The sequence below is a fragment of the Lynx rufus genome, unplaced genomic scaffold (genome assembly GCF_022079265.1).
Source record: "Lynx rufus isolate CCGP_SWC_20201006 ecotype Redwood Valley unplaced genomic scaffold, mLynRuf1.p SCAF_3, whole genome shotgun sequence".
In the NCBI taxonomy this organism is placed as follows: domain Eukaryota; kingdom Metazoa; phylum Chordata; class Mammalia; order Carnivora; family Felidae; genus Lynx; species Lynx rufus.
The window spans coordinates 186,855,103-186,988,661 of record NW_025814845.1 but is presented as its reverse complement, the minus strand read 5'-3'; the positions used below and the strand labels follow the sequence as shown (position 1 = coordinate 186,988,661).

At 43.5% G+C, this 133,559-nt stretch overlaps 1 non-coding gene and 1 pseudogene across 1 annotated transcript; both read right to left on the bottom strand.

The window, feature by feature from the left end:
- Nucleotides 1–26,314: 26,314 nt before the first annotated feature.
- LOC124521245 (voltage-dependent anion-selective channel protein 3-like) lies at nucleotides 26,315–80,115 on the bottom strand (annotated as a pseudogene).
- Nucleotides 80,116–89,122: 9,007 nt separating this feature from the next.
- LOC124521362 (U6 spliceosomal RNA) lies at nucleotides 89,123–89,229 on the bottom strand. The gene has a single exon (XR_006964462.1). It is a non-coding gene; the product is annotated as a U6 spliceosomal RNA (small nuclear RNA).
- Nucleotides 89,230–133,559: the final 44,330 nt, after the last annotated feature.

Sequence of the window (133,559 nt, the reverse complement as noted above, 5' to 3'; positions counted from 1 at the left end):
CACACAGTTTCTCCACTTATGAGAGACAGCGGCCTTCCTTTTGCTTCAAGTTGTCCTGTAATGACTTCCCTTTTTCTTGAACCACATTAGAGGCTACAGGTATGCCTTTCTTACAGCAATTCTGCATCCACATAAAAGCTGCATTTTCAATACGACCCAAAAGGGTATTTAGCAAGAGGTGCAAAGTTTTTTGGTGTGCCTGGGGTGGCACAGTTGGTTAAGCATCTGACTCTCGATCTTGGCTCAGGTCAGATCTCATGGTTGGTGAGTGCATAGGGCTATGCGCTGATGGCCCAGAGCCTGCTTGGGATTCTGTTTCTCCTTCTCTCTGCCCCTCCCCTGCTTGTTTGTTCTCTCTCTCTCTCTCTCTTTCTCCGAAAATAAATACATAAACTTAAGAAAAGGAAGGTCAAGGTTTTCATGGCTACTGGCCTGGCTGTGGTCATGGCCTCATGCAGTTTCTTTTGTTTTCTTTACAATGGTCTCTATGCTGGATTCATGCACTGGAAACCATAGGCAAAGGCAGCTGCAGATCACGGTCCACAGTACATATTAAGAAATTCAACTTCCTCTTGTTATGTCAGGACTTTGCTTCTTGGGATCATTTCCAGCGTCACTAGTGGCACTTCACGTGGATTCCATGGCATTATTTAAGATTTACAGTATTGATTAAACATGATGAAAAATATGCAAGAACTGTGAGCGGTCACTTTTTACTGCAATATGCAATAGACTCGAGAGAGGAGCTGCCCACATGGAGATAATTAGCATCACAGGGTGTTTTAAGCGGATACTTACGACACTTGAGCTCACCACAATGGTCACAGGAGGTAGCTATGAAATTACCAGTGTAGTGAAATATGTACTACAGTTAGTTTTATGCAGTTATGATCTAATACTGCATCTGCGTTTACATTTCTCCTAACTGCAGATGGGAGTATGTATGGTCTGTGTGCATGAGTTTTGATAAATTTTAACTTTTTATAATAGATTTGTGTATATTTTTTTGGCAGCAAATGATAAAATAGTCTGTACACATTTTATTCATTCGTGACGTACCTAACCTGTGCATAATTTCTTCGATATTTCTAGGCTATGTGGTTTGTCTATGAGTTTTTTTTTTCAAATTGTCAGAAATCTCCATAAAATTTTCCAATATAATTACTGAAAAGAATTCGTGTACAAGTGGACACACACAGTTCAAGCCCGGGGTGTTGAAGGGTGAACTGCAGTCTACGTATGACTTTCGCCGATAATGGAGCAGATCTCTCAAAGAGTAAATTTCTAATAGATCAATCAATCAAAAATATTGCAAAACACTCTATCGGCTAGACACTGTGGGAGAACCCCACTCAAAGTATGTATATTTATGTTTAGCTGTGGGGATAAGACCCACACATTTCAAAGAGTAACTGCACTAAAAAAAATAAGACGCTGAAGGATGGCAGTGAAATTAGTGGTGTATGCAAAATAAATGATATAAATTCAGACAAGTATCGAGGAGGGACGCTTTAAATCGGTCCTTTCGCGGTGAGCAAAATTCATAGGATGATAACGAACGGAGGGTGGAAGCCCCGTTTGGGGAAATGATGAACACAAAGGCCCAGCTGAGAGATGGCGAAGTGTTAAAAACCACAGGGAAGAGCGTGGCGCTCATTCAGTCTTAGGGAACTGGCACTGGCCTGTTTCGCTAATCTGTATCCCGAGCATATGGCCTGACATAAATGTATGTTGGATGAATGAATCTTTAAAAATGAATGAACGAGCCAGACGAGCTACCGCGGATTCTTATTTAGGAAAATGACTTCAAGAATATGGTGCTTCTGGAAGATTCGCCTGGCAGAGTAGAACTGAGTAGGAGAGAGTGAAAAGAGGGCTCCCTCTTGGGAGGCGTGGTGTCACACGGAAGAGCCAACACTCACACCGGAGAGGGCCAACGACGGCACAAGGGACTGGAACGGTGGCGGGGGGTGTTCGAGGAGGGTCGTCCTAGGAGAAGGCGAAATCCAGGGGCAGCGGGAGGGGGGACATGGAGGTGTAGAGCCCCCAGTCGAACTGCAGAGATGTGCAGAGCAGGCACCTGCTCTCCTGCGTGGAGGGAGCTGGCAGAACCCCGTGTTAGGGTTCCATCTCAGCGTGCCCTCTTCCTTATCTAGGCTGAGTTAATTTTCCTTCAATTCTGTAGCAATACAAACTCTTTATAGAGCCAAACCAGCAAAGAGCACCTATGGTTTATTTCCACAAGTGTCTGAGATCTCCTTTATCTTTTCCGTGATCCAGCAGATAGATGACAGCTATCATTTTATGTTTTGTATGTTTTAGGTGGGGGCAAGGGCTGCACTTCATTGGCTTCTGAGCTGGGGGAACACTGTTGGCGGAGGTCCCCAAAAGGCGGCAAGAAGCTGCACTGGGCGGGGAGGGGGAGAGTGATGTTTACTCTGCTGTTGCACCAACACCCAGGGAAGGCGCGGATCATACAGCTAATAAATGATGGGGTTAACACCTCCACTCGCCTGTCTCTGGGTCCCACATCTGTGGACAGCTCAATAAACGGAGCAGATTTTTGTCTGGACGAGCTGGAGCCCTGCCCGAAGGCTGGTGTATATTTAGATGACTGCCCACCCGTGTCCATCCTGAACTTGGTGTGCTCTTTTGAAACACATTTGTTAAATACAAATAAAAGTCATCTTCCCATAAAGTTTGTTGGGCATCCATTTTGTCAGAAGGATAATAACGGTTCACAGAATTTCTGAGGGCCACGGCAGTAGTACACGGAGCATTTCGGAATATGGTAGAGAAATCTGGATGCATCTGGAATATATTTTGCAGTGAGAACCAATAAGTTTTATTTCTTGATTGGATGGGGTTGGGTTGTGGTATTAGTGGGGGAAATAGAGTACTCCAGAATGACTCGTGTTTTTGCCCTGAAAGATTGGTAGATCACGGTGCCATTTATCGGCCATTTATCGGACAGGAAAGATTTGGGCGGGAATCAGTTTGTGAAGAAAATAAAGAATTCTGCTCTGGAGGTGTTAAGTTTGAGATGTCTGTGAGCCACCTCCGTGGAGTTTCTGCGAAGGCAATCAGACATACACTCAGGCGAGTTCAGGGCTGGAATTCAAGTTTGGGAGATGGACTTTTGCAAATCTCCTGCCTCTTTCTCAGATGTTAGGTTCAGGAAAAAGGGGACAGAAATGTTTCTTACTTCAGAGAAATGAATAATACTGATGTCCATTTGCTCATTCATATTGTTATTCATTCCTCGAATATTTATTCAGTGCTTTTCAGTGCTGGATACTGTGTTCAATTCTATGAATATAATGGCAATTCAATGAGCACATACGATCACTGCCCTCGTTGGATCTGACATCTAGAGCGGCACGGTGAACATAATCTGAGCTTCATACGAAAGTTTAAATTTTCTGATAGCCACATTAAAAAAGCAAAAGCAGGGGCGCCTGGGTGGCTCAGTCGGTTGAGCGTCCGACTTCAGCTCAGGTCACGATCTCGCGGTCCGTGAGTTTGAGCCCCGCGTCGGGCTCTGGGCTGATGGCTCGGAGCCTGGAGCCTGTTTCCAATTCTGTGTCTCCCTCTCTCTCTGCCCCTCCCCCGTTCATGCTCTGTCTCTCTCTGTCCCAAAAATAAATAAACGTTAAAAAAAATTTAAAAAAAATAAAAATTAAAAAATTAAAAAGCAAAAGGAAATAGATGAAGTTAATTTTAATACTTATGTTATTTAACTCAATAGGTCCAGAAGAATGTCATTTTGACATGCAATAAATATGAAAATTATTCATAAGATATTTTACATTCTTTTTTAAACTTTGGTTTCCAAACTCCATTGTGTATTTTATACATACAGCATGGGGGTCAGACTGACCCTGCACTTGAGGTACTCAAGGGCCACATCCAGCACAGATCGAGAGGGTGTTGTGCAACTTGGCTCCTTGATGTCTAAACCCCTTCCTTCTGCCCACTGGTCATTGTGAGTTCAAGCCCCATATTGGGCTCTGTGCTGACAGCTCAGGGCCTGGAGCCTGCTTTGGATTCTGTGTCTCCCTCTCACTCTCTGCCCCTCCCCTGCCCGTACTCTGTCTCTCTCAAAAATAAACAAACATTTAAAAAGTTAGTAAAAAAATTTTATTTTTAGTAAATCAATCTAAGTCTCAGAGTTCCCGTAGACAGGTTCCCTTGTCTTGTTTCCCTGACATGTGTTAATGATGCTATTAGACAGTACTTCCTCTCTGAATCCCAGCACCCAGCCATGATAGGGCACAGGGCGTATTTAATGAATGAACACGGAACGGTATGCTTGCTCTGTGACCCAGGGGAGGAGAATGTGTGGGATTCTGTTTTTGGAACTGGTTCCTTCTTCGAACAACAGATCCAAAGACTAAAGCCTTCTGTGACGTCATTCAGAAGGAATCAACATGGACGGTTCTTTCTTAGACGAGTGTGTATCACATGTGATGCCTCTTCCCCATCGCATGCAGTTCAAAGGTCAACAAAAACAGATTGTAAGCAAATACCATTTCCTTCATGTGTGGAATTTAAGAAACAAACAAGCGAAGGGGGGAAAAGAGCAATACAAGCCAAGAAACAGACTCTTCACTGTAGAGAACACACTGATAGTTCCCAGAAGGGAGGGGGTGGGGGAGGGGGGGCGGAAAATAGGTGATGGGGATTAACTAGCACACTTGCTGTGATGAGCACTGGGTGATGGATGGAAGTGTTGAACACCTGAGACTAATATTACACTGCATGTTAACCAACTGGAATTTGAATAAAAACTTAAAAAAAAAAACAGTTCGTGAGGACAGTGACTTTTGAAACCTAAGAGAGGGGTACAGAAGGCCAAATAGGAACAACTTTTGTCAGCAGGACACAAAGGAGCTTCGTGGGGGTATCACTGCTTAGGAGCAACCACTTCTCCCCGACCCCTCCAAGCAGGCTGCCCAAGCAAACACGCCCATGGCAGCGTTAATTTCCCCACCTAACGTTCTCCTGAAGATTCCCCCGTCTAAGGACAAGTTTGGGTCAGCATTGGCATGCATGCTGAAATTTGCCCGATCTTTCTGTCTTTTGCCTTCTTAGTTCTGCTAATTCACCCAGAGTCTGAACACTAGGTTCTCCTCCGGGTCCCTGAGCCTGGGGATGCGCCTTGCAGGGGCATCAGCAACGAAGGAATGAGACAGGCTGGGATAATCGGGGCCTCCGACCAACAGCAGCCAAGGATTTGCTTAGGGAGCTGGAGAAAGGTGGGATTGCCATCAGACTGGAATACAAGTGCGATCTTGAATGAAGGAGGGGGAGAAAGGTGGAGTGAACACTTCCTTGGCTCCCGAGCTGTCAGGAAAGTTGGGCAAGGCCAAAGGGCGTCCTGAGACAAAGTCACCAGTCAGTGGAGTCCCACGTATCCCACAAAGGCGCCCGTCCTAGCGCCCTGCCCCCTCGGTCCTCATTGGCGGGGCACAGCCTGTGGGAAGGGTGATCTCGGTGAGGCAGAGGTGGATATCAGAGAGAGCACAGAGGCCGGTGCCCTGGGCCAGTTATGCCCCCAAGCAGTCGGAGGTCTGCATCCTCAGGGCCCCTGTAGGCCCACGTCCAGGCTCTGTCTGGAACAAGCTGTGTGGGCCCAGCTCGGCTCCTACGCAGAGCAAGTCCATATGACACGGTGCAATGTGCCCTGGAATTGGCATGGAGGTTCTGGGTGAAGCCCCCGATCGCCGCTAGCTCTGTGACCTTAGATGAGGCGCCAAACCTCTCAGAGACTTGGTTTCTTGATTTTAAAGTGATACCTCTCTCCCAGCGTCGTGGGGAATGACACGAGCCCACAGGTGCCGACCGCCTGGTACAATGTATGAATAGGCATGTTGTGACACAATCAACAAAGAGCAATTGTTAAAGACTGATGACAGGAAGCCTGGAATTCTGCTGTGAGGAAAGTCTGTGGCAATGATAGGGATGTGCCCACCTTTGTGGTTATGTTTGTACCGTGCTGTGAGCTAGTTCAGGATTCAAATTCCGTAGGGTCTCATCACTTAGTAGATGTCAGTTTCTACATTAGGTTCTAGGCAGATTGTTTATTTATTTATTTTGAGAGAGAGCATGCACGCAGTGGAGGGGCAGGGAGAGAGGGAGAGAGAGAGACTCCCAAGCAGGCCCCGAGCTGTCAGCGTGGAGCCCAGTGTGGTGCCTGAACTCATGAACTGTGAGATCATGCCCTGAGCCGAAACCTAGAATCGGACAGTTAACCGACTGAGCCACCCAGGCGCCCCTAGGCAGATATTTAAAAAAATTTTTTTAATTTTAAAAATGCATAGGGATTGGGGGAGATAGAGTATTTCCAGAAAGACCTAAAAATTTTACAAAAGATGGCTATTCTGCTGCTCCCGAATAATTCACGGTTGATGATAATTCATGGTTAAGTCATTGGTAGCTGCTTCACGTGTCCTGCTTTCCTTTTCTGCCTTCCAAGAAGAGGAAGATGCTGGTGAGAAAAAGCTGTCTTAGTTAAAGGGTGTCCCTCAGTTTCTATCGTAGGCAAACAAGGAGGTTCGAAGCGCCGGACAGCCACCTCTTAGATGGCTATTGGGTAAGATCACACGCCTCAGCAGTGACTGAGACCTCATCCAGAGACTCAGATTCCTGGGCAAATCACTCATTTCGTGAAGGGTTCCAGAGGATGGAGTGTGTGATGCTGGAAAGCAAAGCTGGAAAGATCCCATGGATTTATTTCTAAATAGCTGAAGGATTCAGAACTGTACAGATTTTATTCTGAAAATGGTTGAAGCAGACAATACGATGTCAGACCCTTGGGTTGTAATGTTAGCTCTGGGGCTGTGGGTAAATGAAATGACATGTTGGACCGGTAGGAACAGGTAGGAACCGGGTGGCCGAGGGTGGAGCCTGCACCACACCGAGTGAGTCACCCCCGTAACAATTTACTCGACTATGAGAAAACAGGCCACTCCACCCAAGGACACCCAAGGACACCCCCAGAGAGAAGATTCCCCAACCAGGCTACTTGCCTCCCTGCTGATCTCAGTGAAGTGTTTTGTTTCATTCTGCCGCCACCCAAAGATTAAAGGCGGTGATTTCTCCTTCAAGGGCAGCGATTTCTCCTTCAAGGGCAGCCCTAAACTGACACCTTTCCCAACTTCTCCTTCCTTCTGGCCATGCTACCTCTTCCACTCTATGGCAGTCCTGCATCCGTGGCCAGTTCAAAGGGCACATGACTACAGCGATGAGGGAATAAACCAGATGCAGAGAGAGGGGTTTGACTAAGCCAGGGTTTCCAAACGTGAGGTTCATCGCCCGCCTGCCTCAGAGTCACCTGGAGAGCTCATTAAGAAGGAGGCTTCATCAATCTCATCTAGACCTACTTATTCAGAATGCCTGGGTGTGGAATCCAGAATCTGTATTCTCTCCCCCACCACACGTACAGTAATTTTCCCCAGGTGATTCTTTTGCACACACAAATATGAGTCCCAATTAGATGATGTCTCAGCTCTCAGATCAAAAAAAAATCCTGCGGCTTCATGATCCTGGTTTGAGAAAATTTATCTGATTTTTCAGTTATTTACAGTCTTAAAGTTTTACGCTCCTTTTTCTCTTGGGTATTCTCTTTGCACCTTCTCTTTTATTAGTCAGAGATCTATTTTTTAAGTCTCATCAAAGTATTTTAAAATAATATACACAGTATATCACACACAAGACTCTATGCTTTGCATGGGGGATGGGATACTTCCAAAAATACATAAGGTGCCCTTCCTGAAAGGGGCATTCAGGTCAGAAAAGGAGCTAAGAGCGTGTGGAACCAACTTCACTGCACGGCTGAGGGCAATCCCAGGACCCTAGGAACCCTCCCCCACCCCCGCTCCTGATTGGTCAATGCTTGGACATGCCAGTTAATAAATATCAGAAATATCAATCCTGGCAATAAGTAGAAAGAAAGTTCTTCAAGATTTGAGAGGAGGAAGACATCACAATCAACTGGGGCAATGGGGGGGTGGTCCATAGAAGTGGCAATTGAGGGAGACTTTAAAGGATAGGTATGACTTCAATGGGAAGAGGACCTTTCAGTAGAAAAAAAAGTATGAGAAAAGGCACAGGTGCAGGGAATTGTAAGATGTGATCGTGGGAGAGATTCAGTTTGGATTGAGCGGAGAGGGGTTTAATTGGAAACATGGATGGGGTATCCGTTCTCTAGTGCTGCATGACCAACCACTCCAAAACAACAACAATTACCTATCTTGCTCATGAATCATGAATTTATTTCATCCGTGGCAGCTTAACTGGGGGGAGGGGCTGGGGAATTCATTTTCAAGATGGCTCTCTCACGTGGCTGAAAAGTTGGAGGTGGCTCTCTGTTCTTCCTTACGTGGGCCTCTCTGCAGCTTGGCCTTCCTCACAGCCATTGGGTTGCAACGTAAACATTCCAAGAGGGCCCCATGAAAGATCTCTCACCTTGTATGACCGGGCTTTGGGAGTCATAGTGTCACCTCGGCTGTGCTCACCAGTCTACCCAAATTCGAAGAGTGGGAACAGAGACTGCAACTTTTTTAAAAAATGTTTATCTATTTATTTTTTAGAGAGAGATTGAGAGACAGAGAGAGAGCACAGGTGAGCAGGGGAGGAGCAGAGAGAGAGGGAGAGAGAAAATCCCAAGCTGGCTCCATGCCATCAGCACAGAGCCCCACGCAGGGCTTAATCTCACGAACAGCGAGATCATGACCCGAGCCAAAATCAAAAGTCAGAGGCTCAACTGATTTAGCCACCCAGGCACCCAACTTCAGAGACTGCAGCTCGTAAAGGTAGGAGTGTCAGAGTCTTTGTAAGAAGAGTGCAGGAAGGGAGATATTGATGTAGCCAATATTAGAAAATACATGTGAAATAACTCTAATAATGTATTAGATAGTAATACAAAGTGCTTTTTAAAAACATACATGATTTCATTATATGTAGCACAACAACCTCCCAAATAGGTAAATAGTATTCTTCTTTTTTTAAAGTTTATTTATTTTTGAGACCGAGAGAGACAGAGCATGAACGGGGGAGGGGCAGAGAGAGGGAGACACAGAATCTGAAACAGGCTCCAGGCTCTGAGCTGTCAGCACAGAACCCGACGCGGGGCTCAAACTCACGGACCGCGAGATCATGACCTGAGCCGAAGTCGGCCGCTTAACCGACTGAGCCACCCAGGCGCCCCAATAGTATTCTTATTTTGCAGATGAAAAAAGAAACTCAGAGAGGTGGAGTGGAGAGGTGGATGTGCCATGAATTTGATGAAACTTCACTAGCACTCACACCTTCTTCCAAAGCCCTAGGAGGGGCCCAGAATGGTGGTTACATAGCCATAACTTTCATAAATATTCAGAGGTAAGATGTATTAAGTGCAACTGGTTAAATCTACTGTACTTTTTCACCTTAACCTCTCCTCCATCCCATTGTTCCTTGTGTGAGGTGTCATTGGAGGGGAGATAGGCATTTTGGAGATCCAGTTGAGGGGAAATTAAATTACGGATATATTTATTTTTGGTGGAGTGAGACATATTGATGTGTTTTTCAGTGACTTCAAGGTATCTAGTTAAGGTATTACTGGGAATCCCAAAGTACAACGACTTCCAGGAATATTCCTAGAGCTTATCGGCTGACTCATCTAGTATTGTGATTCTGAAGTCCAGGACCAAAGCTTATAGTGTGATATGGCTTTGCTCTGTAGTACCTGGAATTAGAATTAAAATATATGGATAGTGGAGGAGAAATAAAGTTGAAAGGCACATAACCAGAAGCTTGTCCATGGAGAATGCTTTTGATCAGGACGGACTTGCTGTATCTTCCCAAAGGAAGAAAAAAATTCAAGTTCAAGGAAAGAAGAAAAACACTATGATACCAGTATTAAGAAAGAGGGTCTGTCCTGAAAGTCTCTGAAAGGAAGGCTGGATCTCAGAGCCGCTGACAGGTAAGGAGCGATGCCTGCACTGGGTTTACAGGAGGTGGGAGAGAGATGAGGCTCCCTAGTTCTCACCATAAAGAGGAATTTGCAGAGCATAGGAGTGTGGTCACCCTCGTGATCAACCAGCAACAAAAAGCTGGTTTTTTTGTTTATAATTTATAATTGTATTTTATATAATTTATATAAAATTATAAATGTTTATAATTTATAAATTACCATTCTTTACATGACGCTGGGTGGGGATCCTGGAGTGTGGAAGGTGACACACAGGATTAGACGGTTTCCGACCTTGTGATACAAAGTCATGTCCAACGAAGCTAACTCAGACTGGCTTGGGGAGTGAAACCAATAACAGAAGGAAAAGCAAAAATTACTTATACAATGCAGCAACTGTGTCTACGCTATTTGTTGGCACATGCTATTTGTCGCTTGAGATGGAATATAGATACCGTGTTTGGGAAAGGGTAGATGGGAAAAAAATCACCAAAGTCCCGTGCTTACCCAGGGCAGGAATTAGAGAAATCCCACTGGAGAGGCTTTGTGGAGGAAATTGATTCTAAGAATCACTTACAAAGTGGGCTGGGGAAGGGAGGTTATTCCTGGGGCATGCTCCAAATAACCATTGGGGGGTTCAGCTCCTGATGGAATTACTGTGTAAGAAGTGAAGGAATTTCGAGTGTGTTTGAGAGGAGTGATCTAAAACCCACAATGACTGGGGCACCTGGGTGGTTCAGTATGTTAAGCATCTGACTTCGGCTCAGGCTCAGGTCATGATCTTGTGGTTCGTGGGTTCGAGCCCTGTGCCAGGACCTCTGCTGTCAGTGCAGAGCCTGCTATGTACGGATCCTCTGTCTCCCTTTCTCTCTGCCCCTCCCCCACTCACTCTCGCGCGTGCTCTCTCTCTCCCCATCTCTCAAAAATAAACATTAAAAAAATAAAATAAAACCCACAATGAAAATAACTGCTATCATTTTTTTAGACACCTGTGTGAAACCAGATAAAAAACCAAAGTCGGTAAAATAATCTTCAATCCTGACGATGCCTTTGAAAGAGACCAGACAATCTTGGATGTGTTTGCTAAAGGTCTTAGGACTCAGGATGTCATCAGAAATGGTGCGGTTGGGGTCAAACGGGCCAGGCTGATGAGTGGTAAGTGAGACCTGAAGAAGACAAGAGTTGTAAGACCATGACCATGGCCCTGGTGATGGGAGAGGGGAGCGTGTCCGTGATGCGATGAGCCGTGGTAAGGGGTGGACAGGAACTGAAGCTCACTCTGAGGTTTATGGGTGGTGCTGGCCTCCCCGAAAACAAAAAATAACCTCCTGTGTTTCTTTTGCGACTATCTCCAGACACAGCCTGGTCCTCTGTACACGTACCCCTCCAATGAATGGATGAACAGGCAGCACCCGCTGACTTTTATTGCCACCTGGTTCCTGCCAGTCTGGTTTCCAGCTGTCACCACACCAACTGCAGAGTCTTTTCTGGTCCCCCCGGTCTTTCCTCCCCTCAGCAGCCCTGGGCACAGAAGACCTTTGTCTTCTTTGGAAAATCCCTTCCCCGTTTTGTGGCTTCCGTCATCTGCATTAACTGTCACTTTTTTTTTTTTTTTTGGCCTTACTGTCACCTCTCCCTCTGCTCCTTCATTTAGTCTTTCAATGGCTCCTCTCTAATCTCATGTTCCCCAAATGCAGGCACTCCCAGGTGTCAGTCTGAGTCTTCTGGTCTTCTCTCTATCAGGCTCTAGTTCATTTTTGTTTTACAAATACAGACAATTGTTACAGGAATCCCCCAATCTACATCTCCAGGGTCAATCTTTTGGTCAAAGATTCTAGTACATAGTCCTCGAGGTATTACCCTCATTTCATGCTCCAAATATCCAACCCGTACGTAACTCCTCATCTAATTCCTAAAACTAACTCTGTCCCTTGCTTCCTGATTTCTGGTCATGTTATCACGCTTCTCCGATTCTCCTACATTTGTGTCTTTGGGTCTGTCTTTTCCTTTGTCCCCCAAATCAGCCGCCAAAGTCCTATGGACTCATCTTTGCCGTTTTTGTAAACTCGTTCCCACCTGTCTCTCCTTATCCCAGGATCTCCAGGGTGTAGTCTGTTAGCTGTCTTTCTCTAAACTATCACCTGGAAATGCTGCTTTCACGGCAGTGGTAGTAGCGGGAGTATCACGTGTTAAGCGCTTACTGTATGTGAGGTACTTTAGCAGAAGCTTGAAATACATTACCTCACTTAAGCCTCTCCCCCTATGAATGGGGGGTATCGTAAAACATATTTACAAACAAGAAGACAACCTCAGCAAGCTCAGCTGTTTCCCAGAGTCATTCAGCTGACGTGGAGTGTGGCCTTGAACTCACACCTTGTCTCATTCCAAACTTTGCCATGCTATGGATGTGCTAAGATATCCACAGCAGTCTCCTGTTACTTACCGGGTCAAGCCCAGCACCCTCGGTCAACATCCAGTGTCTCCAGAATTGAGCTTGACCAACCCGTCTAGTTTACTGCTTTCTGCTCTCCAGAGGGGACCCTTCTTCCTAACTCCCCCCACCTTCCTGTGTGGTGGGTGGAGCACAGACATTGAATCATGATTCTGGCATTTAGTACTTCTCTAAATTCGAGTTCTCTCATTTGTAAAATACCCAACCCCAAATCCCAGATTGTGGCGAGGATTAGATATAATGAAGGTACAGAGCCTGGCATGGTGCAAGGCACATACTAGGGGCACAATAAATAGGACCACTGTGATGGTTACTATTATTTCTGCTTCGGTGCCTTTGTTCATGATATTCCCCACATATGGAAATGCTTGTCCTTCCTATTAGTCTTGCCTAACAGTTCTTGTTTTGTTTGTTGGTTTAAATTCTAGTTAACATAGAGTGTATTATTGGTTTCAGGAGTAGAACCCAGTGATTCAAAACTTACATACAACACCCAGTGCTCATCCTGACACACGCCCTCCTTCATGCCCATGACCCATTTAGCCCAGCCCCCCACCCAACGCCCCACCAGCAACCCTCAATTTGTTCTCTGTATCTAAGACTCTCTTATGGTTTGCCTCCCTCTCTGTTTTTATCTTATTTTTCCTTCCCTTCCCCTATGTTCATGTGTTTTGTTTCTTAAATTCCACATATGAGTAAAATTATATATTTGTCTTTCTCTGACCGACCTATTTTGCTTAGCATAATACATTCTAGTTCCATCCACATTGTTCCAAGTGGCACAATTTCATTCTTGTTGATCATCGAGTAGTATTCCATTATATATATATATACATTATATATATACACATTATATATATATATGTTGTATATATACACTATATATATATATATATATATATATATATATATATATACACACCACATCTTCTTAATGACTCATCAGTCGATGATGGACATTTGGGCTCTTTCCATAATTTGCTATTGTTGATAGCACTGCTATAAACATTGGGGTGCCCCTTCAAAACAGCATACCTGTATCCCTTGGATAAATAACTAGTAGTACAATTGCTGGGTCTTAGGGTAGTTATATTTTTTAATTTTTTGAGGAACCTCCATACTCTTTTCCAGAGTGGCTGCACCAGTTTGCATTTCCACCAACATTGCAAAAGGGTTCCCCTTTCTCTACATCCTCGCCAACATCTATTGTTTCCTGAGTTGTTCATCTTAGCTATTCTGACAGGTGCGAGGTGGTATCTCATTGTGGTTTTGATTTGTATTTCCCTGATAATGAGTGATGTTGAGCATCTTTTCACGTGTCTGTTAGCCATCTGGATGTCTTCTTTGGAAATGTGTCTATTCATGTCTTTTGCCCATATTTTCACTGGATTATTTGCTTTTTTGGTGTTGAGTTTGATAAGTTCTTTATAGATTTTGCATATGAACCCTTTATCCAACAAGTTGTTTGCATATATCTTCTCTCATCCTGTCAGTTGCCTTTTAGTTTGTTGATTGTTTCCTTTGCAGTGCAGAAGCTTGTATCTTGATGAGGTCCCAATAGTTCATTTTTGCTTTTGTTTCCCTTGCCTCTGGAGACATGTCTAGTAAGAAGTGCTGGGCTGAGGTCAAAGAGGTTGCTGCCTGTTTTCTCCTCTAGGATTTTGATGGTTTTCTGTCTTACATTTAGGTCTTTCATCCATTTTGAACTTATTTTTGTGTATGGTGTAAGAAAGTGGTACAGTTTCATTCTTCTGCATGTCGCTGTTGAGTTTTCCCAACACCATTTGCTGGAGGGACTGTCTTTTTTTTTCCATTGGATATTTCCTGCTTTGTTAAAGATTAGTTGGCTATATGTTCATGAGTCCATTTCTGGGTTCTCTATTCTGTTCCACGGATCTATGCATCTGTTTTTGTGCCAGTAGCATACTGTCTTGATGATTACAGCTTTGTAATGTCACTTGAAGTCTGGAATTGTTATGCTTCCAGCTTTGGTTTTCTTTTTCAACATTGCTTTTGGCTATTTGGGTTTTTTTCTGGTTCCATAAAAATTTTAGAATAATTTTTTCTAGTCCTGTGAAGAATCCTGTTGTTATTTTGATAGGGATTGCATTGAATGTGTAGATTGCTTTGGGTAGTATCAATATTTTAACAGTATTTTTTCTTCCAATCCACGAGCATGGAATATTTTTCCATTTCTTCGTGTCCTCTTCCATTTCTTTGATAAGTGTTCTATAGTTTTAAGCATACAGGTCTTTTACCTCTTGGGTTAGGTTTATTTCTAGGTATCTTATGGTTTGGGTGCAATTGTAAATGGGATCAATTCCTTGATTCTTGATTTCTCCTTCTGCTGCTTCATTATGGGTGTATAGAAATGCAACCGATTTCTGTTTGTTGATTTTATATCCTGTCATTTTGCTGAATTCATGGATCAGTTCTGGCAGTTTTTTTGGTAGAGTAATCAGACAACAAAAAGAAATAAAGGCATACAAATTGGAAAAGAAGGAGCCAAACTTTCACTCTTCACAGGCAACATGGTACTCTACGTGGAAAACCCAAAAGACTCTAGCCAAACAGTTCTTACAGGCCAAATCCCACCTTTATTAAACTCCAGAAAACACTGATCTCTCCCCTCTGCAACTGTAGACACACTTTTTATATACATGAGATGACTAGTATTATATACTATCTTATTTTCCAATGGTTTCATGTAAATGAGTCTCACACGTTACTTGTGAACTTGGTTGTATTTCTTCTGTTCTCATCCTTTTTTTTAATGTTTATTTATTTTTGAGAGAGAGAGAGAAACACAGAGTGCAAGTGGGGGAGGGGCAGAGAGAGAGGGAGACACAGGGTCTGAGGCAGGCTCTAGGCTCTGAGCTGTCAGTACAGATCCCGACGCAGGGCTCGAACCCATGAACTATGAGATCATGACCTGAGCCGAAGTCGGAAGCTTAACCAACTGAGCCACCTAGGCGCTCCTGTTCTCATTTTTCTGTTTTCATCTCAAAAGTCCTGGCAAAGGGTACCAGAGTGATTTGTTAATTGATTGATGGAGAGATTTAAACATTAGGAGAAGGAAATTTAAAAATTATGAGAGAAAAAAGAGCAAATTGGGTATTATCTTGTTTGATTTGATTTAGCAATCAATGGTTTGCGTTTAGGTAGCCCTGTAAGAGGCCCGGACCAGGGGAGGAGATTCAGAAAAACAGGTAATAACAGCTGTATTCTAGGGAAAGAGAAGGAATAGATCTCGATATTATCGAGGTCTTACTTTGAAGAAATGATTTGAGATACATTTTCAGGGAGTAGTAGTGCAAGAGACACAGCTAAGTGTGAAGATTCAGTGGGCTGGAAATAGTGAAGGGACGGTCCAAGACATTCATTTTTTAAAAATAACATAAAAACCAGAAAGTATATTTCAACAGAAAACCCAGAGGTTACATTAAAGAAGTAAGGTTGTGACTGACCTCAAGAGGAAGAGGAAAAGCCTTGACTGAGCTCAGGAAAAGCCAGAAGCTTTGCTTAAATAGCTACTAACAAAGGAAATTAGATAACCATATTGCTGTGAAAGACACCAGATCACATTTATTGAGTGATCTGAAAGAAGTGAAGGAGCTAGATACGAATGCTTTGTGTTGGTTTCTGAGACTGAGTCACACCAAAGCCATTTGACTGTATTCACTCAGTTGCCCAAATAGGCAGACATCTTGATAAGCTCATGAAGCTTGATGTGTGAGACTGGCCACCATGGATGAGAAGCAAGGATAAGTTGAAAGGAGAGGATGTGTTCACGGCCTTAAACCCCCTTCTAATTCTGCTGAGAAGATGTAACTTACATTACTTAAAGTGGAGGCAGAGTAAATAGTAGGAGTGTCATAAGTCAGTTGTGACATGCCATCTTTGTGCCATGTAGCGAGGCTGTTTACTCTAAAGACTCCTTTGCTTCTGCAACATAAAGGAGAAGAGGCATGTTTCAGCCAGGTCGGTGTCAAACAGTCCCAGAAGTCCTGAGATTCACCTCATATCCAATCAGGTAATAAGCATGTGGCCTTACTCATAATCATTCAGGGACATGGCTTCTTTCATGTAGTTCCACTGTCTTCAACACAGGATTTCAAGCTCATCCTGGTGTCCTCCAGTCAGCAGATGGGGGGAGAAGGACAGAACCTCCTTAGCCCCTCAGCCAGTTCACTTTCACTACATTCCACTGATGAGTGCTGGTTGTCGGGCCTCATGCCCATGCAATGATGATTGGGAAATTAATTTCACTATGTTCTTAAGAGGATGAGATAAGCTTGGTGAGTCAATCTCTTTAGAGAAAAACATAGTATTGTGCTGGGTAAAAAAAAAAATTCAGGTAATGATTCATATTTCTCTACCAATCAACATACCTATACACATGGAATGATTTAACCTTCCGTTTCAAACAGATGTTTTGGGTTGTGTAAACCCAAAAAGCATATGGGTCTTATGTGCTTTCTGGTAAAAACATTTGTGTAAATGCATATTGCAAGAGTTTGTTTGTTGAATGAATGTGTTATTAAATCAATGAATTGTTTACAGTGATAAAGTGGAAGCTAACTTTGTCCCACCAATAATCAAGGAAATTTTAAAACTCTAAGAAGCAGAAATGGGAAAGGAACTATGAAAAACTAATCAGTCAGCCAACAATTAGAGCATACATCAAGAGACTAAAAGTATAGAACATTGAAATAGTTGAAATCCAGAGACTATTTTTTTTAATGTTTATTTTTTTAAGAGAGGGAGCATGAGCTGAGAGGGGCAGAGAGCAAGGGGGACAGAGGATCTAAAGTAGACTCTGTGCTGACAGCTGTGACCTTGATGTGGGGCTTGAACTCAGGAGCCGTGAGATCATGGCCTGAGGTGAAGTCAGATGCTCAACCAACGGAACCACCCAGGTACCCTGCAATCCAGTGACGTTAATGTTCCATAATATCAGGGTGACATTTCATTTCAAAGGTTAATTGCTTGTTTTAGGTCTCCAAAACACTTTCGGGTTGAAGGAAGTTGTTATGGTTTTCACACAAGTAACTTAATGTACAGAGTGGAGGGTATTTTACGGAAGGTGGCAAAGGTAGATTTGAAGGTAAAATCACCTGACCAGTATGATATAGCTGATATAGATAGAAAAGGTCATTCTGAGGCCATAGCAGGAGGGATAGGAGTCAAAAATAGACTAGAGCTCTTTGTCTATGATGGAGAAAATTTTCAGACTCTCCTCCTGGATGACAGATAGATCTACTTAAAGAGTTAGCCCAGGAACCATGCTTTCTTCCCCAGAGTCCTCAGATAACAGAAAAGATGCCTCAGCTCTAAATTCAGAGTTTTCTAGCAGGAAGATGTCATCGAATTTCATGCCCATTTTAACTAGGTGGAAATAAAGCCTCAGAGCAGGAAAATGATTTGCCCGATGTCACAGATGGAGTGGACCATCCAATTCTACTCCATAAAGGCATAGTAGCAATACCATCGTTGTGTTGAAATTGAGGCTATTTGGGTGTAGTATATCATAGGTCCTTTGAAAAAAATGGGTGGTGGGGAGTAAAGAAAGGAGGTGTGCCCTAGTTTCTGAAGCAGTGGGTGAAGGAAGAGTCCACAATCAGGTGGGCAAGGCCTGGAGCTAGGGGTGCGAGCAGCCTTCAGGTGCTCAGGAGCCAAGAGGACCAAGCACTGCTCCCTGAAATCTGTCTGTTTATGGCAGGAAATGACAATATGGGTCAGTTCATGCCCCAGAGATAAGGCCAGGATGGATGCCAAAGCCACCAACAACTGAACTGGAATTCAGAATAAAGCTGGCCTCCCCTAACCTAGAGACTAGGCAGGGCAATGGACCCGACTCCAGCTGGAGTGCCCAGCTAGAGAGGAGTGCAGCAAGAGAGAGAGAGCTGGGACTATTGGAAGCACTTCTGGAAGCTGCCGGGTCTGACGCACAGCAAGGTCCCTCAGGAGTCACCTGAGCCCAGATATTATTATAACCAGGCCATGAAACTGGGGCTGGGCTGTTGGCTTATTCTCAAGCCCCACTAGGCATGAGAGGAAGGTGGAACCCCTCATGTTTTTGTATCTGTGGCATTCAGGGCTGGCTCTGGGGCTAGGACTATGAGAGGGAGTAGCTGGAAGTGGATTAGGAAGCAGGGCCCCAGACGCAGGCTAGATTAAGTAGAAACGAAGAACAGACTCAGCACCTCTGTGCCCACCCAAGGTCCAAGATAGGTCTTCTAAAGACCTAGAATCTCAACTCAGCATTGTCACTTACTGGTTGCTTGAACCTGGGCAAATTTTTTGTACCCTCTAGGTTGCAGCTGCTTCTTTTCAAAGGTGAAAATAATATAGTTGAAAAGTAGGGACACGAGTCTCAGCGAGTTGGTGATTGACTGAAGTTCTGTGCAGGTGGTGGGTTGTTGGAGTGTTAAAGGGGCTGAGGCACCGAGAAGTTCTCTCTGAGCTGGAAGGTGCTGGGTGGACGCAGATGCTACCCTTCGCGGTCACCTTTTCTCTGGGGCAAAAACCCATTGGGGTGCCTGGGTGGCTCAGTCAGTTAAGCATCCCACTCTTGCTTTCGGTTCAGGTCATGATCTCATGGTTTAGTGAGTTTGAGCCCCGCATTAGGCTCTGTGCTGACAGCTCAGAACCTGGAGCCTGCTTCGGATTCTGTCTCCCTCTGTCTCTGCCCCTCCCCCACTCATGCTCGCTCGCGCTCTCTCTCTCTCTGCAAAAATAAACATTAAAATAAAGTAAATAAATAAATAATAGCTTTTCTAGGGGGCGTCTGGTGGCTCAGTCAGTTAAGCTTCCGACTCTTGGTTTTGGCTCAGGTTGATCTCACGGTTCTTGGGATCCAGTCCCGCATCGGGTTCTGCATTGACAGTGCAGAGCTTGCTTGGGATTCTCTCTCTCCCTTTCTCTCTGCCATTCCCCCACTCATGCTATCTCTGTCTCTTTCAGAATATATAAATGAACTTAAAAAAAAAAAAAAAAAACAGAACCATTTTCCGAAATACTCCCTCACAGGTCAGTTATCCATTTTCTCCTCACGTGACCACGACCAGGGTTGGACAAAGGCCATGAAGAAAGAACTGCCTACCTAAATAATGTTGCAGCCTAGACCCACTGGGGTGTAGCTTCACTAACAGTGGACATGTATTAAATCCTTCAATCGCCAGGTTCTACCTGAGATACTTTACATTTATTACCACCCCTGACAACCCTGTCACGTAGTTTCTATTATGAGCCCCTATTTGCAGATGAAGTCACCAAGGTACACACAGAAGTTACCCAAAGTGGTGGAATCAGAATCCGAACTCAGGCAGCCTGAGTTCACTCACCCAACCACACAGTCTTTCTTTCCTAGATTAAGCTACTAGATCGTGAACAGGTAGCGATAGAGAGTAAAGAAGGAATTTTCCATGGGAGCAACTGATAGCTGGAGATTTGGGGGAAAAGGGAGATGAAAAGAATTGAATGGAGAAGAAAAATGTCAAGTTTTTGTGGGGGAAACAGAGTAAAATTTTTCTTGGGAATAAGATCAAAACAAAGCCATCGAGGCTGGTTGTATTCATGCGTCATATACTGATAAATTGAACCTTCATCGGATAGCTGGAATTAAACATTGTATCAGCCTTCAGGGGACTCACAGTCTAAAACCAGACGTTCGCACACCTCTAAAGTCTAGTTTGATGACGAGAGGTTTCTGACAGAGTATGGAAATCACTGCCTAAAATAGATCCTTAGGCCAGAGGTCACAGAAGAATTACAGGAGGACTTCAGCAAAGACATGGGTGGAGGTCCCCTCTGAGGGTCTCCCATCTCTCACATAGGGAAGCACATGATTCCTCCTGTGTCTCTTCAGAGCAGAGGTGGGGGGGGGGTGTCTCTGCATCGTGATCAGTATACTCAAAATCTACTCATCCAGGTCAGGCCCTTCCCTAATTTCTGGCTAAGATCAGACAAGGATGAAAAAAACTTGGGGTCAGTTTTTCGAGGGTGGAGAGGGCATGTGGAAATGAGGCCACTGGGGACTTTCTACATTGCAAAACCCTGAAATCATTCTTGGTTTTGCGCTGTTGTAAGACGAGCCAAAAATTAGCAACCATTTCTTGGTGGAGAGGTGAGGAGCCAGTAAATCTACTAACCTCTGCCCGATATTTTCATACTAGCTTTGTGAGTCCCTACAAGACGTACAATGGTCTAACAGAAGTAGACAGAGCGGTGAAAATAATTATTTAAAAGTTATTGCAGGTAAAATTTTATTTATTTATTTTTGAGAGAGAGATTGTGAGCAGGGGAGGGGCAGAGAAAGAGGGAGAGAGAGAATCCCAAGCAGGCTCCCTACTGTCAGCGTAGAACCCCACGCGGGGCTCAAACCCACGAACTGTGAGATCATGACCTGTGCCAAAATCAAGAGTCGGACACTTAATCGACCGAGCTGTCCAAGTGCCCCAGGACTGTTTTTAAGGGAATAAAAATCTTGGTACCAGAAAAGAGCTCTTAATCTTTTGAACACTGACCTAAACTATTTTTGTGGTGGAATAGAGTGAGTAGGATTAACGGAGCAAGTGGATTCCAGGTGCTTCTGGAAGCCAGGAAGCCCAACACATAATGAGGAGAAGAGCAGGATGGTTGAGTGAGCAGGAGCTACAGGTCTCATTCCTTATATTTTGCACCCCACTCCGCCTCCTCACCCACCATCACCAGACCCTTTCCTCTCTACGATGAGAGCGTATGAGTTGACACCAAGGGAGAACGCCCATCTCAAGCCAGTATCGCTTTTCATAATTACTTCCCTTCTTCCACTTACACTTTTCCCCCAAGTATAAAAATAGCACACTCAGTGACAAGGATTCAGGACATACAGAAAGGGTCAAAGAAGAAAATTTCTTAGAGTCTCAGTATCTGTTATCCTTTGCACTAAGAGTAGGGGTCATTTTTCTTGTTTACCAAGCTCTATCCCCACATACTCACATCCTGGAGGACTAAGTGGCACATAGTAGGTGTTCAATACAACACCTTTTTTGTAGGCATCAACCATATTTTTCAAATGAATCAATCAGCATACAGAGATGACATCTTTGTATCTAATTACACATTATCTAATATTTCAAAGCATACAGTTTTGGGTAAACTTGGGCATATAATTTTTTTCTGTGCATTTTTATTGTGGTAAAATACACATAACATAAAATTTATCATTGTAACCATTTTTAAGGACACAATTCAGTGGCATTAAGTACTTTTACAATTTGTACAACCATCACCACTATCCATTTCCAGAACGTTTTCATTTTCCCAAACTGAAACTCTAGCCCCTTTAAATACTAACTCCCCTTTCCTTCTTCACCCCAGTCCCTGATAGCTTCTTTCTGCTTTATGTCTCTCTGCATTTACACATTCTAGGTACCTCATATAAATGGAATCATATAGTAATTGTCCTTTTGCATCTGGTTTATTATTTTTTTTTAATGTTTATTTATTTTCGAGAGAGAGAGAGACAGAGTGCGAGTGGGGGAGGGGCAGAGAGAGAGAGGGAGACACAGAATCCGAAGCAGGCTCCAGGCTCTGAGCTGTCAGCCCAGAGCCCGACGTGGGACTCGAACCCACGAGTCGTGAGATCATGACCTGAGCCAAACTCAGATGCTTAATCGACTGAGCCACCCGGGCGCCCCATAGCATAATATTTTCAATGTTTACCCACTCTGGGGCATATTAAGGCTGAATACTCTTCCATTGCATGTATATTAAAGTTTTTTTTTTTTTTCCAACGTTTATTTATTTTTGGGACAGAGAGAGACAGAGCATGAACGGGGGAGGGGCAGAGAGAGAGGGAGACACAGAATCGGAAACAGGCTCCAGGCTCTGAGCCATCAGCCCAGAGCCTGACGCGGGGCTCGAACTCACGGACCACGAGATCGTGACCTGGCTGAAGTCGGACGCTTAACCGACTGCGCCACCCAGGCGCCCCCCATTGCATGTATATTATAACTGCATAATAAATATAGTTATGATAATCATTATATATTCATCCATTTTATTATTTTATTTGGGGGACACATTCTATCCGATTGAGCGACAATTTCCCTATGAGTTCATAAGAGATGACCTAATCATTCTCCTATGCTTGAACATTTAGGTTATCTCAGACTTAAGCCATGGTACGTAAGCCTGGAACCCCCTTGGACATAAACCTCGGTCCAGGTGTGTGACTGATATCACCGTTTCCCAGTAATAGCTTCCTGGAAGGTGAATTACTGTGACAGTTATGTTATCTAAACTTCTCTTGAGGGTTTCTTTCCAATTTGCTTGTCAAATGGTTTTCCAGAAAGGTGCATGGTTCTTCCAGTGGTGCGTGAGAAAGTCTACTGTACCCTTTCAACACTGAGTGTATTTATATGAAATGTCTTGCTAATTTGGTTGATGAAAATGGTATCTTGTTGACCGGAGTTGCATTTGATGGGTTATTTTTTAAAAAATTTTTTAATGTTTCTTTATTTTGAGAGAGAGAAAGACAGAGACAGAGCGTGAGCAGGGGAAGGGCAGAGAAAGAGGGAGACACAGAATCCGAAGCAGGCTCCAGGCTCTGAGCTGTCAGCCCAGAGCCCGACGCGGGACTCGAACTCATGAACTGTGAGATCATGACCTGAGCGGAAGTCAGACACTTAACCAACCGAGCCACCCAGGAGTCCTTTTGATGGGTTATTTGACCTCACTTGGACAGTCTCTAATATGTCCATGTCCTTCCCAGCAGCTCTCAATGCACCAAGAGTGGAGGAGTCTGTAGTTGTGGGGGTGAGGGCAGGGAGGGTGAAAGGTGAGGAACAGGGGAGTACAGACCAGCTGGCTCTGTGTATGATTATGTGGGGCTCTGATAAGTTAGCCTCTACCTGCATTTATAATGTCCTGAGTACTTAGCTAAGCTCAGCCCTCTGCTACAATTTCAGTCATTACAACCTGAATTCTCTCAGTTTCTCAGGCTTGCAGGCTGACTTCTGTTCATCCGCAGTCCTAAATCATTCCTACACAATTCCTTTGGCTTACCACCAACAGGTGTTATTATTTGCTTTTTGCAGATGAGAAAAATCAAGCGTGGAATACCTTGAGGAACTTTTCAAGGAAACACAAGTGATAAGTAGCCAATCTGGGATTTGAGTTACCTGACTAGAAACCTATGCTTTTCCCACTACATCCACTTTTAAAAAGCTTCACAAACTTGAAAAGTGCTCTTCATTTATATGAGGTACATAGAAAAGAATATTTATTCCTTGCATTTTACTTAGGTGTACCTTTTTAATAGCATTTTTATATAGATTGACGATATTCCCAGGTGAATTGGTAAGTGTTAGGATTTTCTATGTTTAATCTTTTGATTTTAAAAGCCCAGGGGAATGCAACAAACACACCAGAACCTAATCCTGGCTCTGCTGCTTGCTGTCTGCTAGCTGTTTGACTTCGACAGGTCACTTGATCTCTCCAAGCCTCAGCTAGAATGACATCCAACTCACAGAGTCATTGGGAAGATTAAATGTGACGATATATGCCACTGAATATATGGCATGCATCAGGTGGCCAACACAAAATTTTAAAGGTGATGGTGAGGGGGCAATTGGCAAAAGGAAACAAATTGGGGACAGTTCAGGAGAAAAGGAACCGATGCATTTACTGCTAGTCTCTATCTGTAAGGGAAAGGAAGATACATTTTCTTTAACTTTTTGTGGACGTGTAACACAAATACAGAAAAGTGAGCAAATCGTCATAAAGCCCAATGAATCACCCCAAGTAATCGCTCTCGTGGAACCACCTCCCAGGACAAGAAACGGAACATCAGTAACAGAGCCCTCTTGGTTTCCTCTCTTGATCCTTTTCCCCTCGGTTCTCTCCAAAGGTAACCACGTGCTTGACCTTTAAACCAATGGACAGAGTTTTCCCCATTTTACCTAAATGAAACTTGGCCCCTATCTCATACCATATATAAAACATAAAGCATCTAAAAAAATATGGATGACTCTCAAAAGCATAATTTTCAACGGGGGGAAAAAAAAGAGCCATTCAGGGAAGAATAGCGTTAAATAAAGTTGAGTCTTTTGAGTAACAAATTCTTAATGTAGCCATATTTGTCCATCTTTTCCCTTACAGCAATATTTTTGTCTTGCTTAAGACTTCCTGTCCATTAATCTATGATAAAGAAGAAAAGAATATATAATAGGAAAAAGAGTCTCTTCAATAAACGGTGTTGGGAAAACAGGACAGCTACATGCAAAAGAATGAAATTGGGCCCATATCTTACACTATCTACAAAAACAAATTCAAAATGGATTAAAGACTTGAATGTAAGACCCCAAACCATAATACTCCTTAAAGAAAACATAGGCAGTAAGCTCCTTCAAATCTTTATGTTGTATACTTGAAACTAGCATGTTAATTATATCTCAATAAAACAATAAAAAATAGATAAATAATTTAAAATATTATTTTTTGCTTGTTGTTGGGATAGAAGGATAGATTTGATTTTTGTCTTTTGGTATCCAACAACCTTGCTAACTAAAGTCACTAATTAAATTTAAATAATTTATTGGAAGGGGAACACCTGGGTGGCTCAGTCAGTTGAGCATCTGACTTCACCTCAGGTCATGACCTCACACTTTGTGAGTTTGAGCCCCGCATCGGGCTCTATGCTGATAGCTTGGAGCCTGGAGCCTGCTTCAAATTCTGTGTCTCCCCTCTCTCTGCCCCTCCCCTGCTCATGCTCTGTCTCTCTCAAAAATAAATAAACATTAAAAAAATAATTAAAAAAAATAAATAATTTAGGGGCGCCTGGGTGGCTCAGTTGGTTAAGCGTCCAACTTTGGCTCAGGTCATGATCTCACGGTTTGTGAGTTCGAGCCCCGCGTCGGGCTCTGTGCTGACAGCTCAGAGCCTGGAGCCTGCTTCGCAGTCTGTGTCTCCCTTGCTCTCTGCCCCTCCCCCACTTGTGCTCTGTCACTCCCTATCAAAAATAAATGAATGAATGAATGAATGAATGAATGAATAAATAAATAAATAAATAAATAATTGATTGGTAGGTTCTTTTGGGTAGTCCACGTACATCACCAAATTGCGAGTAGGAGCAGTTTTTATTCTTGTGTTCATATTCTTATACTTGTTTGCTTTTATCTTGCTTATCAGATTGGTAGGACATTCGTATCTCATTCTCATATCCAGAGGTAAAGCTTTTAACATTCAATCGTGTTTGTGTAAGATTATTTATAGGTACATTTTATTAGATTCAAGCAATTTTATTTATATTTGGTAAAAGTTCTGTTCATGAATATATATTGGCTTTGGGCAAGTTCTTGTTCAGAAATTATCTGGAAGGTAACATGTTGTTTTCCCCTTTATTCCGTTAAAGTGACAAATTTCATTTTTTTTTCAAACGTTAAACGATTCTGTTGTTGTCGTCGTTGTTGTCGTTGTTGTTCCAAACGTGATGGATTTATTTCATTTTACTCTGCTGCAAAACAAAAGTTCCAGTACAGCACAGAGACCATTATCTTTTAAAAGGTCTTGAAACATGTGGGACATGCAAGACATGATGTATAAAGTGGAAGCTTGGATCACACTTCCTTTATAACCCAACACTACATTGTCACTGAGGCACGCATGTGAAAATAACACTGTGGCACTGAACTGAAATGTGGCACAGACGTGACAATTCTCGGCCTGCCTTCAAGCACCAACCTTAGGATGGACTTAGGATCTCTAGACTTCAGTGTGGGGAAGATTATTACCATTCTTGGGAAGAATAAAAAGTTCACGCTTCTGAAATTTCACAGAAGAGTTTTAAGGCCCGAACACAGTGTGTCCATTTCTCTTCATGTCCAGAGACAAAACGGATGCTTTACTCAAAACCACGTGAAGCTTCATAGCTCGGACCCCACCCCAAACTTGTGACCTCCTGCATTCATGTTCTTTCCATCAGTGAAAGCTGATAGGGTAGGTTTGACTACTGGCTGAAAGGTTTGAGTATAACCCAGTCCAATCAGACTGGGATTACTCACTTTGGCCTACAGAGAAGTTCTACAAGCCAGTGTGTATTTAGCAGCAACGTCAAAACAGGTGCTGGTGACAGCTACGCAAGCCAGGTTCACTGGCAATTCAGTCTTCTCGTTTTGAGCCCCTGGTAGATAGAACCTCCAAATTCAGTGCCATCGTTTACATGCGTGTGCAGCTGGAGGTATGCATCCCTGTAGCCCAGGGCAAAATGATCCTGTGACAGTTTGGATTTGGCTGTGTCAAAACTCATCTGAGAGCCAGCAAGCAACCTCCAGTGGCTAACACAGCCCAGTCACAGATGGTTGGTCCAGAAAAATCTGTATCCGCATCACCGTCAAGACAGAAACAATCTTATTTATAGGGGATTTCAATTTTCTGCTCTCCCTCAGTATAAATATGGTACCGAGAGTCAGTTTCAACCCTTCAGCCAACTTACTCTACAAAGAAGCTTCCGTCCCAAGAGTATTGGCCATGTTCCATTTGTTGGTTGGAAGTAAGTCCCCAGTTACAGATCTTCTATTTGGTCTCTAGGTGGTCTGATGCTTTCCCTGTATCCGTGGAAGCATGACCAGAAGTAGAAAATTCCACTCCGCTACAAGATTTGGTTCTCAGATCTACTGACTATACCAAAACCAAATCCTCTGTTGAAGACATCCTTGGCAGCCATTCCCAGGTCATGCTAAGTCAGTGTGTTACATGTATCTCCAGCCAGAGGGCTTGTCCCCATTCTGCCAGGGCAACCAGAATATTAAACCATTCTCACATTCTTGGAATAGCCCCGTTTGGTCACAGTGTATTCACCAGACATTGCTGGATTTATTTTGCTAGGAGTTAATTTATTTATTTTTTTACATTTATGTAAAACATCATGTTATTAGCCTGTAATTTTCCTTTTTTATAATGTGCTTGTCAGGTTTTGGTATTGAAGAAACACTGGCCTCAGAAGACAAAATGGAAAGTGTCTCTATTCTCTGGAGAAGTTTATATACAATTGGCGGGGCGCCTGGGTGGCGCAGTCGGTTAAGCGTCCGACTTCAGCCAGGTCACGATCTCGCAGTCCGTGAGTTCGAGCCCCGCGTCGGGCTCTGGGCTGATGGCTCAGAGCCTGGAGCCTGTTTCCGATTCTGTGTCTCCCTCTCTCTCTGCCCCTCCCCCATTCATGCTCTGTCTCTCTCTGTCCCAAAAATAAATAAACGTTGAAAAAAATATATATATATACAATTGGCATAATTTTTGCTCAAATATTTGGTAAAATTCACCAGTGAAGTAATCTGGATTTATTTTTTTTATGGAAAATTTAAAATTATGTGTTCCATTTCTTTTATTGTTATAGGACTACAGAGATTTTCTTGTGTCAGTTTAGGTTAACACTGCTTTTCTGGAAAATTTTCCACTGGTAAAAAAAAAATTTAGTTATTTACATAACATTGTTATAACATCCTCTTATAATATTTTAAATATTTGTAGGATCTATAACAGAGTCCCCTCTTTCCTTCTTGACATGGGTTATTTTTACCTTTTTTTCTTTGATCTCACCAGGGAATTAGGACTTTATTAGTCTTTTCAAAGAGCCAACTTCTTGTTGTGTTGGCCCTCTCTCTGTTGTATTTACTTTATATTCCATTTAGTTCTCTTCTTATTATGTTTTCCTCTCTTCCACTTTGAGTTAGATAACTTTCCAACTTTTTGAGATAGATACTTAGATCAGTGATTTTTCAGCTTTTCTTCTTTTCTATTATATGTGTTGTAAGGGTATAAATTTTCCTCTAAGTATGGCATTAACTGCAACCAATATGCTTTGCAATATTTTCATTATCATTCCAGTAAAATATTTTCTAATTCCCCTTGTTCTTTCTTTCTTTTTTTTCATGTTTATTTACTTTTGAGAGAGAGAGAGAGAGACAGAGCACAAGTGGGGAAAGGGCAGAGAATGGGGAAAGGGGAAAGGGCACAGAATCTGAAGCAGGCTCCACGCTCTGAGATATCAGCACAGAGCCCGACGCAGGGCTCCAACTCACAAACCTTGAGATCATGACCTGAGCCGAGGTCAGACGCTTAACCAACTGAGCCTCCCAGGCACCCCTCCATTGTTATTTCTTCATTGGCTTATGGGTTATTCAGAGGATAATTCTTAATTTTCATACCTGGAGGGATCTTCAAATGGTCTATTTATAATTTATTTCTAATGTAATTCCACTACTGCCAGACAATAAGCTATATCATTTCAATCCTTTGGTGTTTGTTATGGTTTGATTTAAACCTAGCATGTGGTAATTTTTATAAATAATCCAAATGTAATTTTAAAAATGAAATCTACAGTGTTGAGTGAAATATTGTTTATCTATCAATTAGGCCAGATTTGTTAATTGTGAAGTCCAAATCTATATTTTTTATCTCCTTAATGGGAAAGGCATGTGAAAATTTCACACTATGCTTGGAGATTTATCCATTTCTTCCTGTAGTTATGCTGAGTTTTGCCTTACACATTTTAAGGCTATTTTATTAAGCGCATACAGTTTAGAATCACTATATATTTCTGGTAAATTAAACTACTTATTTTTATAAAATAGTCTATCTCTACCAATTATTTCTTCCTTAAAGTCCACTTTGTCTGATAATAATATAATAACCCTGGCTTTTTTGGTTAGTATTTGCATGATACATCTTTTTTTTATTACCTTACTTTCAATATTTCTGTGTCCTGATCTTTGTGATGTGTTTCTTATAAGCAGCATATAGTTGTTTTCTCACTCCAGATCTACCATCTTACCATTTGCTTTCTAGTTGTCCCACATAGTCTATGTTTCTTTTATTACTTTCAAATTGATTGTTTCTGTTATCCCATTTTCCCACTCATTTTGGCATTTATACATTACTTTACTATTCTTTTAGTGGTGACCCTAGATATTATTACACACATCCTTAAAAAAAAATCAACATCAAATAGAAATACTTTTATCTCTTCCTGGACAGTACTAGAACTTTATGGCACTTTAACTATATTTACCTTATTATCCAACTTAGATGCTATTTTGCCATATGTTTGTCAATTTAATTAACTTTATTTTTTTTTTCAACGTTTATTTATTTTTGGGACAGAGAGAGACAGAGCATGAACAGGGGAGGGGCAGAGAGAGAGGGAGACACAGAATCGGAAACAGGCTCCAGGCTCTGAGCCATCAGCCCAGAGCCCGACGCGGGGCTCGAACTCACAGACTGCGAGATCGTGACCTGGCTGAAGTCGGACGCTTAACCGACTGCGCCACCCAGGCGCCCCTAATTAACTTTATTAAGAAGGAGTTGGCACGGCATAAAATGTTCCTGTTTTAAGTGTACAGTTTGAGGAGTTCTGACAAATGCATACACCCATGTGACCATCGTGATATAGAACATTTACTTCACCCTGAAAAGTCATCTCATGCTTAGGTAACTATTGATCTCTTTAAGATTGGTTGGTTGTGATTGATTTTTAAAAATTTTTTAATGTTTATTTATTTTTGAGAGAGAGAGACAGGGCATGAGTCGGGGAGGGGCAGAGAGAGAGGGAGACACAGAATCCAAAGCAGGCTCCAGGCTCCAAGCTGTCAGCACAGAGCCCGATGCCAGGCTCACCAATGAAGATATCATGACCTGAGCCAAAGTTGGACACAACTAAGTCACCCAGGCGCCCCTGATTGATTTCTTTGAGATCATCATGATCCTTAAGACTATCTCATGTTTTGAGATTCATTCATGTTCTTACAGATATCACTAGTTCACTACTATGTATAGCTGAATGATATTCTATTGTGTTAATAGTCCACAATTTATTTATACATTCACCACTTGATGGATATTGGAATTGCTAGGTCTCATATGTTTGTTTAATTTTTTTAAAGAAACTACCAAATTGTTTTCAAAGTGGTTTTGCCATGCATTTTGATTTTTATATATTTAAACCCCATAAAATTTTATCACTATGATCTCAGTCATCAATAATTATTTTTATTTCTCCTTTCTGTGTATCTTATATTTTTCTCTTCATTCTTTTTGCATCTCTGAGCTGCTGTCTGGAATAATTTTCTTTCTGCCTGAAAAACATCTTTATTTTCATTAGTGTAGGTCTGCTGCTGATGAATTCTATTTTTATCTGTCCAAAAATGTATTTATTTCGCTTACATTTTTGAAGGATATTTTGGATGGTACTGAAATATAGATTGTGATTATTTTCTCTTAATATTTTGAAGACACCATTCCATTGTCTCCTGGCTTTTATTGTGTCTATTGGAAAGTAAACTGTCAGTCTTATTGCTATTACTTTGAAGGTAATGTTTCTTCTTTTATTAGCTACTTTTGAGACCTTTTTTACCCTTCATTTTCAGCAGTTGTACCATACTATGCTTAGGTGTGTTTTTATAGTTATCTGCTTGGTTCTATAGTGCTTCTTAAATCTGTAGTTTGATATCATCAATCCATTTTGGAAAATTCTCAGGTGTTATCTTGGCAGATAACAATACTGTCCAATTCTCTTCTTTCTTCTCCTTCTGGACACCAATTATGCATACCACAAAACTTTTCACTGTATCTTTTATGTTTCTTAGTCCCTTTTCTTCATTTACTGTACTTTTGTTTCTCTGTGCTTTTATTTTGGATATTTATTACTGATCTTTCCATTTCCTATTTCTCTCTCTAGCTGTTAAACTCATTGCCAAATTTTTCTGTTCCCGAAGTTTCATTTTAAAAATAATTTCCAGTTTTCTGTAAAAATTCTCAATTATGTCTTTTATTTCTGTAAACATATTAGTACAGTTATTTTAACATCTGTGTCTGATTATCCGGATACCTATAAGTCATTTTTTGTGTGTGTTTTCCCCTTTGGTTATCTATTACATTAACTTGTCTCGTCATAGTCTTGATTATTTAAAAGCGAATATTAGATATAGTACATGAAAAATTGTAGAGAAACACTGAAGTTTAAGATGATAGTCTCTTTCAGTAGAGAGGATTTATGTTTTTCTTCTTGGTAAGAGCTAAAGGTTCTAGCAATCCTAAATAACCTGAGTCTAACAAGGGATTGGGATTATTTGAAGCTGCTTTAGTCCCTTTGAGATTAGATTATTTATAGTTCACTTATTGAGATTAGATTATTTATAGTTCACACTTAGTCCTAGGGTGCAGCCATGTAGTTTATCCAAAGTTTAGAGGGGTACTTGGATCCTTGTCACCCTCTATTGAACTCCTCAGCCTCTCATCTGCCTCTTCTAGAAGCTCCAGAGTCCCGAATGCAATGCCCATCTTCCTGTTTTCCTTCTTTTCTAAGATCTTGGCTCCATGATTCTTCACTGGCTTCTTAATTCCCTGATGCCTTCAAACATTTTTAAAAAATAATTGTTCAGCTCTTCTAGCTGTTAGCAATAGGATTAATCTGAATTACTTAGATTACCACAATCAGAAGGGGGCCTCCCAGAACACAAATGTTTAGGTATAAATGAATCAGAGTGAAGAAAAAGTCTACAAAATAAAGTATTAGAAATCAGATGCACATGAACATGAAAACAAAGAACATAAACAGTACAAGTGAAATACAGCTATAGCCTCTTAGGTAGTCTTCAATATCTCTGTTATCGTCTATATGCTATCTTTTATATGTTTTATCTCCTGTATATATTCTACCTTATGACTAGTCACCTCCCTACTTTGGTACATTTGCCTGGGAAGTGTAATGGAATTTGTTATATAAACCTCAATTGTCAAGTTATTAGTGAGAACATACAAGAAATTGAGAGAGGGAAAGTAAATGATATATACTACAGTTACTTGGGTAATAAAATAAGAATATAAGATGCAATTGGTTGATCAATTCTTAGGGACAAAACAATTGCCACTCAAAAAATTAACTGATAAAGAGATGTGAGGAATAGTAAAGATATAAAATATAAAAATTAGGATAACTCCATGGTGGTTGTGAGGGTGGAGGGAAAAAAAAGCCAAACTAAGAGCAGAGTAGTATTACTAAAGCAAAAGGGCAGTAGCATTTGAAAATAAATAAACAAATCTTCAAAGAAGCTTTATCATCAAGAAAAATAATAGAAAATGAAGTGGTGGTAAAATAGAAATCAAGGAAATAAAAGTTCTCAAACCGCAAACTCCTTTAAATATAAATTCCTATTGAAAAATAACTTTTCCATAAGTTAATCTATTATTTTCTGCTTCAGTAATTACAAGGCATATCATGTATTTCAATAATTTTTGTTACGTTAGGACTTTATCATCAGTTTTTTAGGATTACCACTTTGATCATAGCCTTTATTGAAGAGATGGAAGATGTCAAACGTGTATGGGACTAGGATGAGTCTACACAGACCCAACTTATCCTGAAGAATATTTTTTGGAATAAATTCCTGGCATAATTTTTTTCCTTGCCTTGGCTTCTTTTTCTTAAAAATCTGCTTACAAAGGGGTCCAGTGAACTCTTTCCAGTTCAGTAAACTGTCGTCCAGTCCAGCTCCAGTGAACTGGTTGATCCATGACTTGAAAGAAAAGTACAATTTCCAGAGTTGTAGCAATTTAGTGTCACTGTACCAAGTCAAAAGATGCATTTATAAACGAGGGAGAGGAAAGGAGACAGAATTATTGAGAATGAAGTATGAGAAGCAGTTAAATATTTTAGCTTGAGGTCTTTCTTCATTGTCATGACAAGAAAGTGTACTGAATGATGTTGAAAGCCAAACAAGCCATCCCAGGCTAGGTAGGACCTCAGAGCTTCAAGATTCGTTTACTTGAGAACAAAAGAGGGCACCAAGCACAGTACTGCAGGTGCTCTAACCTGGTACATTTTGGAAGTCAACATGGGGAGCACACGATGCTAGATAGACCCAAGAACTTTGAGCTCTTTTAGTCTTGCTTTTATAATTGAAGAGCAGGTTGGTAATATGGGGAGTATATTAGACAACATATCTAGTAATGTTGAACACAAATCTGGCATTTGAAAATGGGAAACTACATTTGGAAAGACTGTTCACACAAGCCATCAAAATAGATCAGAATATGAGTAAAAATGCAGAGATTGCACTCTCAAAATAGGATATATGTTTCTTACTCTGAACTTCTGACTCAGGATGTCTCCTCTGTGGATTTCTTTGCACTTGCTGTTATGAAATGGTTTGATGAAACCATTTACTGTACTGACCCAGAAATTCTCCTCTTGTTTTGAGTTATCCTGCATTATCTTTAGTTGTTTCAAAGAAAGGTATGAAATTTTCAGACAAATGAACGAATAGCTTTAATTAGAAACTAAACATATATGAGAAGGGATTGAAGGAGATTGCCTGGAGTGTTAGAAAACAAAATAATCCAAGGGTACATCTTTTCTAAAAGTTTGATAATCATTGCATTACCTAGAGTATATCTAAAAACACTATATAATTTCCATACATGTGTCTCTTTTTTTTTTTTTTAATTTTTTTTTTCAACGTTTTATTTATTTTTGGGACAGAGAGAGACACAGCATGAACGGGGGAGGGGCAGAGAGAGAGGGAGACACAGAATCGGAAACAGGCTCCAGGCTCTGAGCCATCAGCCCAGAGCCTGACGCGGGGCTCGAACTCACAGACCGCGAGATCGTGACCTGGCTGAAGTCGGACGCTTAACCGACTGCGCCACCCAGGCGCCCCGTGTCTCTTTTTTTAATGTTTTATTTTTTTGAGAGAAAGACAGAGCACAAGCAGGGGAGGGGCAGAGAAAGAGGAAGACACAGAATCCTAAGCAGGCTCCAGGCTCCGAGCTGTCAGCACGGAGCCTGACATGGGGCTCAAACCCACAAACCGGGAGATCATGACCTGAGCTGGAGTCAGATGCTTAGCCAACTGAGCCACCCAGGCGCCCCTCCATACATGTGTCTTAAAGTGAGCTGAAGCTACAACATATAAACAAAACAAAACAAAACAAAACAATGAACTGAGAGAAAAAGTCTTGTCTCAAGGATACATAATCAAAACAATTGGTGGATTTATGCTTTTTGCTTTTTGTCACATTGAGTCATGTACCACTTATAAAACTATTGTCTCTCAAGTTCTGATTTACCTTCTGTGCTCTGCTTCGTAATGGTGGGGCTGGTACTCTACCCACAATTTTCTCGTGCCAGCTGGCTCTCTCTTGGAGTGCCAACAAGGAGCATTAGAGGGCGCCTAGTAGGCAGGAGGAAGGAAAGAAACCTACTCCTTTTTGTAGCTTCCTGTTTGCTTCCTGTTCCGGTCAGCAGCAGAAGCCCTGCTTCCTGCCCCCTGAAGCCTTACTCTGTGCCACAGGCAGCAGTTTCCAGTTCTCTTAACCTTTAGAGAACCTGCCTCAGTGTCCCACCCCCGCCCCCTCAGAGACGCCACCACTAGCTGCCGGCCTCTTGTCCTCAGAGGTCTGCGCTTCTGCTCCGTGGGACTTTTCTCTAAGCTTCAAAATTGTCAGCATTCCAACATCTTCCCTTCATTGGAACCCTAGATGGGTTGCTGCTTCCTGCAGTTGCTAAGTCAGTCTATAAAATGCAACACCTTAGTGTTCCATTTTTGCCTTGTCAGTTACTTTGATGGGTAGAATAATGGTCCCCCTAAAGACATCCACATCCTAATCCCCAAAACCTGTGAACCTGTTACCTTACATGGCAAAAAGAATTTATCAGTTAAGGATCTTGAGATGGGAAGATTCTCCTGAATTATCTGCATGGGCCCCGCGTAATCACAAGGGTCCTTATGAGAGGGAGGCAGAGGGTCAGAGTCAGAAAAGGGGGTGTGCCAGGGGAAGCAGAGGATGGAGTGAAGCCAGGGCCAACGAGATGAAAAAATGCAGATGGCCTCTGGTAGTTGGAATAGGCAAGGAAACATAAATGCCCTGGAGCCTCCAAAAGGAACACAATTCTACTGACACTTTGATTTTAGCCCGCTAGAAATGATTTTGGACTTCTGACCTTCTAGAAATTTAAAGTAACAAATCTGTTACTGTGTGGTCTCAGGCCACTAAATCTGAGGTAATTTGTTATAGCAGTAATAGAAGCCAACTCCCATTACCTAGACTAATATTAAACCTACCTACCTAGTTTAGAATACTTTATATTAAATTCTGTCTGTTAAACTAACTGTGGGGGTTTGAATCTCCTGACTTGACCTTGACTGATTCAAGTAGAGCTGGATGTCTAGTTCTGCGTTATTAAAAGGTTAAGTGCTGCTCAGTTATATTTTATTTTATTTTACTTTATTTTGTTTTATTTTATTTTATTTTTTATTATTTATTTTGTTTGAATAATCAGGTCTCAGTTGTGTTCTCCAAGGTTACCATTAGTTTGTGATGACATACTTAGCATGGAATGTTTTAAAAATAGTCTTCCTATTTAGGCCAACTTTACACTGCAGAATATAACATTAAAACATATGAACTACATTAGAAATTAAGACAAAAGACACTTGCCAATTTGTCAGGTTGTTGTGAAAATTAGGAAAACCCAGCGTAAGGTCTGTGGCACTCATTATGGTCATTGTGTGGGAAGCAGAGAAGAAGACCTGGTCTGGCTGAGACCAGGAGTCTGGTGAGTGAGGAAATGAGCGAATGTTACTTACCTGGACATGAAGGTACAATTCAGTAACTGGGAAGGCCAGGAAGACTGGGAGACAAGGTCAAGTGTCAACTCTAGGGATTTAGCAGAGGTATGAAATCATAGCTATACAGAGTGATTCAGGTTGTTGAATTAAATCCAACATTCAAGAAATGCCTAGTGGATTAGAAGCAAGACTGCCATCATGGTTTTTAGTAGAAAAATAGAGTTCATCGTCCAGGGGTGTCTACAAAGGTAGTAATGAGCAAGTCGATCTACAAAACTATCTCTTCAGAAGGGCTTGATCTCTATTCTCAAAGCAGTTACATGACTATGTGTAGGGTTCACTCTGACTTCTGTAACTTCTATCCCTCAGTGTGAAAATGTACAAGGACTCCAAGTCCATTTAGGGTTAAATACATCTACAAAATATATGTAATATACGGCATGCTTGATATTATATTTATATATTTCGACACATTAATGCTTTATATATTCGTACTTAATATATTTATATTTATATACATAAAGAGACTTGTTTTAAGGAGTCAGATCATATAATTACGGATGCTGGCAAATCCAAAATCTGCAGGATGGGCGAGTCAGGTATAGCTGATGCTGCAGTTTGAGTCCAAAGACCATCTGCGGGCAGAATTCCCTCTTGCTCTGGTGAGGTCAGTCTTAATTCTATTAAGGCCTTCAACTGATTGGATGCGGCCCATGAACCTTATGGAGGTCGATCTGCTTGACTCAAAATCCACTGATTCAGATGTAAATCTCATCCAAAACACCCTCATAGAAATATTCGGGTTAATGTTTGACCAAATATCTGGATATCATGGTCCGGCCAAGGTGACAAAAAATTAACCGTTACAACCTCTTACCTAGCTGATGAGATAGAGGAAGATATTATATTTTAAGAGCAGAGGATATTCACATAGCCTTGCTATAAGCTTTTATTTCCTCCAGTACCCTGAAGACAATAGAACAAATTATTTTGTCTCCAGAGAACTCCTATTCCCTTTGATAATAGAACAATTTGAGAACTAAATTATGTAGTGCTCTCTTCAAATGCAGGGTCCAGCTGAAACAAACCAATTGTATTTTGTTTCAAGGTTGTTTTTTTAAAAAAAGTATAATTATAGTAAAATATCACCTATTTAAAAAGAAGTGATCTGAGAAATTTTTCTTATTAAATGTAATTGCAAAAACAGAAATAATCACCTCCCCTTAAGGGAGGGTTAAGAAGCAAACGCTTCTAGGGGCACCTGGGTGGCTCAGTTGGTTAAGCATTTGACTTCAGCTCAGGTCATGATCTCCTGGTCTGTGAGTTCAAGCCCCCATGCCAGGCTCTGTGCTGGCAGCTCGGAGCCTGAAACCTGCTTCGGATTCTGTGTGTCCCTCTCTCTCTGCCCCTCCCCCACCAGTGCTCTGTCTCTCTCTCTCTCAAAAATAAATAAGCATTAAAAAAAATTTTTTTTAAAGAAGCAAAAGCTTCTATAAAGCACATATATTTTTTTCTAAAGGAAAAGCAACTGTATTAAACATTAGACTACCAAGTATAATAGCAAGACACATTGAAAGAAGTGAGAAGTGACAATTCATAGCTAAAAGAAACAATAACCCTTAGACCTCTGATTGCTTTCTACTTCTTCAGTAATCGACTGGGGGTCACATAGTGTTTGGGTACGGGAGTGCTATCCATCCCCTGAAGGTAGTATAGTCCCAGAGCACACGATGATAATTAACAAAATGATTGAGTCATTCAATTGGCTTACATTCAGAACAACACTGAATCTGTGAGAAAGGTTAGATATTAAATCAAGATGAAAAACAGAGTGCATCTTTCTCTACCCAAAATGTCCAAAAAAAAAAAATCTTAAAACATTCAAAGAACGCATTAAAAAGAGAGAGAGAGAAAAAAAAAAAATAAGAAGCACAGACAGAAAGCTTCAAACTTTGAGGAAATTCGTGAGTGATTAAAAGCAGATGGGATCCTGTTAATTGAGGAAACCCTAATCCAAAACACATGCAGGAGAAGGCAGCTATGGAGTCCAGGAGAACTTCTGACAGAATTTCCAGCGCAGAGTCAAGGGAAAAGGAGGGAAATAACGGAGTCGATAAGCAATTTGGCAACTGAACCACGGAGGAAGGTGGACCTCTCCTCCTTCCCCTTCTCGTGCCGAGTGACAGCAGCCACAGAGTGTAGCCCCGGTGACGGCAGGGCTGGCCAGGCAGAGTGGAGGACCTGGGCCACCGCCCCTGGTGAGATCTGAGAAGCGCATCCGATGTCCAAGCTGTCAAATAGGCAGGCGCGTACTTGGTTGTGGAACTCAGGGGAAAGGTAGGGACTGGAGAGGCCAGCCTGGACTCATGGGACCTGGATGGTATTTGAAGCCATGAGACTACATGAGATTACCTGGAGAAAGAATGCAGAGAAGGAAGAGCTCCAGGACATCTCGACAGATGGAGGACAGGTTTTATCTACGTGACACTGAAACGATCAGTTAGTGGAATTAGTTCATGGTTGTGAAAAAAAGGGCATTGGAGGTTATGTAGAAGGGGGCTTTGCCTACCTAGAGCAGAACTGAGACACATTCTAGTCCCCCTACCGAATCCAGGGCCGTCAGGGTTCCTGGGAGATCTTTGAGGGGAGGCTGCCTTGCTTCTCTTTACATATCTGAGCTGCCACACAACAGGTGCTTGATCAGTGTCTATTTAATGAACACATTTTTACATTTATAAATAAACTTCCATAGCTTGGGGAGAATTTGGACCAAATTTCTCATTGTTGTTGAGCATTTCCTCCACCCACCTCAAATGCTTGCTCTCCATTCTTCTCCCTTTGCAGGTCTACAAATGTCTACAAATATATCTTTTGGATTTAAAGACTTTTAAGTAAAAAGGGACATCCTTCCTTTTTACCTGTGTCAATATTAAATTGGCATTTTGTCATTTTATTTCTAGTTTTCCAGCTGGGACTAATTTCACTTTTCCATCAAGACCTTTATGCAGAAAATATTGAATGAGGAAATATTCCCTCCGCAGGGAATACCTCCAAGGACAGTAATGGAAGATGATTATCTGACAACAAGAGCAGTGACCACACGGTTCAGCTGTTTCCCAAATGGAGATTTGACCTTCATGATGATCTCTGAGTGTGATTTCATTAAAGGAACCAGCGGGTTCCTTGTATTGTTTAACTGGAATGGTAACAATACTCATATCCTCTTGGAATTCTAATGTCTATCTAGATCCCAGTGGAGCAGAGTACCTGTTTACTGATGTTCTCTAGAGTTGATAGGAGCACCCATCATTGCAAAGAGGAGGAGGGAAACAGACAAGGGATAGATGCACAAGGAAAAAAATGTGTTGTGCGATATTTCCATGACCATAAATATAGCTCTACCTTATAATTTTTTATGACTTCAGAGATTCCATTTTACAAATGTATAACAACTTCCTTCACCAAATCTACATTCTTGGACGTCGATTTTTTTCCGCTCGTAAACATCTGTTGTGGACAGTTTTGAACCCCTGTCTGATTATTTCTTGAGATAAATTCTTAGAAGAGAGATTAGTAGATTACAGGATATTCACTGTAGAGGATTTTTGACATGTACTGCCAAAGTGCTCTTCCGAAATGTTGTACCAACAGGTCCTCTCGTTATCAGTGACCCCTTTTCCCACTCCATTGCTAACTTAGAGCATTAACGTTCTTTGAAATCTTTGTCAATTATTTGGGTGAAAAAGGTAGCTGATTGTGGTTAAAATTTACTTTTCTTTGCTTACATTTTTTACATTTTTATTCAGGTCCAATTTTTCAAGCTGTTAAAGATGCAACAAGAAAAATGCAACCTAGTGCTGCTTCTTTTCTCCAGGGTATCTTGTACGGTGGTAGATTTTGTTCAACAGGCTCCCACCAAGGGTCTTAGGACACACGCATCTGGGCAGTCACACAGCAAGACACAGAAGAGACTGAGAAATCTGAGCCTGTGTGTCCCAACCCTTTGCTTCTTACCCTGAAACTGTGATCTTTCACAAGACAGCAGAATAGCGTCTTAAGGCTGAGGAAATGTACCTCTTTTTTTTTTTTTTTTAATTTTTTTCAACGTTTATTTATTTTTGGGACAGAGAGAGACAGAGCATGAACGGGGGAGGGGCAGAGAGAGAGGGAGACACAGAATCGGAAACAGGCTCCAGGCTCTGAGCCATCAGCCCAGAGCCTGACGCGGGGCTCGAACTCACGGACCGCGAGATCGTGACCTGGCTGAAGTCGGACGCTTAACCGACTGCGCCACCCAGGCGCCCCGGAAATGTACCTCTTTTAAACAGAGTTCACCTAATGATGAAAGACCTTTGCTATTGGAATGTATTGGAGAAAAACCAACTTTTTGCTTTCAGAAAACAACTTTTCTGCAGGGTAGCAGAAAGCAGAGTAACGAGAATGGGATATTGCCAACTTCACCACTTTATGAAAAGCAATGTCGACGGTAAGAAGCCCTCTCCTTTCTGGGCCAAAGATCAATCAAGAGCCTACTCTTCACATATCCCCTCTAACAATTTAGTAGGAAACTTTATAACGCTGACCTAATTAAAAGGTTTCTTTTGTAGTGCCTGCAGTTTGGGTTAGTGGTTTGTTCTCGCTCTCTCTGTTATTGATGCAAAGCCGTGCGAGCTTCGGTTTTCCCACTGTTATGCACCAGGCTTGCCTAGGTCAGTAACACACTGGGTTGCAGGCTTTTAGGGTTTTAGAGGATTACAAATGGTAGCCTATCATGGCCACAAGATCACAAAGTGGCATTTTATCCCACAATGAAGGGCTTGGGTTTTCTCTGTAAAAACAAATTGTTATATTGCAGGTGGGCCATCTTTTCTTCAAAAAGGAGAAAAGACCTACTTCCAATTCAAGCAGGATATCGCGTGTTGCAGAGGAGCGAATGCTTTTTGGAACAAATTGCTTGTACAGGGCAAAGGAATGCGGGCAAAATGCTGATGAGGTTCAGAAACAAACCTAGTGAAGGGTGGAAAAAGTCTGGCGCGGTATTCGAGCCATAACGAAGCACTTAGCTTATGACAAGAATGCGCTTCAGCCACCCGTGTTCAATGGAGATGTGGACACCCCAGCCCAGAACTGGCCTCAGTGAATGCCCTCGTGTCTGGGCCTCCAACAACCCAGCAGGGACAGCCCCTCGGGGGAAAGGACAGAACTTGTGTCTTAGAGCCAAAGGGACCTCAAAATGTGCCTAGTACAAACACCTCGTAGGTTAATAGCCAGCCCAGAGGAGATCCACAGGACACCCAGCTGGACCTGAGATGCTCTCCCTCCACCCATGCCAGGTGCCGCCCAAGTCCCTCTCCTATCAGCTGCCCCTCTGTAGGAGAGGGAAGAATTCTCCATACATGCTAACATATATATACAGATGGAACGGAGGATGTCTGGGATTCCCAAGGATGTGAAAACCTTGGTGGGGACACAGATGAAACCAAGTTGGCTATGGGTTGGTCATCATTCAAGCTGATAATGGCTACGTGGAGATTATTATACTGTTCTCCTTTCACCTGTGTTTTAAAATTTTCATAAGAGGGGCGTCTGGGTGGCTCCGTCTGTTAAGCATCCGACTTCAGCTCAGGTCATGATCTCGCGGTTCGTGAGTTCAAGCCCCACGTCAGGCTCTGTGCTGACAGCTCAGAGCCAGGAGCCGGCCTCAGAATCTGTGTCTCCCTCTCTCTCTGCCCCTGCCCTGCTCATGCTCTGTCTCTGTCTCTGTCTCTCAAAAAATAAATGAATGTTAATAAATAAATAAAATTTTCATAAGAAAATGCTTTTTAAAATTTTTTTTAATGTTTATTTATTTTTGAGGGGGAGAGAGAGAGAGAGACAGAGCATGGGTGGGGGAGGGGCAGAGAGAGGGACACACAGAATCTGAAGCAGGCTCCAGGCTCTGAGCGGTCAGCACAGAGCCTGATGCGGGGCTTGAACCCATGAACTGTGAGATCATGACCTGAGCTGAAGTTGGACGCTTAATCAGCCGAGCCACCCAGGCACCCCAAGAAAATACTTTTTAAAAATCATGAGACAAGAAAGAAAGAAAGAAAGAAAGAAAGAAAGAAAGAAAGAGAAAGAAATAATCTCTAAAACTCAGGGTGTGAGGAGCTAGGAGGTTCCTGCAGAGCATTGGTCCGGTGTCCTGCACATGGCTTTTGTTCAATAACTACGGACAACATTGATAATGATCAGAAAAATGACATGTGGAAAAAAAAGTGGTACAGAGAAACTCAGTAGACTTTATCCTCTAATAAAGTACTTCAGCTGATTCACACATAGGTGGCCCAAGGACCACGGTTTGAGAAATTCTTCACCCATGACTTATACGACATAGCCTGATTTCTAGCTTCCAATTGGGCTAATTTCCTTTATTCAAGCAAGGCCACTCTAACAGTAGGATGTGGGCAATTAACTCAATTTACCTCAATAGCCCAAAGGATCTGAAAAGTGTGATGAGAGGTAAGTGCTTCCTAAATGCTACACACACAATTATTCTACTCCCTGAAAATTTTTTGGCACAACAGCCTTCTGTAGTTCTTAAAAATCCTTACATATCAGACTAAAGAAGAACCACTGGCTAGCAACCATTTTATTAGGAGATTTAGTGGGAAAACTGTTAATTATTAAGGGAAAAAATAGGAATATATTGAAAGTTCTTAGCATTCATGAAGGTATTTGATTTAAAGAATGTTTTATACCTCATCATTTGGGGTGCCTGGGTGGCTCAGTTGGTGAAGTGTCTGACGCTTGACTCTGGCTCTGGTCATGATCTCACGGTTCGTGGGATCGAGCCCTGCATCAGGCTCTGTGCTGACAGTACAGAGCCTCCTTGGGATTCTCTCTCTCCCTCTCTCTCTGCCCCTCCCCTGCTTTCTCTCTTTCTCTCTCAAAATAAGTAAACATTAAAGAATAAGATAAAACTTATCATTTATTAGAACAAAATATTAATATGCTAGCATTTCTTTGGCAGGTCTAGGGAGCCAGGTCAGGTTCTGGGGAAAAGAGAAACCAACCGTATTCCTCTCTTATTTGCTTGATTCTGCATAAAGAAAAGCTTGAAGGAAGTAGTGAAAATAGTTAACTACAGATAGGGTAACCATATTATTTTTTGTCTAAATGGGATATTTTTGAAAGGGAAAGGAATCACCATTAATATTTATATCGACACAGTTGGTACAGTTTGGGACTGTCCTAGACAAACCAGTCTGCATGGTCACCCCACCTAGAATGGGTGGGGACGGGTCATGGGGAACAGAGTAAAAACTTCACAAAGTACTCCTTGTTATATTGCTTTGACTTTAGAATCATCAATATATATTACCTATTGGAAACAATGAGAAATAAAATTTAGAAAATATCTGTGAATACCACAGTCATGGTAAAATGGACTACTGGATTTTAATGGTCTGTATGGTGGAGAAGCATTTAATGATATATCAACTCCCTATTGGCAGTGTTTGAAGACAAGATTGGAGCATGCATGAATACAACCACATCCTCACGGGTGAATTTTCCAATGAAGAGTGGAAGATAGTCAGCCTTCATTTATTCAACCATCCATTTGTCATTCATTCAGCTTTCCACAAATATTAATCAAGCACCTTTTACGTGCTAAGTGCTGAGGTAGGATAGATACTGACCTCCTTCCTCATGGAACTTTGCATCCAGAGGAGGCTACAGATAGTACACAGGTCATAAGAAAAGCATAACAAAGTTTGGTGGCCAGGAAAACAGCAATGCTGTGGGCACATGAGCTTCCCTGAGGACATCCCTGAACAGCTGAATGAGTGAAAGAATGAAGGAATGAAGACAGTAGCATAAAATGACCTCTTTTATCTTCCAAATCTGCAATTTGCTTGTTGTATGACACATGGAGCTACTAATATTTTGGAAGAACAAAAATGAATAAACTCAAATTATTCTGACTAGTTGACAAGAGGGTTTGATGATATAGAATATTCCAGAGTTCTGGGTACCAGTTCTTGCACTGGCTTGCTGTGAGACTCTAGGGAAGGTAATAAGACTGTCTAAACTTTAGAAAGTATGCAGTAATGGTGTTTGGCAAATTGCTATCTGTGAGACTTCTAGATCCATAATTCTCTGTCCAATATTTCTCTATTATTTCACTCTACTTCAATAGCAGGCATTTAATTTTCCCCTCTCAGGACCTTTGCACATGCAATTCCCTCTGCTTGGAATGGGCTTGTTCTTCACACGGCCAGCTCCTCTTCATCTTTAGGTCTCAATTTCCCCTTTTCAAAGAGGCCTTCCCTGCTCTCTCTGGCACAGTTAAGTGCCCTTGTTATTTCCTGTTTCCTTCACAGTTCATATCATGCTGTGATAAGAAATTGTAAGTCTTATACATTGTAAGTTTTGTAAAGCAGGAATGGTGTCTGTCTTGCATCCCTAGGGCCTAGCACCTGGGAAGTAGTAGGTTCTCAGGGGATATGTTGAATGAATTGGTAAAAACAAAAACAAAAACAAGAAGAAAGTCCTTTCATTTGGTCATATTCTGAGAGGTGGCTTACACTGCCTCATCAGCTTGCCATTTCCAGCTTCAACGCAGCTGTGTCTTATCCAGACTCACTTGACACAGCAACCCTGTGTCACCGCACACATTTGGGGGTCATGGGTTTGCCTCCATTAGTGTTGCTGCAACACTTAAGTGATTGCAGACTGTGGTGCAGGTCTTGGAGGCAGTTAATCCTGGTTCCAAATCTGGATATTTCTGAGACGTAGCTCCCACAGGACACTGGCTTTTCCGTCTGCATATAATTTTTGCAAAACCGATAATTATTTATAGCAGTTTACACAATTGACATGTAATTCAGCTGGGACTAAAGTAGCAAAGTTGACAAGAAGCCTGCCAATTATGTATTATTTTGGGCCCCTCGGCATAAATCTGTTCTCGAAGAGAGACCGAAAATTATCTTCCCCTGGGCCTCTTCCTTTCCGTGATATTTTTTTTTTTCCATTTCTGCTTTTACATTGAACTTAAGAAGCTACAGCTAGCTTAATTTAGTAGTTACCACTGAGGGCCTGTCGCCGTCCTCAACCACTGACTCATCTCTCCATTCATTTTATCAATGACATCAGCCCAGGCTAGAAATAAATGCCGAGGAAAAGCCAGCTGACGAGAACGTACCTACAAAGTTTTTCACTGGGCTCTGAAAATGAACGGTTGTTTTGAAAATGTTTTCATGGTCACCAATGAATCTAATCCAATTCTCCCCTCTTGCCCTCCGCGGAGGCCTAGCTCTCTGAGAATGCCACAGAACGATGGAACATGAGAGGGAAGATTCTAGAATCTAGACTGATTGTGAGGGCAGAGCCAGTCTTCTTTCCTAACGAATTGGGTACAGTTTGTGAGAGAATGGTTCGATAAGGTGGGGCCTGAGCAAGTACAGGGGTGGGGTTCCTGTCAACTAAAATGTGAAAAAGTGGGATTTGAGGGGGAAGATCAAGAGCTCAGCTTGAAACAAGTTTGAGATGCTTGTTAGACACCCAAGTGGAGAGGCCAGAGTGCCTGCCCGTAGGACAACCCCGCCTTCATCAGCGTGTCACTACCACCAGTGGTATCCTTGCTCCTTTCAAAAGAATCATGGTGTTTGCCTCCCTTTCTCCCACTTATTCCTGCCTCCAGGAGTTCTTTGGCATTTTTCCTCGTTCTCAGAGTGTCCTCTCAACTCACTTCTTCCTGTCTGAATTCAAGCCACCCTTCAGTTTCCATTTTTCATTCAACAAACATTTACCCTGAGCCAGCCGGGTGGGGTCCCCACGCCTCCCGGGGGGGAGGAAAGGGAGCCTTTCCTTTCATCCGCACTGCCTCCTCTGATCTCAACCACACGCTGAGCCCCTGCTGCCTGGAGCCCTCCTTCTGACTTCCAGTCATACACAGCCCTGGTTGTCATTTAACAACTTGGGGTGAATATCCTGCCGTCTGCATCGAGTGCTTGGTGCGCGATCAGTGACTGCTTGTGGGACTGTATTCACAAGTCTGGCTGAGTCGTTTGGTCTGCAGAGCCTCTCTCTCTGGATGCACCTCCAGACCCAACCCAAACTCCCCCTACCTAGGGGTCTCCCTGGAACAAGAAGTAGGAGAGGAAAGAGAAGAGGGAAGAGAGGGTCTAAGTTGTCAATATTGGACTCTTGGCTTTCATCTAATGGACTACAAGCCCTTGACTCTTCTCCAGCACGTAGCCCTACCCCCCTGAGCCAAGTTAATTAGCACTTCTGTGAGAAGGAGGCTGCATGGTGTCCCATAAACAGCATGGGCTTTGCTCTCAAGCTGACTTGGGCTTGAATTTTGGCTCAACTACCTGCTAGCTGGCAACATTAAGCAAACCACTTAGCTTCTATCACCCTCATCTTACTCACTTCTGTAATAACATACCTTCAAGGCTTTTGTGAGAATTAGTATATATATAGATATATAGATATGTAGATCGATCGATCTATCTATCTATCTATCTATCTATCTATCTATCTATCTATCTATCGAACTGCCCAGAAAATAAGTGCCATCTTCCCTGAAAGGGCCCACCGGCACCTTCTCTGATTCCTGTGCTGGACCATGCCAATTCTAATAGGATCAGTTCTTTGCCTGCTGGTTTTGGCCAATTCCAGAGGGCAACGTATTACCTAACGACTTTCAGAAGTGAGTCCAGCTTGAGGTACATGCCCTATAAGGGTGGACAGTTGATGTGTCCCCAGGAGAACTAGGGATGAGAGAGAGTGCTTATGGAGAAATTACAAAGAAGTTATGAGGATTCCATGTAAACATTCATTTTCTTCTCTTGGATCTTGACAACTTCCCTCACTCCTAATTTGTTTGGTTTTTAAAATTTTTTCTTAATGTTTGTTTTTGAGAGAGAGAGAGAGAGAGAGAGAGAGAGAAAGTGCAAGTGGGAGAGGGGCATAGAGAGAGGGAGACACAGAATCTGAGGTAGGCTCCAGGCTCTGAGCCATCAGCACAGAGGCTGACACAGGGCTCAAACCCATGAACCACGAGATCATGCCCTGAGTTGATGTTGGACGCTTAACCAACTGAGCCACCCAGGAGTCCCTCCTCACTCCTAGTTTGATATGACTTGATCCCAATAATTTTAGGGGCTTGGATAGTGACAGGAATTTTAGCCTTTCCCTACTGCTCTAAGAGCGTGAGTGTGATTGGAAATAAGTGAAGTGTTGCTGGAAGGACTGGCCACCAAGCTTCTGCAACAGTAAAGTGAGTCACAAGGCTCAGTCTACAAAGGCCAAATCAGAGGACGCTCTCCACAACTCAGACAAGAATATCTGAATAGCTGAGAAAGAAGGAAGGGATTGTGGACTTAAACTATAGGGGAACCATTCTCTGCAACTTCTTCAATGCACTCACAAAGGCATGATTCCATTTAACATTTATCCCTCTCTGGGGTGTAGAGTCCCCCAGGTCATAGAGGAGGACATTGCTCAGAGCAACTACAAGGATAGAGTCTGGCTCAGAACCCAGGTCTTCTGATCCCAAGACCAGTATTCTTTCCCCTCCTCTATCCTGCTAGATATAGGTCTCAATTCCTCTCTTCCTGCACAATGAGCATACCTGACAATCATCTCACTGATTAAATCCCACATTTTATGCCCTGCTTGACTTTTTAAGAGGACGACAGACTACATTTTTTAAGTGCCCACTTTCCTATGATTTGTGCAGCACTTGAAGTTTGGCCATGGAAGAATCTTTGTGAGGGCTATGACTTTCCTTTGCTTGAGTTGGCCAATATGCAGCCACCAAATCCGAGTAAATACAACTGCTTTCTTCAAACAAGCAGGAGCAAATCAGAACCTCATCTCTTTACCCTTTCTTTCATTTGTTTTTTTTTTTTTTAGGTACAAGGGTGAAAAGTCTCCAGCCCTGCAGAACTGCTAACAGGTACATATTTAATAGGAAAGGGCACTGGGCTGGAAGTCAAGGCAACATTCTGCCCGGTCAGCAGCCCTCACCTTTGTCCCTGCACCATCCCCTATAAACACCCCAGATCTGCAGGCTCAACTCAGTCTGACATCTAGGGCCAGTCCTGTCCACATCTCAGTGGGTTTAGCCCAACACTGACATCCTTTTCTGGCCCCTGCCTTGAATGCTCTTGCTTTACTCTCTAAAATGAACCTCATCTTCCACCTGATTATTGAGTTCCTCCACTATTACTTAAACTTGAATATCCATGTTTATCTCTTGCCAACCATATCAGTCCCTGTGGGGCTGAGTTTCTGAGTTTCTAGTGCCAGAGGCTGTCCCAGAGATAGACACCTGTTCCTGAAAATGGTCCAGTTCCTGGGACCTGCTCCCTGCCACCAGGGCACCACTTGCCTGCAGGATCTCTCAACATCATTTCCTCCCAGCTTGTCCTTGGGTTCCAACAGCTGTTGGTTACACCACCTCTTTCTGTAGCCACAACCTTCACAGACCTCATTGTTTCCCAGACTGTACCTGCTTTTAGCAAAGGTCTCTCAATGTGTTCTGTTCAGGTGTCTGTCCCATTTAGGTAGGTATGATTAGTCCCAGGTTCTGATCCTCATGGTTTGTCCTATCTGACCAGTAACCAGGTCATGCAAGCCACATCCAAGACAGAGGCGTACAGAGAAACGTTTCCAGTCTTGGCTCTTCTACTAATTAGCTGAGTGGCCCCTGGCAAGTCAAGTGACCTCCCTGAGCCTCCTCTCTTAACCTCAGAATGGTAAGTACTAAAGGTGCTAAATGTATGGGGGAGGGTGTGGAACTTTGGTAGATCATCTGGAATTTGAGCACTGTGTGAGCTCCACATTTATACAGTTGGTTTATACAATGAATAAGATGGAACACCACTGTTCTCAATATACAAACTGACACACCAGTGATGGTTAACTTTATATGTCAACTTGACTAGGCTTAGCGATGCTCAGATGGCAGGTTTCTGGGTGTGTCTACAAGTGTGACTCCAGATGACATTAGCATTTGAGTAGGCAGATTCGGTAAAGAAGATTGCCCTCAGTAATGGGCATCATCCAATCTGCTGGGAGCTCTAATAGAACAAAAAGGTGGAAGAACGGCAGATAGGCTCTATTCCTCTCTCTCCCTCTCTCTCTCTCTCTCTCTCTTTCTCACGTGTGTACGCTCTCTTGTTGAGCTGGGAACATCCATCTTCTCCTGCCCTCAAACATTGGTGTTCTTGGTTCTTGGGCCTTTGGACTCAGACTGAGATTTACTCAAATGGCCCCCAGTTCTCAGGCCAACTTTTTGGCCTCCGTAACCACACAAGCCAATTCCTATAACAAATCTGTCTCTGTCTGTCTGTGTGGCCCTGTCTCTGTCTATCTCTGAGAGTGTTCTATATATGCTTGCAATTCTGGTGTGTCTAGAACAAAGCAAAGAAGCTTGGTTGCCATAGGCTGCCAGCCAAGACAATCTCCAGGGAGTCTGAGGCCCAAGAGAAGCGATACAGCTATGTGGAGTGGGTTCTCATTACTCTCTGCCCCTGACCCAGTATTGCCTCAGACTCATTTTCAACAAGGTGCTCCAGGCAGCCAAAATCAATTGATCACAAGATAAAACTTATTTTTCTCCTTCTCTGGAGCAAATCCCACTGTGTATAACCATTGCCCAAAATATATTAACTCACATCAAGTTCCATGCACACTAGAGATACTGTGGAAGAGGGGGCTGGCACTGAAGGACAAGGAACTGACTGACAGTGGCCTGGGGAGAGAATAAGAGGTACTCTTGCCTTTTGTTCAGCTCTCTCCCCAGGGTTGTGTGCTTCTAGGAGCTTCGAGCCTTTTCAGGCTTGACTGACATGTCCCTCTGTTACTTGCACAGCCACATACTGTGTTCTGGATGACAAGGACAAGTCCCCTACCCAACTGTGGTTGAACAAAACTCCAACCTGGACACATTTCAGAGCAAGGAGAGGCGATTCCTCATGAGTGCATCTAAATGACCTATTCTGGACATTCCCAAAATAAAGTCTTTTGAATTGATTTCACTCCTTATACCTGGATAATTTTATAGATTTTATAGACCAGAAGGAGACATAATTTCTTATCTGTAAAAACTAACAAAGTATGTTTGTTTATAAATATGTATATCAGTTTCTTTAACCAGCTATCATATTTGTTATTTGTTCTCTGAATCCAAAAAGCTGAGTTTATTTTTCAAAATAAACAACAGCAACAACATAATCCTGCCCATGCCACCAGGGAGCTTGTGGAGGGCTGGGCAGATGGAGGTTTTGGCAGAGTGGGGAGGGCTTCCTGACTGCTTGTTCACATTAAGTCCTTAGGTCTGTCCTGCCTTAGATGACGTGTGCTAGAAAGAAAACATTTCCATCGTTCACAACAATCTTGTAAGTTAGTTTAGATAAGTGTTATTTTGCAAATGAGGAAATTAGGGCCCAGGGAGATTAAAGGGCCTGCCCAAGATCTCATGATTGGTTATGACTGGAAACAGAGTGCTATCCCCTGACTTTTTCTGCAGTTTTCACTGGGACCCGTAGCCATGACAGTTCTGCTCTGATATGGCTTGTGACTCTTTTCCCCTTTCCATCTCCAGAGATATGTTTCCATGCATGGAACATCAATACACACAAGGGAAACTTCTTGATCACCAGCCAGCCTCAAATGAAACTGTTGTCCTCACTAAGTGATTCTCTAAGGAAACAGATACAGGGCCACAGTCACAGATAATGCAGGAGGGACGTAGGGAGAGTGTTGGAAGAGGTCACTGAGAGAACGTGACCACTGGTTGATGGATGAGCTGAACCTAGGTAGTCAGAGGCCTGTCGCCCCCTCCCCTGGCATGTTCTGCTTGCCTTCCTCATGCCAGAAACTTCCCCAAGAACATAGCCTTGATGTGGTCTTGAAACCATCTGGATGGTAGTGTTGACTGAACCCAGTTAAGGCCTCTCTAGAAGCTTTTAAGATCTAGTAGCCGGGTATGGAGATCTACTCTTCCTGTGGCCACCCAAGATAGGCCACATAAGTAAGTTCCCTTGCTTATTAAATCTACTACCTGCCAATCAGGAGTGTTCCACCCCTTTCTCTGGTCTTTCCTTTTCCTGAATGCATGGGGGCTAGTTTGTGAAGAGGCACAATTTGCAACTTTATTTGGATGCCCACAGTGATCACTCTGGAAGTTTTCTTACATGCTGCTCCATGCCGAGCCACATGGGCAAATCATTGAATGTTTGTACATCTCTGGGTCCAGGTCGGTAAGATGGGCAAAGAATAAGAACACTCACCTCACAGGGTCATCATGAGGGGGAATTGAGACCATTGTTGTGTAAACACTGGATTTCTATAACAATGTCACCATTATTATCATTAGGGAGGTGGAGTGTGGAATATGGAAATAACAGATGGTTTCTGCTTCCTCTTTGAGAGATTGCAATCGAGGAGGGATATTCACTATGTTCACAAGTCAACTGCATTCCTGAAGAACTACATCATTCAAAACGCACGTAATCCAAGGATAATTTTTTTATAATCACAAAATGGGCCAGGAGATAGGTTCTCAGAGTGTACCATCAGTAATAGTAGCCTAATTTTGCTTTAATGATGCTCTTTTAAAAAGCCCTAGCAATATCCCTTTTATTTTGTGGTCTTTCCCTAAAATTAACAGCACCAAGGGTCACGGCCACTGCCAGGCCTTCTGCCTCTATCCCATCTGACTTCATTTCATAGTAAGTCACAGCACGTTTTCAGGATTGCTACTTTATAGAAGTTTAGATGGTACTATCATAGGCTAGAAAAGATATCAAACTATGGGAGCAATGCATGGTAAAATAACAGCACTGGTGTCAACAAAATCACTCACAAAAGCCTCTGCCCGAGATTCACACCATGGTTTCCCATGATAATGACCAAGGCCCATGCGGGTTTCTGTTTACCTCTAATGTAAGTGGCCACCAGACAAGGGACTAAATGTGGTTTAAATTTCACTGAGTTGGTGCTCTGGCTCTGTTATGCCATTCCAGACGAATCATACAAATTTGGAGGAACTTTGCACTATTTTAAATGTTGCCTGTTCAGTGGTATTTTGTTACTATTTTACATAGCATTATTCAAAATTTACATAATTCAAGTATACATGAAATGGGAGTGCATGGTTTGAATAAGGGCAAATAACATTTAAGGGGCCTCTAAGCCCTGAGAATAAAGGTGGGAACGACTTGATGTAGAGGGAGGCCATTCCCCTAATTGGGGAATACTTTTTGAAGAATGAACATTTTGAATACACTGAATAAAAATACATTTTGAACATGTCTGAATAGAAAATAATTTGGAATGTGTTGAATAGAAGACATAGCCTAATTACTATAATATGTCAATTCTTTTTGTACCACTGGAAATTGCTCAGTTTCAGAATCAATAGTTGTTCTTCTGATGGCTGCACTTTTGAAGGAAGCTGGGATCCTTCCTATTTTCAAAGCCTTTGTATCCCTCACCAGCATGATAAGCACCCAGGGGCAGGGAAGGAAGCCACCCTCAAAGGTTAAGTTCTGCCCAAAATTCCTGGAATGGTGGTGGGGACAGGGGCAGAATTTCCAAACTCTACTTTGCCAAACACAGGGCACGGATCATACAATATTTCTCAATAACCAAAAGTAACCACCAATATCTACTTGAAAGCAGCTTAAGTGGGAGTTCTATCTTTGGTTGCCAAAGGATACATTAAATCCTTTTCGGTATTTGTTTGAATAACAGAATAGATAGTTTAGGTTGCTTAGGAGAACACAATGCATATTTTTATCCTGAATGAATTTTTATCCACAATGAATTTTTATCCTGAATTACCCTTGCTTTAAAACAATAACAAACAGTAACCAAAATTCCTTCTTTGCTTGAATTAGCACACTAATCAGTTAGTCAACAAATATTTATTAAGTTGCTGCAATGGAAACTTTAACTTCCCTGTTTAATAACACTTGATGAATTCTCTCATATCCTGTGAAAGAATAACCCTATCGTCTTAAAGCCTGCTTATTTTTCCATTTCATCTTTGGACTAGCCAAAGGTGTTTGTGATTATTGTGCTTTTTGCTTCCCACCCCCCCCCCACGAAGAGATGGATTATTCAATCCTATGTCTCTTTCCAGTTCTAAATTCTACAACCTTAGGTCAAGAAAGGAAAACTACGTTTCCATGTTATAGAAGACAAACCCACTCGTTAAGATCACCTACCTACCTAGTGCAGTAGTTCCCAAATCTGGATGTGCATCAAAACCACATGGGGGACATACAGACATGTAATCAAATGGTAGTCAGTGTACCTTAACCCAAAGAATTTCACTTGGGAACTACTGACCTCATTTTACAGGCAAGGGAATTGAAGGCACACGCTTTGCTGCAGAGCTCAGCCAACAGCCCCAGGCCTCCTCCCAGCTCGCAGCCCTGTTTCAGATCCTCTCAAGCCTCTATTACATTCAATAACCTCCAGGATTAAAGAGATGAGTATCTCTCAAAGAAATCTTAAATGGATTTTTAGACATATCAATTTTATTTCTTTCCCTTAGATCTCCACTCTCTAGGAATATATGGGGTCTCAAGTTCCTTGAGGGCAAGAACCTTTCTTAAAAGTGACTGAGAGCACATAATCCTATACGGGGTGCAATTGAAAACAAACCACAAATACTCCATTTCACCCCATTAGTTCAAATTGATCATTGTCAAATCAATCATTCAGCATTCACTGAAGGCTCACTATGTGCATGGCTCTATGCTAGGCTCTCGGCGGATAGAGGATTCAATTAAAAAATTTTTAAAAAGTGTCCCAAAGAAACTTGCAGTCTAATTGAAGACAGGGCACCAAAACACAGAGAAAGGTAATTAAACCAATTTATGGAATAAGTTCTCTAGGGTGTGTTAGGGCCGGTTGACTGCTGTAACACACAAAACCCCCACTCGTGTAATATAAATTTCTGGTATTTGGGCAGCTTTCCTTCAGCAGGTGATGCAAGAACATGGTATGAGCTATCTGTTGATAGAGATTTAAAATAGTTAGAATCTTTTTTTTTTTTTAATTTTTTTTTTTTAACGTTTATTTATTTTTGGGACAGAGAGAGACAGAGCATGAACGGGGGAGGGGCAGAGAGAGAGGGAGACACAGAATCGGAAACAGGCTCCAGGCTCTGAGCCATCTGCCCAGAGCCTGACGCGGGGCTCGAACTCACGCACCGCAAGATCGTGACCTGGCTGAAGTCGGACGCTTAACCGACTGCGCCACCCAGGCGCCCCTAAAATAGTTAGAATCTTAAAGCAAGATTGCTTTATGGTCCTCTCACTGAATCACATTATAAGGTGAGTCTTCTGCTTGGCATTCTCTTCAAGCATTTGGGGACTCAGGGCTGAGTGTCCCATCCAACCTTCATAACTCGTAGGACCTTACCACAGGCATTCTGGGCATGAACTTCCTCTTGGGTCTTCTCATTCTCTACTTTTATTTTCCCTTTACTCTGATGCCTTGCCTTTTTCCTTCCCTTCCCTTCCCTTCCTCCTCCCTCTTCTTTTCTTTTCTTTTCTTTTCTTTTCTTTTCTTTTCTTTTCTTTTCTTTCTTTTTTTTTAGAGAGAGAGTGCAAGTAGGGGAGAGGGACAAAGGGAGAGAGAGAGAGAGAGAGAGAGAGAGAGAGAGAGAGAGAGAGAACTTTAAGCAGGCCCCGTGCTCAATGTGGAGCCCAACATGGGGCTTGATCATACAACCCTGGGATCATGACCTGAACCAAAATCAAGAGTTGGATGCTCACCTGGCTAAGCCACCCTTCTTTCTTTCTTCTTCTTTTTTAAAAATCTTACTGGGATGCCTGGGTGGCTCAGTTGGTTAAGCATCTGATTTCAGCTCAGGTCATGATCTCACAATTTGTAAGGCGCTGTGCTGATGGCTCAGAGCATGGAGCCTGCTTCAGTCTCCCTTTCTCTCTGCCCCTCCCCCTCCCTCTCTAAAAAAATAAACACTTTAAAAATTTAAATAAAATAAAATAAAATCTTACTAATGTATACATTTTGGAAAGGTAAATATATAAATTTATTAAGTGAAGCCAAACCCAAAAATATAACTGCTGTTATGTCCCTTCAAAGCCTTTTCTGATGAAGTACAAATGCATAAATAAATACATGGAAATAAAATACACTGCCATTACACTAGAATAAGAAATAAAAGGCATCAAAATTGGCAAGGAAGAAGTAAAACTTTCACTATTTTTAGATGACTTGATACTCTATATAGGATACCCTAAAGACTCCACCAAAAACTTACTAGAATTGATAAGTGAATTCAGTAAGGTTGCAGGATACAAAATCCATGTACAGAAATCTGTGCATTCCTGTACAATAATGAAGGGGCAGAAAGTGAAATTAAGAAAACAATCCCATTTACAATTGTACCAACAAGAATAAAATACCTAAGAATAAACTTAACCACAAAGGTGAAAGACTTATACTCTGAAAGCTATATATAAAATATTGATCAAAGACATTGAAGATGACACAAAGAAATGGAAAGATATCCCATGCTCATGGATTGGAATAACAAATATTGTTAAAATGTCCATACTACCCAAAGCAACCTACAGATTTAATGCAATCTCTATCAAAATACCAACAGCATTTTTTAGAGAATTATAACAAATAATATTAAAATTTGTATGGAACTCCCAAAGACCCTGAATAGCCAAAGTAACCTTGAAAAAGAAGAACAAAACTGGAGGTATCACATTCCCAGATTTCAGGATATACTGCAAAGCTGTTGTAATCAAAACAGTAATCAAAAGTAGACACATAGGGACGCTTGGCTGGCTCAGTCAGTAGAGCCTGCAACTCCTCATCTCAGGCTTGTGAGTTCAAGCCCCATGTTGGGTATGGAGTCTAGTTAAAAAAAAAAAAAAAGACACATAGGTCAGTAGAACAGACTAGAAAATAAACCCATGATTATATGGTCAATTAATCTATGACAAGGGAGGCAAGAATATGCAATAAGAAAAAGTCTCTTCAACAAATGGTGTTGGGGAAATTGGACAGCTACAGGCAAAAGAATGAAACTGGACCGCTTTCTTACACCACACACAAAAGTAAACTCAAAATGGATTAAAGATCTGTGAGACCTGAAACCATAAAAATCCTAGAATAGAGCACAGGGAGTAACTTCTTTGACACTGGCTGTAGCAACTTTATTCTAGATAGGTCTCCTCAGGCAAGAAAAACAAAAGCAAAAATAAACTACTGGGACTACATCAAAATTAAAAGCTTCTGTACAGCAAAGGAAACCATCAACAAAACAAAAAGGCAACTTACTGAATGGGAGAAGATATTTGCAAATGAGGTATTTGCTAAGGGGTTAGTATCCAAAATATGTAAGTAACTTATGTAACTTAACACCAAAAAACCTGCAGACAATCCAATTAAAAAAGGGGCAGAAGACATGAACAGACATTTCCCCCAAGAAGACATCCAGATGGCCAATAGGTACATGAAAAGATGTTCCACATCACTCATCATCAGGGAGATGCAAATCAAAACCACAATGAGATACCACCTTACACCTGTCAGGATGGCTAAAATAAAAAACACAAGAAACAACTAGGGCTGGCAAAGATGTAGAGAAAAAGGAACCCTCTTGCATTGTTGGTAGGAATGCACACTAGTGCAGCCACTGTGGAAAACAGGATGGAAGTTCCTCAAAAAATTAAAAATAGAATCACCATATAACCCACTAATTCCACTACTGGTATTTACACAAAGAATACAAAAACACTAACTTGAAAAGATACACACACACACACACACACACACACACACACACACACACACAAAATGGAATATTACTCAGCCATAAAAAAGAATGAAGTCTTGCCATTCACAATGTGGATGGAGCTAGAGGGTTTAACGCTAAGTGAAATAAGTCAGAGAAAGACAAAAACCATATGATTTCACTCATGTGTGGAATTTAAGAAACAAAACAAACAAAATACAAAGAGACAAACAAAAACACCAGACTCTTAGAGAACAAATTGGTGGTTACCAGAGAGTTGGTGGGGGGGGAGAATGGGTGAAATAGGTGAAGGGGGATTAAGAGTACACTTATTGTGATGAGTACAGAGTAATCACCATATTGTACACCTGAACCTAATATAACACTGTAAGTTAACTATACTGGAATTAACATTTTTTTAAAAAGGAGAAAATGCGCTGCCATTGAATTCAAAGAGAAGAATACAGCAACTTCGCCAGCCTCTTTGCTGTGTGATGTTTTTTAATCCAAAAGAACCAGTAGGTCAACACAGAATGTTAGGTTCTCTTGCTAGACTGTGTACTGATAGGCTCCTCCCTGTGTGTGCAGCCCACGGAACCAGAGGGGACAGAGGTCTTGAAAGGGCTCTCCTTTCAAGCAATGGGATCCAGTCTTACCAACAGAACGGCTTTTAACCCAAACAAACAACAATGAAAGTCTTTTTGTGTGTGGGATAGGGAGAGAGAGAGCGATAATTGAGGAAAGCTTTTTTTTTTTTAAGGAGAGCTCATTTTTAAAGATCATGTAATAATAGAAAATTTTTTCACGGCGAGTTTATGTACAGCCATTCTTACCAATGTCATAACTAGATGCCATCCTCCCTGCTTCCTGGCAGTAGGTTGGGCAGAGAGTTTAGGGAGCAGGTATTTTCTGAGGATTCTTTTTGGTTCTTCCACAGCCCCTCCATGATCCTGACATAAGCTACCACTCAAGGCCAAGTGTAAGAATGTGACACTGGATAATTCCTCTGGTCAGATGGGCTAGTGCTGGACAGGCCACATGAGAAAACAGAATATATATGTACTATGTACATGTATATATTATATATGCACACACACAGATGTGTATTCAGCTTTCACACACACATATGGGTGCTTTTTCTGATTCCGAAACATATGCTTATTGTAAACTTAAAAGTTAATGAAAAATTTAGAAGAAGAAAAAAAATCATTCCTTACCCCCATTGCCCAGAGTCAAACTACTTTTTTTTTTTCAAGTTTATTTTGAGAGGCAGAGAGAAAAAGTGAGCGTGAGCGGGGGAGAGGCAGAGAGAGAGAATCCCAAGCAGGCGCACGCTGTCAGCGTGCTGAGACTGATGCAGGGCTCGAACTCACGAACCTTGAGAACATAAACTGAGCCAAAATCAAGAGTCAGCCACTTAACCAACTGAGCCACCCAGGCACCCCTCAAACTACATTTTTATACATCTCTATCCTTTCTTTTTTAAGTTTATTTATTTATTTTGACAGAGAGAGGAAGAGAGAGAGAGCGCATGAGCAGGAGCTGGGCAGAGAGAGAGAGAAAGACTCCCAAGCAGGCTCAGCATTGCCAGTCTGGAGCCCGATGTGGGCCCGAACTCATGAACCATGAGATCATGACCTGAGCTGAAACCAAGACCCAGACGCTTAACTGACTGAGCCACCCAGACACCCCTACATCTCTATCCTTCATGTATATGTATATATGTGTGATTTATATCTCACATAACTGGGTTTATACTATATATCCTGTTTATAGTCTGCTTTTTGGATTCAACATTATATCATGAGACTTTTGTCTATCCCACTGAAAAATCTTTACGGATGTTATCAGTAAAAGCTGATATGAATGGACCACGATTTCCCCAATCATTTCCTATTACTGAACATTTCAGTTGTTCCCTGTTCGGGTAGAGCAGAAGGGAGAGTCATGTTTCGAATGTGTCGGTTGCCAAGCTTCTGCAGTGTAACCTAAAAGAAAGCATGTGGCTGGATGCCCTGCTCTGATCCCTTTGGGGAGCTGCGAGGGATGGGTCTGCCTTCAAATACTGTGAGTCAGTGGCTCTGTGTTTGGTTGGAACCTGATTTTCAAGAATGTTGTTTCTTACCGTCTCTAGATAGGGCTATGCTGTTTTGCTGGAGCGCGAGGCTCCCTCATTCCACATACCTTGTGTTTAGGAAGAGTGTACATCCTCATTTACCTGAACGGTCCCAGTTGATGCCAGTTATCCCTGTGCAATTGGTAACAGCATCCCTTCTCACGCTTAAAAGTGTTTGCGTTTGGAAAATGAATGATAGGATCCGACACCCCAGCTGCTTTGCTCCTCTAACTTCCTGCCCTGGAGGTGTGTGAGATGGCAATGTGCTCCTGTCCATTGTGGGAACATGGTTTCCATAGAGACCAGGAAGGGCAGCAGGGCCTCTTGGGTCTCCCTAAAACTGTACCCCAAGGACATTATGCCCATGGGGCACATAGACTTTCCATCTTCCACACATCAGATAGCATGTGATAGAAGCATCTCTACTAAAGTTGATGTGGAAACTGATCTGGCTCTTATATTTTTTGCATATTGCATGGGATTATATTAAGTCCGGAGTACAAATATGTATCTATTTGATTTGTGTTTTCCTAACACAGCATGACGTGCACAATGGCTATTAGATTAATGCTATGGGGTCACCGTCTTTAACATTGACATCGAAAAACCTGAATACAACTTGTGATGGTTCGATGCAGAAAATGTTCCTGCTGGGCAGAGCTAACAGAAGGGACAGTTGAACCAGATTGTTGACAATGGCTGCATTTTGAACGTAAGCACGGAAGTGGAATATTTTGTTATTTTTTGTCTGAATGATCTCAACCAGGCATTCGCTTTTTAAAAAACAGAAATAGTTCTATTTTTAGCTGATATGAAAGTATCACCAATAACTCCGTCCTCCAAAATAAGCACGGGAAACATTTTGGTTCGTATCTTTCCAGACTATATACTATAAATGCAATTACCAAACAGATGTGAGATGGGAACCCCTCCCCCACCACCTCTTCTGGGGGCTGGGGAGGGGCAGCATTCTCTCTTTCCAACAAGTAGTTGGAAAGCCGGCCGCATTTTCTCTCTTGCTGGATGTTCCCTATGCCCGTGTTGCAGTGTGGGACCCTGAGCTACGGTCCCCTCCAGCTGGAGTCTGGGAGGAGGTGCTGGGTGGGGGTAGAGGGCTAGGACAAGCCTCCTTTCCCCCTGCCGCCTGACCTTTTCCATTTCCACTAGAGTGGCAAAAAGGAATTACAATGACTTGCCCACCAATGTTCACAGCGGCATTATTCACAACAGACAAAAGGTGGAAACAGCCCTGGTGTCCATCAACAGGAATGGAGAAACAAAATGTGGTCTGTACCTTCAGTGGAATACTACTGATCCTTAATAAGAATGAAGTGCTGATACATGCTAGACCATGGAGGAACCTTGAAGACATTATGCTAAGCGAAAGAAGCCAGACCCAAGAGGACAAATACCATACGATTCTATTTATATGAGGTACCTGAAATCGGCAAATTCGCCGAGACAGTAGAATAGAGGCCCCCGGGGGTGAGGGAAGGGGGAGTGGGGAGTTATTGTTTAGCAGGTACGGAATTTCTGCTTGGGATGGTGAAATAGTTCTGGAAATGGAGAGTGGTGATGATGGCACAATATTGTGAATGTACCTCAAGCCACTAAATTCTGGGGGGCGCCTGGGTGGCTCAGTCGGTTGAGCGTCCGACTTCGGCTCAGGTCATGATCTCACGGTTTGTGAGTTCAAGCCCCGTGTCGGGCTCTGTGCTGACAGCTCGGAGCCTGGAGCCTGCTTCAGATTCTGTGTCTCCCTCTCTCTCTGCCCCTTCCCTGCTCATGCTCAGTCTCTCTCTGTCTCTCAAAAATGAATAAACGTTAAAAAAAAATTTTAAAAAAAAAGCCACTAAATTCTGCACTTAAAGGGAGTAACATGGCATATTTTATGTTATATCTATTTCACTCTAAAAATTTACTTGAGAAAAGAGAATTACAATGTAAGACAGTAAGTGTTAAGGTCCTACCTAAAGACAGGCTTCCTTGTGGCCCTCAGGACTTCATCTACTGTGGGGAGGTACCTGCTAGCCCTCCAAACCAGGCCCATCTCTTCCATCACTACACTTTGCCTAATCCTCAGAGAAGCTGCCCAAAGGATATTGCTTCTTTCTGTGGCTAAAGTTTGAATCAGGTGATTTTGATAAAAATTAAACACACCTCTGCTCTCTGCCCCATCTGCCCATTTGTCCATCCAAATAAACAAAAACAGAACATAATATTAGCAGTAAGGCACATGGCAGGTCAAATCCAGACTCACCAGCAAGGAGGAAGGCCTCCATCAACCCCTGACCATTTCTATCACCCAAATCACTGCCACCAGAATGCTGCCTTCATAGGCTCGGCCCGACAGAATTTGTCCTTTACATTTACCTCGCTGGGTTATCAGGTCATTTCTTTGGGAAAATGAAATTGTGTTTCTGTTCCTATGTGGGTTTGAACAAACAGCCCAAGGGGAGAAATAAATTATCCTTAAAGGAGGGAAATTGTACATCCTCTGTCAAGCACCTTGAGGACAGACTGCCTTCTGTGGACAACCTGTAACTCCCAATAAGTAGTAAGACACATAAGGAGCAATCAAGTGGACAGATTCCTTCCAACAGGCCACACATGTTTGCTGCCCTTTGGTCTTACCATAGTGTCACAAAGCATGGCTTGCCTCCACACAGGTAAGGAACAGGTTTAACAGAGTGAAAGAATCTTCTGGGAACCAACAGTGGCCATGATTGGCAAGAGGAAAGAGCACAGAGGGCCTGATTCCTTCCCAGAATTTCTCATCAACCAAGCTGTGGCTTCCTTGGTGTGTGTAGCTGGCATAAGACCCTGCCCACAGCAGGTCTGGCTAAACTACAGACAGTTTCTAGGAAGCCCCGGGAACAGTCATCGTGTTGATTTCTCAGATCCCCAGGCCAATGCCAACGTGGGGCCTCTCCTCTCTGGCTTCTGACACTAGAATGACAGCCAGGGCCCGGAGGCTGGCCAGAGGAATAGGCAGTGAATGCAGGTGATATAAGCCCATTCACACTGAGCCCATTTGGCAAGCACGTCAGGGTCCATTCCATCCCACCTTTGGGGCGCCTGGGTGGCTCAGTCGGTTACGCGCCCGACTTCTGCTCAGGTCATGATCTCACAGTTCGTGAGTTCGAGCCCCGCATCGGGCTCTGTGCTGACAGCTCAGAGCCTAGATGGAGCCTGCTTCAGGTTCTGTGTCTCCCTCTCTCTCTGCCCCTCCCCCGCTCATGCTCTCTCTCTCTCTCTCTCTCTCTCTCTCTCTCTCTCTCTCTCCTTCAAAAATAAGTAAAAACATTAAAAAAAAAAAAAAGACCCCCACCTTTGATTTGGGCTTAAGAGAGAGCATGATTTTCATCTGTGTTTCAGCATTGTATCTTTCATAATGACTGGGTTCCCAGATGCTGGTGTCCCAGTGAAGTCGCCCTCATGTCTTAAAAATGTCTTCCTCACTCTAGAGAAGATGAAGACTGTGGTTATAGGAACAGGAAATGTATCAAATGGAAGAGCTACCAGGCATATCCCTGAGAACTGAACAGTGGCATCTCATGGACTAGGTCAATAGTGGCTATAGAACTTAGTCGGTTTCATTTCTTAGAACTGTGCATATGTGTGTGCACGTGTGTGTATACATGCATGTGCGCATGCGTGAGTGTGTAAGGTGCAGCCTGCAAAGATGACTTCTTTCTGCCCTGAGTACCTCAGCTTATCAGTTTACTTGGGGCCACAAGACTATAAGTAGATGGACAGGTGGCAAATTGGATTAAGGGGATGCCTGAGGGATGTTTGTCATTTGAGCAGGAGGCAGGTTTCGTGTTTGCTAAACTCTCTTCCAGGGCAGTCTTAGGTAATGGGGGTGTAGGAGTATACCTAGAAGGGCTGAAGGAGAAGTTCTACAGAGAGAGACTGAGCACTGCTGCCATGGGGAATGGAAAGCTGGGAGGAGAGGGTAGGTTTAAGAAGACTTTTGAGGGGCTTTAGTGATTTATGCCCAGAAACTTATGTGCCCAGAAACTTCTATGAAAAGCCCACGTGTGTTACACAGTAACAAGGACAGAAACAAGGAGATAGGGGCTATCTCTGACACAGGGAGTCAGGAAAGACTCCACTCAAGAAGCAGCATTCCAACTTTATCTCAAAGGATGGGAGGGAATTTTCTAGAAAGAAAGAGATGGGTGGGGAAGAAGGTCTCAAAAGCAAGCCCATGGACAGATGCTGGTGATTCATTTTTCACTGTGCCTCAGGGGAAACGAGAAAAATAAGGGCAAGGTTGTAAGTCTTTCAGAAAGCTAGATTTATGGAATTTGAAGGAACTTTGGTAGGAGGCGATGTCCTTTCTACCTTGGGAGTATTGTCAATTTTCTTTCTTTTATGAAATCAAGGTGCTAATAGTTGGTATTATCATAAGATATCGTCTCTCTTGCTTGGCCCAATACAAACAACACACACATTTCCCACATTAAAAAAAAAATGAACTGAAATCCCAAGGCCTGACTGAGGGCAGTGCATTCTAGGCTAAGGGAGCAGAGGATGCGAAGACCATCCTGCCCGGACAGGCCAGGGTATATGTGGAGAACAGAGAGGAACCGTGTGTGATGAGGATGGGGATAGAGCAGTGGTGTAGGGTTAGATGGGGGAGGGTCTTTCATAGGGAGCTCAGAATTTATCCTTGAGGAAACAGGAACCAGCAGGGGTTTATAAGTTGAAGAGGGAGCTGATTAATTTTCTAGAGAGAGGGGCAGGGAGGGGGAGAGAGAGAGAGAGAGAGAGAGAGAGAGAGAGAGAGAGAGAATCCCAAGCAGGCTCCACGCTCAGTGTGGAGACCAATGCAGGGCTCAATCCCATGACCCTGGGATCATGACCTGAGCTGAAATCAAGAGTTGGATGCTCAACTGACTGAGCCACCTAGGTGCCCCTAAATTTGATTTTTTTTTTAGGATGGTTAATTTGGGTTCCAGTAAAACAGATAAACTGAGGAAAAGAGAGATGAGACAAGAAGACCAATGAGGTAATATTCCACGGATAAGATGAGGAGATTTTGACCAGTAGCAGTGGGAATGAGGAAACAGAACAAGATACCAGAGACTATTCTAAGATAGCATTGGCCTCAAAGACCTTTGGTGGAAGGCTGTAAGGAATCCTTTAGGGAACTATCAACTAACAGAAACAACCAGCAAATTCAAGTTTACCTCCACAAGCTCCTTAACAATTGTATCCACCTCATCATGTCATTGGGAGAGGTCAGTGAATGATAAGCTGTTACTTGGAACCCAGAGGGAGAAACTGGATTATAATTTAGTCTTATCAAAAGCCTCAGCCAACCCTTGAGGAGCTCTGAAGCTGGGAGAACCTTTCAGAGTTGTCCAGAGTTGGGGTAGAGGGACCAGGTCTTTATACCCTGAGATGGGTCAGTTGCTGGATATGGGCTGCCGCTGTGAAGGCAATATGCCTCACTCAAAGTGGCTTACTTCAGCCAAAAGCAACTCCTGGAGAAGGGCTGAAAATGGCAGCTGTCTGCAGGCGAACACCCAGCAGTGGGAGAAGTGAGTCCTCCACTCTGGAATGGAGAACTAGATAGGACCACAGAGCATCCACCATGATCCAGCCACCAAAGCTCATTTTACATATGCATGGAAAACATAGTAGAAGTGATCAGTGCGTGATAATTTCAAGTATTTAGGTCACTTCCTCACTTTCAAAGCAGAAACAAAAATAAATACAGAATCAGAGAATACAGAATCCTAGAAGCTGGGAGGCATTTTAGGGTTTATCTCCTCTGATTGCACTCTTTACCCATGAAGCAAATTAAACAACAGAGAGGTTTAATGACTGACCCAGGTCACGGCATGAGTCTAGATTTAAATTCAGGTCACTGAACGTCAGTGGCCCTGCCACCATATCACAATAAACCACATTATAACAGGAATGGCGAGTAGATTTCATCTTTTATGCCAACGCTAGTGAATTGGTAGTGTCTGCTGAGACGAATATGTTGGGAAGGATGTTCAAACTAGAGCCTCAGTAGAATAATCTTCCCAGAGACCTATTCTGGGACTCCTATTCTGGGTCCGTGACCTAGAGACGAACACAAAAATGACAAGCAAGTTAAAAATGAGATTTATAGAGGAAAATAGGCTATTATCCTACAAGAGAAAATGCCAGACTTGGTTTATTTAGAGCTTTAAGGTATCTAGCTGGATTCCTTTATTTCCTCAGATGATGCTTCCTTGAGTTATATTTCCTCTTTCCTCATTTGCAAAGTGAGGGTGTTGGGCCATGTAATAATGGAGACTTCTTTCAGCTATCCCTCAAGGGCTTCCAGAAATCTCTGTTGAGGAGGTGAATGCTCTTGGGACAACTGAGAAGGCTGATGGCATTTCCAGCTCATCCTACATGACTGCATGAAGGTGAACCAGAGCATATATCCTCATTCCTCATAGTGATCAGAGGCTAGGGCTCCAGAGTCAAAGCTCATAGGAATTAAACTTTAAAAAAATATATTTTTTAATTGTAGTAAAATAGGCATACTGTGTAAGTTAGCATTTTAACCATTTTTAAGTGTACAATTCAGTGGCCAGAAGAACATTCACAATGTTGCTCAACCGTGTCCAGAATGGTTTCATCAGCCCATGCTGGAACTCTGTGCGCATTAAATATTGACCCCCCCCATCCTTCCTCCCCCTCATCCCTAGTAACCTCTGTTCTACTTTCTGTGCCCATGAATTTGCCTATTCTAGGTACCTTATTTAAGTGGAATCACATAATATTTGTACTTTTGTGCCTGGCTTATTTCACTTAGGATAATGTTTTCAAGGTTCACCTACATTGTAGCATGTATAAGTAGTTCATTCCTCTTTCAAGCCGAATACCGTCCTATTATACGTATATGCCACATTTTCTTTATTTTGTTTGGTGTAAATAATGCTGTTGGGGGCATAATACTTTTTGCACCTAGTTCATGCCTAAAACCTTAGAATCCTGACATCACTGGAGATCATGTATTGCTCATGTTAGAGATGAAGAAAAAAAGGCCCAGAAAGACCAACCCTTCACTCATGACAGCCTGAAGAGGAGGCACAAATACCACAAGACAGAAAACTTGAATTCACTACTTGGCAGAATCATGGTAAAATGAGTGTACCACTTTTTACAGTCTTTGTTCAGTGTATTTGTGGGAGATGAGGGAGGTATGATCTTAAAATAATGACTTACTTTACTAGATATCCAGTTCTTAAACCAAGCGGTCCAGTTATCTATTGTTTTATAATAAACCACGCTAAATTTAGCAGTGCACTGTTTTGTTATGCTCACAAATTCTTTGGGTCTGGAATTTAGACAGACTGGGGATTGTCTCTCTCTGCTCCACAATAGCTCGTGTCTCAGCTGGAGAGACTCACATAGCCAGGAGCATCTTGAACAGCTGGCCGCTAGAATCATCTGGAGATATCTGTACTCATATGCCCAAGGTCTGAGCTGGAATGCCTCAAAGGCCGGCTCAGTTAGACTGTTGATTAAGTGCGTCTACATCTGACCTCTCCATGTGTATTGAGCCTCCTCACCGCATGATGGGATCAGGGCAATTGTACGTCTTACATGGTAGCTCAAGGCTCTAAAAATGAGTATTCCAGTCAACAAGGCAGAAACAGCATGACTTCTTATGAGCTAGCCTTGGCAGTCACATATCACTTTCACTGTTCCCGGCTGGTCACTCACAAGCCCGCTCATTTTCAAGGAAGGGGCACAAACCCCACCTTTCACGGGGAAAGTGTCAAAGAATGTGTGGTCTTGATTTAAAACCATTGCACCTGGTGAATATTGCCCCCTTCAAAGTGGACACCAACTGAATTCTATCTCCTTCAAAGTGGTCCCGTTGGGATACCTTGTAATATCCCAATGCTGCCATCTTGCTTATGGCTTTCTAAGGTGCCCTTTTGGAAACCCATCCAGACTCCACTGAGCATCCTTTTGACTTACTGGTGGTGGTGAATCTTCAAAGGTAGATTCGATTTGGGGGAAACACAGGGATGGAGGTGGATGGATAACTGAACATTTATCAAACATTTTAGTGGCCTACAAGTATGTGCTGGGCACACATCAGTATGTAGTTCGATTTTTAGTTAAAAACAAACTAACAGACTTGAAGTCTGACCAAAAAACCAGAAACAGATTGACTGTCTTTTATGTCTAGCAATTGCTTGTGAAGGTCCAAAGGAACACATTTAGCACCATTTATATTTGGGGCAATAGTTTCCTCCTATCCCCCACATCTTCCAAGGAAAAGCCATGGATAGGTAAATTCTGGTGTGTTTACTAAAAATATCATCTCCATGATTTTTTAAATCATATTTTCAAGGAGGTAACAGGTTCATTGGACAAGATCCATGACTCCATATGCTTTCTTCTGAATTCACCCAAGTGGTGGAGCTGTGTAAGGGAAAGAAGGAATACCTATTCTACTTACACACATGGCACCAGATCAGTTTTGGTCTTATGCTGATGGCTCTGCAAGCTTATTGAACATGGCCTTGGGCCTTCATGTTTTAGATATGAATGTTGTCAGGGAAGTCTTAAGCATAGAAAGCAGTATTTCTACAGACCTTGGCTCTGGTGTCCTTGCCTCCTGTCTATTTGGAGCCTTGTCCTAGAGGGCTGTTAGGTTGCCAAGGCAACCAGCGGTCCTCTGTGAAATGTTCCCAGTGTTTCCCATGAATACACAGACAGTTTGTGTCTGTAGTATATCATCTGACTTTTTACATAGCCCAGAGTAGAAACTTAACGGTGCTCAGGTTGGAGAAGGTAATTTCTACCTCACAAACTAAGTGATAGCTTTGAGTCCAGCTTCGTAGGCTGAGCACAGAGGGATAGTAAACCCCACACTTCCTCCCACGAAAGTGACTGAAATGTTTGTGTTTTTCAAGAGAGCCCAAACTGTCTCACATTTTGTATATAACTTGCCCAAAGACCCAGCTCTGTGAGAGGCCTTTTCAATTTGGGAGTCTCTTCAACTACACCCACTAGGACCCCTATTTCTTTCTCTCTCTTAAAGGTCATAGAGGGGCCCAATTAGCGTTCTGAGTATTAGTCCCAAATAAAATAGGGGTCACCAAAAACAAATAAATGGAAGAGTCAAGATGTACGCTTTTCTAAGATGGTGATCTGACCAGCATGTTAGCCTGGGCCCTTGATCTGTCATGGTGCCTCTAGAAAAAGGTGTATCACTGTGATAAGAGTATTGGGCTAAGAATTAGAGTCCTGGTCTTCCCTTATGGCATGGCATTCTCATCTGAACCTCAAGGCACACCATCAACAGGATGGGATTCATAACATTGACTTCACAAGATGGCTTTCAAAGTCCTTTATAATAATTGGTGCATTCTACAGGTATTTTTTAAAACTTTACAGGCGGAGGAGCACCTGGGTGGCTCAGTCAGTTAAGCGTCCAACTTCAGCTCAGGTCATGATCTCACGGTTCATGGGTTCAAGCCCCACATCAGGCTCTGTGCTGACAGCTCAGAGCCTGGAGCCTACTTCAGATTCTGCGTCTCCCTCTCTCTCTGCCCCTCCCTAGCTCACACTCAGTCTCTCTCTCTCAAAAATAAATAAACATTAAAAAATAATAATAAATAAAACTTTATAGGTGAAGGAATAGGTGAAGTAGGTGATGGGGATTAAGGAGTATACCCATCGTGATGAACACTGGGTAATGCATGGAATTGTTGAATCACTACATTGTACGCCTGAAACTAATATAACACTATATGTTAACTATACTGGAATTAAAATAAAATAAAATAAAGTTAAATTAAAATCTTTTAAGATTATTCATTTTAAGGACAGTATTAACCAAATGTTTCAAGTAAAAAAACCCAAAAATCCTAAAAATTATTTTTACAACTTAAGCCTTTAAAGGAACAAGATGGCTTTGATTCTTGTAGGTCTTGAACAACCTATCATCTGAATATCAGAATCAGAATATCAGAATCAGAAACTTAAATACAGAGACTGATGGGGCACGTGGGTGGCTCAGTCGGTTGAGCTGCCGACTTCGGCTCAGGTCATGATCTCACGGTCCGTGAGTTCGAGCCCCGCATCGGGCTCCGTGCTGACAGCTTGGAGCCTGGAGCCTGTTTTGGATTCTGTGTCTCCCTCTCTCTGACCCTCCCCTGTTCATGCTCTGTCTCTCCCTGTCTCAAAAATAAATAAAACGTTAAAAAAATAAATAAATACAGAGACTGATTCATAGGAATTAATTGTATCTGAGGTTTACTTATTATGTGGGGCAACCCAGGAATTGGTTCAGACTTTATCCTGGAAAAAGTAAACCAGGTTACGTACACCTTTAGACATTGGACACAGAGCACAGACAGAGGCAAGGCATATGTGCAAAGAAGATTGGTTAAATAATCTGATGTCTGTTTATTTTGAGCCAGGTGGATCTATAACATGGTCTGGAATGTCTCAAGCAAATTGTTTTCTTTATTTAAAAAAAAAGCCTTGGGGTGCCTGGGTGGCTCAGTCGGTTGAGCGTCCGACTTCGGCTCAGGTCATGATCTCGCGGTCTGTGAGTTCGAGCCCGTGTCGGGCTCTATGCTGACGGCTCAGAGCCTGGAGCCTGCTTCGGATTCTGTGTCTCCCTCTCTCTCTGACCCTCCCCCGCTCATGCTCTGTCTCTCTCTCTCGGTCAAAAATAAATAAAACATTAAAAAAAATTAAAAAAAAATTAAAAAAAGCCTTAGGTAAGAAAACAAATAAAACCAGCCTATTTAAGCACACCTGGGAAATACAAATACGTTCTTAAGTCAAAAGAATCATATCTGTTCCATAAATATAGAATAGAAAGTTAAATTAAAAACATTTTTAAATTAAATTTACTTATTATGCAATGTTATCATGTACATTTTCCCTGGAGGGTGAGGTAAGGTGAGGTGAATAGGTCATTTGACCCAAGTTCAAGTTTTGAACTTTGATCCCGAGGGGGGATCAGTTGTGTGTACTTTGGCCAGTTACTGAACCCTTCAGAGCTTTAGATCCTCTTATTCCTATAAAATAGCTTTAACTGTAGTTATATGAGACTGTAATTACAAGGATTCTAGACACCAATTCACCACTAGCAAATTTCAGGACCTTAGGCCAGCCATTTAACCTTTCGGTACTTTAGTTTCTCAATCTGTGACGTAGGGTAATAACGCCTATACTACCCATATTGTACAAGGATGCTAGTAAATATAATTACGCAGGAGATACGAAGTAGTAGACATGCTCTGACGCTCAAGGGAGCCTTAACGCTGCCAGCCTAACATACAACATGAGACCACTTGCTCTCCCACAGTCCCAGAGGCCCAGGTCACAATTGCCCCTCCCCGTTTTCGCAACACCTCTATCCTATCCTCACTCCCAGCTGCTCACATTGCCTCCTATTTCACCGAGAATATCCAGGTGGTCAGAAAATAACTTCTGCCACCAGAGCCACCCCTCTAGAATTTGCACCCACATGCTCTGTTGCTGTGCACGCTCTTATCTACAACCAGTTTCTGGCTTCGTTGATTTTTTTTTTCCCCCAGAGTGTTCATTTTCTATTTTGATGTCTCCTCTAATTTGAAACATTTCTTCTTTCTACTTAGTTTGGGTTTATTTGCTCTTCTTTAAGGTAGAAGCTTACACCTACATCTTACATTTTTATTTTTATTTATTTTTTTATGAAATTTATTGTCAAATTGGTTTCCACACAACACCCAGTGCTCATCCCAACAGGTGCCCTCCTCAATACCCATCACCCACCCTCCCCTCCCTCCCACCCCCCATCAACCCTCAGTTTGTTCTCAGTTTTTAAGAGTCTCTTATGCTTTGGCTCTCTCCCACTCTAACCTCTTTTTTTTTTAGACCTTTCTTCTTTCCTAATATAAGCATTAGATTATACACTTCCTTCTCAATACTACTTTATCTACATGTCACAAATTTAAATACGAATATGTAGTGCTTTGATTATCATTCAGCTCAAAATATTAAAAAAATTGTCCTTGTAATTCCTTTTCTCTTTTTGGCCCTTAAGTTATTTTAAATGAGTTGTTTGATTTCCAAATATTTAGGGATGTCCTATATATCTTTTCATTGCCAATTTCTAATTTCAATCCAGAGATCTGGTCGGTATAATTTCAATTCTTTTAAATTTATTGAGACTGTTTTATGGCCCAGATATGGTCTACCTAGTAAAATTCCATGCACACTTGAATATATTTTCTGCTGTTGCTTGGGAAGAGTAGTTTATAAATGTCAATTAAGACAAGTTGGTTAATAGAGTTTTTCAAATCTCCTATGGCCTTACTGAAAGGAGTGTTGAAGTTTCTGACTAGAACTGAGGATTTGTTTTTTTTATCTTTTCGATTCTATCAGGTTTTGCTTCATGTGTTTTGAAACTCTATTATTAGAAGCCTACACATTTAGGATTATGTATTGTCTTCTTGATAAACTAGCTTATCTATCAGTATGAGATATTTGTCCTAAGGTTATCAAGAGAGGGGTGTTGAAGTTTCTGACTATTACTGAGGATTTGTTTCTTTATGTTTCAGTTTCATCAGAGTTTGCTTCATCTATTTTGAAATGCTGTTATTAGATATCTTCACACTTAGGATTATGTAGTATCTTCTTGAGGCTTATTTATCATGAGGAGATATTTCTCTTTGTCTTTGGCAATATTCTTTATCCTGAAGTCTACTTTCTAGGATATTTATATAGCCATTTTAGTTTTTCTATGATTAGCACTTTCTTACCCTTTTGTACCCTTTTACTTTTAACCTATCTACATCTGTATTTAAAAAAATGCATTTTTTTTTGAGAGAGTGCAAGTGGGGGAGAGGCCGAGTGAGAGTGAGAGAGAGAATCTTAAGCAGGCTCCATGCCCAGCAAGGAGCCCAATGTGAGGCTTGATCCTGTTACTGTGAACTCATGACCTGAGCCAAAATCAAGAGTCAGGCACTCAACCAACTGAGCCACCCAGACACCCCTAAAATGCATTTCTTATAGATAACAGATAGCTTGATCTTGCTCTTTTTTTTTAATCTCTGTCTTTTTATTGGAGTGCTCAGACCATTTACATTTACTGTAATTATCAGTATGATTGAGTTTGAATCTATCATCTTGATATTTGTTTTCTATTTGTTCCATCTGATTTTTGTTTTCCTTCTTCCAGATTAATTTAATGTACTTTTACTATTTTATCTACTTTATTGGCAATTCATGATACCTACTTGGGTTTTTTAAATTGTTCTAGGGTTTACAATAGTATGATACCACTTTATATATAATGAAGGAAATTTATAATAATGTATTTCCATTTTCCCTTTCCCATCCTTTGTCAGGCATTTTATTTCTACATATGTTATAAATCTAGTTATACATTATTATTCTGCTTTAAGCAATTATACTTTAATAAAAGTTTTAAAGCTAGAAGAAAGTCTTTTATACTTTCTTACATGTTTACCATTTCTCGCACTCTTTTTTTAAAAACAGTTTTTTAATGTTTATTTATCTTTGAGAGAGACAGCATGAGCAGGGGAGGGGCAGACAGAGAAGAAGACACAGAATCCAAAGTAGGCTCTAGGCTCCAAGCTGACAGTGGAGAGGCTGACATGGGGCTTGAACCCACGAAACATGAGATCCTGTTCTGAGCTGAAGTTGGATGGTTGACTGACTGAGACACCCAGGTGCTCCTCTGGTACGCTTTTTTCCTTTCTACAGCACCAGTTTTCATATGTTATCCCTTTCCTTTAGCCTAAAGGATACCTTTTAATATTTATTGCAGTATAAGCCTTCTGTCAACAAATCTCCTCAGCTTTTCCTTGTCTGTTTCTGTTTTATTTTATTTTTTTTAATGTTTATTTATTTTTGAGACAGAGAGAGACTGAGGATGAGCAGGGAAGGGGCAGAGAGAGAGGGAGACACAGAATGTGAAGCAGGCTCCAGGCTCTGAGCTGTCAGCACAGAGCCCGACGCAGGGCTCGAACTCACGGACTGTGAGATCATGACCTGAGCCGAAGTTGGATGCTTAATCAACTGAGCCACCCAGGCACCCCTGTCTGTTTGTGTTTTAACTTTGCCTTGTCTTTGAATATTTTCTCTGGATATAGAAGTCAAAGTTGACAAGCTTTTCTTTCAGCACCTTTAAAAAAATTTTTTTTTTGTAACATTTATTCATTTTTGAGAGACAGAGCACGAACAGGGGAGGGGCAGAGACAGAGGGAGACACAGAATCCAAAGCAAGCTCCAGGCTCTGAGCTGTCAGCACAGAGCCCAACGTGGGGCTCAAACCCATGAACCACGAGATCATGACCTGAGCCAAAATCGTACGCTTAACCAACTGAGCCACCCAGGAACCCCTCTTTCAGCACCTTTAAGATATCATTCCATTGTCCTCTGATTTAGGTTGTTCCCAATAAGAAATTTGTTGAGTTATTATGTCTATTCTTCCGCATGCAACATGTCTTTTTCTCTGGCTATTTTTATACTTTTCTCTTTATCAGGTATTTTCTATATTTAATTATGATGTGCCTTGGCCTGATTTTTTTATTTACCCTGTTAGGGGTTAATTGAGCTCTTCAGGTCTGTGGGCTTATAGTTTGTATTAAATTCAGAAATATTTCAGGAACTATTTCTTCAAATATTTTTGCACCTCTCTTTTTTCTGGGACTCCTGCTTGATATTGACATACAGTCATTGAGGTTCTGTTCATTTCTTTTTTTTTCCAGAATTAATTAATTAATTAATTAATTGATTAATTTTTCTGTGCTCCTATTTAGATAGCTTCTATTGCTGTCTTAATTAATCTTTCTTTTTATATAGTCTAATCTGCTATGAAGTCCACCCAGTGAATTTTTTAATTCAAAATATTATATATTTTTACCTCTAGAAACTATAGTTATTTTAAAAATGTATCTTTTATTTCTGTCACCATATTCATATTTTTCTTTAATTCTTGAACTGCTATAGTAGCTATTTTAATGTTCTTGTCTGCTAACTCCATCATTTCTGTCATTTCTTCATCCTGATTGTATCAATTTATTTTTCTTAAGGTTATGGGTCACATTTTTCTACTTCTTCACATATCTAGTAATTTTTTTTTTGGATTTTCTTTGTGTTGAGAGTCTAGATTTTGGGTTTTTTTAAATTATTATTTCTTTATTTTCAAGTTAGTTAACATATGGTGTAGTCTTGGCTTCAGGAGTAGAACTCAGTGATTCATCTCTTACATATGACACCCAGTCCTCCTCCTGAAAAGTAGTCTCCTTAATGCCCATCACCCATTTAACCCATCCCCATCAACTCTCAGTTTGTTCTCTGTATTTAAGAATTTCTTATGGTTTGCCTCCCTCTCTTTTTTTATTTTTCCTTCCCTTCCTCTGTGTTCATCTGTTAAGTTTCTCAAATTCCACATATGAGTGAAAACATATGATATCTGTCTTTCTCTGACTTATTTTGCTTAGCATAATACACTCTAGTTCCATCCACGTTGTTGCAAATGGCAAGATCTCATTCTTTTTCATCTCTGAGTAGTATTTCATTGTGTATGTGTGTGTGTGCGTGTGTGTGTATCACATCTTCTTAACCCATTCATCAGATGGCAAAAAACACATGGAAAGATGCTCAACATCGCTCATCATGAGGGAAATACAAATATACAAAACCACAATGAGATACCACTTCACACAGGTCAGAATGGCTGTAATTAACTCAGGAACAAGAGATGTTGGGAAGGATGTGGATGGAGAAAGGGGAACCCTACTGCACTGTTAATAGGAATGAAAACTGGCCCAGCCAATCTGGAAAACAGTATGGAGTTTCCTCAAAAAATTAAAAATAGAACTACCCTATAACCCAGAAATTGCACTACTAGGAATTTATCCAAAAGATACAAAAATGCTCATTTGAAGAGGCACATGCACCCCAATGTTTATAGCAGCACTATAAACAATGGCCAAATTGTTGTCTTTAAAAAAAAACACTGTTGAAGTTTATTTTGACAGGCAGTTAAGTTACTTGTTTGATCCTTTTACATCATGCATTTAAGACATGCTAGAACAAGTCTAGAGTAGCTTTGACTCTAGACTAATTAGTGACTGATAGTTAACCCTTACTATTAATGTCTGATGCTTCTGGTGCCTCTGTTGAGTGCTCTGAGTGTTCAGTGAGGGTTTTCCATTGTAACGGGTCAGAATTCAAACATCTCCCAGCCCTGAATGAAATCTGAGAATTCTATTCATTGTTCCCTCATAGTTATTCTGTGTCCAGTGTTGTGGAGGTTTACACTGCGCATCCACAGGTCAGTATTCAGCCACCAAAGATTCACCAGAATCCCTGCGCAGATTTATAAAGCCCTTTACCTTTACAGTGTCCTTCTCTCTGGTAGTCCATCCTGCAAATTGTTCCAGATGCCTTGGCCTCTTCAAACTCCGATCTCTATTTCCTCAACTCAGCAAAACTGCCTCCCCCTGCTTGAATTCTTCCCCCTTGTCTTGCACACCAGAAAGTGTCACCAGGCAGAAAGTCTAGGTAATTTTAGGTCCGCTTACCTACTTCCCTTCTCTCATTCTTCCCTTGTGTTTTAGGTCTTCGTGGAAATTCCAGTACCAATTACTCCTTCATGGCAAGAAACTGAAGTCTTCTATGTAACTACCTAAAGCTAAAACCTCCTTTTGTGGACCCCATCTTTTTCACCTACTGGAGGACGCCTTCCCCGTCTGCCCCGCGTTATCAAATTTTTGTTCTCTACTGAATCATTCCCACCACACAAACATGTAGTTTTCATTTTTCCCTTTCCCATCCTTTGTCAGACATTTTATTTCTACATATGTTAGAAATATAGTAATACATTCTAATTTTTGTTTTAAGCAACTAAACAACAACAAAAACCAACAAAAAACTTTTTCGCCCTACTTCCCCTGCCAACTATCACCCCATTAAGCTGCTCCCCTGTGTAGCAAAACACCTGTAAAATAGCTTTCTGTAATTGCAGCATTTAATTCCTGTTCTCTCTCTCTTAGGCCAATTCCAATCAGGCTTTCACCCCCTGCACATCTCCTCTCATCAAGATCAATCATAACCACCATTCGTGTTGTTAAATCCAATGCCCTACATTCGGTCTTCATCTTCCACTGGATCCAAGATCTCTAAGCAATATTTGTCCCAGTAGGTCACTCCATCTTCCTTGATTTATTTTTTCCACCTGGCTTCCAGGGCCTGCACCCTCTTGGTTTCTTTTTCACCCCTCACTCATCACTCCTTTTTTATTCCAACGTTTATTTTATTTTTGGGACAGAGAGAGACAGAGCATGAACGGGGGAGGGGCAGAGAGAGAGGGAGACACAGAATCGGAAACAGGCTCCAGGCTCCGAGCCATCAGCCCAGAGCCCGACGCGGGGCTCGAACTCACGGACCGCGAGATCGTGACCTGGCTGAAGTCGGACGCTCAACCGACTGCGCCACCCAGGCGCCCCATCACTCCTTTTTTAAATCTCCTTTTTAGGTTTGTCCTTCTCTCCCCAACTTCTAAACACAAGAATGCCCAAGAATCTTGGCTGTCCTTTTTTCCCTATGTACTCTCATTTCTTTGGTGATCTCACATAATCCCATGGTTTTAAATACCTCGTATTCATCCCATGCGGACACCATACACGTTTCTATCTCCAGTGCAGACCTCTCTCCTAAATGCCAAACATGAATATATCCACTTGGACGGCTAAGAGGAATTTCAAAGCTAGCATATTTAACACTGCCTCCACCTTCAGTATTCCCCATTTCAAGTGGTGGCAAATCCATATTCCAATTGCTAGACTGAAAATATATTTTTTTTACCTTTTATTTATTTTGGAAAGACAGAGAGAGACAGAGCACAAGTGGGGGAGGGGCAGAGAGAGAGAGGGAGACACAGAATCCGAAGCAGGCTCCAGGCTCTGAGCCGTCAGCCCAGAGCCCGACGCGGGGCTCGAACTCAGGAACCGCGAGATCGTGACCTGAGCCGAAGTCGGACGCTTACCGACCGAGCCACCCAGGCGCCCCTAGACTGAAAATATTCTTGATTGCTTTACCTCACACACATCACATATCCATTAAGAAATCATGCTGGTTCTACCTTCAGAACAAGCCCAGAATCCACACACTTCTCACCATCTTCCTTACTACCGCTCTGGTTCAGGCTACCACCACCTCTCTCCTGAATTACTGCTATGTCCTCCTAATAAGTATCCCTGCATCTATCCTTCAGTTTGCTACCGAACCCATTTACACTTATTTCCAACAGAAGTTAGACCATGTCACTTCTCTGTTCATATTTCTCCAGTGGCTCCCCATTTCATGCAAAGGAAAAACTAAAGTTCTTACATAGTAGCCTATAAGGCCCTATGTGATCAGTTCCCATTACCTCCCTGACTTCATCCCCTGCCATTAATATCCTCACACCCTTCTCCTTGGTCACACCAGTCTTACTGTCCCTAGAACATGCCCCTCCTTGCTACAATGTAAGTTCTATGAGGCAGGGGTCTTTGTATGCTCTGTTCTCTGTTGTACCCCAAACATACAAGAGAGCCTGGCACAACAGTAGATTCTGCGATAAGTATTTGTTGAACGAACGATCACATAACCACCAGGCATCCCCTGAAAACAGTGAGAGAAGGTGAACTCTCTCACCCCTTTGGCTCCGGAAGAGGGTAAACTGCTGCCTGCTGGCCAACATCAAACCCACTACTTGTTTTGGTAAATTAAGGTGCATTTAAACCATGGCCCAAAACATCAGTTTGCATGTTATCTGTGGCTGCTTTCCCCACACACCAGACCAGCAGAGTTGAGTAGCTGCCTCAGAAAATGTATGGTCCACAAGGCCAAAACTATTTACTGTCTTGTTCTTGATGGGGAAATTTTGCTGATCCCTGATCTAGAATTCAGAAAGGAAGAACTCAGCTATCCCTCGCCTCCCACAAAAATCTAACCACCAAACCCAAAGAATGAAACACACTCAGATTTGGGGCGGGTGAGCCAGTCCCCCAGTACCGTGCAAAGATGATGCGAGCACTGCAGTCTGGGGGGAAGAGTGAGCTTAGAAATGCTCCCATCCTATGCACAGGTGGTATTCTGTCTGTGGAGGCAGCAAAAAGTAGCCCTGTCTGCCCACACACATCACCAATGGGAAGATTAAGGAAGTTAGCTCTATTTTTTACATCTACATCAATTAATCTCTCATGAGTTGAAAAATTTCCCCTAACTGCCTATTCTTAATCATGTTAGCACAGAAGGGTCATTTATATCATATTCTGTGACCAAATGACGCATTCCATTTCCTTAAAATAGAGTCAGCTTTCATCTGTCTTGAAGACAGGGCTTCTCTGAACACTGACTGACACAGTGGGTGAGCTGGGGGTTCAGCAGGTGCTCCTTCGGGATGCTAAAAACCTGACTTGAAAGAGGCGAGGGGTGGGCTGTGGGACCCCCTCCAAAATGAGCCTGGGGTGGGCAAACCTGGGTGGAGGGCTTTCCTAGGACGTTGTCATGGTGCTCAGGATGACTCAGGGTTGGGATTGCTTTGGACCTGTCTCAAATCCCAGCCTCCCTAGGGATTCCTTGGAATTGGAAGGACTCTGTATAAAGGAGCCAACTGAGAGCCATGTAGTCTAGATTCATACCTCTGGTACTTGCTGGAATGAGACCAACCTCCTGGGCGCCTGGTGACCCTGGACCCACAAATGTGGAACTCGGCTGCCTTTGCCCTGGTCCCGGGGGGAATATATTCCTATTTCTCCAGTTCACAGGCAGGACTCTCCCTCTGGTTACGATTCCCATCGGCTCCTCCCTCAAAGAGAAAGAAATAAAACTCTCTAATGTGAAGAGAAGGCTGCAAAGCATTCATCAGTCAAACGGCCCCCCAAAGATGGCACCCAACCATCACTTCGTAAAACAAAACAAAACCCACTAGACTTCAGTGCAAGGCAAGGACCATAATTTAGAGATAAATTCCACCTGATAGCCACTGAAAATGCCAGAATAAAAACTGATCTGAGGAATATTCAAAAGTGCTTGCATACCAGAGAAGAAAACCAAACCTTGGTTAACAGTCAACCACGGCAACTGATTTCTGAGTTCGGGTCCCTCTGGGTGTCATCGAATCCCTATTCTTTGGAGAATGTTAAGACCAGGATGGCTCTGCTGGAACTTTGGCATATAACTCTGGCATACAGCTGGGTTGTAGAAACCTCTAAGCTTTCCTCTGACTCCATGTTTCCAGGAATGACTACAGTAAAAGGAAATTCAAAGAGGAAAAAGAGGCAGAGGGCTATGGTAGATCTCTCGTTCCGAGTACCCCGTGTGCTGCCCTGGAGCTTCTGTCTCCCCAGGGTACAAATCAAGATGGGGCTTCTTAAGGTGGATATTGCTGTTGTTAATAGCAGTACTTCCCAGGAGACTTCATCTGCTAACAGAATGGTGAGAGCAAGAGAAGATTCAGCAGAACATTTCAAAGCACCTTGGACTAGACCTTTGCTACATAGATGTCTCTTTTCCTTAGCGTGATGAAAGCAGAGGACGGGGGGAAACAACTCAGTGGATGACCTTTCTTTGCTGCATTACCTGCAAGTCAAGAAGAGAATAATCCTGGAGGCTCTGGTCTAACCACTTCTCAGACTCCTCCATGAGATAGTAAGAATTCGCAATAATCTACTAACGGATAAACAGGAAAGTTATTTGTTGCAAGCTTGGACTTAATATGTGTTAAGTAATAGAGTTAACAACCTTTACAGAGCAGGTCACCAAGCACTGCCTGGGAGGACGGAGAAGACACCACAAGGGAGTGCTCACAGGGACACACAGATACAATATTTTTAAAATAATTTGTCATGTTATTTATTTTGAGAGAGGGAGGGAGAGAGAGTGTGCATATGAGCAGGGGAAGGGCAGAGAGAGAGAGAGAGAGACAGAAAATCCAAAGCAGGCTCCATCCTGTTAGCACGAAACCCAACACAGGGCTCGAACTCACAGACCTTGAGATCATGACCTGAGCTGAAATCAAGAGTCTGATGTTTAACTGGTGGAGCCACCCAGGCACCGCAGATATTCTATTTTTAAATAAGGTGTTGAGGTGCCAGTTACCTTGACCTCAGGAAAAATACTCATGCATAAAGTCACATTGAATTTGGACAGGAAAACTAGGATCATCGTACGATTACTTGAATACAACCCATCACCTTCTATGCCACAAGGCAGGACTGATACAGCCTGTGCTGTCTATGGGGATGCCTCCCGCCTCCTGGGAAGGTCACTTCCCCCCAGAGGAGACCACTATGGTAATATTCAATATGAGTATGTTTTAAGGAACTCTGTCCTCCCCTAAAAACATCTCTACCTGCAGCCACACCCTGCTTCCGTGCCCCCACAGATGCATCTCTCCCAGGCCAGGTGCCAGAACCTTCTCTGGAAAAATGCAGCCCCTTCCCTATGGGGCTGAACTATCTCCTGGTGGGTACTGCTATTAATAACAATGGAAATAGCCAGCCTCTTCCCTACTTTCCACAGGAGTCCCAGTCTCCTGTGCCTCGGGAGTCTGGCAAATCTACGGTCTGGGGCTGTAGCCACCTGTCGGTCTGGCTTCTGCTGGCGGTGAGAGAGCTGGGAATACCACTCACGTTCTGGGAGAGGAGGAGGGAGAGGGTGGAGCCTGCAGAGCACTTATTTCCAGATCAGTCTCTCCACCAACAACCAGCAAGCAAACAGCTGGTATGCTCTGAAATTCACCTCATTACCCTAAGTGCCACCTTTCTCTGAAAGCCGACCATGAGCAATGAGGAAAATATATTCCTCTAATTAATATGATTTGTACCTACCGTGCCCCTCTCAACTTCAAAACACACTCCCTTCCGATTATCGGAGAATTCCTCTGTCCCCTGTGAGGTGACGGTGAGAGCATGGTGCTTACCCCACCACACAGGACTTTCTGTCTGGGTCTGGCGTCTCCCGACAGCTCCTGGGCTGTCCTGTGTCTCAGGCTGACCTATGGAACACACAGCTGCCTGACTTTTGAGAAGGTCACACTGCCCTCCTGGGCCCGGCCTCTCTCAGGCCCATCCTGAGGTCCCTCTCATGGAAGGCTGTCCAGCACTGCCAGTCTTCTCCAGAGCAAGTCTACATACAGCAACACGCGTGCTGCCCCAGATGCGGGCGAAGGGCAAGGAAGGGCTGGCAGCCACCTTGAACTAGAGAACAGAGGAGGCCCCTCTCACCTCCTCATCCAGGATGGAATGTGCTTTTCCCTTCTCACACTAAGGAGAAGTGACGAGAATCTTGTACCTTTGAGCTACAAGAAACTTCTGACTTTGGGCACCTGGGTGGCTCAGTTGGTTGAGCGTCCAACTCTTGAATTCAGCTCAGCTCACTATCCCAGTGTCATGGAATCGAGCCCTGCATGGGGCTCTACACGGAGCTTGGAGTCTGCTTAAGATTCTCTCTCTCCCCAGCTCTCTGTCTCTAAATAAGAAGAATAAGAATAAGAATAAGAATAAGAATAAGAATAAGAATAAGAATAAGAATAAGAATAAGAATAAAAAATGTAAGGGGGCCTGGGTGGCTCAAGTGTCCAACTTCGGCTCAGGTCATGATCTTGCAGTTCATGGGTTTGAGCCCTGCATTGGGATCTGTGCTGACAGCTCAGAGCCTGGAGCCTGCTTTGGATTCTGTGTCTCCCTCTCTCTCTGCCCCTTCCCCATTCGCACTCTCTGTATCAAAAATAAATAAACATTAAAAAAATTTTTTTTGAATTTAAGGGGTGACTGCATGACTCAGTCGGTTGTGCATCCAACGTCATGACCTCACGGTCTGAGTTCGAGCCCCACATCAGGCTCTCTGCCGTCAGCACAGAGCCAGCTTCAGATCCTCTGTCTCCCTCTCTTTGCCTCTCCCGGCTCACACTCTCTTTCTCTCTCTCTCAAAATTAAATAAACGTGAAAAGAAAGAAAAGAAAAGAAAAGAAAAGAAAAGAAAAGAAAAGAAAAGAAAAGAAAAGAAAAGAAAAGAAAGAAAGAAAGAAAGAAAGAAAGAAAGAAAGAAAGAAAGAAAGAAAGAAAGAAAAGAAACCTCCAACTTTTATGAATGAGGAGACCAAAGCCCACAGCTGAGGTCAGAAGGCTGAACTTGGCCTCTTGACTCTTAATCCATACTCTTCCCACTGCATTAAACTGCCTTAAGCTTTATAATTATAGCCAGTTAATCTCTTCATTCTATACTCTTCAGGCTCCCAGAGCACCCCAAACTGCAAGAGGGAGCAAAGCTTCCAAGTGGTGCTTCGGAAGGGGAGGGGGAGAGAGGCAAGGTGGATTTCTTCCGGGCCAGGGCCGACTGTCTACAGCTTTTCTTCCAGAGTCACCATCGCTGAGCCTGGCCTCAGCTCCCGGAGCACCTCACACCCACCACCCTGACCCGCAGGCCTGGGAGCCTCTCCAGGGCATTGGCTGCTGTCCCAGCAGGAACTGGGGCTTCACAGCTGGGCAAGAAAATTCCTCAGTATTAAGAACTCTTCTTAGTGATGTCTCACGCCTGCTTCCTGGGGAATGACCTGCGTGCCCTTGGGTTTCTACAAAGCTTTCAGTTCCTTGTTCCTTGTTTGACATGTGACCTATGACCTTTCATTGACCTGGCCATGTGTTTCCTGGACTCCCCATGGCCCAGCAGACAGCACCTTTGACCTGCTGACTCCTCTGATCTTCTGTATGGCTCTGTCCTCACTCTGGAAACTCATGCTGTGACTATGGCTTCTGGGTCCTTCTCCAGGCGTGCTCCTCACCTGTGCCTCCATCCATCACAGCTTCCCCTGTGCCGCCAAGTCCGTGACACCTAGCTGATCTCTACCCGGGTTTAAACCAGCTTGACCTCAGACACGTAGGAACAAGGTTGGTATTTTGGCTTCAATTATTTCACTTTACAGTCCTGTGGAGGTCGCTTCCACCAAACATGACATGTGCGGTGTGAACTTTCCAGACAAATATGCTAGGAAGCATTTGAGGTTTTTACAAAAAAGACTGGAAAACATTAGACAGCTGTATTTGGCAGGGACATTCAAAGTACTTCAGCCTGCCATCTCCCAAAGTGAGTTCTAAGGGAAAATCGAGGGGAAACATATATTCCATGTATTATTCAAGGAAACAGAGTTCAGTGGTCAAACGAACTTGGAAAACATGGCACACGACAGCTCTTCCACGGGGATTAAAAACATATGTTAGCACATCGACGGCTCCGGCGAGTCCTCTTTCAAAGAAACCTCTTGAATTTGGCTTAACTCAAATTAATTATAACAAAAAACACTTTGCTTCTTCAGTGCGTATTAATCCTGCACCTCACTGTTGGGCAGAATCCATGCCAGGAAATGTGACTGAAGGAAGAGATGCAGACGTGATGAGGTTCCAGAACTTGCCCAAGGTCACACAGTCAGGACCAGCCAGAGCTGTGTCCAGAACAAGACTTCCAGATCCCCATTCGGGTACTCTTTCCACTAAACCCTGTTGATTCCCTTTTTTTTTTTTTGCAAATGGATTCCTCTGGAAAATCCTTAAAACATCAAGCATTCTCAGTGCCCTTGAAATGAAATGCAAGGAACCCAGTTGTATTCATGCAGTGCTTCTGGAATATACATTTTGCACAAGGGAGAAGAAAACTTGCTGTCTTAATTTAATTGATGGGGACTAGATGAACTTTTAAATTCAGCGTAGAAACTAGTTGACAACAGTGGGTATCCATCACTGAAAACAGCAGATAACTGTCTCCATGATTTCCACCCACAGCAACTTCTTAAAGGCGTTACGCTGGGTAAAGAAATTAATCTCCAAAGGTCACATGCTTTATGATTCAATTTGTATAACACTCTCAAAATGACAAAATTATAGAGATGGGGAATAGATGAGTGGTTGCCATGGGTAAGGAATGGGGGGAGGGAGCAGGAATAGGGATGACCAGAGAGGAGAAGCACTAAGGAGATCCGTGTGGGGGCGGGATAGTTCTGTATATTGGCTGAGGCGGTGGTTACAGGCATCTGAGCATGTGACAAAATGGCCGACGTGGTATCAGTGTCAATTTCCTGCTCCTGATCTTGTACTATGATTACGCAAGATGTAACCATTGGAGGGAACTGGTTGGCGGGGACCGGAGTTGGGGGCACTACTTGGTCCACTATCTTTGCCACTTCCTGTGACTGTAATGATTTCAAAGTGAGAAGTTTACTCACACCTATATTTACACACACACGTGTATAAACACGTATACGGTCCACACGGTAACGTGAATCTCAAATACATTGTTATGCTAAGTGAAAGAAGGTAGGCGCAAAAGGCTGCGTTCTGGATGACTTGATATATATGGCATTCTGGAAAAGATAAAATTTAGGGACGGAGAACAGATTGGTGGTTCCCAGGGATTACACATGAGGCCCCGCAAGGGAGTTTGGGACGACAGAACTGCTCTCCATCCTGCTTGGTGTAAGATCACATGAAGCTGTACCTGTGTTAAAACTCAGGGAAATGTATATCAACAAAGAGGGAATTTACCATATGTAAATTTAAAAAGAAACATTAAAAAACAGGTTGTCAGTAGAACAGAAGAATCTCACCTCTGTTCCAAAAACTGTTGTGATTACTTTTGCATAAATTACACATTTGGTCTTCACAATATAAATACCAATTGTGGCTCTAGTCAAAGGGGAAGACATTCGCTGAGATCATGTGATTAAGGACAGAATTATTTTTACATTTAATCTCTTCGATGTTTTGGATTATGGCAATACAAATGAGAAGCTTTGCTGGCACTTGGTTTCTTGACCAGCCAGCTCGAATTACAGCCAGGCGGTTACCAAAGTTTGAATGAATTATACCATGAAATTAAAGTCTGAACAGAGTATGGGAAAGCTAACTTGAAACCGAAATAGGGTTTTGGCAAAAAAACAGAAAGAAAGAAAAAGACAAAGCTCGGGAATCAATTGCATTACTTGAATTCATTTCCTGTTCCCTTAGAAACGTTCTCAAGCAGCGCTGAGAGCAGCTCAGGTGTGCACTCTGTAACAAGTTGTTGGTTCTTGGCCTCAGTTGGACTTTTGAAATGTAATGTTTGTTTTCCATCCCAACCCACCCCACTCTGAGAGCCTCTGTTAGCAGGTTTATTTATTCACTCATTAACTTCTGTTGAATGCTTTCTCCCCTGGGTATACCAACAATGGGAGAAGACCAGAATTTATGCAACCACAAGCAGAAATCAGTGGGGGCAGGTGCCTAAAAGGTCACACCCACTTTGAATTTCAAGCCACCACTCTTCTTGCTCAATATTTTCTTTGTTTATTTTTGGCTCGGTTCCACATCAGAAGGTTTAAACTCTCAAGTTGTAAACAAACTGCTTTTAAGAAAAAACAGCTAGGGGCGCCTGGGTGCCTCAGTCAGTTGAGAGAGGGACTTCGGCGCAGGTTATAATCTCACGGTTCTTGAGTTGGAGCCCCGCATCCAGCTCTGTGCTGATGACTCAGAACCTGGAGCCTGCTTTGGATTCTGTGTCTCCCTCTCTCTCTGTCCCTCCCCTGCTCACACTCTGCCTCTCTCTCTCTCTCTCATTCTCACTCTCTCAAAACTAAATAAACAATTTGTCAATACATTGTATTAAAAAATAAAAAAATTAACATTAAAAAATTTTAAAAAAGAAGGAGAAAAACCAGCTCATCTTTTCACGTCCATTTAACCGTTCAATCATCTTTTCCTAGCTTTCAAAATTTCTTTCTCAGCATCATTACTTAGAAACATTACAAATTGACATTGCAGGGGCACCTCAGTGGCTCAGTCGGTTAGGGGTCTGACTTCAGCTCAGGTCATGATCTCATAGTTTGGGAGTTCAAGCCCCAGGTTGGGCTCTGTCTGACGGCTCAGAGCCTGGAGTCTGCTTCAGATTCTGTGTCTCCCTCTCTCTGCCCCTCCCTTGCTTGCTCTTTGGCTCTCTCTCTCTCAAAAATGAATATACATTTTAAAAATTAAAAAAAAAAACAACTGACATTGCAAGTGACAGCTGGTGTTTAATCATCAATAAAGATGGAATCTCAGATCTGATCTGTGCCTTCTCCCACCACTGGGGAAATGCTGCTTCCCCTCTGTCTGGGTCCATCACCGCACTGGTGCTGAGATTTCCTTCCCACTTAAAAATGGAACTTTCTGGGGCTCCTGAGTGGCCCAGTCGCTTACGCGTCTGACTCTTGATCTCGTCCCAGGTCATGATCTCACAGTTCATGGGTTCAAGCCCCGTGTCAGGTTCTGCGTTGGCCATGCAGAGACTGCCTTGTTTTCTCTGTCCCCTTCTTTCTCTGCCCCTACCCCACTCATGCGTTTGCGCTCACTCTCTCTCTCTCTCAAAATAAATAAATAAACATTTAAAAAAATGGAACTTTCTGGCTCTGAGCTCAAAGTGCCTCAGATGCTATCAGTTGGAATCATGCTATGAAATATTTATCACTTGGTTTTATTTGCCAGTTCAGAGAGGCACATTGTGTGGGCCTTTCGGTGTTTGTTTACATTTTTCACTTTAATTTTTATTAAGTAATACAGAATTTTAAAGTATTTTAAACTGTTTAAAGAGCCAAACAGTTCCATAATGTTTGTTGTGACAGGTTCCCACACTACCTCTTCTCCAGAAGATCTACTTTTAAGTGTCTGAGCTGATGCTTTATTTTTTAATGTTTACTTATTTATTTTGAGAGAGAGAGACAGACAGACAGAGAGGGAGAGAGAGAATCCCAAGCAGGCTCTGTGCTGTCAGTGCAGAACCCCACACAGGGCTCAATCTCACAAACTGTGAGATCATGACCTGGGCCAAGATCAAGAGTGGGTCACTCAATCACCTGAGCTACTCAGGCACCCGTGAGCTGATGCTTTAGGTACTGACCTCTCCACCTCTAAACAAAATGCTTGTGTTGCTTTTGAAGGGTCAGGAAATGCCACTGTAAGATAGGACTGGAGGAGCCCAGTCCCAAATTTGTTACTTTCATATACTGGTTATTTCGAGCTGTAGGCAAATACGGGGAGAGGCTTTCTCTGAACTCCCCTCATCTGCCCAAAGACAGATCCTCTGAATGAAACTCCGTTGTCGTAAATCCCCTCCTGTGAGTGTCATTAATGAGGGAGAACTGACTCTTGTCATAGGAAAGGAGCCTAGATGTAAACCCCACACCCAGACTAACTTTGTCACAAACTACCACACCACCCATCTATTCTTCCAGGGCCCATTCATCTATCCTAAAAAGCATTTCCTCCCCCACTAAGAGGCCTACATTCCCCTCCCCTATCCCTATAAAGATGGCATTTAAGTTGGAATTTTTTTTATTAAAAAATTTTTTTTAATGTTTATTATTTCTGAGAGAGAGAAAGAGTGTGAGCAGGAGAGGGACAGAGAGAGAGGGAATCCGAAGCAGGATCCAGGCTCTGAGCTGTCAGCACAGAGCCAGATGCAGGGCTTGAGCCCATGAACAGCGAGATCATGACCTGAGCTGAAGTTGGACATTTTTTTTTCAAGTTCTGAATTAGATTTATTTTTTTTTAATATATGAAATTTATTGTCACATTGGTTTCCATACAACACCCAGTACTCATCCCAAAAGATGCCCTCTTCAATACCCATCACCCACACCCCCCTCCCTCCCACCTCTCATCAACCCTCAGTTTGTTCTCAGTTTTTAAGAGTCTCTTATGTTTTGGCTCTCTCCCACTCTAACCTCTTTTTTTTTTCCTTCCCCTCCCTCCTGGTCTTCTGTTAAGTTTCTCAGGATCCACATAAGAGTGAAAACATATGGTATCTGTCTTTCTCTGTAGGACTTATTTCACTTAGCATCACACTCTCCAGTTCCATCCACGTTGCTACAAAAGGCCAGATTTCATTCTTTCTCATTGCCACGTAGTACTCCATTGTGTATATAAACCACAATTTCTTTATCCATTCATCCGTTGATGGACATTTAGGCTTTTTCCACAATTTGGCTATCGTTGAGAGTGCTGCTATAAACATTGGGGTACAAGCGCCCCTATGCATCAGTACTCCTGTATCCCTTGGGTAAATTCCTAGCAGTGCTACTGCTGGGTCATAGGGTAGGTCTATTTTTAATTTTTTTGAGGAACCTCCACACTGTTTTCCAGAGCGGCTGCACCAGTTTGCATTCCCACCAACAGTGCAAGAGGGTTCCCGTTTCTCCACGTCCTCTCCAGCATCTATAGTCTCCTGATTTGTTCATTTTGGCCACTCTGACTGGCGTGAGGTGATATCTGAGTGTGGTTTTGATTTGTATTTCCCTGATGAGGAGGGACGTTGAGCATCTTTTCATGTGCCTGTTGGCCATCCGGATGTCTTCTTTAGAGAAGTGTCTATTCATGTTTTCTGCCCATTTCTTCACTGGATTATTTGTTTTTTGGGTGTGGAGTTTGGTGAGCTCTTTATAGATTTTGGATACTAGCCCTTTGTCTGATAGGTCATTTGCAAATATCTTCTCCCATTCCGTTGGTTGCCTTTTAGTTTTGTTGATTGTTTCCTTTGCTGTGCAGAAGCTTTTTATCTTCATGAGGTCCCAATAGTTCATTTTTGCTTTTAATTCCCTTGCCTTTGGGGATGTGTCAAGTAAGAAATTGCTGCGGCTGAGTCAGAGAGGTCTTTTCCTGCTTTCTCCTCTAGGGTTTTGATGGTTTCCTGTCTCACATTCAGGTCCTTTATCCATTTTGAGTTAATTTTTGTGAATGGTGTAAGAAAGTGGTCTAGTTTCATTCTTCTGCGTGTTGCTGTCCAGTTCCCCCAGCACCATTTGTTAAAGAGACTGTCTTTTTTCTATTGGATATTCTTTCCTGCTTTGTCAAAGATTAGTTGGCCATACATTTGTGGGTCTAGTTCTGGGGTTTCTATTCTATTCCATTGGTCTATGTGTCTGTTTTTGTGCCAATACCATGCTGTCTTGATGACTACAGCTTTGTAGTAGAGGCTAAAGTCTGGGATTGTGATGCCTCCTGCTTTGGTCTTCTTCTTCAAAATTACTTTGGCTATTCGGGGCCTTTTGTGGTTCCATAGGAATTTTAGGATTGCTTGTTCTAGCTTCGAGAAGAATGCTGGTGCAATTTGGATTGGGATTGCATTGAATGTGTAGATAGCTTTGGGTAGTATTGACATTTTGACAATATTTAAAAATATGGAACGCTTCACAAATTTGTGTGTCATCGTTGTGCAGGGGCCATGCTAATCTTCTCTGTATCGTTCCAATTTTAGTATATGTGCTGCCGAAGTGAGCACTGAAGTCAGACATTTAACCAGCTGAGCCACCCAGGCGCCCCTAAGTTGGAATTCTTAAGTGGTTGTAGGAGTTACTTATTTGTCTTTGGGTGTTTCCCATGTATACATGAGGTATGCATGCGAATCAACTCCTGTGTTTCTCTTGTTAATTTTTTATTCCAGTGGCCTCAGCTGAGAAATCAGAAGAGAAGGAAACTTACTTTTCCTCCTGTACAGTTTCCTTGATTTTTCACTTACAGGCTTTAGCTACTGGCTTACCACCTCGCAAGTTAGGGATTTGGCTCTCTTCCCCTTTCCCCATGAAACACACGCACACCCTTCCCATCCCTTTATCCTTCCGATACAGTTACATCATTAATTTTCCTTAGATCTTTATTCAGTAAATGTAACTCATAGTATTACGACCATGTAAATGCTACCCTGAACTAAGCCACGTAGTAAACTATAACGACTTTTACTATCCTGAACAACTTTTTTTAATTCCCTGGATAGTAAGTGTATTAGTAGTAGATGCACTTGCCACAAATTCAAGCACAAAGTCTCCTGCAATGATATAAACATCTTCTCAAGACATTTAGAGCATCCCATATTTTATCAATCTGATCTTCTTGAAGAAACACTTCCCAGATTCTCTGCCATGTTCCAGTCTGGACTGTTTTGTTCTCAACAACTGGGGTGGAGCTGTCATCCTGAGGATTCCCTTCATTTCTCTTGAGTCGGATCTCCCGTTTCCTCTATCTTGAGTCTTCGTTCTTGGTTTGTTCCCTTGTTTTGGTGAAACATACCCTTCAGTCGCTCCCTGATAAAGGCACATGGGAAATACACTTTTTGAAACATTGCCTTTCTAAAATGTCTTTCTTCAGCCCTCATATACAATTGCTCTTTTGTCATTCTAAGATAGAAGTGGTTTGGGGGCACCTGGGTGGCTCAGTCAGTTAAGCGTCTGACTTCAGCTCAGGTTATGATCTCACGGTTCAGTTCGTGAGTTCCAGCCCCACGTCGGGCTCTGTGCTGACGGACAGCTCAGAGCCTGGTGCCTGCTTTGGATTCTGTCTCTGTCTCTCTGCCCCTCCCCTACTCGCTCTCTGTCTGTCTCCCTCCCAAATATAAAAAATCAAACACAGAAAAAAATTTTAAGGTAGAAGTGGTTATTCCTCCAAGGGTTGAAGGCGTCACTTTCTCATCTTCTAGCCTCTGGTATTACTGTTGAGAAAACTGATGACATTTTATTGTGATCCCCTTATCTTTTGGGCAGTTCACTCTTTCTGTTTTCTTTTCCTGAAACTCCTGTTACTTAGATATTAAGTCTTGTGGATCCATCCCCCGACTTTTTTACTTTTTCTCTTTTACATCATTTGCTCTACTGTTGAGGAGAGTTCTTCAATTTTATCCTCCAATTCGTTACATTTTTCAAAATTTCCATTATGTTTCTGAATGTCTAGAGCTCCCTTTTCTTCAAAAGGTCTGTTTCTACGTCATTCTTTTGCTGTCTCAACGTTGAAATATTTCTTCTTGCCTCACTGAAGATACTACTGATGGGTTTTTGTTTTAAGTTTCTTTTCTTTGAATGTGTCTGCTATTTCTCATGTTGTTTTTTAAATGTTGGTTTGTCTCGGTCTGAACCTTTCACAGTAGGGTTTCCGCACCTGTAAATCTTGATCATTTGCTCATGAGAGTGAATTTGTGGCCGGCGCTTTTCAACAGTGAACTTCACCTGAGGGTCATCATTTTCCCAATGCAAACTCATCATCAGTATGTGTAAGACTTTCTTCTTGGGCTGCTCAGATTCTCCAGGGGAACTTTCCAGTCTCCTCCCTGAAAGACAATGGCCTGGTTTCCAGTATTCTGGGAGCCCAGGAGATGGGGAGGACTGGAGTCCCAGAAGCCAGTAAGACTGTAGTTACTCCAGCTCCCAGTTCCTAGCACAGCATCCACCTCTCTCTGCCTACTGTCTTCCAACCCAGGGACCTTCTGTTTTCCTGTGCAGAAAAAAAAAATCTTCTAATTCTGTGAGTGTGGAGGAGGCCAAGTGTCTGACTGCACAAATTGGAGAAGGTGGTCTGGGGATGAAAATGTTCTTTAAAAAGCTTCCAACAAGGGGTTCCTGGGTGGCTCATTTGGTTCAGTGTCAGACTCTTGATCTCAGCTCAGGTCTTGGTCTCAGGATTGTGAGTTCAAATCCCACGCTGGGTTCCATGCTGGATGTGAAGCCTACTTCAAAAAAAAAAAAAAAAACTTCCAACAAATCCTCTTTCTTTAAACCCCTCCCTTGACCCCCATTTCCAGAGGTACTCAGTGTTACCAATTCATAGCTTTGTAGATTTGTGGGTCAATCCACTTTCCTCACTGCTGATCTAGGATTCAGCTGTCTCAGCTCGGCTAAATCAGCACTTGTTTATTTGCTTTCCAGATTCCAAAAGTTTGCTGTGATTTTCTCCTCTCCCATTTTCCCTTTGCCAGTAAAATCTCTTCTATTGTAGTTTCAGAGAGACTTCCGGAGAAAAGGATATTAGAGGCATGTTTAACTTGCGGTCCTTACCTGGAAGCCACCGTGTAACTCATGTTAGTTGCTTACGAAAACAAAACGATGGGGCCCGTGGGTGGCTCAGTCGGTTGAGCGTCAGACTCGGCTCAGGTCATGATCTCACAGTTCGTGGGTTTGAGCCTCGCATCGGGTTCTGTGCTGACAGCTCAGAGCCTGGAGCCCGCTTCGGATTCTGTGTCTCCCTCTCTCTCTGCCCCTCCCCTGCTTACTCTCTCTCTCTCTCTCAAAAGTAAATAAATATAAAAGGAAACAAAACAAAATACAAAAATAACAAGAATGATACAAAGCCCTGATGCAGGAAAAAATGTTCTGTTGATGTTGGGATATAAACTGAATCCTATTAAAAACTTTAAAAGCAGTCAAGATAAACCTTCTGACCTTGAACCAGTGAAACTTTCTTTGAACCTAGGGAGCAAGTCCACTAATTAAAATAAATGTATAAGGCATCTTGGTATGTAGTCTCCTACCCCTATGGTGTTTGTTAGGCAGTTCCCCAATGCTGAGTCTCTTCCTTATAATTCTCCCTGATGTTAAGTTATCCCTCTCCTTTGCTTCCTGGCTCTCAATAACTGTGTGTCAGTCTCAATAACTCGGGCTCGACTATGTAGCAGGTTCAAGGATACCTTCCCTTAAACTTAGCCCAGAGCCGGTCCTTAATTGCCACTCCTTAGTTCTCTTTTCTCTGGGCCCAGTTCCATTCTAGAGCCAAGGATATTTCAAACATAAGGAACACCAAGTCTTACAAGTATGATGGAATGAGCGGAGGCCTCCCTCGCCACCCACCCACCCTCATGGCTCAGGCATCTGCAGGGAAATTAATCCCAGGAAGGAGGCAAGTGCTCCTTTGGCACCATTATGTCAGAGCTTTTATTTTTACAAGAAGCAGAATCAAATTATGTTCATAGGGAGGAACATGAATGCTTCACTGAAGACTAGAGTGTTGAGGGGTGCCAGGGTGGCTCAGTCAGTTGAGCGTCCGACTCTTGATTTTGGCTCAGGTCATGATTCCAGGGCTGTGGGATCGAGCCCCATGTCAGCCTCTGCACTGAACATTGTGCCTGACTGAGATTCTCTCTCTTTCTCTCTCTCTCCCCCTCTTCCCCTCTTATGTTCTTTCTCTGTCTCACACATACACACAAATGACTAGAGTGTTGATATTTGGAGCAAGTTTTTGCATATGTTGGTAAAGTGTGTTTTCCAGTTGATAAATTAAGGAGGAAACCAGCCTCAGCCATTGTAAGTGGCAAGAAGACAATGGGAGCCCAATTTTCTGCTACTTCCACCACTTATGGGACTGGGGCACCCATATGCTTTTACTGCCAGCAGACGTCTGCACAGAGGAGAATTCTCACTAATATCTAGCCAAATCCTGTGATGGCGGAGTATACAAGTCACGAGGTGACAGTGGGTAGCATGCTGCTTTACTTTGTGCAGAGGAGTGGAACTTTACAGGGAGGAAGGTCTAAGGATGCTGTTTGAGGAAGGCCTAAAGAAGAGAACATGGAGGAGAAAGAGGATGTTCAAGTGAGAGAGAGTTTAGGAAAGAAGGAATATTCACTAGGACACCCCCTTCCAACGTGGAATCCTGAGAATAGAATGAGGGGATGAATTACTTCGCACCTCCAGTCTCCCTCAAGTGAAATAATGACTTAGATCTTCATCAAGATGCAGTATGGGTTCGATCACAGCATGTGAGTTCCCTTGAGGAGGCCAGGATCCCATCCTGCTCACCTTTCAAGGCACCAGCCACTACCAGGTAGAGAAAGCAACAGACAGCTTCTCAAGCCTGACAGACACAAGATCAATTCACGTTAATCCCCTCTACCTACATACACCCACCCAGGAGACAGGGCTGGACTGGGGGATAGGAGGAAAAGTACTTGGAATTGGAGGATAACTTTGTTCGCTTTCTTCCTTCCTCACTAAAGATTCCATCCGTTCCATAATACAAAGTCCTTTGGATATCCTGGTGACTCTGTTTAGTCCTGAATCCACAACAGAAGCCCTGCCTTCTGATGTTCGGGGTAAGGCTGGAGGCATCCTGGCTACCAAGACAGAGTCTTGCATTTGCACTTATACTCTTACCTAAAATATCTAGAGTCCTTTTCCATATGTTCTTTCATCTGATTTTCATCACAACACGAAGTTGTTAAGCATTCTAGCAGGAAATCCACAGCTCGGTGCAGAGGAGCAAAGTCTCCTGTGTCATCCACTCTGGGGGTCAGGTTATTAGTCACTAGTCAAATTAATCGGAAACGCATCCTGCTGCCATTGGCTGCAGTCCAGGAGATACTCAAAGGGGACAGGCAGGAAGTGACCCAAGAGCTCTTGCTCTGTCAGGTAGAAGAAATGTAAATCAACACCCTCTCTAGAGCAACCCAGTAGACAGAAAAGAACACAGATGCTGGAGAGAGCCTTTACATTAGAGACAGAAGACATTCCTGGGATATGTTACATACTCCATCGAATGAGGCAACCCTCCATAGAAATAACATAGGGCAGTTAACTTTTCTTGAAACGCATCCTGAGGACTTTCCATATTCCTCAAGCTGCAAACACTAACACAGAACACAATTACCCCTGTGAAATGTACAGGAGGAATCCACACAATGGACACAAATAAATCAGACTTACTCCTGTACATTGGTCTCGTAATACCCCCCCAAAAAATTCAGCAGCTAAGTTACTACATTCATAAAACTTTGGTGTTGTTCTTAAACAGTGAGAAACACAAACATTAAATCCTCAGATGTCAAGCGTTGGCTGGAGTAAAGGTCTGTACTCATGGCAATAATGAACCTCCTGCTGAACAAAGAGAAGCATAATCTGACAATATTCTCATGTGCTGATGAAGAACCACAGTGTAGAATGACATGGGGTAAAGGGTATCACAAAGACCTACGACCAGCCCCTGGGGAAAACCTGAAAGCAGGAATCAAGCCATGATTTCACATACGTCAGGAAGGCTGGGAGGAATGGGGTTGAAGGAAAAGCTTTGGGTCACTGGTATTCTATAAACTGACTGAGTGAGAGGCTAAAGATCTGTGAAGATTGGAATGAGAGAATATTCTGTTGAGAAATTACAGGTAAGGAAGAATATGAAATGAAGAGGTTTGGGAGTAGGGTTAGCAGGATTGAAAGACAGCTTTGGGGGAGGCAGGGAGTGGAGAAGGACAGAAGGAGGGGAGCTGGGTAACAGAGCCACCCTCTACCACAGCCTAGCGCACAGTAAGACAAACTATACCAACTATTGTGGGAGGAGCCAAGATGGCAGACCAGCATGGAAGTTTTTTGTGTGTCTCACATCCATGAAATACAGCCAGACCCACACCAAACCATCCTACACACCTAGAAAACTGACTGGAGGATTAACACAACAACCTGCACAACCTGAACCACAGAATTCAGCAGAAAGAGAAAAAATTCATTTTTATTTTCAATTTTTATTAAAAATATTTTTCTTTAACTTTTATTACTATATTTTTTACTTTTGTGTAAACTTTTTCAAATTCTATTTTACTTCCATCATTTTAGTTTAGTCTGCTTTAGTGTATTCACCTTTTCAAATTTTCAAACAATTTCCTTTTTTTCTTTCTTTTTCTTTTTTTCTCTTTTTCATTTCTTTTCTTTTTTTGAATGCAGAAAGAGAAAAACCTCATTTTTACTTTCAATTTCTATTAAAATATTTTTATTTAATTTTTTAAATATATTTTTTACTTTTATGTAAATTTTTTCAAATTCTATTTTACTTGCATCATTTTATTTAATCTACTACAGTGTATTCACTTTTTCAAATTTTCAAATGATTTCTTTTTTCTTTTTTTAATCTTTTTTCTCTTTTTCATTTCTTTTTTTTCTTGAATACAGAAAAAGAAACAAATTCATATTTATTTTTAATTTTCATTAAAAATATTTTTCTTTAATTTTTTCTACTATATTCTTTACTTTTGAGTATATTTTTTCAAATTCTATTTTACCCCCATCATCTCATTTTAGTCTACTTCAGTGTATTCATTTTTTCAAATTCTCAAACGATTTCCTTTGTGTGTGTATGTGTGTGTTTAATTTTTAATTTTAATATTTTTTAATTTCAATTTTTCTACCTCATTAATTCCTTTTCTCCCTTCAAAATGACAAAACGAAGGAATTCACCCCAAAAGAAAGAGCACGAAGAAACGACAGCCAAGGATTTAACCAACACAGAGACAAGCAGGATGTCTGAACCAGAATTTAGGATCATGATAATAAGAATACTAGCTGGAGTCGAAAATAAATTAGAATCCCTTTCTGCAGAGATAAAAGAAGTAAAAAATAGCCAGAATGAAATTTAAAATGCTATAACTGAGCTACAATCACAAATGGATGCAGCAGTGGCAAGAATGGATGAGAGAATGGGTCCAAGGATGGAACAGAGAATTGCAATATAGAGGACAAACTTTTAGAGAATAACGAAGCAGAAAAAAAAGAGGGAGATTAAGACAAAAGAGCACGATTTAAGAATTAGAGAAATCAGTGACTCATTAAGAAGGAACAACATCAGAATCATAGGGGTCCCAGAAGAGGAAGAGAGAGAAATAGGGGTAGAAGGGTTATGTGAGCAAATCATAGCAGAAAACTTTCCTAACCTGGGGAAAGACATGGACATCAAAATCCAGGAAGCACAGAGGACCCCCATTAGATTCAACAAAAACCTACCATCAACAAGGCATATCATAGTCAAATTCACAAAATACTCAGGCAAGGAGAGAATCATGAAAGCAGCAAAGGAAAAAAAGTCCCTAACCTACAAGAGAAGACAGATCAGGTTTGCAGCAGACCTATCCACAGAATCTTTGCAGGCCAGAAAGGAGTGGCAGGATATATTCAGTGTGCTGAATCAGAAAAATATGCAGCCAAGAGTTCTTGATCCAGCAAGGCTGTCATTCAAAATAGAAGGAGAGATAAAAAGTTTCCCAGACAAACAAAAATTAAAAGAATTTGTGACCACTAAACCAGCCCTGCAAGAAATTTTAAGGAGGTAAAAGATGAAGAAAAAAAAAAATACACACACACACACACACACACACACACACACACACACATACACACACCAAAGCAACAAAGATTAGAAAGGACCAGAGAACACCACCAGAAACTTCAACTCTACAAGCATAATGGCAATGAATTCATATCTTTCAGTACTCACTCTAAACGTCAATGGACTCAATGCTCCAATCAAAAGACATAGGGTAACAGAATGGATAAGAAAACAAGATCCATCTATATGCTGTTTACAAGAGACCCACTTTAGACCTAATGACACCTTCAGATTGAAAGTAAGGGGATGGAGAACGATCTATCATACTAATGGTCAACAAAAGAAAGCCAGAGTAGCCATACTTATATCAGACAATCTAGACTTGAAAATAAAGACTGTAGGGGCGCCTGGGTGGCTCAGTTGGTTGAGTGTCTGACTTCGGCTCAGGTCATGATCTCACGTCTGTGAGTTCGAGCCCTGCATCAGGCTCTGTGCTGATGGCTCAGAGCCTGGAGCCTGGTTCAGATTCTGTGTCTCCCTCTCTCTGCCCCTCCCCCTTCATGCTCTGTCTCTCTCTCTCTCTCTCTCTCTCTGTCAAAAATAAATAAACATTAAAAAAAATTTTAAATAAAATAAAATACTGTATCAAGAGATACAGAAGGGCATTATATCATATTCAAGGGGTCTATGACCAAGAAGACCTAACAATTGTAAACATTTATGTGCCAAATGTGGAAGCACCCAAATATATAAATCAATTAATCACAAACATAAAGAAACTCACAGATAGTAATACCATAATAGTAGGAGACTTCAACACCCCACTCACAGCAATGGACAGATCACCTAATCAAAAAATCAACAAGGAAACAATGGCTTTGAATGACACACTGGACCAGATGGATTTACAGATATATTCAGAACATTTCATCCTAAAGCAGCAGAATATACATTCTTCTCCAGTGCACATGGAACGTTCTCCACAATAGACCATATACTGGGACACAAATCAGCCCAACCATTGTGACCACACAGGCTATTTTCGTGTGGGTCAGGACAATCATTTTTAAAAACAACCCTGAGATACAATTGTCATACCATAAACAATATGTATTTAAACTGTATAAATTTATTAGTTTTGGTCATATGCACATACCTGTGAAACTATCACCAAAATCAAGATAATAAGTATATCCATCACCCTCAAAATTTCCTCCCCCACTTTTGTGGTCCAGTCACTCTCATCCCCAGACAACGGGTCATCTGCTTTCTATCACTATACATTAGTTTTCACCTGCTGGAATTTTATATAAGCGGAATCACACAATACATATACTTTCCTGTCTGGTTTCTTTCACTCAGAATAATTACTCCGAGATTCATCCATGTTGCTGCAAGTATCAATAGTTCGTTCCTTTTTAGTGCTGAGTACTATTTCACTGTATGGATATACCACAGTTTATCCATTCACATGTTGATGGGTATTTGGATTTCCAGTTTTTGGCTATTCCAGAGAAAGCTAGTGGGAACGTTGGAGCACAAATCCATATAAGACTTTGGGTGGGCATAGGCTTTTATTTCTCTTGGCTAAATACCTAGAGGTAGAATGACTTGATCAGATAAGACGTATAAGTCCAACTTTTTAAGAAACTGCTAGACTATTTAATGAAGTGTCTATAACATTTTACATTCCCACCAGTAGCATATAAGAGTCTCCACTGCTCCATATCCTTGCCAACACCTAGTATGCTTTTAGATTCAGCCATTATAACATGCTCAGTGGTATCTCTTTGTGATCTTTAAAAAATTTTTTATTTTATTTTTTAGTTATTTTTGAGAGAGAGAGAAACAGAATGTGAGCGGGGGAGGGGCAGAGAGGAGGGAGACACAGAATCTGAAGCAGGCTCCAGGCTCTGATCTGTCAGCACAGAGCCTGACACGGGGCCCGCACTCACGGACCTGACCGTGAGTACGTGAACTGAACCACCCAGTCGCCCCTCTCCATGTGATCTTAATTTGCATTTCTATTGGTGACTGTTGATGGTGAGCATTTTCTCCTCATGGGCCTATTTGCCACCCATATATCTTCTTTAAGTATCTTTCCAGATCTTTTGCTCATTTCTTTTTTTCCTGGATTGTTTATTTTCTTATTATTGAGTTTTGAGGGTTTAAAATATATATATTCTGGATATAACTGCTCTGCTAGATAAATGATTCACAAATATTTTCTCCCAGTAGGTAGCTAATCTATTCATTCTTTTAACAGTGTCTTTTGAAGACCAGAAGTTTTAAATTTTGATGAATTTCAATTTATCAATTTTTTCCTTTATGGATTGTGCTTTTAGTATAATATCTAAAAAGTCTTTACATGGCCCAAAACCATAAAGGCTCTGTTTTCTATTTACTTCTAGAAGTTTTATGGCTTTAGGTTTTACATTTATAGCTATCATCCATTTTGAGTAAATTTTTGTATATAGTATGAGGTATGGGTCAAAATGTATTATTTTAGGGGCGCCTGGGTGGCGCAGTCGGTTAAGCGTCCGACTTCAACCAGGTCACGATCTCGCGGTCCGTGAGTTCGAGCCCCGCGTCGGGCTCAGGGCTGATGGCTCAGAGCCTGGAGCCTGTTTCCGATTCTGTGTCTCCCTCTCTCTCTGCCCCTCCCCCGTTCATGCTCTGTCTCTCTCTGTCGCAAAAATAAATAAACGTTGAAGAAAAAAAATTAAAAAAAAAAAACAAAAACAAAAAAACAAAATGTATTATTTTGCATGAAGATATCCAATTGAGCACCATTTGTTGAAAAAATTGTCATTTTTCCACTGAACCATCTTTGAACCTTTGTCAAAAAATCAGTTTTTGTGTGGGTCTGTTTCTGGTCTTTCTGTTCTGTTCCACAGACCTTTTTTCTCTCTTTACACCAATATGACACTTAATTAATGTAGCTTTAAAATAAGTCTTGAAATCAAGTAGTGTTAGTTCGTCAACTTTTGTTCTTTTTCAAAGTTATTCTTTCTATACTAGCCCTTTGCATTTCCTTATGAATTTTAGAACCCATTTTTTTTCAATTTGTACCAAAGAGTCTACTATGATTTTACTAGAATTATGTTGAATCTACAGATCAGTTTGGAGAACTGACATCTTTAAATGGATCTTTGGACCCATAAACATAGTATATCATTTTATTTATTTAGGTCTTCTCTAATTTTACTCAGCATTGTTTTGTGGTTTTCAGTATACAGGTCTTTCATATCTTTTTTCAGATTTATTCCTAAATATTTCATATTTTTGATGCTATTGCTAATTTTTTTCTTTTTAAGTTTCCAATTGTTCATTACTGGCATATAGAAATATAAATGACTTTCGTATATTGATCATATATCCTGCAAAACTCATTTATTAGTTCTAGTAGCCTTTTTGTGGATTCCATCAGATTTTCTACATGGATGATCATGTTGTCTGAGAATAAAGACCCCTTTACTTCTTCCATTCCAATCTGGCAGCCTTTTCTTTCTTTTTCTTGTCTTACTGCACCAATTAGGAACTTGAAGTGCAATGATAACAGAATAGAAAAAGAATAGACTTACTTGACTTGTTCATGATCTCAGGAGGAAAGTATTCAGTCTTCTGACATGATGTTAGCTATAGGTTTTTCATAGATTCCTTTTATCAAGCTAAGGAAATTCCTTTTTATTTCTTGTTTGCTGAGAGTTTTTATCAGGAAAGGATGATGGATTTTGTCAAATCCTTTTACTGTATCTATTGAGATGATCATATGATTTTTCTTTTATAGTTTACTAACATGATGAATTATATTCATTAATTTTCAAACATTAAACTAACCTTTAATTCCAGAATAAACTCCATGTGGTCATAATGTATTGTTTTTTATCTATATTGTTGGATTTGATTGGCTTGTGGTTTTCATGTATCATCTTTGGCTGAGTTTAGTATCAGGGCATTCCTAGACTCAGGGAAAGAGTTGAGAAATATTTCCACCTTTCCAAATTCCTGGAAGAGTTTAGACAGAATTGAAATAATTTCTTCCTTAAATGTGTCATAAGTTAATCAATGAAGCTCTTTAGGCTTGGAGTTGTCTTTGTGGGAAGGTTTTTAACTACAAATGCAATTGTTTAGTAAATATCAGACTACCCAGGTTACCTATTTCTTATTGGGTGAGCTTTTGTAGTTTGTCTTTCAAAAAAATTGTTCATTTTGAGGGAGGGGAAAGTGGGTGATGGGCTGTTGGGATGAGCACTGGGTGTTGTATGGAAACCAATTTGACAATAAATTTTGTATTTTAAAAAATTGTTCAACTAAGTTGTTGAATTTATTAACATTAAGTCATATACGATATTCCCTTATTATCCTTATGATGTAGGGTTTCTCAACAGCACAGTATTGATATTTTGGAGTGGATAAGCCTTTGTTGAGGGGGCATGTTCTGTGCATTGTGGGATGTTTAGCAACATCTCTGGTCTCTGCCCACTGGATGCCAGTAACATTCCCAAAGCTCCCCAGCTGTAACAATCAAAACTGTCTCCAGGCATTCACAAATACCCTTGGAGGGAAGAGGGGTTGAATAACCCCCAGTAGAGAATCATTTTTTTTCTTAAAAAAATTTTTTTTAAGTTTATTGATTTTCAAAGAGAGAGAGAGAGAGAGAGGTAGAATGAGCAGGGGGAGGGCCAGAAAGAGGGGAAGGGCTAGAGAGAGGGAGACAGAGGATCTGAAGCAGGCTCTGTGCTGAGAGCAGAGAGCCTAATGCAGGGCTTGAACTCACAAACCATGAGATCATGACCTGAGCCCAAATCAAGAGTCGGATGCTTAACCGACTGAGCCATCCAGGTGACCCAAGAACCATTGTTTTAATAGCTGTAGAATCTGTAGTGATAGATTCTTGATCCTAGTATTGGGAATTTGGGTTGTCTCTCTTTTTCCCCCCAATCTATCTAAAGATTCTTAAATTTTACTGATCTTCTCAAAGAGGGAAGGAAGGAGGGAGGGAGCGAGGGAAGGAGACTGTTTTCAGTTGCTGACTTGGCTTCAATTCAATTTCATCCCAACTGGCATCAGGTTTTTAACATTAGGCACAGCCTCCACTAGGATCACCCCAAGTATCGCTCAGAGTGTACATAGCAGATAGATGAGCCCCAGATGGGCATGAACATGGTTTGCATGCGGTCTGTCAGCAGCTCCACGATGATTCACACTCGCCTAGAAGTACTCCTCGGGCCATTTAGAGGCAATTTGTAAGTTAGAGCTTGTTTTGCCACTGTGGGCATTGCTGGTCTTGATTATTTCCTTCATGTCCTCCTACCCTTCTGTCCTTCCTTTCACAGAAATGAAGACAAGCCCATGGGTGGAGAGAAGAGAGGTCACAGATCTCCAGAAAAGCTCTACAGAACAGCCCACTTTGCACTTGGCCCTGGTTCTGGCACCGAGTAAATTCCCCCTTCATCTCCTCCCATGATCCTGAGCCCTCGAACTCTCCCTCCAGTCTCCTGCCACACTTCTTTTTCTTCCACCGTGGCTTTCCACAGTCCCCACAGGGTGGGATCCAGACTCAACGACCACATCGCAACCATACTGAATGGTGTATGATTTTATGTTGCCCCCAAACACTAACTTGCCTACTGTGTCTCTTACCCCCAGTTAACTATAAACTCATACTCTTGGGTAGGCGCCTTCCGGAAAAGGACGGGTGAAAACATTTGTACTTGAGTGACAGCATTTCAACGTGTCACCCCTCCTAGGGGTATTTGCAGTTAATGGAGATCACAGAAATTAGTGCCCTTTTTTTTTTTTTTAATCTTTCGTGATGCTAGAGCAGAAGTTGAAGATCTCTGCTATTGGAAACACTCTTCACACACTCGGTGGACTTCTGGATTAGACTGTGATTCCCAGATGAAATTCCACTACACGGGAGAATATTATTTTCTCTATTCGAAGAAGCAAGAAGCAGCAAACGGGCCGTGGAATGAGGAGGAGAGAGAATTTGAGGGGCAATCCTTGCCTTGAAGAGGAGGTGGAAGAGGAAAGTGAAGTTATAATGACGCCAACACTGTAAGATGCCCTCAAAGTGCTATGTTTTGTGGTCCTACATCCTTAACTCCAAGAAACAAAAACCGGAGCGCCTGGATGGCTCACTTGGTTAAGTATCTGACTTCAGCTCGGGCCATGATCTCATGGTTCATGGGTTCGAGCCCCACGCTGGGCTCTGAGCTGACATCTTGGAGCCTGGAGTGTGCATCGGATTCTGTGTGTGTGTCTTTCTGTCTCTGTCCCTTCCCTGCTTGTGCTCTCTCTCTCTCTCAAAAATAAATAAATAAACATTAAAAAGAAATCTTAATAGCAAAAGCAGGCATTTGTGACAGGCCGGTGGAGAAGTATTTTGTAGCAGCCCTGCAACCCCAAGGGCCCTCCTATTAAGACCTGGTGAGTAACTGCTTGGTGCACCCACGTGTTAGTCTGTTCCCGGGCAGAGCATGAGATTGGCCAGGTTCATGGACCATGGGTCCCATTTAGGGGATAAAGGCTCATTGTCAGGATGTTCAGGACTGTGAGGCAAGCTGCCTGTCTAAGCATGGGGCATGTACCAACATTCCCAGAGCTCCAGTGTGGCAAAGAATTTGGGACTCTGTGGGCTGGATTTTCAACCTCCCTAATCATCTGTCCCTTAAATGAGAAGTGGGAGAATATATCACCAAGAATATAAAGCGCTTAGTAAAATAACACACAGTTAAGTATTGACTGCTAACATTTTGTACTAATGCAGCATCATCTGGGATTGAAATTTCAGGCTAAAGTGGTTTGCTTGATCTTTGTTCAATTGCCTTGTGTATGCTTCAAGAGCAAGCATTTTATTGGGTTAATGTGTCACCTTTCCATTTGAAATATAGAATTATTCCAAATTGTCTGGGACATAGCCAGGCTTTCCTGGGCCCATCTTATCACGTGGTTGCCTCTGGCTTAGGGACCAATCAACGGTGGCTGGAGGGGCATGTCTGTGTCACACCACATATGTGACATTGGCCATGACAGCTGACGGAGCAAGTCCAGGCCCCATCCCCGGGCAGGGTGACAGAGGAAGAAGCCAGGGATGTGGCAGGCATTGTGAGGCACTAGATGGAATTGAAAAGATCCACAAGACAAAAAAAGACGCCATTCCTTAACCCAGAAGGTCCCACAGTCTAGCTGGAAAAAGCCAACTGGAAAATTCTTTCCTTCCTTTCCTCCTTCAAAAAAATATTTATTCAGTATTAATTTCTACCGAGTGTCAATGTCTGTGCTGTATTCTAGGGTACAAAAATGATCATGACATAATTCCAATTCCTATTCCTTCTTTTTTTTTTTCAGTTTATTTATTTATTTATTTATTTATTTATTTATTTATTCAATATATGAAGTTTATTGTCAAATTGGCTTCCATACAACACCCTTATTTATTTTGAGAGCGAAAGAGTCCCAAGCAGATTCCTCTCTGTCAGCACAGGGCCCAATGCAGAGCTCAGACCCATGAACTGGGAGATCATGACCCGAGCTGAAGTCAAGAGTCAGACACTTCATGGACTGAGCCCCCCAGGTGCCACCAATTCCTGCTCTTGACGAATTTACATCCCAGCAGAGGACACAGAAAGCACTGAGATCCATACAAAGTGCCAAGGGCTATTGTGGGGCAGAGTGGGGGGCCACACCCGCCTGGGGGGGGGGAGAGGATTCGAGTTTCAGAGGCACAGGAGAAGCTGGGGATGGATGAGAGAAGCAGTATTTGGCCACTGAAGTGGCGAGCACGGGATGGGGAAATTATTCCAGAAAGCGAGAACAGCAACACAATCCAGTCCTTAACACAAACGTGTGGTGTATCCTTTCAAATTCCCTAGGAAGGGGTGAAGAAGAACAAGATCCAGGAGGGCTGGAGTGGCTAAGGAGAACCTTCTGGAAGAGAGGAAATTTAAGCTGGCCTCAAAACACTGCGTGGAGGGTTTTTGGAGGAGGGGATCGAGGTAAGATGAAAATGCTACTGTCCATCACAGCGTGCCAAGGAGCAAAAACCAAGGGCAGCCACGAGGATGGCTGTAATAAAAAAGATGTACAATGACAAGTGTGGGAGAGGAGTTGGAGAAATTGGAACACTCACACGCTGACGGAAGGAGTGTAAAATGACACAAAGGCCTTGGAAAACAGTATGGTGATTTGTCAAGTTAAGCATAGAGTTACTATAGGAGCCAGCACCTCTACGCCTACATATTTGCCCAAGAATACTGAAGACATAGGCCCACACGAAAACACGTACATAAATGCTCACAGAAGCATCATTCATAATAAACCAAAAAGTAAAAACTGCCCAAATGCCCGTGGATAAACAAAATGTAGTGTATCCAAACAACGGAATATTATTCAGCCATAAAAAGGAATGAAGTGCTGATTCACGCTACCACATGGATGGACCTTGAAAACATTATGCTGAATGAAAGAAACCAGACACAAAAGGCCAAGTATTGTACGAACCCCTCATATGAATTGTCCAGAACAGGCAGGTGCTTAGAGACAGAGAGTAGATTAGTGGTTGCCAGGGGCTGGTGGAGGAGGGATTGGGGACTGTTCAGTGGGTGTATGGTTTCATTCGGGGGTAAAGAAAACGTTTTGGGGGGTGCCAGGGTGGCTCAGTCAGTTGAGCATCCAACTCTAGGTTTCGGCTCAGATCATAATCTCACGGTTTGTGAGTTCGAGCCCCGTGTCAGAATCTCTGCTGTCAGCACAGAGCCTGCTTGGGATTCTCTGTCTCTCCCTCTCTCTCTGCCCTTCTGCCCCTCAAAATGCGTTGACAAACTTTAAAAAAAAAAGTTTTGGAACCAGTCACTGGTGATGGTCGCACAGCTTTGTGCGCAGGCCTGGTCCTCCACAGCACAGTTTGAGACATACTGAGCTAGACCATGGGGTTTCCATCTGGTTCACTACTGTATCCCCAGTGCCTGCTTCTGGGGGTTGGGGAGCTCCATAGATGACACCTGCTTCCACCTGAGTTTAGAAGCAATTAAGAGTCAGGGCGCCTGGGTGGCTCAGTCAGTTAGGCATCTGACTTCGGCTCGGGTCCTAATCTCAGGTTCATGGGTTCAAGCTCCACAATGGGCTTCATGTTGACAGTGCTGACCCCACTTGGGATGCTCTCCCTCTGCCACTTGTGTTTTCTCTCTCTCTCTCTCAAAGTAAATAAGTAATTAAAAAAAAAAAAGAAGCAACTAAGAGAGACAAACAGACTGTCGCAGGCAGCTAGAGATCAAAATATTGTTTCTCTTCTTGCAAGTTGATTCTGCAGAACATGGTTCATATGATGAGTAAGTTGCCTTCATAACAAGGGAATTCAAGGGTTTGATGGACTCATCCACTTTGTCAAGAGCACCACTGGACAGAGGCAGACCTCCCCTGAGAGGCTGCACCTGCCCCTGTCAGTGTGTGTTTCCCTGGGGAGGACAGGCCGGTGTGCTGGAGAGAGCAGGAACGGTTTGTGCAGAGTGGGGAACATGCGTCCCCCCACACCCCGCACACAATAGGTACTCTACAAATACCTGCTCAGGTACATTAAACAAGTGAGCAAGCGTTTGTTAGTTGTAAGCAGCCCCAGAGTTTTTTATTTTTTAATTTTTTTGGAAATTGCCCCTTCCATACTTCGTGGGACCGGTAGGCACACTCTCTTCTCCTACCGCAGTCAGAGTCCTTCTGGGGATGACTGTGGTCCCCGGGAGAGAGGATGACTCCTTCCCTCTGAGGTCACCAACACCAGAGGGCAGGTGAAGCTGGAGCTCTGCTGATTTCCATCCTGGAGAGAGTCCACTGCGGACCGAAGCAGAGACCTCACACATCACCGCCCTGGGGAACAGGCACTTCCTTGCTGTGGCCTGGGCTCGACTTTTAAGTTTCAGTCACCTTCCACTTGAAAAAGTCCCGGCTAACGTAGGGAGAAACCATCATTATGTTCATCTTACACCTGCAGAAACTGAGGCTTCCAGGCCTTGGACAAACCACCTAAATGTTTGCGCCAAATACTAAGACCTATGGTTCCCTAGAGAATCGGGCCATTTGGGCAAGTAAGTGAAATCGTCCACCGGGGCCTGATACAGACAAAGTGCCCCATTAGGGCTAGTGATTGATTACTATTATCCAGGGCTTAGGACACTTCCCCCTGTCACATGGCAACTAAGTGGTAATGTCAGGATTTGAACCCAGGCTCTTTGGCTTCAAGCCCGGATGCTTAAGGTCAGCTAGAGGAAGAGGAAGGGGAAGGGGAAGGAGGAAGAACAGAAATCAGATTGGGAAGTTCAGGTAGGATCAACACTTAAGGGCCTTGGATGCTATACCAGGGGATTTAGGTTTTCCTTTGCGCATAATCAGAAACTTGGAAGTAAATCTGGAAGGTTCTTCTGGCAGAGGCACGGAGAGTCTAGAGGTGAGACTGGGGGGAACTGCCCTGTTAGAAGAGCTTGTGACAGCCTGGTGACATGGAAAGGAAGGGTGACCGAAGGGAGAGGCAGTGGGCGTGAAGACGGGGATGAAGATTCAGGGCATGACAGTGCAGAGGATGTAGGACTTTATAGCTGCCAACTGGGGACATAATCCTCTGAACTGGAGACAAAGCCGACATCTAAGTCCCACGCTGTCGAAATCGCTGCACTGCAAACAATCCTTCAACTCACAGTTGGGACACCATTCTGTAACTTCCAGAAAGGCAGGGGCTCTAGGGCAGGTGATCTGTCTCTGATGAGACACCTTCCCACCTCTGGTGAAAGAATGCAGAGTCGACCAACGAGGCCCCTCCTGATCCCGGATTGCCCCTGAGCTTGCCGACTCTCTAGAATGAACGCAAGACTCCAAATCCCAGTATCTGGGCGAGCTTTGGCCACAGAAGCCCGTAGCCACAAGAGAGAGCTGCTCGTCTAGGAAACATCAGCTTCTAGGTTTGCTGAAGATTGCATTTGTGATATAAAACATGGGACACTCTGGCCTTGGCTGCTGCCAGCTGGAAGTGGGGCAAAGGTGTCAGTATTTCAGGTACTTCCTTAGCTTCATGACTGAACCCCCAGCAGTCTGCCTTCGGCTTCTAAAGGACCAAGAATCATTTTTGGGAAAGACAGCCTGCACCACCGTGCAGGGAAGGTGTTCCGTTGGAGTTGAGGAGGGGAAAAGGGAGAAGAAGAAAGCACCCAAAGATGCTGCCTGTCCACACCTACAGGGGAGAACGTGATGCCTTTCCCAGGAAGGGGGAGTGGGTTCAGAAGCTCAGGGAAGGGATTGCTATTTGGTCTTACTGAGAGATGATAGGCCACTTGAGGGGGAAACTGATATAGAGGCCTGGGTGGTCAGAGGCGGGGAGCTGGCCACTGTCGGCATGGAGGGATCACTGAAGTTGGGACTCTCTCAAGAGAGGAGACCAGGGATAGATCTGCAAAGGAGTGTGTGCAGCGTGACACTGTCCACAAGCAGCTCAGTCCAGAGGAACACCTAGAAGACCTCACACACGTGGCAAGATAAAACAAGACAGGTTTCCAACCATCAGGGCTCCTTGGTAGATACCTGTATTAGCTTATTAGGGGCGCCATAACAAATACCACAGGCTGGGTGGCTTAAACAACAGAAATGTATTCTCTCACAGTTCTGGTGGTGGGAAGTCCAAGACCAAGGTGTTGGCAAGGTTGGCTTCTCCCGAGGCCTCTCTCCTTGGCTTGTAGATAGCCACCTTCTTTTTTATTTTTAAGTTTATTTATGTATTTTGAGGGGGGGGTGAAGAGAGAGAGGGAGGGAGCTGGGGAGGGGCACAGAGAGGGGGGGAGAGAGAGAGAGAGAGAGAGAGAGAGAATCCCAAGCACAGAGCCTGATGCTGGGCTTGATCTCATGAACCTTGAGATCATGACCTGAGCTGAAACCAAGAATCAGATACTTAACTGACTGAGCCACCCAGGCTCAGTCTGTGTATTCCTGTTGCCTCTTCGTGTGTCCAAATTTCCTCTTATAAGGACACCAGTCAGATTGGATTAGGGCCCACCTATTGACTTCCTTTTAACTTAATTGCCTCTTTAAAGACCTTATCACCAAATATACTCAGATTCTCAGGTGATGGTGGTTAGAGCTTCAACATATGAATTTGGGGAGGGAACAGTTCAGCCCATAACAATATCCATGATTGGTGAGATCCTTCTGGAAAAGGGGCTACTAGCCGGAAGCCCAGGTAGGCACTTAGGGAAAGTATCTCACCCCTCAGGGTGCTCCACATCCTCCCAGGGGAGGCTGGGAGTCACCTGCGTGCCCAGGAATTGAGCCAATGACACAATTCCTTTCTCCTGATTCTTGTTTCCAGAGGCACAGAGGAGGCTTGTATACACAGAGTAGTGGGAAACACAGAAAACTCCTTCCCTCCATGACCTTCAGGACGTGAGTACCAGGAAGCTGTCCTGTTAGTACAAAAGCCCCAGGAGGTTAAGACCCACCCAGGGCACAGGTTTCTGCCATGCTCTCTGGCTCCCTCTTTCAAGCGTTCTTAGAAAAGCCTTTACAAAGATGCTCAGACACACAAATGACAACACGTACGTGTGTGGAGAGAGGTGGGCAGAAGAGCAGTTGGGTGAATTCACCAATCACAGGTCCCAGGCCATTCCCATGGATTTCCAGAGGGCTGACCCTCACCCCTTGGCATAACCTAGCTCTCCTCCCCTCTAAGCTTGAGTAACACATTGTTCGGTACCAAGAAGAGGCCCTATTCTTTGCACTCTCATCCTTTTTTCCAGATGAAGGGGATTCCCTTGGAATAACCGGTAGAAGAATATCCTAGAACCTCAATCTTTTTAATTATAGATTTTTTCTTACACAGTTGCGTACATACAAGATGCACTCAACTGAAAACGTCTATTTCTTTGCTTACATGAAATCTAAACATCATGCAGCTTACTTATTATTTTTTAATTATCTTTCATCTTTGGAAAATAGGTATGACATCCCTGAAAGGCAGGGTGGCTGCTGTTGGCAAGAGCAGGCATTCTGATTTACAAGAGCTGAGCTAAAGGCCCACTCCATCGAGTGATGCAGACGCCGCCATACGAGTGCTGTGCGAGGGCGAGCGTGTTTGCACTAGAGGGCTCCGTTGCATGTTCCAGACCATCTCTGTTCCATGCTACCCCTTGTCGTCTGCATGGAAGCTGTTGCCACTACTATGCTGTGCTATTTCTCTGTTTGCTTACAGGTCTATAGCTGTCTCCCCCTCCACGGTGTAAACCCTAGGAAAGCAGTGCCCTTCTTGCTTCTCCAGCTCCTCAAATGTATAGTAGGTTCTCAATAAATGTTTGATGAATTGATGAAGGAAGGTCTAAACCAACACTCTCTTTGGTGTGGGCGCCAGCCCACTTGCACCAGAAGTACCTAAGATGCTTGTTAAAAGTGCAGGCTCTTGGCCTCATTAGAACCACCAAGTCAGAATCTCTGGAGGCGGGACCCAGGACATAGCATCAGTCATTCCAGACTGACTTGTTTCCAGAAAACTCCAAAAAAAAAAAAAAAAAAAAAAAAGCATGGTGTCTACTCCTCAGCAAACTCACCCTATAATTGGCAAGCAAGTAGCCAATGATTCCAGAAAATGTACGATCATGTGCTCCGCGGCGTGGTGCCCCTTCCAGGGGCAGAGGAAGTTTACCAAGGGTGGGGTCAGCCTGGGGCTCAAGTGGATGAAAGAAGCTTCTCAGAAGACATGATTCTGAGACAGTGATCAAAAGCTATGTTGATTTGAGAGACGGAAAGAGGTCCATTTGCAGCCCAGCAGGCTTTACAAAGATTTTGAGGTTGTTTATGAGGTTGGCAAAAATACACAAACCTAGAGAGGTCTGATACCGACAGCTATCAAACGACAAGTACGACCTTGGAGGAGAAGTAAGGGTGTCAGCTCCTATCTCGCCTCAGTCACGGACTAATTTTAGAGCCTTGGCATATCATTTAATTTCTCCACGCTTTCATTTCTTCGCTCATAAAAGAGAGAGAATACTTTATGTCAACCTCTCCCGCGGGCATAGGGTAAGAGGAGAAAGGAGCGAATAGCTAGAATTTAACAGCTCAGATAATGAAGAATAATAGGAAAAGTCTAATACTGATACTACCTTTATGCCCTTGTGGTATGCAACTGGAAATCTCTCTGGACCCCTGCACCATGAAGGGTCTTGAAGCTACGAATTCTCTGCGGGCATTTTCTCTTCAGACCCATCCGGGTTTGCACACACTAAAACCCAGTTGCCATGGTTTTCTTTTCCACTCTACGGCTCACCTAGTCACTACATGCTGAAATCCCGGTGTCTCCTTCCAAGTGGCTCCTGACACAGCAGGGTTCGCTCAGGCATGCAGGAGAGCAGGGCCCCTGGAACGCGTGCTCTGGCTGAAGCTACGTAAAAATGGAAAATATGACACGCTTTCAAATCGAACTTTCTCGTATTTTGAGCACAAGATCACACCTGAATTGCATTTTGTTAAGGATCCCAGGGCTCTGCACCCTCACGCGCGGGGGCTGGGGTGATGGGGCACCCACACGATGTGTCATCCAGAGGACCAGCTTCAGTTCATGGGAAGAAGTGTTAAGTCTTGTCATCATATGAAGTCACACATGCTGCACTAGGTGTCTCTGGTCTCACGAGCCTGTGTCCAAAAATATATATATAATTCTCTCTCTCTCTTTTTTTAATTTATTTGGGGGGGGATGGGGAGCAGAAGGGCAGAGAGAGAGAGCGAGAGCGAGAGCGAGAGAGAGAGAGAGAGAGAATCTCAAGCAGGCTCCATATTGTCAGCACAGAGCCTGATGCAGACGGAGCTTGATCCCAGGAACCGAGAGATCCTGACCTGGGCTGAAACCAAGTCAGATACTTAACCCACTCAACCACCCAGGCGGTTAAGCATTCGACCCTTGATTTCAGTTCAGGTCGTGATCTCAGGGTCCTGAGATCCAGCCCCGCGACTAGCTCTGCACTGAGCACGGAGCCTGCTCAACACTGTCTCTCTCCCTCTCTCTCTGCCCGTCTCGCACTTTCCCTCTCTAAAAAATAAACAAACAAATAAATAAAATTAGTTTTTTTAAAGAAAGAGAGTAAAGAATCAATCCAGGAGGACAAATACTGTGTCATTGCACTCATATGAGGTACCCAGGGTGGTTAGAGTCATAGAGACTGGGGTACAACGGGGTTGCCCCCGGCGGGTGTAGTGGGGTGGGGGGTGGGGGTGGGGCGGATGAAGAGGTCAGATTTAACGGGGACAAAGTTTCAGTTGGAGAGGCTGAACAAGTTCCGGAGACGGATGGTGGTGGTGGTGGCCCAACAGTGCCAATGCATTTCATGCCACGCTTAAAAAAGGTGAAAGTGATCACGTTTACGTTAGGTGTATTTTACCATACTAAAAAGCAACGAAACAAAACGAAGGATCAGCCCAGGTCACACGGTGCCCGTCTGGGCAGCTCTCGACACAGCTGGCGCCCGGGTGAGGTGCCTCAGGCCCTCCAGCAGAGTCCAGCCCTCCGGTGAGCCTGCCTGCACTGACGCAAATTTTTCCCACACAAACATTTCCCAAGAGCAACGCATTTTTCTGCTCAGGCTAAATCCACATTTGAGGAGAAAAGAAATATTTGTTCTAACCCTGCGGGGCTGTGGTTTGCAGGCACAAGCAACTGCCCTCCGGGGATCAGGCCCCAGCACTTGCCAGCCTCTGTGGCCTCGAGCCCCTTCCTGGCCCTATTTGCTCAGAGCAAGAAGTCTCTCCAGGGCCTTCGCAGCCTCTACCTCTCTCCTGCGGGGAGCCGCTGGCAAATTCTCGATGGCGTGAAACATCCGGGCTCTTCGAGCCCCCGGGTACGCATGGGGAGCCTGTGTGGGCACCTCTAGGTCTGTGTGGACGGGAAAGAGCAAACTTGAGTTCAGAGAGGATGTTCAGTCCTCCCTCTGGCTGCGCCCCTCCCCTTTCCAGGTATCCTCGGTCTCTGGCTTGAGGAGCATTTCGGTGGAAAGGTTTGGGAAGCCTGATCGCTGTCAACTGTTGGCAAAGGCCGGTTGCGTTCCTCCCGGCTGGAGGCCCCACCCGGAACCGGGGAAAGAGTCGAACAGATTACTCTCCTCCACTCGTGCACACTTTGCATACAGTGGCTGGAAAGGGGGTTTGAGTAGGTGAGGAAAACGGCACCGCTTTATGCGCTGCCGCGAACCCCCAGAAGGAGAAATCCCCAGTACGGTTTACAAGCCCAGGGCAGACCCTCCACGCCCAGCGTCTCCACCACACACCCCTGCTGGGCCTGGGAATGCCAGACACCCCTGCCGGCTCTCGGAAGGCCTCACTGGGGCTCTGGGCTTCGAGACACTCCCCTAAGAAAAAGAATGCCAGGAAGTCAACATGAATTGACCTAAGGTGGTCATCGACAGCATCTGAGCAACCGTTAGGATGGGATTTTCGAAAGTAGGAAAAAATATCAAACCTGGACCCGAGTCCGTAGATTTTGTTTACTACTATTCAAGGTACGTTCTGCTGTCCCAAATTTCTGAGAAGTCAATTTGAACAGAAATTATTCTTTTTGTTATTCTCTTTGGCTGCCCCGCATCTACAGGCTTACATTTCAGGAGCCGCGCCCCCCCCCCAGCCTCACCCCACCCTCACCCCACCATCTTATTGAGGCAAAGCTTGTCTTGCGCCATAGAGGAAAATAGGCCAGAGGCTCACCTTCCCAAACTCTCCTGCCGCCCAAGCAGCGAGGCAGACTCTGTCTGCCCATCAGGGTCCCCAGCCCAGGCTTTCCACAGGAAGCTACTGATGATGTAAGGAAGCAGGGACAAGGCAGCACCCAGTTAGATGGTGGGTGGCGGGGTCCACACAAGCTCTAGAAAACACCGCGAGCCAGCACTGTTGGTGGCCTCTAGTCCCTGCAGGGACATCAGACGTTCTGGGCAATGATTCTGGCCATTGTTTCTGGCAGTACACCTTCCAAGTTTAGTTGCCCAGCCCTCCCGGTCATTCTGTCAACAATCCGATATACCTTTTCCACATACCCTCTTTCTTCTTAAATAAACCACAGTCGGTTTCTGTTGTCCAAAACGAAAATTCCCCAATGAAGTATTCTCCTTGCATTATAACTAGCACCATGTACAGGAGAATTTTTATTTATGTTAGGTTAACCCCTGCCTGACTTTGCAATAAATAAATAAATATATATATAAATATAAATATATATATATATATATATATATATATATCGAACATACTAGAGTGCTGTTTTTTTAAAGTTTAATTATTTTGAGAGCGTGAGTGGGGGTGGGCAGAGAGAGAAGGAGAGAGAATCCCAAGCAGGCTCCTCACTGTCAGTGCAGAGCCCGACCCAGGGTTTGAACTCGTGAACCATGAGATCATGACCTGAGCCAAAACCAAGAGTCGGTTGCTTAACCAACTGAGCCGCCCAGGCACCTCTAGAGTGCTTTCAAAGTAATATTCAATTCTCTAAAAACATCAGCAGTAAATTCACACTTCCTGTGTGCTTCAATACAGTCTTCATGGAGGGGACACAGGAATGGACATTGTAAAGAATTTGCAGTACACCAGGGGCACCTGGGTGGCTCAGTCAGTTAAGCATCAACTTTGGCTCAGGTCATGATCTCACGGTTCGTGAGTTCGAGCCCCGCATCAGGCTCTGTGCTATCAGCTGGGAGCCTGGAGCCTGCTTCAGATTCTGTGTCTCCCTCTCTCTCTGCCCCTCCCCTGCTCATACTCTGTCTCTCTCTGTCTCTCTGTCTCTCTCTCAAAAATTAAAAAAAAAAAAAAACATTAATTAAGAATTTGCAGTACACCAAATATTCCCCAAATGGGCTGAAGAATTAATGTACCCAACTAAAGGATACCTAAAATTCAGGGAGTGCTAGGCGAGGAAGAGTCCAGTCCAGATACAGGACCCAGAGGACAGGCTCCAGAAGGAAAAGGCCCCTGTTGCTCCCCCCTCTCCTTCATCCATCTGTCCCTCACTGTTCCTCACACCGGTAGGCCAGGTCCGGGGACCCAGAGGGTCCCACGGGACTAGCCAAGAGGGTCCTTGGCTTCGAGAAGGATGGAAATCAGACATGAGCCAGGAGGAGATGGAAGCAGAGTTGAAGACGGGGAGAGAGAGAGACAGACAGACAGACAGACAGACAGGACAGAGCGTCCAGGAGCCTCAGAAAGGAAAGAAGCATGACCCTCATCTTTGCTTGGAGTCTGGGGTTTTTATTGGTGACTGTGTGTGGTGCACGTGTCCTCTTAGGCATCCAGAAAGTGGTCAGAACAGGACAGGGGCCAGGTGTCCTTCAGAAGTCATCATTCCCTGAAGCCAGTGGTCTTGGAGAATGTTAGGATAACCCCGCCCAGCCACTCCTTAGATGTTACCCATTGTGCTGGAAAACTCCAAAGATATCATTATCTCTTGGTCGCTTACAAGCAGGATGTATGCTTTTGCCATTACAAGGCCTGCGTAGAGTGGGGTGGGGGTCCAGGCCCTAGCAAGACTAGAAGCTGGAAAAGGAGCAAAGGAAAAAAAAATGGCTTTTTTTCTTTTTTTTAATGTGGTCCCTTCCATTTCCCTGTCTCGTTCCTAGGACTATACTAGCCATCGGTGGAAGGAGAGAGGTGGGGCAGAGAGCGGGCATACTACAGTTTGACCCAAAAAGCTCTCCCTACACATGGCTATTCCCCAGCTGTGAGGTGGTGCCTGAGATGGCACAATGCTTATCCTCACGTGGAGCCTCAGTTTCCCCACTTGCAAAACAGGGCAAGAGGTGTGCATTAAACCAGTGGTTTCGAAATCCTAGAGCAAAAACTAGTACTGGACTGGGAGGAAGTTTTTGTTTTTCATGGGTCTATGCAGACATGAGAAAACACCCTCCAAAAATGTAATGAGTTTTTCACAAAGTGATTTCCCTTAAAACACTAAGTGATATTTTGTCATAATTCACTTTAGATGTAACATCATGGGGGTGATAGTGAACAACAGGTGCTTTCATTATTTTATTTGAGCAAATAAAAAGTTGGCAACTCTATATTGGTCTTCTAAATCCTTGTTTTTGGAATTTTATCAGTCTCCGAAATCCCCAAATCTGGAAACTGTTAGATTAACTCAATCCTAAATTCCCCGGGTCTACTCTAAACCTCTCTGTGTCTACAGATTTGACCCGTGAGAAGTACCTGGAAAGTATATGTGAGAAATAAGCCCACTGACCCAATCAAAGGAGGTTACCCGGCGATTCGGATGACAGGGAAGCAAGGCTTTAATCAAGGTTCTTGCAGGAGCGGGTGTCTGATGGACAGGCACACTGGGGGCAGTTACAGCAGACAATTTATCCCCTAGGGTACAAGTCCCTCCCCTGGCTCCTCATTGGCTGAGGACTAGAGAGGTTACAGCCTTACTCAGACATCGCCTATGCCCACTTAAGGCAAAGAGTAGTCTGACTGGAACAAATGTACATTCTTTGAGCTGCCTGGAGACTTCAGTTCTTTGGCACATGCTCATTGCAAAACCTGCGAATTAGAAGCACACCAGATGGAGAGGGCAAGAAGAACCAGGAAGTGAAGGGTCTATGGGTTTGGGACTCCATTGTGTGTGGGGGGTGGGAGGTGTGTGTGTGTGGGGGGGGGTCATACATCTTTCCAATAGGTTGTAAACCTATTGTTAACTAGACAGAACAGCTTTTATTTAGTATTTGTGAAAATGAATCATCTTACTTCTCATAGTATTTAAATAGTGGAAAGACAGGTTTTAATATTAAAAAAAATTTTTTTTAACGTTTATTCATTTTTTGATGGAGACAGAGCGTGAGTGGGGGAGGGGCAGAGGGAGAGGGAGACACAGAATCCGAAGCAGGCTCCAGGCCTTGAGCTGTCAGCACAGAGCCCGACGCGGGGCTCAAACTCACGGACCGTGAGAGCATGACCTAAGCTAAGTCAGACGCCTAACCAACTGAGCCATCCAGGGGTCCCCGGTCAGATTTTAATATTAAAAATGGAGCATAATACTGAGGCAGTGATATATTCTCATAGCATCAGTTGAATTTAATTGATATCCCTGTTTTACTCCTTACTGTCTCTTATAGATGGATTACAGCAAAGGCACTGCCTCCCTTTAGCCACTGGTGAATAGCTAACTTGGACTTCAGCTAGCTACCTATGTTCTTTCAGAAAACCTTGAGCGAAGGACATTATTCTAACCTTTTACCTAGATGGCAGTCAGCACTTGCCCTATTCCTAAGTCTTCCCGAGCCCCCACACTTGCCTCACTGCCAGGGCTGGGTGCATACTCAGGGTGTGTCACCTGACTTCATTTCAGAAATAGTTGGGAGGTGACTTCAACTGGCAGGGCTCTAAGTGGATGAGTTTGTGCTTTGAGAATAGTAGGTCATTTCAAAGTCTCCATTTGTGAGTTGCTTATCGTGTTTATTTCCATTCGCTTTGTAAGGGCGTGCTGGGGATGGAGAAATGAAGGCATGTTAATTTATGCTAATATTTAAGTATCCCTATACTTACAATATGAAGCTTTACTTTAAAAAAAAAAAAAAAGCTCTATTATTTAGTTTCTGGTTTTTGCCTGAGTAGCCTGGTTGCCACTCAACATATAAGAAGATCCAAACTCTTCCTGAGTTCTACTAGAAAGTAGGTTCTGGGTTTTCATAACACTATCCCTTTCATTCGGATTACTTATCTCAATCTGTGCTGGGGTGTAATTGCATGTATTTATTTGTGTGATTATTTGAATAATAGCTGTCATTCCCCCTGGGTGCAAAATACTAAGAGATCCAGGATCAGGTCTGATTGTGTTTACCACTGTATACCCATATGCCCGACACAGAGCAAGCTCTCAATCCGTGTTCACTGGTTGAATACATAAGATGAAGCACCAGGACACTTGTCTCTGCTTAAGGACAGGGTGTCAAAAGATACTTGTTCTTTCTCAACAACCAGCTTTCTGCTACTCTGTGCCTTCAAATCGAATGGCTTGAGGTTCCTACTAAAACCAAATCAGGGTGCTGATACGAACCATTTGGAGTCTGAATATTGGGTAAAATCAACTGACAGGCCTTTTTAGCTTTTTCTGAAATCCCTTTCCCAGGTTCTTACACTGTTAAAATAGCTCTACAAGTGGCCTAAATAGGTTACAGCAAAAGGTGATGAAATTTATGGGTTGGGTTTACTTTCTCTTCTTTAACGACAGAATTTGCCAGAAGCAGAGACCATATGGATTCACCCAAGCTGGCCCCTTTTAGAACCATGGGCTGGATGAGGTGCCTCCCTTTTTCAGCAAACAAGGAACAGGCTTGCCCCAGGGACAGGACAGGTCTTGGAAACAGGACAAAGGTTATTCCAGGGCGGTGAGGACACTGGTGCTAAAACAGGTGCTGGCAGCAAGCAGCTTGGCCCTAGCAGGTGCGGGGTCTGTGCGAGCTGAAGGAGATGATTTCTAGAGCCCAGAAATCATTTCTAGAGGTCATGAGGACCTCATGGCTGGCCATGACTCAGGCCGGGACTTAGCTTTCTTTCCAAGTGCTGACGCAAGAGGCCCATTCTAGAATCCTTGAACACCTTGCAAGGACCCTCTCCTTAGCTATGCGTCTTATTCCTCTGTGTCAGCGCCTCAGGACGGTATGGAGCCAGACCCACTCTCCTGGGCTTGAAATCCCTGAAGGCACCAGGGGTCACCTTGGTGACGTGACATCACTTATGGGACTTGGGAAAATTGTCCTTGTCCCTGTGAGCATGTTCCAAGTCCAGCGTTCCCACCCTGTCTTTCCGGGGCCCTTCCCGATGCTCTGTCCTTTCCCCCGTTTGTCACACAGAAAACTCGTACACTCGGGACTCCTTCAGTCCCCCCCTCCTCAGTCTGTGGCAGAACTTCCAGGGCTCCATCCCACATTCCACTTCACCATCTCTCCTGCAACCAGCTTCCCCGGGGGAGCCCTGTATTTGTCACTGGTGCTAATATTCCCTCCGTCATCCAGGGCAAATGCCGCCTGCCTCTCACCTGTGTCCACATCCATCAAGGACCAAGACGAAGTCTTCCCCTGTGGGGCCCCTGTCAGTCATCCTCTTCTTGTACTGCAGACACCGGTGAGGTCTCTGGGACCTAATGACTTCCCCCCCCCCACACTGCCCCATCACTAGCACATCCTGGAGGGTCTCAGCCCCCAACTTCTCTATTCTTTAACCCAGCGGATTAAAAATGGCTAGGTTTTTAAGTTGGAAACCATGCGTTGTGCCTACTGGATCTCCTAGGGGATATGTCTACTACAATGCAGTATTCGGAGGTGGCACCGGGGAATCTGCCTTCCAACTGAAATCATGACGTCTGACCACATTCCGAATTCACGCTGCTAATCCCCCCAGGATGGCTCAGTGATAACACCAACTTTGGAGCCACACACGCCTCAGGTTCAGATCCCAGGTTGAGCACTTACTGGTTTTGTGACCATTAACAGATTATTTACCTTCTAGGTGCCTCGGTTTGCTCCCCTGTAAAATGGGGCCAATGTGAGGATTAAAAGTCACGATATGTGATCTAAACCAGCACAAGCACTATGTAAGGTCAAGATGTCCCCTCCTAGTACGTCAGCCACAGATGGAATATCATTCCAAAATACTCCTTTCATCGGGTCATTTTCTTTACTCAAAAATATCTAATGCTTACGTCCAAAGAGCAGAGTTTGGAAAGCGAGGCGGGGGCGGGAGGGGGGGGTGGTTGGGAATAACTTTACAGTGTAGAAAGCCGACAAACAGTACCTTGGCCAGGTGGTCAAAGATAGTGTCAACAGTGATAAGTCCTGTTGACCGCCTGGAGCCCCTGATAGGGCGAGACACTTTAACCCTGTGGTCTTCCTCCCCCAACCCACAACCCCAGTACAACCATGAGAAAAATACTAGACCAACCCAAGTTAGGCGATGATCTACAAAACACCTAACCACCATTCCTCAATACTGTCTGGGTCATCGAACCTAAGGAAAGTCTGAGAAACTGTCCCCACTGAGGAGACATGACGTACCCCACGGAATGTTGTATTCTGGTGGGAACCTGGGATAGAAACGGGATATAAAACAACAATTAAGGAGATCTAAATAGGGTATGGGCTTCACTTAACAGTTTCCCATACTAATGAAAGGTATTAATAATAAGGGAAACTGAATGTCCAGTATATGGAAGCTCTCTGTACTGTCTTTGCAGTTCAGATGGGTACAGATTTGTAGGGGTATTCTAGATGAAACACTGCAGGCAGAAAGAGGACATTTGGGGAAATTTGAATAAAGAATTCTGTTAATAATAATGTATCAATATTGGCTCACTAGTTAATGACAAACGTGCCCTCCTCTGAATCCTTCCACTCGTTCCCTCTTTCCCTCCTTTGGGATTTGCACTCTGTCAATGTCATTGAATCCGTCTCTCCTCTACCAAAAGGTCAACCACTCAAGGGCATTCCTCTGGGTCCCCATAGCATTTACCATGTTGCTCCAACCCTACATGTCACTTTCCTCTACCTAAGAGAGGCTTCGCAAAATGGTTTTTAAATTGTGGTAAAATAGACACCACCTGAAAGTTACCATTTTAGCCATTTTATTTTTTTTTTTATTATTTAAGTTTATCTATTTACTTTGAAAGGGGCAGGGGCAGAGAGAGAGGAGAAAGAGAACCCCAAGCAGGTTCCTTGATGTCAGTGCAAAGCCCCATGTGGGGCTTGATCCCACGAAACCTGAGCCAAAGTTAAGAGTCGGCTGCTTAACCCACCGAGCCACCCGGTGCCCCACATTTAAGTGCACAGTTCTGTGGCATTAAGCACATTCACGTGTTGTGCAACCCTCACCACCATCCATCTCCAGAACTTGTTCGTCTTCTCAAACTGAAACTCTGTTCCATTAAACACGAACTGCCTGCAACCCCCACCCCCTCCCAGCCCACAGTGACCACCATCCTGCTTTCTGTCTATGAAACTAACTGCTCCAGGGATCTCATGTAAGTGCAATCATACAATATTTGTCTTTTGTGAGCTGACCTCACTTAACGTGTCTTTGAGATCCATTCGTGGTGTAGTATGTGCCAGAATTTCTTTTCTTTTTAAGGCTGAATAGTATTCTGTTGTATGTACAGACCACCAAAAAGATCTGTTTTTTAAGTCCTAAAAGGATCACAATTATCGTGGGAAGACTCCAAGGAGACCATGGGTGGAAAGGTATCAGACCTAGTTTTGGGTTCATCAACTGCTCCCTGCCCCGTGACCACTTGGTTCAGAGTTACTATTATGGGCTGAATGTTTGCGGTCTTCTAAAATTCCTATGTTGAAATCCTAACCCTCAAGGTGGTGGTATTAGAAGGCGGGGCCCTTGGGAGGTGATCAGGTCATGAGGTGGTGTCCTTACAAATAGGATTGGTGCCTTTTAAAAAAAAAATGTTTAATGTTTATTTATTTTTAAGAGAGAGGAAGAGAGAGAGAGAGAGACAGAGCATGAGCTGGGGCAGGGCAGAGAGAGAGGGAGACACAGAATCCGAAGCAGGCTCAAGGCTCCGAGCTGTCAGCACAGAGCCCGACGCGGGGCTTGAACCCACGAACTGTGAGACCATGACCTGAGCCAAAGTTGGAGGCTTAACCAACTGAGCCACCCAGATGCCCCAGCGTGTGACAATATGAATAATAACAGTTATTATTGATGGTCTGTTCTTCCCACTGGCCCCAAACCATATCAATTTGCAGCTGACTGGAACCTAACCATGGGTGTGCCCCATTCCCTCGCTCGGAATTCCTCATTAACTGGTATAGCATTGCTACTGTCACGAGTTAGTAGAAGATAACATTGGATCATATTGGTCAGTCAGCAAAGGTAACCGCCTTCAGGATAAATCCTGCAATCTCAGTGGCTTAATACGGTTAAGGTGTGTGTCTTGCCCTTGTAGGGCAGGTAGCTCTCCTGCACGGTGCGCCTCCAAAAAGTGACTCAGAGTCACCTCCCTTCTTATGATTTCAGCTTCTGAGTGGGAGAGGTAGAGAAAGCAGAAAAGCCACCTCTCTCTAAACAGTCTCAGCCTGGAAATGATGTTCTGTTCAGAGTCACATGACACCACCTAGGCGCCAGGGGGAAAGAGACCCTTCCTGAGGGTCCAGGAGGAGGAAAAAGATGACACAGCACTGTCTCTACCACAGCCGGCCTACAGATACCTTGAGCTCAGTGATCCTCTCGGAGACCAGAAAGGTCTTTGGCTAATTCTCTGCAGAGTCTACGGGAGTGATTTTTGTCCAGAGAATTCTGTTGTTGGGCTTCATGGGAATACTAGCCATCACTGACTGCGTGCATACGGAACATCAGACGTCAAAATAAATGTTTTGCACACATCATTTCAGCCTCCTAACCGCATTATAAACAAATACAAATATTATTTTACAGATGGGAAAAATATTTTTGCTTCCCTGTACTGCTTTGCTAGAGTCGCCAAAACAAAGCACCATGGGCTGGGCGGGGCGGAGCTTAAACCACTGAAATTTATTTCTCGTAGTTCTAGTGGCCACACGCCCAAGAACAAGGTATCGGCAGGATTCGTTTCTTCTGAGGTCTGTCTCCTTAGCTTGGAGATGGTTGCCTTCTCCTGTTCACATGTTCTTTCCTCTGTGTGCGTACATATCTGTGTCCCAATTTCTTGTTATAAGGACACCAGTCATACTGGCGTAGCGCTCACCCCAAAGACCTTGTTTTTAACTTAGTTTCCTCTGAAAAGAAGTTTTCTCCAAAGACATTTACATGTGAGGTACGAGAGGTTAGCACTTCAACGTATAAATTTGGGGGGAGGTGGGAAACACAGTTCAGTCCATAACATTTCCCAATTTTTTCTTATGTGAATATGTCCTATAAAAACAGTTAAGAATGTGTGCAAAGATTTCACCATAAGTTGTTTATTGTATAGAACCTTGCTTCTAATAACAAAAATATCTTCTAGGAATGAGTTCAGCAGCACTGAACAGAAAATTCAACTTACAGCTTAAACCTAATGGGTAGTTTGGCTGTAAGTGGTTATTGATATTGGGTCAGTGGCTATCTGAAAATTTCTTGCGGTTGCATCATGCCCCCGCCTCATGGTCACATGCTGGCTACTGCAGCTCAGACATCATGTCTTTGTTTAGGTAGGAAGAAGGAGACATCAAGAAGGATTGCATTTTCTGCCTCTTTTTATGAGGAAAGAAAAACTTTTCTAGAAATCTCCACAGAAAACTTTGTCTAATGTCTCATGGAATGGAACGGGGTGCCTTATCCAGCTCCAGTTGAACATCTAGGAAGAAGAGAGCATTTAGAGTGAGTTTTAGGGTGTATAAAGCTCTGGGATACCAGGTGGGAGAGAAGAAAAATCAGTATAGGGGTCAGTGAGACTCTATTTTCAAGATTAACGTTACTAGAACATTCTGGATGGATCAGGACTTCTCCAATTCACCTGGGAAGAAGTCAGGACTGGTGATGTGGGCTCAGCCAGTGGACCCGATAATTCTATGGGGAACGGCTGACACTCACCCAGGGTTTGGCTTAGGCAGAGCTCCCTTCCAGACTTAGCACACTTCTTTACAAGCCTCGAGAGTGTAAGCTCTAAAAAAGGCGGGAAAGGGGGTGGGGGGTGGGGGAGAGGCAACTGGATGGCTCAGTCGGTTAAGCGTCTGACTCTCAGTTTTAGCTCAGGTCATGATCTCACAGTTTCATGAGTTCCAGCCCCATGTGGGGCTCTGCACTGACAATGTGGAGCCTGATTGGGATATTCTCTCTCTCTCTCTCTCTCTCTCTCTCTCTCTCTCTCTCTCTCTCCTGCCTCCCTCCCTCTCTCTCCTTCTCTCTCCCTCTCTCTCTCTCTCCCCTTTCCCTGCTCACGCTGTCTCAGTCTCTTTCAAAATAAATAAACCTTAAAAAAAATTTTTTTAAAAAGGAGTAGCCTCAGAGGTTTGGTTGTTACTTGTTTGGGAATCTGGTGCTCTAATATTCAAACCATTTTCCACACTGACAGTAAGAGAACAAGGATAGTAGATCACCCGGGCCTAGGTAAGCAGCTGACACTCTCCAACATCCTCTCCCATCTTGCATTTGGAATAAGAATCGAGCCTTCTGGGCCCCCAGGATTATTAGGTAGTTGAGGAGAAAGGCCGCCCAACTGCCGTGTGCAAGGACTCAGACAATTAACTGGAAAAATAAAAAGCACATCTATAATAGTGCCCCAGGTAGGTTGTAAACATGCCAAGAAGGTTATACTTTCCAAAACTTCCACAGTGAACATGCTTTGGTTTTGTAATAGAAAACAAAACATACTATTTTTTTTAAGAATAAAGATAGTTACTATTGACACAAAGAGAGGATGTCCGATTTTTTAACAATTTCAAGTGATACCTTGCATAGTAGCAAAAGTAAATAAAACTTGTAAACCATCCACACGCCCAACCTCTAGGGTATTGTACATTCACTTGGTAGAATTTAGAGTCATTAAAATAATAAATATGGGGACCGTGTCAACACATGGAAAGTGTAAATGAATAAAAAGAACAAAGACACACACGTTCATTGTTTGGCACCATGGAAAATCATGTTTAGACAATGATAAGAAGGAAACATAACAGCGTTAGGTAAACAGTTGGCATTTTCAAATAAAGGATTCTTTGTGCTTTGGAGAGGTGTGAGGTATAAGTCTCCATAGAAAACGTTTTTTAAAAATAGCAAATCCACTTGGTGCGGCCTCTGTTAGGGACAGCGTGGCCCCATTTGCCCCTCGGGTTCAGATCGTCAGGGCTGTCGTGTGCCAAAGTAGAACATAAGAAGTAAGTTCATCCTCCCATCTTCTCCCCAGCTCTGCCCTTCCGAGAAGCTCAGCGCTCCAGGTCAGTCGGTCAGCCAGTCTCTCCCTCAGCTTTCCACAGACCAAGTTCGTTGGACCCATCCTCTATCAACTTGCCCTCTGCTCCCTGGTAGGTCGCCAACATGCAGGAGTTAACCTCTGTTTATATAACCGGTTGGGACATACTGGAGTTTGCCATCCTTCTTGGGAAATATTGTTCTTTCTTGCACAATATTACTTTCTACTCCCCCCACCCCGGCCTCCAATTTTAAAAGTACCCAAGTGCCCATTATAAGGAATTTCTAAATTTTACAAATTACATTGTGAAGCAGTCTGTTATGGTCCGGGGGCCGGCCACGTCCGCCGTCATTCCTAGGCGAGCCTTACCCACGGGGCGCGTGCTGTGCTGCCCTGTGGTTCTGCCGCTTGGCCAAGACTGGCTGGACCAGGCTGGACACCTGCCTAGAGGCTAGCATTCTAGACAGCACAGCTCTAGAAGAAATCTGGTCCCGGGTACAGGAGAAATAGAAGAGTCAAGAGCTTGGCATCCAGCGTCCAGTCAGCCCAACTGTGGGGCCCAGTCTGACCGTGTGGCCTAGGCCTGAGTCCTGGGCTCTCTGCCTTGTATTCCAGGATCAGGACACGGCTCCTACTTCTCTCCTCCTGCTGCAGTCCCTGCCCAAGTTCCCTTCTTGCTTCTTGTCCTTGCTCCCACACACCGGCCTTGCCCCCTACAGCCCTCTGGGGGCTGATCCTGCCCTTGGCCCCCTTCACAGACCAGTACTCCAGACATCACATTCCGCTCACCTGGCATCAGCCTGCACCTCCCTCCCTCCCTCCCTCCCACCCCCGCCCCTCTGATTCTTCTATTCCAAGCCTCACCCCTTATCTTTGAGATCTGACCTTGCCCCTTGGGACTCCTCCTAAATACCACATCTGCCAAGTGTGTTAGAAGGTTGAGTGAACGGAGGAAGCATGTGGAGAAACAGAAGTTACAGATACAACCCTCTCCGTCTCAACCGAAGCCAGGCTTTGCCGGGTGCTAGGGCTACGCAAAGGGAAGCACGACAGAAGTTCACGGATGGTCTGGTTTGAAAGGTATACTTGACTCATGTCCAGCTTGAATTCCCCTCAAGCCCCCGCGCCACCCAATTCCCCACCTGCCTCCACAGGACAGGGCCATCCTTCCCCAACCCCTGGGGACGCAGTAACAATCCTAAGGAGAGCTTGGCAGAGATTCCCCTTCTGGTCCATCCAAAGTCAACACCTGTCCCCGCTTCCAAGCTTCAGTTTCCCAGTAGAGGATATGGGTCTTCTAGGAAAACTAGGACACACGCGGCATTCATCGGGGTGGATATGAATGGACAGATGGCTTGCTCGTGCTATCTCACGTCTCCCACCCTGTCCCTCTCAACTATGGCATTCCTGCTCTGGCTTTTTTATCATCATCTGAGCCGAAGCAACAATTCGGACAGCAGGCCTCTTATTCCTCCGTGTCGATGACATTTAAGTTCTCTGACAGGCAGGAAAAGGGATGAGGTGTTTGTGTGACATGAGCACAGTCCCAAAAAGTGACAAGATCTTGTCCACGAGCATAGAGTCAACATACTTCATCGCCAATGTGGCTAAGAAGTTGTTAGAGGAAGCAATGTATCTGAAGTGCGTATTTGGAACGCAAGTGGGCAGGAGGTCACAGCACAGTCATCTGGAGGGACACTTCTGTACATATTCACGGTCCCGCCAGCCTGCACGCAGCCCCTGTCCTCAGGACATGCCATTGGACCCCAGCCGTGCCTCTTCTGCTGTGTGGAGAAGAGTGAATTAATAATAAGGGAGAGGGGAGGCAACAGTCTGGAAAATCCAGTGCTCCGTTAAAACGGGTTTTAAATCACGACCACGGAAGTATTTTGTGAGTCCCTTTGCCGCCCAGCATTTAGGGTCAGACCGCTGAAGGTGACGTGATTAGCTGAAATGTGGTTAAATATATCTGTGCCACTCTAATACATCCTTTCCTGACTTCCGCTGCCATCTAAACATGTTTAATAATCAAACTGTGTTTCTTTTACCGGTAAAATGTGGCATCTTCTATTTAGCTACGTAATTTGTCATAAAACCTGACTGGAGGACAGAAGACTCTGGCTGACTTCCATTCCAGTTACAGGACCCACGGTGGTCATCAGACACAGGTTGTGATCAGAAAAATTGAGGGCTGGAAGGGCTCTTACAAAAGGTTGCCAATCTTCTATAAGCTTGAAGGCAGGAGACGGTTGCTAACGTCAAACTTTCTCAGCTGGTTGTTCCGTCTTCCTCTGATGATTCAGGTCTGTGACTCCCCCACAGTGCCTCGGAGACACCCTAAGGCCACCAGCCACGGGCTGCAGAAGACACGGGGGACCGTGCTGACTCCAGAAAACATTCGCATTTGTCTGTGTCCCACAGAGATGGAGCATATTTTGTGTACAATATTCGGTTCCAGAGGCTGAAAAGTTTGCATTTGAGTTGGAGTTTTAAATTTTTTTTTTCAACGTTTATTTATTTTTGGGACAGAGAGAGACACAGCACGAACGGGGGAGGGGCAGAGAGAGAGGGAGACACAGAATCGGAAACAGGCTCCAGGCTCTGAGCCATCAGCCCAGAGCCTGACGCGGGGCTCGAACTCACGGACCGCGAGATCGTGACCTGGCTGAAGTCGGACGCTTAACCGACTGCGCCACCCAGGCGCCCCTGAGTTGGAGTTTTAGAGATGAGTAAGTCATCAGCCCTATGAAGCACACGGTTTAGACCGCACTTGTGATCATTCATTGTAGTTTTTCACACATTGCACAGAGCTGTTAAGATCTTGTGAGCGGTTCGCACTTGGAATAACTCACATATGGTTTAAAAGGTCTGAGAGATTTGACTGAGGGCTTCAGCTATGCTCCAGTCTCCCCTGAATCTCTCGCCGAGCCTGGCTGAGTGCCACCCCCTCTGCCTCCACAGTTCCCTGGGCACCCCACTTGGGTTGCCCATGTGCACCTCCAGCTGAAGAGCCTCCCCGTGGGTCTCCGAAGCCTCTGTGCCATCCTGCGAGCTGGGAAGCTTGGAGTCATCCCCCTTTGCTCCCCTTCGTCCCCAGCCAACAGGTCCCCAAGCCCCTTGGGCGCTGGATCAGAAACATGACGCGGGTGCTACCCCTGACTATTTCAGGCTTCCTCCTGCGGCAACCTGCCCACTGGCCCCTGCTTCCAGGCTTCACCTCTTCCCCCCCGCTGCTCTTCCTGAGAGTCCTTCTTCTTGAGACCAATCTGCTGAAAGCCTTTCAAAAGATCGAATTCAAGCTCTCCAGGGGAGCACACAATGCCCTCGAGCACCTGAACATCATGCTAACCTGGCGTCCCTTCTCCCACCAGCCCTCACGCGCTCAATGCGCGAGCCCCACTGAGTTGCACTTCAGGCCTTGGCCGTGAGCACGCTTCGCACCTAGCGTGTACCCCTTATCCACATGGTAAACTCACTCATCCCTTGAGGCCTTCCTATAAAGTTTTCTCAACTCCTCCAACAGCCACACATCTCAGAGCCCTTATATAATGTTTTACCTTCACACATCTATGTGTCCCCTACTAGCCTCTGAGCTCCTGGGGGGATTGGAGGTGGGGGGTGGGGGGGCACAAAACTCATGCCCAGGGCATGCCATCTAGCATACATCTAGCCATACACATGGCCTGGCCTGATAAATCAGGTCTGTCCATGCAGATTTAACCAGTTCCATTATGGCTGAGACAGGGGAAGAGAAGAGAGCCCCTGAAAACAAGATATCATTTACTAAGCTTTTGTACCAGGGGTCAGATTCTGTGCCAGACCCTTCCTACATCAACTTCCTGGATCCTCACAACAGCTCTGTGAAGATAACAGTATTTCATACGTTACGGGAAACCACATCCATAGCATACTGAGCCTCAGAGAAGCTAAGTCTCTTGCCCACGGCCCAAAGTCTGGACTCTTAGCTACTGCACTGGCAAAGCAATGGTTCCAGAACGCATCCTTTCATATCCAACAGTGGTGGTGTGGACTCGGCTCAGGGCTAAGTGCCCTTGGGGAACTTTTTACAGTTTCGGGGTAGCTGGGGGGTGCAAGAGCATGTTGGCTGGGCAGGAACACTCAAGGAGCCATTTTCGTTTGGACTGGCATTCTGATTGGTTGAACAGTTTCTCTCCATCTTGGGCCCCATCTGTTGATTACCAGCTGCCTTGTAAGTGCCCACAAAGTCCACCTACGAAGCAGAGACATCCAGGGCCCTGGTGATCCGGCCAAACGACCAGTTATTAAGTTCAGGTTGGTGTTGGAGGTGTCCTGGGCCGTGGTGACCAGAAACTTCCCTAGAAACTTGACATTCAGTGACAAAAATGGCTTTGGAGGGGCGCCTGGGTGGCTCAGTCAGTTAAGCATCCGACTTCGGCTCAGGTCATGATCTCATGGTTCATGAGTTCGAGCCTCACACTGGGCTCTTTGCTGTCAGCACAGAGACTGCTTTGGATCTTCTGTTCCCCTCTCTCTCTGCCTCAGAAACACTCTCTCACACACTCTAAATATATATGTTTATTTATTTATTTTTTAAATGGCTCTGGATTGTTTGGGCAGGACCCATCCAAAAATACATACCAAAGGACCACGCCCCCCCCCCCAATTCTGGCTCCTCGACGGACCCAAGTGGGGGCTTAGGCAGCTCCTGGCTGGATATGTGCCAACCCACCGTCTCCAGAGCCCCTCTCCACTCCTCCACAATTTAATCACGCTCCGGATCTATTCTGGGCCACGCTCATTTCCCGTGGTGGAAATTAGGTTTTGACCGCGTTCCTCTCACATTTAATCTGTTCATTCTAATTACAGCCAGTGGCTTCAGCTCAAGGAGGACTCTTCCTGAGGTACACGGACGATTCTGTGGGAACAGGAGGCCCCTCAGAAGCCCCTCCCTCGCTCTCTTTTTTGCACCTCTTGCTGAGGCAGGACTGCATGGGATTTGTTGCTGACCCTGGCCTTTCACTGTCACTCCATAAAGGCTGTGCACGGAAGCCCCACTCTGGCCACGATTTGCTAGCCAAGGGGACACCTAGTGTTGGTAGGGACAAAATACAACAATGAGGTGTTCAGAATATTCTTTCTTTTTCTTTTTTTTTTTTTAGCAGCTTTATCAAAGTATGATGGACATATAAACATTGCATATGTTTAAGGTATACAGCTTGATGTTTTAATATGCATACATTGTGAAATGATCACCCAAATCAAGCCAATTAACATATCCATTGTCTCCATATAGTTCCAGTTTCTTTTTGGGTTCGTATTTGGGAGTAGGGGCACGGGGATGGGAATCAAGATCTGCTCTCTTAGCAAATTTCGAGTATACAAAACAGTATTGTTAACTATAGTCACCTTGCTGTGCATAGGATCCCCAGAACTCATTCATTGCCAATGGTAAAACTTTGTAGCCTTTCAGGTTAAGCATATTCTTTTGGGTCTCATTTTTCTTCATTTACCTTTCAGGGTTTGTAAACTGTATCACTGAAGGTCAAATGCTGCAGATCGGAGCCTCACTACATTTTTTAATCTGGCATTTCCAGGGAAACTGGCCTTCTTCTCCCTCTCAGCTGCATTGGGTCTATGGGTGCATATTTAAAAACAAAATTCTTATTTTCAAAGTTCTTTGTCATCATCCCCCAAAAGTATTTTCAAGCATCTCTAATTTGAGGGGCGGGGTTAGCATTTGGCAAAATGGAGGCAGCCAGAGGTGGGGGACTAGATTCTGGTCCCTGCTCTGCCCTCTTGAACATGCCCATCAAAGCAAGTCATTGACCTCTGTGAGCCTCGGTCTCCTGAGCTGACCAATAAAGAACTTGAACTACAGAATCTTGAAGGTTCCTTCCAGCTGTAAAACTGTATAAATGTATGAGAGGCAATGGATTGTTATTTAGACCTCGTGGGAGCTAGAGGCTAAAGGAGGAAGAAAATTAGAATGTGTCCTGATCACCTTTCTGGTATGTGAGCACTAGTTATTTAGGGCACAGGAGAATTAGCTGAAAGGTCCTCCAGTCCCATTTTGCAAGCCCGTCTGTGAATTATTCATGCCTTACATGCAGCATAAAACTGGAGTGGGTAATTGCAGGTTTGACTTCCGAGAGGAGATAAACACAGGGAGGGAATGTTGTTTGCTAGAGAGCGTAGAACAGGCTTTTCAGACGGAAAGGGACTTTATAGATTATCTAGTCCACACCCATCCACTTCCAGACAAAGAAAGCAACACTCAGACTGACTTCAGAGATGGGATCAAGATCACACAGCTAGTTCCTTGCAGAGTCGGGACGCTGCACTGACGGAAAAGAAGCTCGTGGCATTCACAAGCCAACCCATCCAATGGTAGCGAGACTGCTTTCCATGTCAATGTTTGCAAGAGGCACATAACACCAGGTAAAACGGTGACAAATGTTCAAAGTCATTGCTCTGTGCACACGTAAGTCACAAGCAGACCCCAGATGTCCTTGAGAGAGAAGAGAGAACTGGTCCCAGGAAAGAGGAAAGACAATTCTGAGGAAGCTATTTATCTCTCAGATATGGAGCCTGTCCGAGGAGGATCGGCCCTGCCTTCCTGAATCTTGGGCCAAGGAACAAAATGTTCCATTTGCAATTTTTCTAATGGTGATGTTGAACATGAAGAATTACAATATCACTAAATTTTCTCCCCAAGTTTTTGCATACTGAAAAGAGGTCAACTTTACCAGCCTCATGTCTTTTCATCGTCCTCCTTCCCCACCGCCCTCCAACCTCAACGCTGGCCTCCCTGTGGGTCCCAGAACCTGGCGGCCCTGGTCCTGGGTCCTGTGCCTCAGCCCTCCTGCACGGACTGCTTCCCCGCCTGGCATGCTTGTCTGCTGAGATCCACCGGACTCATTACTCCGCCTCCTTCAAGCCTGCTCAAATGTCGGCTTTGCAGGAGATCTTCCTTGATCACCCTGTAATTTAGGGGGCCACCCCACTCCTAGCCTCCTCACTTTGCTCTATTTTCCCTGGCACTCACCACCACCAACCCTCATACTGTCACCGTCACCCTCTAGTGTGCAAGGTGCTTGAGGGAAAGGGCTCTGATTTGTTGTGTTCTCTGTGGATCCCAGGGCCCTAGTACAGCGTCTGGCACACGGTAAGAGTTTCATAAATGCTCTCTGAGTGCATGCAAGCTTTTACCTGCTTCCTGTTTTCTGTCCCTCCTTTCCTCTGCCTTCAAACCGTAGCCTCTCTCCTAGACCTGGAAGTGTTTGATCTGCCTACTTGTCCTCTGAGGAAGCCAGAAAGGTTAGGTGAATTGTCCAAAGTCATGGAACCAGGACTTGACCTTGGATCTTTTGTTGACCCCCAGCCCAGGGCTCTTCCCATAGCCCTGAGTTTCCCGGGGTGATGGCTCCCTTCTCCACCTGGCCCTGGATTTCTCTGCTGGTCACACCTCCTCACAGCTCGTTTGAGCAATGCTCCATCCTGACTCTGCCACTAGCTGGACATGTGGCTTTGGCCAGGCTATTTATCTTCCCTCTGCCTTGGGCTTCTCGTTGTTCAAGGGGAGTATGTGCCTTATAGGATTTTCCAAAGGATTGACTAAGCACAGATCCCCCCACAATGTGAAGTGACCCTCTGCTGCTTTCTTTCCCTTTTGTTGGCTTCTGAGGACCAAGGAATTAAAAAAAAAAAAAAAAACATTATGTTTCTCGAAGTCTCCTCTGTTGCAAGGCTAAACTCCTCACAGAGACTGTAGAAATACTTAGGGAGTAAAGCAAATGGGAAAGGACAGATGGCAGGGAGAAAAGCCTCCACCTCATGGGGCCATGTCTTGGACAGGGCTGGCCCACGGCTTCCGACTCCTGAGCCTGATGTCCCCATTAAAACTGACGATGAGACCATCAGGGAACTACAAATCAAAACCACACTGAGAAACCACCTCACGCCCATCAGAGTGGCTACAACGAACAAATCAGGAGACGATAGATGCTGGCGAGGATGTGGAGAAACGGGAACCCTCTTGCCCTGTTGGTGGGAATGCAAACTGGTGCAACCGCTCTGGAAAACAGTGTGGAGGTTCCTCAAAAAATTAAAAATAGACCTACCCTATGACCCAGCAATAGCACTGCTAGGAATTGACCCAAGGGATACAGGAGTGCTGATGCATAGGGGCACTTGTACCCCAATGTTTATAGCAGCGCTTTCAACAATAGCCAAATTATGGAAAGAGCCTAAATGTCCATCAACTGACGAATGGATAAAGAAGATGTGGTTTATATATCCAATGGAATACTACTTGGCAATGAGAAAGAATGAAATCTGGCCATTTGCAGCAACCTGGATGGAACTGGAGGGTATTATGCTAAGTGAAATAAGCCAGGCAGAGAAAGACAGATACATATGTTTTCACTCATATGTGGATCTTTAGAAACTTAACACAAGACCATGCGGGAAGGGAAGGGGGAAAAAAAGTTACAGAGAGGGAGGGAGGCAAACCATAAGAGACTCTTAAAAACTGAGAACAAACTGAGGGTTGATGGGGGGGTGGGAGGGAAGGGAGGGTGGGTGATGGGCATTGAGGATGCCCACCTGTAGGGATGAGCACTGGGTGTTGTATGGAAACCAATTTGACAATAAATTATATTTTAAAAACAAAACAAAACAAAACAAAAATTGATGCTGAAAATGAGCAAAGCCTCCAGAAAGCTAGATAAGGCAATATGGGACATAGTCTGTTCTTCTCAGGGATCAGTTTGTTGGCAAAATACCTGTTTCAAAAGTCATCTTAAAGGGGCAGGAATCATGATTTCATTAGAGACCAATGTAATGAGTATTTCCCCAACTCTGCTCTTTGGTATGAAAAAAAAAAAAAAAAAAGGCAGGGGTGCTGTGTGATCTCAGTATAATTCATA